The 128978-nt window shown below is 44.3% G+C and overlaps 1 protein-coding gene across 1 annotated transcript; it reads right to left on the bottom strand.

The window, feature by feature from the left end:
- Positions 1 to 8458: 8458 nt before the first annotated feature.
- On the bottom strand, positions 8459 to 82526 carry TET2 (tet methylcytosine dioxygenase 2). The gene is made up of 10 exons (XM_068136856.1): positions 82385 to 82526; positions 30470 to 33836; positions 28197 to 28287; positions 24444 to 24537; positions 23106 to 23314; positions 21638 to 21788; positions 19410 to 19499; positions 16823 to 16960; positions 15088 to 15448; positions 8459 to 13407 (listed from the first exon to the last, which is right to left on the bottom strand). Exons 1-10 carry the CDS (start codon positions 82412 to 82414, stop codon positions 12002 to 12004), a joined length of 5937 nt encoding a protein of 1978 aa, XP_067992957.1. The 5' UTR covers positions 82415 to 82526; the 3' UTR covers positions 8459 to 12001.
- Positions 82527 to 128978: the final 46452 nt, after the last annotated feature.

Raw genomic sequence — 128978 nt, 5'->3', positions numbered from 1 at the left:
AGCTTGCCTGGAATGCCCAAAGCTCTGCCTCTGACGTTGAACTTGCTGTCCCAGACAGCTAGAAGTACTGTTGTTGACTTGTGGGGTACTTCTCTAGCTGAAAGTTGACTCTGACCAGTGGGGTTGGTTTGTTTTTTTCTACCCCTTGCAGCTAGTCAGTCCTTGATGGGGTGTGATTAGAACCAGAAAGTAAGTCATTTTGTGGGGTTTTTCACTGAAGAAAAGCGGTCAGCAGACCTCCATCTCCCATGAGGGGTATTTTATTTTATTTTATTATTATTTTCTCTTTTCCAGCCATGACAGCATCTCTCCTGTCTCTTGATGATGCCAATAGGATTTCATGGGTTATAATGAAATATTTTATCGATCATTTTATGAAAAATCAATGAAAAATTTGGCCTGGCTGTCAATTCTGTGCTAGCTACTATGCATGCAGTGACAGGTTTGACTGCTCACCATTGTGGCTGGGAAGAGAATACCTTGGGGTGCCCAATTATAGCAGCAGTGAGAGGAAATTCAGAAGAGTAATTTTGGCTTCCTTCATTGCCTTTTTGTTGGCCTTTGAACGAGTGGCTGTTCCACTCCTTTCAGATTTCACAGCAGCAAGAGCACTAATGGCAACTCTGTGCAATTTTGACTTCTCATGTCCATGAGATTGAATCAATGCTGTTCCTTCTGCATTCAGTAAAACAATGTTGCACGCATGCTGAGCAGCTTTTCTTGTCTGTACCTGCTTTGAGATGGGCTAGATGAACTGGAAGATTTTATAGAAAGCTGTCTCTTTCATTCTTCCTCCTTCTGGCCTCCCACCCCCCTCTTTTCTTAATAAACTGTGGATTGACAATGGAACAGCTCTCTAAAGAAGGTATTTTTTAGGCAAAGATGAGGAAAAGCCAAGTGTTTTAACAGGGCCTGTCTTATGAGGGGTGGAGGTGTGAAGCAGGAAAGAAGTTAACATAAACAGGAAAAAAAGCAGTTGAGCTGTCCCAGTTCAAGGGTACGTAGTTCAGGTGCTGTTACCAGAGGATCTGAACACTTAAATGGTTAATGTTTTTATTGCTGTTACATTCCTGTGTGGCTTGGAGCAAAGCCTTTTGTAGGGAACTGTGATGGAGAAACACATTTAAGGGGCTTGGTTAGCTAAAGCAGGTTCTAAGCAGAGTTTAGGGGCTGAAATCTGTATCCATGTTCAGTCACTGCTTGCCACTGGAGGTGATGTGTCTCCCTGACATCTGCAGCTGGATTTTGCTTTTATACTTGCCCAGGGCTGCTCAGAATGGGACTCCCACAGCATAGCTCACGGGGAAGCGTGACCTAACTCCAAAACAAAGTGTTCCTCTGCCTAAGTTCTGATCAAAGCAAACTCATGGCCCGGGGGACCAAGCTCCTGACAAGCACCACTGCTGGTTTGGCTGCTTTTAAAGCATAGATGGGGAAGGAGAGAGTCTGCTGGGGAAGGTGCTTGCCTATGAAGGGGAAGGCAGGGGTCAAGTGCTATCTCTGAGCACTGTCTTTTAATGTGCTGTTTAATATTAACATCACATCCATAAGCGGAAATGAGAACAGGCAGCAGAGCTCTCCATTCCCATACTACAAAGTCACACTTCCCCTGGGGCACATTTCTGTGCTTCTGGCCCAGCAAATACATTATCATAATCTGGGCTGAATGGCAGGAATCTCCTTCCTTGAGGAGGGACATGTCTTGGACTAATGTCCTAATGCCCTCATGCTCTCCCCTGCTCTGGAGGCTTGACTCTCCTCTGGCAGTGGTTTAGAAATGGTGACCAATCTTCCTAACAAGAACCAAGCTGTGTTTTTGGCAAGTGCTTGTGTACACAGTAGGCAAGAGATCTCTCTCCAGCCCCTGTGGCAAGAGGTCATGTGTAATGTATAATCTCTCTTCTTAACTGTAATTGATTCATCAGAGTTAACTAAACAAGCAAAAACTTTGTTTGCTCTTTACCAGGAGCTGTTTGGGAATGCTAACTATCAGCAGGGTCCTCCATGGATCAGACAGCCTCTGCTCACTGCTTAGTCCATGATCTAAAGGCAAGCAGGTGACCTCTTCAGCTTATCCACACAAGTGTACACCCCCCAAACCTATGAAAGCCGGCTTTCCCAAAGCCATAGTCCATAAACTGTTCTGTGGAGATCTGCCTACAGAGAAATCTAACAGCCAGGTGAAACTGGTGACTATCAACTGGCTGCAGGCTGCTTTCTTAGGAAGAAAACGTTTGCTGACGTTCCCTGCTAGTCAAATGTCAGCTGAACCTGACTCTGCTTTGCTGTGTGTTTCAGTAGCTCTGTAGCACCTTGCTACAAGTGCAGGATGACAGCACAGAGCAATACTTCTGGGGTTCACAGGTACTTGTCAAGTCCTCTTCAGACTTTGTGAAGTTTTATTCTGTCTCCTGCACTTAAATTGTTTTTTTTTGGGTAGAGTCTATGTCTGTGTAAGCAAGCTGCTTGCCTACCTTTCCCAAGGAAGCAGCTAACAGTGAATGTGGTAGTGGAGGAGGAGGCAGCACTGCTTTCTTCATGTAACAGGCACAGCTGCAGGAGCTCTGAAACCTCGTGGCTACACTTGACCTGATTTCCTTGACAAAAGCACATCTGGTTTTCAATCCAACTTACCCTGGAAGCGATGCCTCTGTCTGCACTGGGCTGAGGAATCCTGAGCTGCAAATCCCCCTGTAAGATGCCAGTGTGTTGCTGCCAGCAAAATCACCAAGATAGCAAGTTTAAAACATTCTTCATGCCCTGTTGGTGTGAAGAATGTTGGTATGAGAGGGGCTCACCTCTGTCTTGTCACCTTATGTGTCTGGGATTTGCACTTGGCAATCTGAGTGCCGCAGAAACTGTCAGACTCCCCTTTCCTCCCTTGCAGTGATTCGGTGTGGCTGGCATTGCCCCGCACCGCACCCTGCACTTCCTCAGTGTCATTGTCTTGATGCAGATGAGTTTCCTCTGTGCTACCATTAGATCAGTTAGTGTTTGTTACCTGGGGTTTTGGACAGCAGGAACCCAACGTGTCCTCTGCGAGGCGCAAGTGTTGTGCCATTGCCTTGGTCCCTGTCTTGTCTTCGTTGGCTCAGCTGAGGAGTTTTGCAGTTCCCCTAAGGGTACTTCAGCAGCCTGGTTCAAGGTGAAAACAAGCCGTTCTTGTTTGTGTCCTGTGCCAGAGACATTGGAGTGCTTTGGTGCAAATGATCTGTTGTTTGCATCTTAAGAGCTCCTATAGGAGAGTAAGTGTCTGCAAGCTACAGCCCTCTGACCAAATGCATGTTTGCTTCTGGTACAGAGTGTTAACAGCAGAGGGACAACCAGAGGAGAGATTTGTCAGGGTTACTGATCATACCACTGTGTAAACTCTGGAAGGGCAGGTGAGCCTGAGCTTTGAAAAGCTGCCTTGTGCGATCCCTTCCAGTGCCCTGTCCTCCTGCCTTAGGGCTTTGTGGGTGCTGCAAAGGTTCAATTACTTCTCCACTATGCCGAGTCTGGATGCTTTAAACCAGGAGCTGAACTGAAGGGCTGCCATGCAAAACAAACGTGCTGGGGGTGGCGGTGGAGGAGGGAACAGCTAATAGATGTTTTCCCCTTGCTTGACATCTGTCACCTCCCCCACACACCAGCCCTTCCTCTGTTTATAGCAAACCATTTGCTCCCATTAATTAGAACTGGAATTCTGCCATCTGACCAGCTTTGTGCCTGTACAAATGTCAACAGAGCCAGGAGGACGCAGGTGGGGAGAAGGGCTAGTCAGAGGAGATCTGTTGCATCTGTTTGGGGAGGGATAGATGGGGGAAATACTGCCCCTCTTCCAAGCCAGGCACATTAGCTACAACAGTAATTGAAATGCAGACTGGGTGCCCCAGGATGCCACTTTCTCAAACCCTTTTCAGAGCAGTCTGCTCTTGAAGCCATCCCCTCCAGTTAAATCTCTTTACCAGAGTGGTCTGTGTGAAGGCTTACATACAAGAAGATAATGGTGCTGTCATTTTTACCAATAATCACAACAGGAGCAGAAAAATAAGAGGAAGATGATTATGCCTGAAGATCCAGTGAGGTCCCAGTTGCTAATGCAGTGGAAGCTAAAAGGAATCTGAACCACAAGCCCAAGCTGTTCCTGCCAGGCGCTGGGCCGGCCTTTCTTCTGTGGCTCAGGAGTGTACAGCTGTATTGCCAAGACATTGCAAGGAACCGTGCTTAGCCTAGGATGGCTTTCTTTGTGTCAAATGCTACCAAGACAAAGTATTTAATGTGCTAGTTGGAGCAAATCCTGCGTGGGAGAAGCAGGTTAGCTTTCATCAGCTCGGCTGCATTGTAAAAGACAGGAGCCTGCAATCCCCCTCATGGCCTCCTCCAGCAGTGGGTGCTATGTTTCTGCTGGCATTGTGAATTGGGAGAGTGGCACTGTTTTCACACTGAGGGCTAAACCCCTTCTTGAAAGGAAGTGGCACAGCAGGATCTTCCTCCTCCAACTGCTTCATGTAATGGTTTGAAGTATATTTTTATGTGATGTGGAAAGGAGAGGGTGATGTGATGTGCCTGTGTGTATTCTGCTCTCATGAGACTCCACCTGGAGTAAACCTGTCCAGTTCTGGTGCCGCCAGCATGAGAAGGACATGAAACTGCTGGAGTGGGTCCAGAGGAGGGCCACAGAGGTGACCAGAGGGCTGGAGCACCTCACCTATGGGGACAGTGTGAGAGAATTGGGTCTGTTCAGCCTGGAGAAAAGAAAGCTCTGGGGATACCTTATAGCAGCCTGCCAGTACCTGAAGAGGGCCTACAATAAAGCTGGGAAGGGACTTTTTACAAGAGCTTGTAGTGATAGGATGAGAGGGAATGGATTGAAGCTTGAGGAAGGCAGATTTATACTGGAGATTAGCAACAAATTCTTTACAGTGAGGGTGGTGAGATACTGGAACAGGTTGCCCTGGGAGGTTGTGGATGCCTGCTCCCTGGAGGTGTTCAAGGCCAGGCTGGATGAGACCTTGAGCAACCTGGTCTAGTGGAAGGGTGGTTGGAACCATATGATCTTTAAGGTCCCTTCCAACCCAAACTTTTCTATGAATCCACCCCAGGGTATTTTAAGCCTTTCACATCCTGTAACGTGGTATGCTGAATCCCTTCAGGCACAAAGGACCTGAATGTCAAGACTGTGAGTACTCAAACCTCTGAACTAATGGCAAAATGGTCTGGGGGAGAAAGAATGGTGCTTTACTCCTGCACCTGGAAGAAAGAAGTGCAAGCTCCAAACCTGGAAGAAGAGTGACTCCAAAGTCAAAAATAAGGAGATTTCTAGACTGAAAGGCCTTGACTATGTTTTTCAGTGTTGTAGGAAGTAATTCTCTTCCCCATTGCCTGGCTTCTGGAGATCCCTCCCTTGTGTACCCCTGCATAGACAGGGGCCACCAGCACCTCACTCTGCTGCAGGGTGGCTGCAGGGTGCTGGGTGTTATCAGGGGCTTGAGTGCCTCGCATTGTAATGTGCAAGTCATGTATGCAGACTCAAACTCATTTTCTCTGTTGATCAGAAAGAGCAGAAGGGAGAGAAGTAGATCTTTAACAGGCCTTTTCTTTCTCCTTTCTTTCTTACTTCCTCACTTCCTGTGCTAACTTCAAGAACATCAGTTATTCCCTTTGCTGGGTAGAGGTGAGGCAAACAAATCATGAAGCAGTAAGATCTTCAAGCATCTCTCCTGGTACAGTAGTTGCTCTAATTAACTTAAAGAATCATTTACAGGCCAGTGTAAAGGGAACCACTTAATACATAAACTTAGTCAACAACCAAAATGTCTCACACAAAGTGATGGAGGGAGAGCTGTCAGGCTCATGGGCCGGTGGGGTAAGATTGTCAGTCGTCTGAGAAAGAAATTATTAGTTGTGTCTGCATTAGGTAAATGTAGCTGAGCATAACAGAAACTTGACAGATGGCTGTTTTTCGGGGGGCGGGGGGGAAGTTACTGTGTCAGTTAAATAGCAGAGTACTGATTTGCTTACTGAGAAGTTACCTACCAATGCTAGTCTCGATGCTGCTGGACTATGAGCAAGCTTCAGTGAGTTCAGTGTGACACTCCTCTCACACAGTGTAGAAGTAAGGGAAAGCCCTGCCTTGCAGCTCTGCCAGCAGGCAGGGTGCCCTGCTCTTCTGAACAGCCCGCAGGCAGGGTCATGTGCATTTCTATAAGCTCTGCTTGTCGCTAGGCGTAAACCACAGAGTTCACGTTTAAATCCAAGGTCTTGTTCCCCTGCTTTCAGTTTTACTTGAGTGGAAAGATTTGAGGTTTTAAAAAACATTTCATATTTGAAAGGAGTGGTGAAAATATTTGTGCAGAGAAACCACCATTATCAACTACTTCTTAATCCTTGCCACCTTCTGTAAGGTGCTTTACTTCTCCAGAAGAAATCCTTTGTAAGTGTGTGTTCCTTTTCCCTTCTCCCCACTCTTCCATGCTGGACACTTCTGTATCTTCCAGCACAGTTACCTGTTGCTCTTGAATCTTGCCTGGGGTTTGTTCACCCTGGCTTGGCTTGTCATCACAGGCTTTTCAGTTGTTCCCATAGCAAGGGCGGTATTGTCCTCTCTGCTGATTGTCAGAGGGAAGAAAATGCCAGAACAGATGGGTAGAAGAAGAGGAAGGGAAAGGCAGAAGCTACCTCTGTGAACTAGGTGCTCAGTTGAGCACCACCAGTCATAACTAATTGATCAGCCTGTGGTTTGGGTAGTGATGGTAAGTGATGCTTTGGTCACAGCCACCTGAGGGACACAGGCAAGCTCTTGTCTTGAGGAGAGCCTGTGCTTGTGGGAGAAGCATGGTCGGCTGGGATGGTTTGACTTCCCAGTGGCCTTGGCTGGGAGCACATTGTGCCAGTGTTCTCAGTGCCTCCAAAGCCAGATCTGTCGCTGTGCACTGACGAGACAGCTGCTTGTGTGGAGAGGTGGCCAGTGGGAATGGTCATTAATAGCAGGAGCTTTTCTGGGCAAGGCTGAAGGGGTGACAGACTTTTGTTGGAGTGAGTGCATCTGTTGGTTCCAGCTGTCTCGTGCATTAAGTGCACCTGCGCCCAGAAAAGAGCAGCACTTGGCTGCACAGCGCCAGCCTGCCTCGAGACATTCCCATCTGGGAATATGCTGAGAGCCAGGGCTGAATGGTGCAGGGAGGTTGGAGCTGTAATTCAGTGCTTCCCCAAGACACTTGGCTATATGAATGTAGAGAGTAGGGGGCCTTTCCCAAGGTGCATGGCATTGGTGGATGGGGTAAACAGGGCTGAAAACAAACTTGGGGTCTTAAAGCTTTCAAGTACCAATTGTCACAGAAACACTTTGCAGCCGTGGAGAGAGCAATTTTGGTCTTTTCCCACAGAAGAGAATATTTCAGGATTCAGTCCTGAATCCCTTGAAGTCAAAAGGAAGTGCTATGAAAACAAGCTTTTGTCTGGTGCCTGCAAAACATATGTCCTGGTATTGATTCAAACACTTTTTATTGCTTCTGGTTTTCTCTAGGTGATGTGTGATCTACATTACACAGGGGGTTTTAGGCTGTTGTAATTTGTTTTTTGAATCATTTAGGTTGGAAAAGGTCCACCTGTTAGCCCAGCACTACCATGTCAACACTAAACCAAGCACCTCAGCACCACATCTACATGTCCAGGTGACTCCCTGGCAGCCTGTTCCAGAGCTTGACACCCCTTTTGGTGAAGAAATTTTTCCTAATTACCCATCTAAACCTTCCCTGGCACAAGAATACTATCTGTTGGAGCATTCCACCATCTGGAAAGAATTTGTAATCAACTGAAGAAATGCATGAGCAGGTAGATATAAATAAACCAATGAATCTCTCCAGTCTCCCCCTTGTCCGGCCTCTGCCAGGTGTGCATTTGTGGCTGCAACTTGAGTAGCAAGGAAATTCTGACCATGAATCTGCTATGTTCACTGGTGTTCACAAATGCCAGTAGGAAACCAGCAGTGATGCTCTACACCCTTTTCCTGCCCATAAAAATGCTTCCCTTCTTCCCTGTAAACACAGGATTTATTGAGCAGTAACCTGGGCTGGGTAGCCAGCATCCCAACCCATTAGAGCCAAGAGCCAAAGTAGAACCAGAAATAGCTCTGTTGTCCAGACCTCCTGTTTTGAAGGCCCTAGTGAGGCATTTCCTTTGAGTGCGATGTTGGAGTTGGGGGAACATTGAAATGTTTGGGTTGTCCTGGTGTGTCAGTCAATGCATTCAGTTTCTGAGCTATTGAACTATGGAACTTCCTCTGTTTTTCATAACACAGTTTTAGATTCAAGTTCCCCAGGCTTAGCAGTGTTCCCAGCCCTGGAACAGCTGTCTGAGCCCTGTAGGAGAACTTAACTCATGGCTGGTACTGGAGGCCATGTTTTGACTGTGCTGGCTTTGTTGTTAGCTAATGAAATGATAGGGAAAGACAAGCTTCTGCAAGACAGACTTAGAGTGCATTAAATAAATATAAATTTTATTAAAAACACCCACATCTCAGCATTATCAGGAATGATATAATAATAAACAGCTTTCAAATAACCTGCATTACATTACAATACTTACAGTATTTATAACCATCCTCAGATTCTTTTTATAGACATACCAAACAGTTCATGAAAATGAATGAAACTAAAGTTAATGAAAAAAAAACGGGGGAAAAAAACCCAAAAGAACATAAGCATAGAAAATGCACACAGAAGTTCATTACCTTAGTGTCAAACTGCTAAAGTTTCCTACACAAGTTAACCGCTAGCTTTAGAAGTGAACTTTATACCACTGTGCGTCAATCAAGATGAAAAAGTCATTCAAGTAAAGTTGACACCACTCAGAAGCATCTTCAAGTATGGCTATAGTCAACCTGATAATCCTATACAAGCAATTTCATGTCTGCTTTGTCATTCGTTCCAGCGGAGGCAGGGTTCTGTACACCAAAAATTACAGCTCGGGTATTTACAATACAAAACTGATTCTCCAGCTAAGCTTCTTGCTCCTGCTGCCAGCAGTTTGGCAAATGACAATGCATGGCATGGTAACCAAACATCTACTATGGATTACATGAATCATTCAGAATGTTAAAAAAGAAAAAGAATAGCCAAAAGAGGAGGATTTAGAATGATTTCATTAATCTGACATATAACCATCATTTCATTCTTTTCTTCCTCTTTTTCAAAGGCAAAACCTCTGTTTCAATGCAGTGGGTAAAGTCACAGAATGAGACTCGAAAAACCAAAATTGCCATAATAAATATTTGACCCTTACACCCAAAGGCCTCCTTTGATTTACTCAAGCTTGGTTGTGATTCTGTTTAGATCAAAATTTCTTTTGACTGAACTTAAACTTACAGTATATTGCACAAGATATCTCTGGGACATGGAGGTTTGCATGTTTAGGGAAGCCCTTGTACAGACTGTACCTTTTTATAGTCTATTTTATTCACTACAGTATCCGAGAAGCCTTGTTTAGAGAGTGACTCAAACAACTCTAGCAAAGTCACTTGCCAAACCCCTGCCTTACATAGTTCCCTTTAATCAGCTCAGTGCATTCTACTTTCTTTTTTGTCTTTTTTTTTGTCTGAAACAGGCAAAACATTCTAAATCTCTTACACACTTCCATTACAATAAAAAGAGCTAAGGAATTTACAAAATTAGTTTTAGTTACATCGATAACATGTACAGGAAAAATTAGAGAAGGGATTCAAAGGAAAAGCATTGAATCCCTCAACAACAGCAACAACAAAAATAATAAACCAAAACAAACCCAGAACAAACAAAATAAAACCCCCATAGTTAACCTACAACAGCTTTACATACACGCAGGTGACACATTGGCATAGGAGAACGTGAGCTGAAATATCCCTGAAGTTTTAGAACCAAAAAAAAAAAGAAAGGAAAACCAAAACAAAAGGTTGAAGTTCAAGTTATACTTGCTAAAATGTCAAGTATTGAGAGAGGTGGGTTTTTTTTTGTGTGTGTGTGTGTGTTGTTTTGTTTTTTGTTTTGTTTTTTTCAAAGGCTATTGGGGGAAAAAAAAGATGGTCTAACAATATATAAACTTTCACACTCAGTTCAATATCCTATTGCCAAGCTAGTGTTGAGGTATATGACAAGTAGGAACATCACTCAAACCTTTTTAATGTATTTTTAGCTCACATTATGATATATTTGTAGCAGGCTGAGTAGCACCATGATGTGAATTCAGCTCAAAACCCAAATATATATAGATTTAATATTTTTACAGTACTAAAATACTAAAGCATCGCGTTAAAAAAGGTTTGTTTACAATTTAATTTACTATACAACTCTCCTGCTTTTTTTTATTTTTATTTTTAATAGAAATTAAGGATTTAAAACCACCACAGCAAGCCAGCTGCCTTTGTTCCCCTCCCCTCCCCCCCTTCTATTATTCAACGGAATCAGACAGAACTAACCCTGTTTCGTTCATCTTGTGTAGGCATCAGTCTGCTCAATCTTCCTGGAAAAGAAGACACTTGCACCAAGAAATGACTTGCACCACGATGTGACAGAATTATCACCACGAAAGCGATCTGCCATTGGGTAATGTGAAGAGCGTAGAGACCTTGGAACACAGCAGAAGCCCAAGCTAACTAAGCTGTAGTCTTGTCGCATGCTGCTAACTGTTACCTGTGGTTAATAGAAAATTCTTTCCTTAAAACTGTACATATCTGAGCAATGAACTTGTCATAGTAATTGTAGAAAACAGTTTACAGTATAGCTGTGTGAGATGAGCACCAGGAAAAACGTGTGTTTTGTGTACTAAAGTATTCCCTTATATCCAGTAAGCCCCGTGTTTACCATAGCTGACTGTATTAAAAATGGATATGTAGCCCACTAGCAGACGCATGGCTAAAACAAAAGTATTTTATAGCTTCTTCTTCTTTTTTTTTTCTTAGTTTAAAAAAATTATCTTTGCATTTTAAAATCAAAGTAAACTTTTTTTTTTTTGTTGTGGTTTTTTTTTTAACGTTCTTTGTTTTTCCTTTAATGTCAGTACCTCAGCATTGTTCAAGTTGCCAAGCTTAGGTAGACAAAGTGCTTTCCAAACACTATTAAAAAAAAATAAAATAATCTCTCTCTCTCTCTCTGTGTTTTATTGTCCTTTTCCAGGACTTGACTGGATGAGTAAGATCCAGAGGTCTTTGTCATTCCCACACGTTAAAAAATAACAAGCTTATTTTAACACCAGGTAAATTCAATACATACACGAATGTAAAGGTCCTCCCTGTCGCAGAAGAATGCTTGACTACATTGCTGACACTGTATTATAAAGGCATAAACTGTTTGACTGTTAAATAAAGACACCATTCTCTTAGATAGCACCATGGGTTTAGAACGTCCAAACAGATTCAGTGTTTTGCTGTCTATTCGGTATGGTTTATACTTATCTACTCTGTTAAATAAAATCAAGAGACTAAGATTACAGTAAAAACTGCCATGTTAAAAAGCCATGATTCCAGTATTTCAGTACATCGTAGATTCAGCACCAGATGTTGTTTTAAGGTCCCTGCAGTTGTAACACTACAGGATTAGTTAGGGTTTTTGTTATTGTTGTGGTGGTGTTGGTTTTTTGCTCCTGTTCCATGACTATGCAAACTTGATGGTATTTAAAAGTGGCCACAGATGTGCAGAACTGTAAGGAAAATAAAAATAAACTCATTTGCAGATTATCTCCCTCAGTAATGGAGCCAGTGTTTTCAAAGGTAAAGTGTGAAACACTCTTTTGTTTTGTCTTGTTTTCTTTCTTTGTTTTGTTTTTGCATAGGATGCTTTGGTCTTGTTCCCTATGTGCCATCTGTGGCCACTTAAATGTCAGTGGAAAATAAGTGCTCTTTTTGCTGGTGTGCTGAGGCTTTTTCCACTGAGGATTCTGTACGAACACTGTTTTCTTCTCCACCCTTGCCTACCACAAACCTAAAGGAACTACTACCCTAGAGACACTGTGGTTTTTTGCAGATGAGGTAACCAACAGAGGTGTGAAGTCAGATGTATCGGTTGTAAGGCCCTGTAACCCGTGTAAAGGCATATGGAGATGTCGTTACTGTGGAGTCTGTGGTGACCGACAGTGTCCTTTGTGCAAGAGACTTGATGAAGCGCAGGTAGGTTGGCTCAGAGGGCTCGTGTGGCTCAGCAGGCTCCCGCTTGGCTTTTTTGCCGTAGGATTTCTGAGGCACGTAGTCTGGGCCGTACTTTTCACATTCCTCTTCTTTCTCTCTTGCCTTCTCAGCCATCTTTGCTTCCCACAGAGCCAGACCGTGTTTGGGCTCATTCATACTCTTGTGCTGGTAAAAGACAAGGGATATTCTGGTGGGATGGTTCCTGTTGGGGTTTTTTAAGGGAGTTGTTGCGTGGAGCTCACGTTTTGCGCACTCAATGAGAATTGACCCATGAGATGGAGCAACTGCCACTCCTCCAATTTCTGGATCCAGAAAGTTCTGCTCACTATCTGACCAGACTTCATCAGGATCCTCTGCCTTTTCTGGGTTCAGCACATCGGTTTTATCTAAACCACCCTGGGGAGTAGTCCTATCATGGTTTTGACCTGGAAGCATGTTAGACAAACCATTAACTGCATGTGAAATCATTTCACTATCCTTATTTTGGAGATGCAGTGAATTAGGAGTACCACTAAACATGCTCGGAGCAGAATGGTAGTCACGTGCTAAATGTGGCAAGGGTTGCATGTGATGATCACTGGTTTTACTCCTGGAGACATAATCCATGCTCAGGTTACTCAGATTAGATTTTAACCTTGAGGCAACCTCCATGAAATGGCTGTCAGCCTCATGGGTGGAGTAAGAGGAAAAAGACCCTACATGGTGGACATTTGATCTAATGGTGCAGTTATTGAGAGAGTCTACCTGAATATTTTGGTTTCCATAATTCAAGTACTTGGGACCAAAACTCTGGTTATTCCCAAACCTATGCTGGTATAATGTTTGAATGGGTGGTAGACTGAGTTTAGACATATGGTCTTGGCTCTGGCAACTATACAAGTCCATGTGCTGATGCTGAGAAGGGTAGGAGCCCAAGTAAGAGGGGCAGTTGTCCATAGGTATGTTTCCATTGCATTGGTAGGGTGGATATTGGTTATTTTGACTTAAGGATCCTGAATAAGGGCTCATGGGACTGGAAGAATTCAAATAAGACCCCACAGGCTGTGATGAAGTTGTGTAGAGGTTCATGTGATTGGACCCTCCATAGGGATCTGAAGTGTATGAAGAGCTTGGGTAAGCACTGGCTGGATTAGGCAACCTTCCATAGAGATTTGCAGAACCTGAACCCGGGTAAGAGTTAAGAGAATTGGACTGAGGGTTGTTGGGGAGAGCACGCTGTGGATGCTGCTGCTGCTGCTGTTGTGTGGCTGGTCCTGAAAGACGTAAGAGATCTGCAGATGTGGAAAGAAAACCAACAAAGCAAACAAGATTTGGAAAAATGAAATTAAGAAAAATGGGAACCCCCCCTCAACAAACTGCAGACATTATAGACCTTTCATCATATCTGTGACATTTCTAAGACCATCATGTGATTCGGTAACAGAGGTTCCCTTTCTCAGATCTCAAATACCATTCTTTAAGAAGCTGAATAAATACTATGACTACTCGTCTGTTCTGGCACGGATCCAGTGAGATCAGATGCTAGTGGTAATGGGGGAAGAGAACAGTGCAATCAGTCACAAGTACAAAATCCATAGAGTTGAATCATCATTTAAGTAGCCCATGAAACGGAGCATCAAAGTGCTCCCAAACAGCCGTGCACAAGGTGACCTTCTCTTCACTGAGAATAAATAATTCTTCTTATCTGAGAATAAATAATTCTTCTTATCTATATTAATAGAACTGACTCAAAAAAAAATAAATGTCCCTAGCTTTATGTGAAAAAAACAACACCCAAAAGTGATATTCCGATAGAGAGAACAGTTCAGTAATAAGAGAGATTAACTGATGATAGTAAGAGCAAACTCATCACTCATTAAAGTGAAATAGCATCATTTACTAGTTACTACCCTAGCCTGAGCCACGGGACAGCTGACTTCTACTGGCAGGTATTTCAGTGACCTTCTGGGTGGTCTTGGATGTATGGCTTTTTTCCTCTCTGAGAAAGCTACTGTAATAATAAGATAGCCATGATGAAGTCCTTTGCTCAGGAGTAAGGGACTGTAAAGTGGATTTTGAAACTCTTACTCCACAATAAAATTGTGCTCTGATTTTGGTCTTGAGGCAGAAAGTATAAATAGTGATAAGGAGGTTAGGCTTGAATCCCCTCAAATTACAAGGTTCTCTGTAACAGTGGCAGACAATGTGTAGGTCATTCTTTCTTTGGCAGCAGCCTCACATGCTTCTCTTCATGGCTTCTAGCACTACTAACCTTTCAAAGGTACTTCACAATACACAGCATGGCAGAGTTTGCAAAAGCACCAGATTTCAAGAGGCATTAACTGTCCAACAATAAAGGATTTCTCATATAACTTTTTTCTTTCTCTTTTTTCTTTTCCAGTGCTGACCACAATTTCATAGAATCTTAGAATGCTAGGGGTTGAAAGGCACCTCCACTGAGTCCAACCGCCCTGCAAAGCCTGACCATTTACAGCAGGTCACACAGGAATGCATCCAGGTGGGTTTTGAAGGTCTCTGGAGAAGGAGACTCCACAACCTCTCTGGGCAGCCTGTTCCAGTGCTCCAGCACTCTCACAGTGAGAGTTTTTTTCTCACGTCGAGATGGAATTTCCTGTCATTGATTTCACATCCATTGCCCCTTGTACTATCACTGGGTATCACTGAAAAGAGACTGGCTCCATCCTCCTGACAGTCACCCTTCAGATATTTGCAGACATTGATAAGGTCCCCTCAGCCTTCTCCAGACTAAACAGGTCTCTCAGTCTGTGGCACTCTAGTATTTATAAATATATGATATTGATATTGGCTTACTAGAATTCTCTTTCCATTTTACTTTACCATTTGTACTTGGGCTGAGAATAGTGGTTTCCTTCAGACTCGTTATAAATGGCCCTGATTTCTAGGAAGCTTACCACTGCTGATAAAGATCCCCTTCAGATTTATGTGTTTACCTGCTAGCTGTTTGGCATGACCTGCTGCCTCAGAGTTGCCTTGCTTGTTGCGTGCTGCAGCAGACTTATCTTTTTCAGCTTTGCTAGAGCCGTTCTCCAAGGAGGAAAGCTTTTCTGCAGCTGCTTTCTTAGCTTCTAGCTTCCTTTGCCGGCACGTTTTAACGGGCTCTGCTAACATCCTTACTTTCCGGCGAAAGGAGGTAAGGACCTGGATGCTGCCATTCCTCTTCTTCTCCTCCTGGCCCTCAGTGCTTCCAAACTCATCCACATCAGAGACTTTGTACAATGGGAGCACGTGGAGCTGCTCATCCTCAGGTGTTTGGCCAATTTCACGATTGTCTTCTCGAGTTAGTGTGCAAACCTGTTAGAAAGGCATGTTAGAGTAAGTCTCTCAAACCTCTCTGAGGAGATCTGAAGCAGTAGCCTGTGCACTGCACCTTGCCCTGCTGCAGTCGGCATTGGCATCTGGCAAGCTATCTGTAGACTCTAAGTTTATGTGCAGCTCATGCATATCACAATAAGCCTGCAATTCAATGCCTTCCTTTCCTCTGTTGGACAGTGTTAATAGAAACAGAAAGTTGCCGTATCATTTTCTTGTGCTGAAATAAACAGCACAGTTAGGGATTCCCCTAACACGAAATAGCCTGTGTGTTCGTTTGTACTCTGGCCAGAGAGATAAACCACTGGAACATGGGACTCTATCACCAGAAGGAGTTTTGGTTATGACACATCAGTTAGCTACCTGTTAGACACAACTGTGCCATGGGACATACTGCCATTGCAGTTCACACCCTTTGCAATGGCAGCTTCCAGCACCTTGAGAAGGAGCAAGTCACCTAAGATTTAAGGAAGTTATTGTCACGTCATGAAGTGTGCTCATTGCATTAGCTCCACTACAACAGGGATTGGGAGGAGCTCAGTGGAAAAAGATGCTGAGACAGACATTCTGCAGCAAAATCATAGCAGCAGCCAGTTTCAAGAAGAAAGCTCAGCTGGGAGCGTATAGTATGTTGTTGGTGGTTGTCAATTAAGTCAAACCCTGGAAGCAGGAAAAATTTGGTTGATCTTAAAAAAGATATTTTCTTTGATTGTAATAAGAGCTGCACTGTGAATCTAGACAGTTGCTTCATGTTACAACCAGGATGATTATTCAAAACCGAAGATTATTCTTTCTTGTGTTTACTGCAACTGCACTGTCACAGAGTAGCCAAGGAACAGAAGTCACCCAAGCATACTGAAAACCAGCTTGCTTTTCTGCTGTATCTTTGCTGTACACACCAGAGATCAGAACTGAGGGAAGTAAAAGGTGTGTGCACAATACAAAGGGTGGCAAGGCTTGCAGATTTTCTGCTCCTCACAAGCTGGAATCAAATCCACAGCTTCTGGAAAGAAGCTAATTGTTTACATTTTTTGGGGGAAAAAAAAGGTGTTTCAAGAGGCATGGTTTGTCCAGAAACACTGACACAGGCATTTCAGCCCTGCTGGGACCTTTTTCCCATTGTCTGCATGGCTTCTTTTTCACCAGTTCTACACTGAACTTTTTTTAACACACCATAAATCTCATTCACATGAATGAAAAATTGTGTAGGAGGTAATAAGTTAGCCCAATTACTGCTTAATCTTTTTATTTTTTTTAGCAGTCTGTGTTATGCAAGGGTAAATTTAAACAGACTATGATGAATTAAATGCATGAAATGAGTGCTGGAGTCAGGGGCTGCAGGCAGCAGGGCCTTACCAGCGTGCTCCCGTTCTGCATGTTGTGCAGGTCTCTGTGAGCGTGCGCGCAGAAGTCCAAGCAGGCAGTGACCCCTGAGAACGGGCGACCTTCCTTCAAGCCCAGGCGGCACTCGGGGGCTCTGTGTTCATACTCGATCTGCAAAGAGATAACAGCTGCCGCTGCAACCCAGCTGGATGCTCCAGTCTGTGGAACTGGCACTGCATGCTCTGCTGTGACAGCATGCAAGCATCCTAACATCTCGGAGGTGGCAACATCCAGGTCTTGAAAGCAAATAGATGCAAGCCACTCAATGGCAATTTTGTATCTATAGTTTGCTCCTTGCTGCTTTGTTCCTGTTACTTTCTGTCTCTGATGGGATTATTAAATTGGCCAATAATATTTTCTTTTCTTGCATATTACCTTTGATTCTCTGCCAGTGGTTGGTGTTTTTACAGAACAAATGCAGCACACCTGGCACTGTAAGAGTGATATGTTTATGTCAGGTGGAAATACACCAGCCTGTTAAGGGAAAATGGCTTTAGAAACCTGACTTCAGAATGACTTCATGAAGAACAATAATTTGCTTTTTGATTTGTAATATTTGGGTACTCTAAACTTGGACTTCATTAGCTTAAGTACAACTCAAACCCCCAACCAAAAAAGATAATTCAGCCAAGGCAGCGCTTTCTACTCCTGCACTCATTATTGAAGAGCTTAACAAAGAGTTGATAATGTAACAATAAACCTGACACAAAAGAAATTGTTTTGTAATGGAAGATCAAGCTTTAGACAAGCAGTGGTTTCATATTTTATTTATGAAATTAAAAATGAAACCATGCTTGTAAAATGCTTTGCTGAAATTCCTGAACCTTTCAAGTGAGTACAAAAAAAATCCAAGATGTCTACTTTGCTCACAGACCTTTGTTTTACTAATCTGGAGCATTTACCTCCCTGAAATCTGAAAATAAAAGCAGAACAAAACTCAAAACATGTAAACTGCCTAGGAATGAAACAAGCGTGGTCTGAAGCATTAGTCAGGCTGTGGCTGCCTGATGGAAGTGTACCAGTGCAACTGCTTTCTGAAATGTTCCATTGGGTCTGCTTGGAAAAACAGACCCTTGCTAATTCTAAATTTTAATCCTGTAGCAATCCAGGCTTGGATGAGAATAAACCTGGGAATTCAGAATTTCTATTCAGAATTCAGAGCGGGGCTGATTTTAGGGCTTCTTGGTTTAGAACTTTTTACAATACCATACAAATTAGGCCCCAGGCATCTCTTTAAAGGCACTGACAGCAACTTGGTCAGAATTTCCCCACAAACACAAGGTCTGTGTGACATTCCTGAAATAGACCAAGCCATACAGACACCTTATTACACAAGGTGAACATTGAAACTTGTAAAAGCATTTGTTTTTAACGTGTGTCAGGCAGGGCCATGCTTACATGGCTTACATGGAGAAAAGTCCTTCTGTGTGTTTTTGTGAGAAAAGAAAAGCAGCCCATGAAAAGAACCATTTTATTGTTGATCACCCCCTTGTTTTTCTCTTCTTCCTCTTCCTTTCTTCTCTTGCAGAATATCTCTCAGGTATCTGGACTGATAACCGTAGCTAGTGGGTACACAGCCACAGTTTCCTCCATAAGTGTCCAAACATTATCTGATCAGGTAAGTGAAAGGGCTGAAGTCTGTACTGAATCTGCTCACCCTGTCTAGGTGCTAACAAATGTGCAGTAGAGGAGTGAGTATTACGGCAAATAAAAATGGGCATTTTTGTGTTAGTTTAGTGTTTCTGTTACAGTTCTGCCTTGTGTTGGTTACTGCAGCATAATGCTGGCAACAAGCAAGAAAGATGATATCATAGTTTGCAGAAATGCTGGCAGTTTGGAGATTAAGTTCTGTGACTGTTTGCAGTGGCAGTGAACCCGAGCAACAATAACAAAGGCAAACGGTCCTGTGTGTGCAGGGGGTTTGTTGTCAGACTTTGATGCAAATAGCTGAAGGATATTAGTAAAAGAATGCAGATGAGAGACAGCCACACTGGGAACCTTATAAAAGCTTGGAGTGTGCTAGTGAGTTGCTTCACAGAAAACATGTGCATGGTCCTCTCATGCAAGAAGGCTAGTGCAGTCATTTCTGTGCATCTGCAGGGCTGAGTGTCTTCAAATATGAGACTTTCCTTTAAAGCATGATTGTAACAGCCACTGGAGAGAGCAGAACTGAAACTGTGGGTTCAGGACTCAAGTGCAATATGATGACACACTGCGTTCTGCCACTGCCCATCTCACACCATCTTCTTGGCTGCTTTGCTAGTTTGGCTGGTGACACGTGCTAAATCCAGAACTTTGTGCTGTAAAGATGAAGAGCTCTCCTCTTGTGAAGTAACTTTACTATTATGATGGAAGAAAAATAATTAGTTCTTAGTGGACCCAATTCTGCTATTTTCATATTTTAAGTGGAATTGTTATTTCCATTTATCTTTACCCTGGTGTCAAAGGAATGCTGGCACAAAATGTACCTAATGGCTTGCACAAGGCTGAAGTTTTGGGATGTGTGGTAAAAATTGGGTTATTTGCATGACTACTCCAGTTCATTTTTAACCCAGCATACCTGGTTGTTATATGCATCAGGTGCAAGCTTCTTGTAGGTAGGTGCCATCAGGGTTGACAGATTCTGCAAATGGGATTCTAGTTTTTCTTCCTGTTAGGAGGTGAAATAGAGTTCAATGACATTTCCATACTGTACTTACGGGATTTAAGAAGTTAGGGCCTTTACACAAGGTGACACTGATAGTTGTGTAAAGGCTTAGACTGTCATCACTCTGTTGGGAATCTCCTTTCAATTTTAATGTTTCACAGCCTTTAAAGTAATCAAGTAGTTAAGTAGCATAAGAGAACACTTGCAAGAGGACATCACATACTGTAATCTTAATTTGGATTATATCAAGAAGAATCCCATTGTCCAACAAGGATATGTTTTAGATCTAAGTGTGATAATCTTTATTATTTTCCCTCTTGGAGTTTGGGGAAAATAAGCATCTTTAGAAAGCTTGAGAGCAGTATTATCAGAATGATCCATCAAGTAAATCCGGCTAATTAGGTTTTGCACATTGCAGTGACAGCACTTTAACACACTGAGCTACCTTTTCATGCAGCAATTGGAAGTTTTTTAAATACTTCAGACTTCAAAAAGCTCACAGTTCTTAAGCAATGAAGAATTGTGAACATGCCTAGTGGCTGGTGATATGGAAGCAAGAATGAGCACAGTTCTTTTTTGCTGCAAGGACAGGTACACACTCTCAAAAAGAAGGGCTGTTTAAAAACTAAGCACTCCACTAACATACACCAAGTTGTCCCTCATCCTCTCATGATGAGAATCCCAAATTCAAAACCTCACTTATATGAGGCCCTTAGCTTTCAGTTTTTAATTTCAAGTGGCATACTAGAGTGGTTTACTTGTCTTTAGGAGCTTGTTTGCTTTGAAGACCTGAGAAACCTTATGGGTTTGAGAGAGAAGTGTTTGGTGCATTAGAAGTTTTAATCTCCTATTACTGGATGACATCCTAGTTTAGGACTCCACAATGACATTATGAAATTGCCCAAAATACCTTGCTGGGACTTTGTGGCTGCTGCCAGAATGTGGAGCTTTTATATGGCCCATAGTCTTACTTGTAGTTTTTATTGGTGAGGACCTTATTTGTGTTGTTTATAAACTGTGTCTATGCTATGGGACTCAGCCCCTGGTCTGGATGTGTGCTTTGGCTGCCCCGATTTTGTGTGGGAACAAGACTGGAGGGTGAAACTATCTTCCCTGTCCAGCTCTGGCTTCCACGGGAGGTGAATCCAAGAATGCAAGTTGGAATAGTGCCCCAGCAGGCTCTGGCCAGGTATCCAGCTTAGAAAATGTAGGGAGTTCAGGACTGCAGGCTATGATAAAGAAGGCTTTGTGCCACAGCATGATTGAAGGGGAGCTACTCCCTAACTGTTGAGGCTATACAAAAGCAGTGGGGAAGAAAAACTGTTAATTGTGATATTTTAAATATTGCAGTGCTTTCAGCACAGACCACAGGGTGCAGGAGTACCTGGCACTCAGATCAGGTAAGAGAAATGCTTGGATTTGTGTAAGATACCAGAGAGCAGTGAAAGCTGTGGAGCTATGCATCAGTACACAAGTAAGGGACTAAACTTGTATGTACTTGCCAAAACCAGACTGGGCTGCTGGAGCCTCCCAGACACATGACTAGCCTGAGCTGTCCAGGAGTTGCTACAGTCATAACATCAAAAGTTATCTTACGCCCAGGCCAAGTTCAATGTTTTATTACTCTGACTGGTTTGAAATAGTTGCCAATCTGCTGAAACACAGAGCCCAGTCTTGAAACATTCAGTGGGGCAGGACTGCATGTAGAACGAATCTTCCAACCCTCTTCTTCTACCCTTTTCTTCCTATTGAGAGTTTGTCTTTATGCAATCTGCTCTGGTTCCCAATTGCAATGTTATGTGCCTTCAGCTAGTAAACTTTCCACTCAACGACTGGGGAGTGCCCAATTGTAGGCCTAATACAGCCACAATTATTCAGGCCATGCCCTCCCCTCTAATTGTGAAAGCCTGCAAACATAGTTTCAAGTCTCAGGGCTTTTACCAGCTGTCAGAATTTGGACAGTCAATTCAGCTGGCTCAGTGACTGGAATCAATCAGTTCTGACTGGCAGTTATTTAATTACCCTGCATGTATGCCATTCTGGCAGGGCTCTGCCCCCTGCTCTCTCATACCATGTCTGTGTTTGCAGTGACAGAAAACACTTCCTCGCAAATGAAGCTCATTTCAGAAACGGACACCAACCTCTTTTGGGTCATCTCCCATCAGCTTAAACTTTCTTGGAATCTTGCTTCTGGCAAACTTACAACCATTGTAGTACATGCTCCAGGAGCACCCAAAGGAAAATGAAGCACCACAAGTTTCAGGGTCCAGCCCTTGACATGCACAGGTCCGTCTAGAACGTAAGAGGATATGGCAGTTAGCAACAGGCAGGTCACTCTCGGGTGCTCCCACAGTGGGCACTGGCACTCTGTCCATGCTCTGGGACCATCTTCCCTCAGCACATAACAACGCACGGGACCGGGGAGGCATATGTGTTATAACGGAGGAATTTATCAGTGAGAAACTTCATGGTTGTAAAGCGAGGACTGTGGGGTTTCTACACTTCTGTGAGAAGCCTGGCTTTGCCTTGAGAGAGGGCATGTTTGTGCAGTATCTTGTTAGGTGGTGACAGTCTTGGTACCAGAAAGGGGCATGGATCTGCAAGAGCATGGGAGCCCTCTCAACAGGGGCTAAGCAATAACTGCTGCCTGAGTGAGCTATCCCTGGTGTCCAGTCTCTCTCTCTCCCTCTCCTGCCTCCCAGACACTGTTCAGGGTCTGTGCCTGGATGCCACTGTGTCCAGTTCTGGGCCACTCAATTTAAGAAGGACATTGAGACACTTGAACATGTCCAGAGAAGGGCAATGAGGCTGGTGAGAGGCCTCGAGCACAAGCCCTATGAGGAGAGGCTGAAGGAGCTGGGGCTGTTTAGCCTGGAGGAGGCTCAGGGGAGACATTATTGCTCTCCACAACTACCTGAAAGGAGGTTGTAGACAGGTGGGGGTTGGTCTCTTCTCCCAGGCAACCAGCACCTGAACAAGAGGACACAGTCTCAAGCTGCACCAAGGGGATGTTTAGGCTCAAAGTGAGGAGAAAGTTCTTCACAGAAAGAGTAATTGGCCTTTGGAATTTGCTGCCCAGGGAGGTGGTTGAGTCACCATCCCTGGAAGCGCTCAAAAAAGGATTGGACATGGCACTTGGAGCCATGGTTTAGTTAGTTATGAGGTGTTAGGTAATAGGTTGGACTTGATCTCTGAGGTCTTTTCCAACCTTATTGATTCTATGATTCTATATGACTTTATCCATGAAGCCAAAGTAATATCCATATATAGCTATGTTACTTTGGGTCTATCAGAAAGACATGGAAAAACAACACAGTGCAATTTCTTTAGATTCAGGCTAGCTCCTGTAGGCTTAGAGTACCATTTAGTGCATCGAGTTAATCTACTGTCCTGGGCCCTGCTGAGATCTCATCTGTTAAATATACAGAGATGCTTCACAACTCCAGGCAGCTGTTTCTCCCTGATTTACAAGAATGTTTGCTTTGCTTTTTTGTGGGTTTTTAAGCTGCCTGAAATGGTTGGAAAGGTTCTGTGTATTTCAGGGAACAGGATGAGCAGGGCTGAGTGCAGGGTTGCAAGCTGGGTGAGCACTCCCTTAGACACACTTACTCTTCGTTGAGGGCACAGCGCCTGTTGGTGAGCGTGCCGTACTTGCGCAGGGTGTCGGTGAGCTCGGAGTACAGCCTGTCGGCCAGGCTGGTCGGGATTCCCTCCCACACCAGGATGAGGATGACGATCACGGCCGTCTCACACGTGTGGCCTGCTCTCTCACGCACCAAGCACAGCAGCTTTTCCTCCTGACTGCTTCTGCGGACTACCTGCATGCACAGCAACACATGCCCCACAGCCCCCACACAAGCGATGCAGTTCTTAGTGTGAAGAATGAGAGAACAGGAAACCTCAACACTCCTGCATGTGCTGGGAGCTTACTTCTGCTTCTGTCTTCCTCTTTGTTTCTGGTGGCTTGGTCCATTTTTTCTCATTTAGTGATAGGGGCCGTGGCTACCCTTTCTGTGGAATGAAGCTGACTCTGGCAGGCTTGATTGTTGGCATGGAAAGCCATGGTGGTGGAAAAAAACAGCTTTGTAAGGGTATTCCCCATGCTCTGATTGAGCAGGCATCTCCTCCTGAATCTGTACTACGGTACATGTGTCCCAGTTTGATAAATGAGCAAAAGGAAGCGAGCAGTAAGATGCCGCCCTTCACAGAGTTGGCCACCTGCACCTAGGGCAGGAGCCATGCAGGGAAAGGCAGGCAGCTAAGGAAAGCACTAAATAACTGGGCATGGGATCTGTTTCCCTTTCCCTCCCCAACATAAGCAGATAAACTTATGATCAACGACTCAAGTTTGTGACCTGCCCTTCCTACATACGAACATTGCAGTGATGACAGGAAAGCAAAAGACTATCCCTACTCAGTGCCTGTGCTACTGTGGGTATTGCTGGAAAAAAAAAGGTGCAGTCTGACACGCATTATAATCATCTATCCGTTTTAACGCATCCTGCCTTTCTCCAGCCTACCCAAACTGCTTGGTAATTTGTGTCAGAGCACAACAGTGTTTGCTGGGAGAGTATCCCAATGCCTCTCCTGAACCGAGTGCATTTTAGAAAGATCACAGCAGTGCACTTATTGTACTTACTGGTGAGCTAAAATTAAACAGCAATGAGGATGTCTGCTGGTGTGAATCTCAAATCTAAGTGAATGCCTTCTTTCTCGAGTTTTCATACCTTTAAGCCTGATTTTATTCTTGCTATTCTCCGTGCAACAAAAAAATGGAACACAGGAGACAGAGATGGGAGCAGGCTACAGGTGTCCTGTGGTGCTGCTGCTGCTGAGCTGTTTTAAGTTTCATAGTGTCAGCTCACAGAAGGACATGTCACTGCTATGTGCTTACATGAGCCAACACTCTCCCCTAGATTAGTATTAACATTTGTCTTCATCACTTACCCATTTAGCAATTGGACATCCTTGAGAACTTTTGCCTTCTTTCCCAGTGTAGACAACTCTCTCAATCCTTATAGCTTTACCCTTCTGACCAAATCTTAAACAAAGAAAAATATGTACAGTAAGCAGAGTCATCTGGTCCTGTGTGAACACTGAAAAGATGGGGCACATTTGCCAGTCTTATCTTAAAAAATAAACAGTGTGAGTTACAGGGAGCAGTGTGCAGTGTGGTTTATCTTGCTGATTTTATTAGAGTGGTGCACTGAAATGTTCAGAGAGGCAAATATCTCGAATACATCACAGATGAGTAAAAACTTATCCCTATGGCATAATATCCCCAAATATTTTAACTGTTTCAATAGAGAATTTTGTTACAGATGACTTTTTCAAAAGCAGACTTGAAGTCTCTCTATTCTGGGAAGAAATTCTACATTTTTCTTTATTTTCTGTGTTAAAGTTATTGCTCTGAATTGTATACAGCTAAGTTGTCATGGACCAGCTGGAACACAGTAGTCAATCCATTCATTTGCTATGCTTGTTTCTGGCTTAGCTGCAGTGTGTATCAGTTAAGTCATGATTAATTTGCACCATATCTAGTTCTTTTACTGTATCATCTGTTCATAAATCATTACTTCTTTACTTCTGCCTGACTTCTGTACTGAATGAGGATTGCAAAGTGCCCTCAAATGATGCTTTTTCTGTGTGTCTTTTTGCACCCCAGGTGGGCAAGCCTGGCTCTTGCATTTAATCAAGCTGATTATGCCATCAAGAATGTAGCCCCACACACAAGCAGTGCTGCTACCCAGACCAAATGGGATCCACTTCCAAGTCCTCTGATGGACCAGGTAGAAATATGCAGCAAATGCTAAGTGAAGCAAATTAAAAGCACCAGACTCATTAAGCCATTTCCAGGCATGTTCTCTGGCCAGGCCCCTTCCTGGGCTGCTGCAGATTGGGGGTGCCCACTTCTGAGCCCTGCAGAGCACCAGGTGGAGACCTGTCTATGCATTTAGGAACCTCAGTGTTTACAACCTTACAGATCCACCTCCCATGTTGACCTAGCTGCAATTTGGGAACTGGGCAAATTGCACTTTCATCACCATGTCTTGAGTTGTGCCACTCTCACTGGCATTACCTTTTTCTGGTGTAGTTTTGCAGGGGGTGGGAGTGGGGGGGCTGTTTGTTTTTTTAAAAAATAATCAAGTATGATGACTAAATTACAGTCTCCTTGATCTGTGCCTGTTACTACTAGAGCAGCCTTTTAATGATGCCTTGAGACCTTTTGACCTTAGTGACTTATTTAAGAGCAAATATTTGTATTTAAACTTCTGTCCTGTAAAGGAAATGAAAAATGCTTATTTTCAGTTGTCATCTCATTGTGGAATTTCAGTGCCACAGGAAATGATACAAATAAAATCAAGTTGTACTACACATGCTCTGCAGGCCACTGTTAGGTCCCTTTTTCCTTCTTGGGCTTAGACCTTAGGTGTTCAAGAGGAGATTGGATGTGGCACTTGGTGCCATGGTCTAGTCATGAGGTCTGTGGTGACAGGTTGGACTCAATGATCCTCGAGGTCTCTTCCAACCTTAGTGATACTGTGATACTGTGACATTTTTTCTTCAACCATATTAAAAAATATTTTAAAACCTTAACATTTTTCTGATCTGGATTGCAGGACAACTGTGTGGATATTGCTAGAGAAATAAGTTGTACATCACACATTAGAAATGAAATGGATATTGTCTCAAATCTTTTCAACTGTCACAAAGGAATTTATGCCCGATGTTTGTGATGCTTGCACTCAGGCCAAAGCTGACTTGCTTTAAAACTGAAGCAAAACTTCACTGAGCATGAAGTAGGGATTGGGAAAAGGAAGAGGTAAAATGTCTGTAACCACCATGTGTGGTAGTTTTCTGCAAGAAATTCGTTCTGTTATAGCTAAAATAATAATTGCAACTCTAAATCCAAATCCAGGTTGGTTTGGCAAAGCTAATACCTTAAAAGCCAATCCAGATTCATGGGAAGCCAGTTTAGGAGTGTTTCAGTTATGATTAGTGTCACCAACTGCACACATGTGGCTTGAGAGTATCTTTACAGTTAAATGTTTGGGGTTTTTTTAAACTTAGGGACACAGAATTATCTAATGAGAACAAGTTCTGGAGTTCTTCAGTCAGAGAATCACACAGTTCATACCATATGAACAGCTGAAAACTAGCCATTGTTCAAGTGGCTGCTGCTATACTCTGCTGAACCTGGCTGAGTAGATGCCTGTTATCTATAATCTCTCAGGATTTCCTTCTGCCAACATGAAATAAAATTAAATGCAGAAAAAAAAAAAGAGATAAAGATAAAAAAAAGAAAAGAAAAGAAAAAGGTGAGGTCAATATTAAGGATGAAAAATTACATTCCAAAGTAATGAAAAAAGTTTCATCTCTAATAATTGACATCATGACATGAATAACTTTCCTCTTTTGCTTATTATTTGTGACTACTGAAGAATTAACCAGTCCCAGAGCACGGGAAATAACTTTCAAGAAGCTTCTCAGGAGGGTCAGTGTTCATTCCCCCTCCACAGGAAGAAGCTGATTTTTGCAGCTTACGCTCATTCAAGCTGCTCACAAAGCTGAAAACAAGTATGGGGCAAGCACTGCACAGGAGTCACAGTGAAGAAGGTGCTAAGAAAGTGAAAGGACCTGGAGGCAATCTGAAGGATTTAATATCCCCTAAGTGGTTGTGCAGAGATGAGCACAAGCTAACAGACCTTGCCAAGAAACAGTGCTCCTTAGCTCAGGCACAGCACTGCAATAACGCCTATGTGCTTTTGGTTCTGCTAACTGGAGCTTCTTTGCAGTTCTGGAGCCCAGATTTCCCCATCTCTCTCTGACTTACTGGGGAGCGTTTTGTTTGCTTATTTGATCAGAGGGGAACTGGATTCCCAGATACCTCTCAAAATCTGACCAGTAGTGTCTGTGCAAGCAAAAAGCTACAAGTAAGGCAGAATTCACAGTGCAGAAGTCACTTTTGTGAGAGTTCTTAATTTAAAAGCCTTTGAAAGACTGGTGGCTTTTGTGCATACATGTATTTTTAAACAGCACAAATCATGTATCCATTCTGTGCTGCTCAAAATTCCTGGTTTGGTTGGCTTAGATGTAATAAATGTATCATGGGATGCTACACAATACAGGGACTGTCCACAGTTAAGATAAGGCTGGTTTTGTGCAGTGATCTGAGGAAAAGAAATGTTTTTTCCCCAAAACTACTCATCAGTTCTTGGGCTGAAATCCTATCCAACAACTCTGTAGTGCTCCTCTGGATGTGACCAAGTTAGATTTAGCTCTTTAGGGTTAGTAATTTGGCAGGGGAGAGCTAATTTTGGAGTTTGGTATTCTGCTCTTCATCTTCCTTCTACCTTGGCATTCTCCTACCCAGAGGGAACGCCAGGTCCATGCCTGCTTTTGCAGGCACTGCCAACCATCTTGCTTGGCAGGCTGGTGAATACTTGTTCCTGCTTGGGTTTGCTGGCATCTGTCTCGAAGTGCACAGTCTGTGCCAGCCAGCAGACTATTAGCCCTGTCAAATATTGTGACTCTCTGGTGAATAGCACAGTGCGTAGTGTTGGCAACCCTGGAGTACCTAAGCCTACAAGTAATTACTTGATTTGCAATTGTTTATTTCTTTATGTGCAAAAGCTGGAAAAATTCTGATATCCACAAAAGGATAAATGTTAATCTGCCCTGTGCCTTTGCACTAATTACCTTTCTTCCATGATTTCTCTAATAGCTGCCACATTAGGACCGGCTCCTAGATGGGTATAGAAAGGACCTTCATCTTTTTCAATAATTTGCTCTGTTTAAAACAAAACAAAGGTTATTACTTTGAAGCTTGATTCTGTAATGCAAAAAAGTCACATTGCAAAGCTTACATCTAGCTTGTTAGAACACTGCTGTACAGGTCTGGGGTCAGAGTTTTCAACCTCTTAAGTCTAAAGCCCATGCAATTTGTACAAAGCATGCAAAGCACATGGCTAATCCTGCAAACAGGCTGTGTGCCTCTTGCTAGCGCAGTTGTTTCACATCTTGGGCTCTACACTGAAATGCGAAAGGCATTTTCCTGTTATCATCATACAGTTGTTTCTTCTTCTCCCACTTCCTCCTCTCCCAGTGTCTAGGAAGGAGGATAAACACAATAACAGTTTAAAATACTGACGTTAGTGAGCTGTACAGTACTTGGTTTTCAGCAGATGCATTACAGGGTAGAAACCTACACCTTGAGAAAATGGCCAGTAAGGTTGCATGGAGAATTTCTGCCACCCACAGAAAGTCTCTGTGAAATGATAAAAGAGGCAACTTTGCTGAAAGAAATCCTGCACAAGGCTTAGACAAAATGCTTCTATGCTAAGAATGTGGCCTGAGTTTTCTGTGTGTAGGTAGGACCATGTCAGCATTCACAACATATGCCACATATTTGGTTTGGTGTCAGGAGGCAGGCTCCAGCAGTGAGAATGAAACGGCCAGGATCTGCTCGGGTTTAGGAACAAGTGGTGGAGCTGTACAGACTTGGTTGAGGGCTAACTTTATGCCATGCTAACTCCAAGGGCTGGACAAAGTGATGTAGAGCCTTGGGACACTCTGTAAACCTGAACATGCAAATGGGGGAATGGCTCAGTTTAATCTTCCTAAGAACAAGTATTGGCAGGAGAGAGAGCAATAAGCCCTATCAATTACGCTGCAGCAGTGGGGAATTCAAAGAGGATGGGAACTAAGTTTTGTGTAAGCTTCATTTCGTAGAGGGTCTGCTAAGACTGAAGAATTAATATGCAAGTGGAAAATAAGCCCTTTTGCTTAGTTAGTGGTTTCAGTACCGGCTGAAAAAACAGTGCGAATAATGACACGATTGCCAGAAACACTTGTGCCAACCACAGTGGAGAAACAGTCTGAAGAAAAAAACCAACTTCTGTGCTTGAAAAAAAACCCTCTAAATTGTGTAGGTTCTTTATTATAAACCAACAAGGAACAGCAAGGAACTGGCTTCCAGTTGTCTTTGCCTGAGCTTTGGAAATCCACTGCTTCCTCTCTTTGTTCCCATGCATCATCTCTGAGACATATCCCAAGTGTTTGAAAAGGCAAAAAGGTCCATTTTGCAGTTGTGGAGGAGTATTGTTCAACTTTCCTCTTTAGTAGTTGGTATGAAATCCCAGTAAGTGAAACTGTAACAAGGATATATATTTTTTCCATTTTTAGTGCTGAACCTTTTATCTCAGCCTAAGTAGTTTTTCCAGTAGAGCCCGAAAGTACCTTTTAGACCTGGCTATGTGCAGTGTCAGTGCTGTATGGAAGCTGGGGCTATGGGCCATGTGTGTCACTCTGCTGTGCTTCCCTCTGCTCTAGTCTTCTCTTTTGGAACTTGTGTATAGCATAAAGAAATAATGAGGGTTCCCCTTGTTGCTTTTTTGGTGCCGCTTCAGTAGCTTCTCTAGGAAAATGCTGATCTGTTTTATCCTTGCAGGAGACAAGTGTGTGAAAGGGAGGATAAACTCTTGCAACAAGTGAGGAATAATCTGTTGTCTCTTCTTTGCTTAGGCTTTACTTGGGGAAACTTCAGCAATTTCACTATTAAAGCAAAGAACAGAGTAAGGATCTCAGGTTTTAGACCCAGGATTGTATCTGACCTTGATGAATACATTAGATTATGAAGTTATGACCTACTTTTTATCAGTGTGTTGTCATTGCATGTCTGCTGCTCAAGGAGAATGAATGTGAGGGGATGCATTACTGGCCATAAACATTCTGACTGAAAAAGCAACTAGGTAATTGCTTTATAAAATATTGAGAAAGGGCCCCTGTGCGGGGTTGGGTAAGTGTATAAAATCACAATTTTAAGTCTTTACTAATTAATGATCCAAACAACAAAACCATCCAACCAACCAAATCCAGAAAGTCCTTCACCAAAAAGATCCAACTAATCCCTTGATCCTAACTGGAGGGCTCATTTCCTTCCTGTGAAATTTTTAGTATGTCTCAGCACTTACCAACGCAGCTGCAAGATGGGAAATCATACTGGGTTTTGGCAGGTGTGTCCAATAAATTTTTTACAGGAGTATCCAATAACTTGGAAGGTGAGTCTAAAAAATTAGTGAGAACAGTTCCAGCTGTTCTTTTGGTTGGGGTTTTCTCAGCAGATGAGTTTGCTTGTTGATCTAAGATTGGGGTCTGAGTATCAAAGTCTGCAGCACTGGTGTTTCTGGATAGGATGGTAATAGGGCCTGCTGTTTCAACCTTCACATGTTTGGGTGACTTGAGAGTAAAAGTCTTGTGATCAAACAGTGATTTGACCTGTATTTGTTTCAGCTGCTGTTCCATTGTCTCGATGATGCTCTTTTGTTGCATGTTCTCACAGCCAAAGTGCTGATTCTCTTGTTTAATTGTTTTTTTCCACATTTTGTTTTCCAGCTGTCCAGCCGAGGGACGCATGCAGACGTTAGACTTTGTGCCAGCCTCGATTTTGATAGGCTTGCGCGCTGCACCGGGACCAGTCTCGGGTTTGGGTTGCTGGTATGCTTGTTGCTCCTGTTTTTGCAGAAGATGCCACCTCAGAGCAGCATGCTTTTGAAAATCCTTAGTGGTTTGGGACTGCGAATGACAACCTCGCTGCTCTTGGGAGTGTGGGACAGTTTGCTGGCTGTGTGGTAAGTACCGCTGAGGAATCTGCGTAGCTTGTTGACTTGGGAGATCTTGGTTCAGGCTACCACCGTAGCATTGTGTTTGCTGGAGTGGTGGTAACTGCATAACTGAAGGTTGTTGTGTCTGTTGCTCTTGTTCTTGAAAACAGCGATTCACATCTTGTTTTGCAGACAAGCTATTGGGAAAATACTGCACATGCTGCAAGTCCCGCATTTTGTTGGCTCCGAAGCATTCAACACTTGTGGTGTTTTCTTTCTTCTCAGGAACCAAGTGCATGTTGTTTGGGCAGGGATTCTGCAGACTAGCATTTCCTTTCTGAGTGTAAAGGGGAGCTTTGTTGTTCATGCTCTGTACCTGCTCCAGGCTTAGCTGAGGGTTATGCAGTGGGAATGCAGCTGATTTAATGTATTTATTCCCAAGTTGAAAACATTCATCTGCTTTAAGTTGATTGAAGGATGTCCTGTCTAGCAGCTGCTCAGCATTGCTTTGGGAGTGGGAAATGGTTTGGGGCAGGTCTTTACTTTTCATTTGCAGAGCCTGTTGCTGGTTTGGGGTTAACTGAGGAGCACAAGGCAGCTGCACCTGCTGTGCTTGTTTTTGAAGCATCTGTTGCAAAATGTGTGAATGCAAGAATGGTTCTTTTTCCCTTGATTGGGGATTCAGGTGCTGCTGTTTCAGTGGGGCCCCTAAAGGCTGTTCGGCTGGTTGCTCTGGTCTTTGCTGGAAATGGAGCTGCTGGACTTGGGACTTGAGCAGAGAATCCACCTTCGTGAGCTGTGGCTGCGTTGAGTGTTTCTGGAATGGCAGCTTCTGGTCAGCTGTGGGACGCGGCTGTGGCTGTGAGTTTTCGCTTTTGTACAGGGGAGGAATTTGTTCCTGTTGCATTATCTTCTGGCTCTGGGGCTGTCCTGAAGGCCCCTTTAATGCATCAGGGCTTTCAGCATACTGCTTTGTATAGGTTGTTTCAGCTGTGTGTGCCTGGAACTGAAGAATTGATCGTAAATATGCTTCGCTGGGCTTTTGGGGAGGCTCTCCCTGGCGAAACTGGGTGGAAACCAGTTCTATCCAGGCTGGCTTTGAATAATGTTGAGCCTGTTGCACAGGCTCTTTCACTTGGTCCTTCTCTTTGTCAGGAGGAATCTCAGGTTCTCTGTGTCCTGGGAAGTGCTGATAGTGTTGCTGTAAGTCACCCTCACTTCCATGCCCTTGCAGGTTCTGGAGGGGAGGCTCTGGCACCGGTGTAATTTCTTCTGGGAGCTGCTGAATTGAGGCGGCCACAGCAGCTTGTGGGGGGCTTTCATTGACATCTTGTTGTGATGTTTGTGCCTGCTGCAGAAGTCTTTGCTGAGGGTGCAGTTGTTGGTGGCTGAGGCTGGGACTTTCTGACATTGGTCCTTGCTGTCCTTCGTTCTTTATCTCCCCAGGAAGAGTTTCATCACATCTGTTGTCATAGGAACGGTGTCCTTCTAGCACCACAACAGATGGTGCAGTATTCATGTCCGGAGCAGGAGGAGTGGAGGAATCTTTGTGAAACATTGAGTTGTGTGTAAAGTAAGCACCATTTTTTTCTGCTTGCTCAGAAAACCTTTCCAGAGTGGTGCTCTGAGCTTGCAGGTTACTGCTGGAACTTAGAGAGAGGTCATGGTTGGGAACCTGCCCTATGCTTCCACAAACAGTACTATTTCCTATGGGTAATTGGTGTGGATCATAGCTTGGAATACATTGCTGTAGCTGTAGTTCTGGTTTCTGAAGTGAACAGCTACCTAGCAATACAGGTGGTTTACTGGAGTCTTCTGTGTTGTAGACCTCAGTAACCACTACAGCTGGCACTTGAGGCAGCTCAGAGTTTGAGGTCTGTGGAGAAGTGATCTGCCCTGAGGTATGGGATGAATGTGTTGTCTTGTAAGACAACTCATTAGTAGCCTGACTGGTTATGGCATTGATATGAGATGTGTTCTTCTGCATTGCTATGGAAACATGTTCTGGATAATATTGAGACAGTGTTTTCTCCAGGAGTTCACCATGCATGCTTTCCATGGAAGAGGCAGAAACTGTAGCACCATTAGGCATTGGCACTGCCTTGTTCTTAAGTAGTAAGACAATGTCCCTGTTGTGGCAATTAATGTTTTCTTGCTCCTGTTCATCCTGAATCAGGACATCATGAGGGTTTTCTGAACCACCACTGTTGTATCTTGTAGCCTGTATCAAATCTGAAGCTTCATTTTCTTGTCCTGTCAAAATCTCAGATTTCCTTTCACTATAACAATTGGAGATGCTTGGTTTTTCTTTATTGTCTTCTGGCTCAGCTTTTTCTCCATTTACCTCTTGTTTCACTTTCTTGCTCTCATGAAGTCCATACAGAGAGGGCTCACTAAAGGTGCGTTTTATCCCACCATTTTGCAGGTATTTGGAGTACACTTTATTTTCTTGTAAAAGGTCGGGACTAACACGGTTGTTTGGGCTTCCCTTCAGGTGGGGCACTCCATAGTTGCTTTTAATGAATAGCTGCTTGTGGTCTCCATTTACTTCAACTTCAGGCCTCTCTGTGGCTGGACTTCCATTCTGTAGCTTCACTGCAGACGGCTCTGCTTGGCAAATGTGAGAAGACTGTGGTATTAGAAATGGACTCAATCTATTGCCATCAACATGGTTGGTTCTGTCCTGTTCCATCTGGCCTGCTCCGGGGCCATCCACAAGGCTACCCTCTGAACGGATCTGAAAGAGAAAAGAAATGGGAGAGGATCTAAGTCAAGTTCAGTTTCCATAAATGGACACAAATTACTGGTAATTCCTGCAGCATTCAAGCACCCATCTTCCTGACCAGCTTTCACGCACAACATGAGGGGAGCAAACACATCTGGGGGATATTTCACTGTCCTGTCACATTTTGCAGCCCTGTGTCTCCCTTTCTTTCTTTCTTTCTTCCTTTCTTCAAGAAGAAATTCTTGAAGATTTCTTCTTCCAGAGAGTGCAAATACAGAGTGACTCTTTCCCCCCATTTAAAACATAAGCAGCTATTTTACCAAAAAGCATTTCTCCTAATGGTGTAAAAAATATTCTCTGCTCTTGAGTGATTTGCACAGACTACTCTGTCATCACTTTGTCTCCTTGCTAAGGCAGAAAGTCATGCCGAAACCATGGTTCCCAGACTTGGTGCTAATCCCACTCCTTGATTAAGTGTGCCAAACCCCTTTGTGTGACTCGAAGGATTATTGCCTCCAAGCTTGCCAATTAGAAGGGAAAACCTCCATTTCTCTGTCTTCAGCTGTCTGACAAGATCTTTTAAACTGGCATTCCTAAAGACCGTGCAAGTGGCACGGTACATGTGAGACAAAGCCATGTTTGACTGCTGTTCTTAGGAACTCCTACAGTTTGTCCACATCTTGGTAATGTTAACAGAAACAAATCTAGAGATTTTGGAAAGGTTTGATGTGGTATTTTTTCAGGTATTAATATTAATATCCATTCAATTTTGCATATAGACATCAAGCATGGCTTAAGGTATGCATTTGGGGTTTGAACTGAGCCTCTCGGCTGTGGAGCTAGGTTGGTTTTTCTCCTTTCCTTCTTTGTTTGCATGTAAAATCCCATTTTCTTATGCACTCTATATTTTCCTTATAAAATGAAGTTTTTCATTGGATAAAAGTACTGACAATGTGCAGTACTGACAAATTCCATACAATGACAAGCTAATCCTGTTCACATGGATCTTCCCAGGATTTACAGTTCCAGTTCACATAGATAATGCCCTTGTTTGACTTTGCTTGTAATTTATTCTTTGTTGGCTTTACGGTTCTCAAGCAATCACAAATGACAGAGGACAGACTGACAGAGGAGAGGGTCCTACAGATGTGAGATTGCACAGGGAAAATTTGGATCATGCATATCTTTGTCCTGAAGCTTTTATTTTTGGTTTGCATGAAGGGGAGTCTGAAAGGTTCTCCTTTACCAGGTTATCCCTGGTTGAACTACAGAAGTCTTACATGCAGCTGGTATCGCCACTACTTGGGAAGGAATGCTGTAGAGAGAAATTTATCCTGTCATGGTTGTTCATCTCATGCATTTATCCTACACTATATTTTTGTCTGTTTGGTTGGGGTGACATGATTCTAAAATGCTTTTAAAAGTAGTATTATTTCCTGAGATTCATTCCATTCAGCAGAATCCTCTCTGCTTTGCAGCTCTGATTTCAGTATCAGGGCAATTCAAACATACATCTTGACTCGCAAGCATCTGTACGATGACTTGTGCCTACTTCCTCCTTATCCCAAACCCGGGCTTAGATTCACTTTTGACCTCCTGAAGTTTTTTCTTTTCTTTCTGTACTCAACTTATGTTTTGTATGACAGTAGTGGAGAAGTTTTCTCTGCAAATAACAGTACTTAAAATTTAAAGAGTTTGTGAAGGGAAAGGTAAGAACAGGGAGATGGAAAAGAGTGTTTGTCCGTCTAGCTTATTTTCTTGACAAGGTAACATAGGCTTCTTCTCTTCTAGATATATTTCAGTATATTTCCCAACCTAGCTTTGAATGAAGTACCACAAGACATGAGCCTGTGCAGCTTTCCCAGGAAGATGATACTCCCACTTAACAGAAAGCAGCATGAAAAGGATTCCTCTGATGTGTCATTCTAGGCCCGGCAGCAGAATGATGCTCCCAGAGTGTCTCAAAAAGAAAATGTCAGCCTAATTTGGAAACCATTCTTTGCCTTCACACCTTTCATACCTAGAAACTGCAGCTGAACCACAACTCAGACGTATGTAGGCTGCTGTATTTTGCCAAGTATGAGCTGAAATAAAAGGCACCATGGTAATTAACACTGTGCTGTTGAGCTGCTTCTAACATATTTACTTCTTTAAAAAAAGTTTTAGTCTGTGTGACTGAATTGTGAGAAACTTCCTCTGGTGCTCAAAATTCTGCCTTGCTGCTTGTATTCCGGTGTGCTGTGTGGGTTGCAACTAAATTCCTTCAGAGTTCTCAGACAATCTTCCTTCTCAACTCCTTACTGATAGCTGCAACACCTTTTTGTTTAGAAGTGGGGGCTGCCCAACTTCTCTAAACTTGGCTTGCAAACCCCCCAAAGGAGCACATATGTACCTCAGAAGAGCCTTCGGTTCATGCCGTCCTCAAAAACCACAAGGTCACTTCACTGTGTGACACAGGTGATAACCTGTAATAATTTGTGGTATTCTTAAAGACCTCGTAAGTCAACTGGCTGCCTCAAATTCTGATTACATCCAGTGTAAAAGACATGGGTGTTAGACACTGCAGAGGACACAGGAATCATGTGGTTCTTTCAAATATTGTTAACTCATTATCTAAAAGTGACAGATTTGCTTTTTTTGGAAATGCATCCAGGGTGGTGGTGACTTTGCTTTATACTTCTGTCTACAGTCAGTTATTCACAACCCTTGAGTCACACCTGAGTACAAATCATGCTGAAGCAGCTACAAATCATGGCAATTATTTGTAATTGAAATCTGGCAAAAGAGAAATGGCAGTGATACCTTTATTACTGGTTTTAACTGGACACTAGGAAGATACACTTGATGTTAGTACTAAGCAGACCATACCTTTCAAAGCCTCTGTGTTTTTTACAGTTGCTGTGGGGTGAACTGTCTGCCTCTTGAAGTAAATCTAATTCTCCCTAAGCATAACGCTTAGCCTTTCTTCTTGTTCCCATAACTGTATTTTATCCAGACCGTTTAGAAAGCTCTGCATATTTTTCTTCAGCTATACCTCATTAGAAATTCAAGTCACATCAGCAGCATCTGTGAAACAATTACTGCATCTAGAACTGACTCTGCAGTCTAATCCATCATAATTATGACTGGCCTCTTTGAAGATGCCATGATGCGTGACTTAAATATAGCACATTACTGTGCAAATGGATCAGCAGCTCATCCCACCAATATGCGTTCCAGTTGTAATTCTGTCCGCCGCTGCCTGGCTTTCTCAGAGCCAAGCAATGCATCTACACTTATTTCTTGCCACATGTGGGGCACAAACTGGAAACCAGGTACTGGGAGAGTGTTTGAGAATTTTTTGTTTGTTTTATGGGCAAGTTTGGCCTGTTTCTGCTGCCTCTATCAATGTGTGAATACTGACAGACTGTGGAAGGTGGTGCGGGAGCATAACAAACATTCCTGCAGTAGCAGGAGCACTCTGTTATGTCATTTTCTTTACTTTTAGCCAGATCTAAAGGTTCTTGCTTCATTTTATCTAGCACCTGTATCTGGGGAGTTTGTGCACACAAAGCTGGTCAGATCAATGAATAGACAAACACCTACTGTAGGGGAGTACAATCTTTGGCAATGCTAGGCAAGAGTCCCAACTAAAAAAATAGGTGGGAGAATGCTGTGTCAGAATACTCCTGGCCCTAAAAGGTGAGATGTCAGATGAGTTGTTTCCCCTTCTGGGGTTAGCTGGGATAGAAATACATCTCCTCAAGAGTTTTTCTCCCAAGCAGAAATATACCTCTGCAGATCATGACCTCAGCTGACTTGTGCTCGAGTCATTATCAGGATGAGATACACAGGAGCTTGTCAATGGCTTGCTAGGTTGTTCCTGGACTGCTGCCACAGCCTTCATCCTACTGGCACCCTTCTGCCACTGCCACATGATACAAAGGTCTGAACTGCTCCCAGACAAGAAACCCTCACAGCAGCTTTTAGAGAGGAGGTGAATTTACTTGTATGCCTTGCCAAGCTCCAGTTTGGTAAACTGTACTTTCTGCTCACACTCTCCTGCTCCTATCACCTGGGTGCAGTTGTTGGCTTCTGGCTTAATTTGGTGTGTATTATGATTTGTGGTCATGCAACTGCTTCTCTCCTCTGAAGCTCATGCTGCTGGCAAAGAGGTCTAAATCCTGAAAAGCCAACAAGTGAAAAAGCTCCTAATGTGAAGGCATTTTCCCCCCCTGTATTTCATGAATTAATGACAACTCAAGAAAAGGCATGAGCAGAGCTATTCCTAAGTAAGGGTTAGTCCTAAGCAGGGACACTCACACATGGCATCTTCTGATTAACTCTGTGTCAAAGTTTTCTCTTGTTAAACATTGGAACAAGTCATGTAAGCAGTTACAATGATGCTCAACACCATGATCTATAGATGTGCTTATTATGGGATGTCATTTTTCTCTGGCCCAAGTAGCAGTTGCTTCAGCTGTGCCTTGGATTAACACCTGTAAGCAAGCTGCAAATGTCACTAGAAGAGAAAAGATGTGCAGGAATTCAGATGGCTAATGGGTGGTGAAACACATCAAAGCTCCTTAGTAGTGAGCTGTTTCCGTGGCTGCTGGGATAAAATGTTGCACACATGAACATTGTAGCATAGTTTTAGGGTTTCCTATATGTTTCACACATAAGGTGCACTGTTTTCATACACTGAGAAACAAAGCACGTGGAAACTAAGAGGAGAGGCAACACCAACACTATGCCTGCCCAGACTCATCCCTGGGGGTTTTTTAAGGCCAGACTGGATGTGGCTCTGGGCAACCTGATCTAGTGTGAGGGGTCCCTGCCCATGGCAGGGGCGTTGGAACTAGATGAGCCTTGAAGTCCCTTCCAACCCTAACCGTTCTATGATTCTGGGAGGTTTGCCATTTGCAGAACAGCTTCTTCCCAAGCCTGGGCTGCTAGTTTGTAATAAATACAATACCATCAGAAACCAAACTCCGTGTGGGCTTGTTGTTTAAATATGGGTTTAATGTGCTTTTCTGAAGCCAACACACTTATGAGAGAATTATAACCCTGGTCCAAAGCAGATTCAAAAGAGAGACTGCATTCATGCCTAAGGTGAATGGAGGCTCTAAACCCCACAAGATGCCCTAAGGCATACTCTGCTCCCTAGCAGCATCTCTGCTGCCCTGCTGCAAGTGTGGTGGCTGTGGAAAACACAGTGAAACTTCAGTGCAGATGGCCCCAGAAAGACAAGGACACTTTGTTGCTAGCTAGGTTCTATCTGTGGCTTACAATGGGGTCCTTTTGCACTGCATTCAGCTGTCTCTTCATTTGGATGGTATATTTATTCAGTACACTAGCAGTGCTTTGGAAAAAAAATCACATAACAGTGCTGAGCCATCTCTGTCCCTTGGTGTTTTTAAGTTAAGGCTATATTTCTTTCTAAAATATGTGTATTGCTCTCTCATGGTAGCTTTAAATAGCAGTTAAGGGGTTAATCTAGAAAGTACTGGATGAGATTCTGTGACTGTATTCTGCAGGAGGTCATATTACGTGAACATAATTGTCTTATGGCATTTAGATGTACAAATAATCTGTGTCAAACAACAAAATGTGGGATGGCTAAAATTTGTTACCTGATTTATTGCTAATTTGTCCTTAATTTACAGGGGGAAAAAGTGACCAGTGAATATAGATATAAGCAGACATAAGGGAGTGAAGAGCATGGGATTTGTGAAATATGAGGATTAATAATTCATTAAATCTTATCTGAGCCAGAAGCCTCATAATTCATGCATTTAAAAATCAACTAGTGCTAGCCTCCCATCCATTTATTGACACCAGTCCTTGCATTTCAGTGACACAATGATGTAACTGCAAAAGCCTTTGAATCAGTTTGAATTTTGACCTTAATGCAGAGGCCAAGAGAGTAAAGCTAAGCTGGTCTGCACAGTGATTTCCCCTCACTACATTATATAACCATCAACAAGAGTGGATCCTGCATAATATCCACAGAGACATGAAAAATTGCACTATTTTAACAATTGCATAAAATCAAGGGGAAAGCAAATTAAATGCCTCTATAATAGGGGTGGAAAAAACCAATTATGTGAAGGAAATGAATTGAGGAATATAAAATGCAAGTAAATAGGAATGATAATGTCACATTGCACAGCTCTCCAGTTCCTATTTTTGTTGTGATCTGTGTCCTATACAACCTTTGCACCTGACTCTATCATGTAGCACTTCTACCAGAAGGGCACAACTCTTCAATTTGCTTGCCATCTCAACATAGTATGACAAGATTAGAAATGCTTCCCAAAAGGTCAAACTTTAGAACCAAGTTGGATTTAAGAGGCAAAAGGACCTTCCTGCTGCCATAACCAGAAGATTGAAGATGAGGCTGGCACCTATGCTTGTTCTTGCTGCTTTCTGTGATTTAAATTTAGGATATGGTGGATCCAGGTGGCTTATAGTGGGCAGGCCATCACACAGAGCTATATTACTTCCCAGGTTAGCCTGTTTGACATTATCTTGGATGTTGGTTTGTCCGTATACTTCAAGAACCAGCACTGCCCAATTTCTTGAGCACCTCCTTTACTTTTACTCATCTTTCACAAATGCAGGGAAGCTGAACTAAAACAGTCTTTCACCTTTGCTGGTTTTGGGAGTCATTACGGTCTGACAGGAAGGCTGTGGGGGATGTGAGTTCCAGTCTTAAACACTGGATATACTTAAATCAGTGTGTGCCCAGCGAGATGATTCTGTGCCCAGGTATCATGAGAAACTTTCTGTGTGCCTGTGAAGTTTGGGCCAACAAAATGGTTTTAGATTATGACCCACACAGGGCATTGTTGAGGTAATTCACCAGTGCCAGTGGATTAAACATTGAGATATATGCTGGGGTAGGAAAACAGAACCAAGTCTCTTTGTTTCATGGACTCAGACAGTTCTCATGCTAGGTTAGGTGTGTTGAACAAAGGCTGGCAAGGTAGGGTGGGAGCTGCTATCAGATGTGCAGCTGATGCTCAGGCCTGGTTTTCATTTCTGGACAAATGCTGATATCTGAGGGATAAATTTCCTCTCAGTTACATCATGTGTCAAATGGTAACAGTGATACTGGCTGCTGATTAAAATCAGCTATCCCAGAGCTCCTGCTGCTCCAACCCAGCTCTGTGGTGCAGCATGCCTTTGTGAGCATGCCAGGATAAGCAAGTGTTGGTGGCTGAACCCTTCTTCAAGACACACTTGATATTATCAACTTGCCATTTAGGGAAGGTTACCAAGAGGTCAGTGTCATCATTATCTTCCAGTTTCTGTGATCTTTGTCCATCTGGCTTCAGACCTGGATCTAGTAGGGATTTCTCGGGCTGATGACTTCCTGACATCCGTCGAAGGTCGGTTATCCATTATGATTTCATCACAGATGCTGGCAGAATTAAGTAATTCTCTATTAAGTAGTACATCCTCCTCGAGAACTAGAAGCAGTGAAAGAGATTCTCTTGGCTCTGTTCACCCTGTACTATAAGGAAGAAAGGGAGGACCCAAAGGAAAAAACACTGGCAAGCCAAAGATTTCAGAGTTTCATCATGTTGGGACAGTAACATTAGAAAATAGGAACAAAAAAAGTCTTGTTTAGCATGTGGGTGGAAGAACTGATCAAGGAGAGTAAAACACTGTGGGTTGCAGTGTCCTCAGGAAACCTATTTACTCAACTCTGTTTTTCATTATCCTTTGAACTTCAAATAGGAAATCCTGTTGGTCTCCTAGTTCTGATGAAAGCAGAATTTTGGATGAAATGCCATTTTCTTAAATTTCTTCTCCAGAAGTTGAAAGTGAAGGTCATACAAAGAGGAGAGTCGGGGCAATGCAGAGACCAAGGCTCTTGGTTCTGAGGATTACTCTGACTGTTGCTCCCACATGTTCATATGGTACAATACAGCTTTCAGCCCCTGCACTGTCCTCACTGTGGTAGCATTTACATTCCTATACACTTTTCTCCTCTGATTTTCTCCTGCTTCTGCCACACCAGGGTTGGGATGCTGTAGTGAACTCAATTTTCAATCTGCTCTTCTTGATCGCTGAGAAATGAGAGGCACCACAGAGAGACAGCTCCCACACTACACAGAGTTGTGTGATTTGATTTTAAAATGTCTTTTCCTGCCCACTTGTGGTTTTTTTTTTTTAATTTCCTTCCAATTTGTGCCTTGCACAATTTACAAAATCCAACAAATTGCTCATAAACACATGGGAAAAAATAAGTTTATCAGGGGCCTGAGAAGAGTGCCCTTGGCTCTAGGGCAGACCTGTACCGGTCCACACCAACATGTTGTCCAAGGTCTCTAATGATGAGAGTTGCATAACAACACACAGTTTCATGCAGTGGTTCATTAACCTCACTTATTAGAAAGCTTCTACTATTTAAAACATTACCCTAATCATCTCTTCCCATCTACACCAGACTCATGGAACACTTTTTTGTTGGTGTTTGTTTTTTTTTCCTTCTGTGCTATGGCTTCTTTCTCCCCATGTAACTAAAAACCACTATTACTGCTTCCCCCTAGACAGAATAAACAATCTGATTCGTGACATCTGGTCCCCTCCCTGGGTGGATCTATACCCATACCATTTGTTCCCTAACCAGATGCATGGAGGTCACAAAGCAAATGCAGCAGTCTGTTCTTGGGACACCTCATGCACATTGCCACATTCTGCTAGATTCCCCCCCAGTTCAGATCTTTGCTATCCAAACAGCTCTGATATGTGCCTGTACAACATTTAGAATACCTGTATGAAGTAACCTGGCTTTTGTCTTGGTAACTAAAATCAGTGTTATGCCCTCTGCTTGAGAGGCACTGTATAAATCACACTGAAAATCAACAGAACAGGCTTGTTACTTCTCGCAGAGCTTTATCAAGGTTATTTCCTTAAAACTTGGCTTTTAGCATGTTTTAAGACTGAGCTATTGGCACAAACATCTCTTCTGACTTCTACAGTTGCTGAGGCACCACAGAAGATAAGAATCTAATGCATTTTTAGAGTTCTATTAGAAGATGCTCTCTGGAGCTATGGTTGCTATTCAGCTTCTTTCTGTATTCATGTGTGGTCTTCAGGAGCAGTTTTCATGTGGGTTATTGAAATCTACATGCAACAATGGTATGGATTATTGTGCTGAAACCTACATCCAATTCAAGTTTCAATTGCCTTTCCAGATGTACAAGAGATGAAAGACAAGGTGTTCTGCATGACCACAGCCAGCTGATGACCTAAGAGCAGTCAAGACCTATCCTTGATGAAAGCACAGCTCTGGGAGAATAACAAAACATGGGAGCTGGTGCTGCCTTGCCACAGTTCTGAGCACACGAGAGCTTGGCATGGGTAGTGTCGCCGTCTCCTTCAGTTTTAGTTTGGAGATGATGATATGGGACTACATTTTCATTCTGAATACTCAATATACAGGCCTGGAAAAACTTGGTCATTGACTAATCTTAGATAAAATACCTCTGGCCCAAACAAATTCTAAATCAGGAGACACCCATTTCACATCATGCCAGCATTTATCAAGGACTCACAGCCTGACTTCTCAAGGCTGGCTTGAAAAGCAGATTTTCAGTAGATACTATCTTGGCTACAGTCGTTTCCCTCCCTTTCTAATTTTAGCTTTTTATTACTTGGCAAGAGAGTTTTTAGCTTTTTCTTTAGAAGGTCTCTATTAATCCTGTTCAGAGGATCAAGCAACAGGCTCCAGTTTGTGTTTCCACACAACTAAGGCCACCTCCAAGTTCTTTCTTATCTTGTTACTTACACGCTTACTTACATAGAACATGGGTTTTATCTATAGCCATTTAAAACTTCTTAACATTTAGGCATGAATAGACACTATAGGGGAAATCTTATTTATTTCCTGTCAAGAAATATTTAGTCAGAGAGCTACTACAAGAAAAATCTTATTACAGGGAAACGGAGTATTTGCCTTTCTCTGGTATCTCCCTTTGGTATTTCAGGAAAACTGGAAACCAGTAAGTCTAGGTTTTGTGAAGGAGCTGTTTGTTCAAAAACGCAGCTCTAGCATGAAGGTTTCTTCCTTTAACCAAATTGCAAGACTGGATAAAAACTTGGGATGGCTGTGCTGAGAAAGGGTTGGCATCCCAGAATGAGCTGGTGTTCCCGCTTTCCTTTCATTTCCCATAATTCAAAGCACATTCTTTCTCCTGTTTAAATTTTCTTCTTTATGGCAAGATACAACATGAAGAGACAAAAAACTTGCTGCCGCCAAGCTACAAGGGGTGGGGTGGGAAACTGGCAGATTGTGTTTTAACTCTCGCTAAGAGTTTCAGCCTCCCGCAGCTGACACTTGGAAGAGCAGTGTTTGAGCAGTGCTGAAGGGAACTGCAACACTCCTCTCTCTGTCCTTTCTTTTCAAATGTTTTCAAAGCTTTGAAAACAGTCAGTTGTTCTTCATTCTGGCAAGTCGCCATTTGCTGCCGGCTCACATCAGTTCATAGTCTTCTGAGGTATCCAGTGGCCTGCATAGATGTGAAAGTGTTTGAAGCTCTAATGAAAGACCTTTGATATTTTGGGTTATTTAAGAGACATACAGAAATGGGCAAGTTAAAAGAGCTGTTGTCAGATCTTGCAAAGCTCACTTCATATTCTCAGTCACAAGATACCATTTCACTAATTGATTATTGTCTGTCCATAGCACAGTCACGCTCTCAGTGCACAAAGCAGCAGTGGATGAAAAGCTCACCGTTGCAAAGTATGCACTCAACTGGATTTGCAAAGCTGGGAACTATAGAAAAACCTAAGCTATAGGACTACTTTGCATGAAACTCATAAATTGTAGCTGAGACTTTTTTCAGCTTAAGTAAACAACTATAGATGGTGAAAAATAATGGAAGCATTTTGTATGTCTCTTTAGCCTTCTTTGGAAAGGTGGCAGGTAAACTCTCCTCAAAAGAGTCAGGTGACTTTTTGTTATCTAAATCCATACCTCCAGCAGTGAGGACCTGATCCTGCAAGTCCTGCAGAACTGCTTCTCTTGGCAATGTTGTGTGAAGTGCTTGCCAGTCTAGTCCTTCAGCCAGAAGCCTAAGAGCTGCAGTGGTCTTGAGGCCAGGAATGCAGGTGAAGGGATGAACGCCTTGCATTGTGCTAATCAAGTTCCCATAAGCTTTCCTTCTACATGAAGTGTGATTGTGTTGCTGCTGTTCTTGCCAACATAAACCTTCACTCCCTGTTCCATCCCCCCTCACCCAAAACATGCCAGGGAAAGAACAGGGTTGGGGCAAAGTAAAGATGTTAGGCCTTAAGCTCTGACATATGCAACCAGTTTTGCTCAGGAGAAAATGCACTGCAGTCTGTGCGTGGTAGCATTATTTCCACACAGCCTTTGGGGGCAAGGAACAGCTGCTTTTCCTTTAAAATGGAAAGTAAAAAGTCGGGGCTGGGAGATGAAGGGAGACAGCTATCAGGATACTACGTGTCTGATGCAGTCATTTAGGCTAACATGCATGCCACTGCTGAATGCGTTCAAGGCAACTTTATTTTTGGTTTCTTAACAATCTGAGGGTCAGACAGGCTGAATATGAGAAATTGAGCAAATAATTTTACTATGGGAAGGGTGAGGGACAATGATGAATGGCAAAATTTAACTGCTCATTATGCCCCCCAGCAAACAACCCCTCCTAACACCCTCACCTAGCTCATAAAAGCTTACGTGTAATTGATGTGTAATAAATCAGAGGCATGCCTTAGCTCCCTAAACCAAAATGATCTTAAAAGTATATGACAAGTATTGATGATTAAGCAAATATTTTGAAAACTTAGATGCATCTGAAATAAGAACTACAAATGAGATGGGCAAAAAAAAATATTCTGAAGTACCTGCAGGTAACCTTAACAAAAATTATGGAGGACTAAAACAAATCAGGTAAGCACTAGGAACTGGGTATGTTTTCCCATACTGCTGTGCATCAGCTCTGCAGTCTGCCACATCCTCCAGACAAATTATGGCATAATGCTGTTTAGAATCTACGTTCAGGGTGCTGGTGCCTCCCAGCCCATCCTGTTCCCTACCTTCTCCCTTTGACACTATTGGTTGGTTCCAACACACCCGTGTTCCTCTCTTCACATGGAGGGGCCATACAACTGATACAGGGTATGTGCCAGCACCACCTCACAGGGCCCCAGTCTGACCTGGAAACTGATGAGGATCTCAGCAGCTCCCAACCTCCCCCTCCCTGAGCTCCTAGCCCTTTTTCCCAGAGGCATGGAGGCAAAGATGTCTTCTGAGCTGTCAGAGGCTTATGACAGGTGACTTATCTCATCAGGACACTGTCTACTCTGATGTTAAATACTTGTTTGCTCTATTTCCTTCTATCCCACTTCCTCATGCACCACAATATAACCAGGCAGCACAAAGTTTTAGTCTCTGCTTCAGTTTTTCTGGCTTCATTTGAAAAAATTCAGTGCCTTAAAAACAGCTGCTACTACTCAATAATCTGTTGGTAACTAGGGCTGATTTCTTTTGTTATGCTCTCTGAAGATTAAATTTTGCACTGGAGTCTATTGCCTGAAGGCGGCTATTGTACCACAAGATACTCAGAAATCAGCAGAAGGATGTTCAAGCTAAAACAGAAACCCAAAACATTTTAACTCTAGCAGTGCTGCTCCCAGTGAGTTTGAGGAAAAAAATCTGAGATTACGCCAAAACCAGTGTGGTATTTTGGACTGATGGCTGAGGAGCTCCTTTCTAACAATGCACACAGCCTTGCAAAAGAATGAAACCTTCCTTCATGATATGAGAGATTCTTCTTTGATGTTGCTTTTAAATCCGGATTTGATCAAACAGGCTATCACACAAATAACTAGATACTAGTAAGCACTGCTATTGCTTTAGACTGTGAGGAGGGAAACACAAAGCTCAAAGATTTGCAGTCTCTTTTACAGCAGACCCATTAGGCAGTGCCTACATCTTCTGAACACTGAAAAGCTCCATCAGGATTACAAAGGAAATGGCTATAAAAGATTAAAATATGTGGTCAGCAGTAATAAACCTCCCTCTATATTTTGTCTTAGATTGCATGTGTGTTGGAGGAAAGATTGGTGTACTTCAGATAGCAGCAAGGAAGAGAGAAAGAGAGGTTTTGAGAGAGATTTTCCATGACAAGGTTAACAAGAGGAAATGGATGGGGATAGAAGAATGTGCTCCACAGAGCTGCAGGAAGTTGAAGGAAGGCAGCATAGCAGCTGGAAACTAGAGCTGGAAACTTTAAAGTGTGCACAAACACAGTAGGTTTTGAAGATGAAACTACCAGGGATTGCCAACCGACCTAGTCTCCAAGTCTATCCTTGCTTGGATACTCCTGCAGCACCCACTGAAGACAGCCTCTCCCCCCGGGGACTGGCAGGCACTGACCTTCATTGGGTGTTTATTACAGAAGGCTTCCCTTTTCTCAGGTCAGCTAGGAACTAACTGCATAGTTTGCGCTAATTTTACAGGTCATAAAAAGTTTTTGTTTAAAAAGGGATGCATACAGAATACCTGTGGGGTGTGTGCAGAGGAGTCAGCAGAGGACTGCAATGGAATTCTGGATTAAATGATTGTAGCATTTTATCTTCTGTCTTCTCTATTACATAGAATTTTGATAGTTATTCAAAGGCCCCAAAAAAGGCATGAGAATCAAGAAAATTCCTCCAGATACGGCTGATGAGAGAGGCCTGCCTTCTTAATTGAAAGGTTAAGGTCTGCAACTGTGGCACTCATTGCCAAGTACCTGAAATCAGTTTGATTAAAATATGTCTTTATAGGAACTTGCCCACATGATCCTCTGTGTGTATGGTTCGCTGATCCTGCCCACTTGGCTCTCCAATCCTTTTCTCCGAGCTAGTCTGGTACAAGCAACCATGCTCATTTGACCTGTGGAATTTATGAAGCCACTTCTTTGAGGCTATCTGTCTCTGGAGAACCCCCCTACTCCCCAGAGCAAGCAGTGGGTTCCTGGATGATGCTAGGGCTTGTGCATGACACCACTTAATCTTCATATTACGTTCCAGCCAGAACATCAGCATCAGCATTCACCAGTTATTTTGCTCATACAGGTCAGAACCACAGATACAGGTTCACAGGCAATTACAGTAATCAATAGGTAACAATGTATAACATCTAGGAAACACACTTTGTAAGCACTTTGAGTACTGTAAGAGGCTGTTACCTCTTTCTGGTATAGTATACAGAGGCAGATTAATTAAGGCAAGTACTGCCACCATTATTTTTAAGAGAAAATTTTCATTTCACATGTGACAACACGAGGACAGTAACTCATGCACATGTCACACTGAACAGTAACTCTCCCTGAAGGACTCAGGGTACCCAGACAGCTACCACATCCCTGACTGACTCAGCTGGGAAACTCCAGCACATTTTCCATCCCAGGGGAACGCAGCCTGCAAAATGCTATTCCCACCCTTGGCTCCTCTTCGGGCACCTGGCAGGTGATGTATCTGGTTCTTCAAATACTTAGGAGATTTAGAAGCTAACATGAGAAGTGGGAGGCTGTGTATCTGCCTGTTCAAATCACAGCTGATGTGTGTGCAAAACAGGGACCACAGGCCATGCAGTGTCTACAGCTTGGCATGGCAAAGTGCAGAGAACATAGTACAGCATATAGTTTTGGGGTTTTTTTTCTGACCCAGAAGTTTAGGGATGACCTGTTCATAGGTACTGCAAATGAAACAGTTTTAAATGAACTTGGTGACTTTAGATTTAGCAGGTTTTCAATAAGCCAACTGAAAATAGGAGCAGCCACAGCATCTGTTGTTAACTTTTGTACTCACCTGTGGCCGTACCATCATTTAGATTTAGTTTTAGGTGCAACTGCTTAAGTGCAAAATGATTTGTTACTGTATGTACACTTTTGTCTACATGTACTATAGGTGGAGAAGAGGACCATAAACTTCTGCATCTGCTGCAATGGGCAGGAAAGCTGGCATTAACTAGACTAGATTTTACATAGAAACATTGGAGACTCTAGTAACTGAGAGGTGCCACTTCATTTACAACAAAAGTAGGCAGCGGTGGTATTTTTTATATTGACTGTGCCACAGGAACTCCTCCACTGCTCTCCTTCAGTAATACTGAGCTTTTCATTACTTGACAATGTTTATTTCCATTCTTTGTCATTTTGGCTTGAAGGGAAACTCTTCTGTGAGCCTTTTGTTTTAAAACAACAACAAAGACAGTCTAGTTTCTGTATTTCTTAACTTCTCAAAGGGAAAAAAATGATTTGTAATGTCTGAATGAAAAAATTAAGAGGGATGCTACTAAGTACTCGATACCTGCAAAGAGCAAAGATCATCAGCTTTCAGTGTCATAGTTAGAAATTGCATTTGAAAAAGTTATGCTGGTCATCTGCTGGGAAGATTAATACAGTTCTCTCACTTGTTATCTTTTGGTCATGACACAAAACTTAAGTCACCATAGGTGATCAACTAGAAATTGTGCTTCTTCCCTTAAAAATCTTTACTGACTTTAAAACTGCAGAATGCTTTACAGTGAGAAACTGAATGAGTAATGGACGGACATAAATCTCTTCCTTTCTTCAGTTCCACAGTCCTTACAGTTGGTTGTTTTTATTGTCTTCATTTCAACATTATTTATAGTTGAGAGCTGCTGAGGAAGGAAGAGAATTTGAGCAAACCTCATGCCTTTTTGTCCTACAGAAAAAGTTCTGGATTACTTTTCCTCTTATTCTTCTCAGTTTTAAAACAGAGCTAAGGTTTTCCTTAGCTATCTTTAGGGGCGAGGAAAAGAGATTATTTCTTAACTTTAAATGTCGTTTTAGCAGAAAAACAAACCTTGCTCATAATGAAAAGCAGGATCTTCATTTTGTAGCAGGCAATACAAGTGGTGTAGCAAGATTATTGGCTTTGCAAATGTGAACTCTAGCTGTATAGTTCAGATATAAAATAGGAATCTTTCTGGATTAGGAGAAAAAGGAGTTACAGAAATGCACACTTTGTCACAGTTGACCTTTTCTCTCCTTGAGCTCATGGGTGTTTTCTCAAGAAGTAGAAATTCTTGTTCTTGCTATGCATGGAAGAGATAAGGACAGTTTCACAGGGGGAGGCAGTTGTGTTTTCCTAAAAGGTGAGTTACTATTTATGGAGGGAGGGAAAAAACAGAAACTGCTTGGGTAGACATTTTGCCCAGGGGAAGGAGAAAATACACAGTATCATTGCTGAGATCAATTACACTGAAAAGACTGCAAGAAAAATAGTTAGGGAGAGCAGCAGGGGGGGATCCAAAGTTTGTAGAAGGAAAAAACACCTACCAAGGGTGGAATGGCAGAGATCAGCAACCAGATTTGGGGTTTTGAGAGAAAGGAAGGATGGGATGAAGTGGGGTTTTTTATCATCATCTGATGAAATGTTTATTTAAGAGAGAAGAAAAGAAAAATGCAAATACAGGAAATCTTCCTGGGCCTTGTTTAAGAAACCCTGAGAGTCAATAATGCATTGAATAAATCCTGCCTTAAGCAGGTAATGACTTGAAACTCCCTGCCGAAAACAAAGGTGGCTCACAATGAAGCTTGACAGATGCAGAAGTGATGTGACTGTGAGATGGCACAGTTATTCCAGTTTCAGGGATGATGGGAGTTTATCTAAGGATAAAGCAGGGGAGGGATTCCCTGTGCCAGGTCAGTGTGGGGGAGAGATCCAGGGGGAGACCAGCTGTCTGTACTTACTAACCTTTAATCTAGTAGGACAGCTTTGTTGTGCTGCTCCAACACAAAACAGGTTAGATTGAATGCCAGTGAGGTACTGGCCTCAGAAATAATTTTCTGTTTCACTGATTTAGGTTCTTGTTGTTTTGTCTTCCCCTCTCTTTGTATGTAAAACAAGTGCTCCAGAGGTTCCTGAACAGAGGTTACCCTACTCCTTTCTTAACAGCAGCATTGCAAGCAACACGACTGCTGCTGGCTGAGGAGCTTGCCAGCACTTCACAAAAAGTCCTGATAGTGCGTAAATTCAGATCTTCACCAGAGAGATAATTTTATGTGGTCTGCAGAAGAATAGGCCTTTGTCAGAATGAGATGATAGCTGACTTTGTTGGGGAGGGGGAGGGGAGGAGGAAGGGAGTTTTCTCAGTTTCTGTGTATTTCTATTCAGCTGCTGCAGAAACATCCCCATCTGCTTTGAATCTACATTTTAATTCCAAACCCTAGCAAGAAATGTGGCAAGCTGGCTTGCTCTGCCTGGCAAAGTACATGCACAGCAAGCTGTTCCAAAATCCAGGAATGTAATAAACTTAAAGCCACATTACCTGGCTTTGTGTTCTGTTTATCCATATGATGATAATCAGAAAATTAATTTTGTCACTCTGTCCTTTAGATGTTGTCCTTTACTCAACAGCATGCGCTGCCTTTGCTATCTGCTGTGTTAGGACAATTTAGGTTGCCCAGGGAGGTGGTAGAAGCCCCATCCCTGGAGGTTTTTAAGGCCAGGCTGGATGTTCTATGATTCTAATTTGCTTTAAGGAAGTGACACTGTAAATAAGAAAACTCAAACCTATTTCTTTTTTCTGGTGAAAGCAGGGAGTGGAACTTTGCCTGCTCTCCTGCATGATTAATAGGTAGTGAAACAGAGCAAATTAAATTGTTGATTACCCTCATTTATAATGCTTCTATCTGAATTCATGTAGTATGAAATGGTTTTTGCCACTGACATTAGAATCTTGAATTATTTTTCTTTCAATATATATACATATTTGAATGCTTAACAGCCTATTTTAGCTTTATGGCCTGCACAATTTGAGATTTTGCTTGCCTTTCCTAGTGCAGGAAATCTTATCCCTAACTGTCAACAGGTGTCAGAAACAGAAGCAGCTGGAGCCAGAGCTGAACAACATTTCTGTTCTGATCTGATAAAGTTGCAAATAAACCACATGTAACTTCTGTTATGGACGCTCAGCAAAAGCTAATCGTGGTGCAGACCCTAAGTTCATTTCTGTGCCTGTTTCACAAGCTGTAATGGGGGATAGGCAGTGATAAACAGAGTAACTTGCTAGCTGACAAGAAACAGAACTGCCTCTTAAGTGTTCCTGGCTGAAAAGAATCATAGAAATGCAAGTTATTTGCATCATGTTCTAGAGAGAGTATAATTTAAAGGGGATTTTTTTTTTTGTGATGGAAAGAAAAAGAACAAGAAAAACTGTTGAAGCAAACTTAAGCTGTTGTGAGAAAAGGTGAAAAGGGTTTACTGCGAGCTGAAAAGGAAAAGATTTGAAAGATGCCTGTTCAAACGCTTCATCTGCCTGCTAATTTTAATTAAGATTCCTCCTTTGTAACTATGCCACAGAGCCTGAGTCTTAAAAAAAAAAAAAAGTTATCACCAGGCAGATTTCTGAGTCTCCTGATTGAATCATCATTTTAATCTCTTCACTGCCACCCCCATCTCCTGAGCAGAAATCTCATCATCTTGTGAAGAAGAAATATTCCTTTCCTTCAATTCTTCTCTCTCTCTCCCAGTATTCCCTCCAAGTTTGGAGAACTGGACAAATGCAGTGGTCTTTGCAAAGAAATACCAACCAGAGACAAAAACTGGCTGGATTTGCCTGTCTTTGCTCACTGTCCTTGTACTTTCTCAGATCCTTTCTTGTCTTAGTGCTTCATGTTTCATTTCTGTTCTCTAACGACATACCAGAAACACACCATGGCTGGTGGAGTCCCAACCTGCTCTTTTGTGCTGCCCTGCTCCAATCCCACAGAGGCCCAGCCAGGTTTATTGAACTGGGTTGCTGCTCCCCATTAAACACCACCCACTGTACCAGTCTGCAACTCTCCTAGCAACACAAAAAGGAGCAGGGAGGAAAAAATAGAAGTGAAGAAATCCCTTCTGCGTCTTCTCCCTTTGCCACCTTTGTAAGCCACAGATCAGCCCAAGCAAGGTCTGCCCACAGGGACATGCTAATTGAGATGCTGTTTGGCAGCAGACTTTGTCCTTGCACAAATGTTCACAAAATGACTAATTAAAAACAAGCCTCTTGCCCTGCTTCCTTCCCTCGACAAGTTAACATAGGCATGTTTTTCCTTTCATTATTTTATGGACAACAATAACCAACACACTAAGGAAGAGCACTTCGGGAACAGCTTTTCCTGATAAAAATGACATGGGTGGTTGTCTCTTTTTTCCCCCCACACCCTGATGGATGCCTGCTTTGCAGGGAAGGTACAAACCAGAAGGAAGTCATGCAAGAGAGAGGTGAATGGGGAAAAAGGTGGGCTGTTCCAGGCAACTTTTAATTACAGTGCAAAAGCAGTAAATACACTTCCCTGTAAGAGTTCTGCTTCTGTTGTACCAAAAGCACTTGGGATATTCAGTATGAGAAAAAAGGATTTTCTGTGAAGGCAGGAATGTTAGGGTCTTAGTAAGGAAAACCTGCGGGCTCTGCTGCTCAGCTGAGTGTCTGTCCTCCCACAGCCTTGCTTGGAAACCAGAAAGCACAAGTAGAAGTGCAGAGTGCTGCATTACTCCAGAATGCACACATGATGCCAAATGGGCAGAGCTCTTAATTACATCATAGATAATCATGTTGTAATCACAGAAACATGCAAGGAATGGGAGTAGTTTAATTCAGGAAAAATAGCTAACTGGGTTGTGTAATAGGGAAAACCAGTAAATGAAGAGCTCAATGGTGAGGTGACTGCTGCAAAGCAGCCAACAGAATGATCTCCACATTGATCAGAGATAATGAAGCAATAAGCTGGACTTTTACCTAGCTGAGGTGTGTGACTAACATGAGCTCTGAGTGTACATCAAGCACTCGGGAACTGTTTTCACTGTTACTCCACTGCATATGTGTGTGTGTGCATGTTCATTATTGTCTACACTTGGGAATAACTGCAGTGAAACTTTCAAGCACACAGAAGTTTTACTGTAGGCAGAGTGGGCAAATCTTCAAGGGAGAAAGGAGTTGACTTCTTGCGAGGACCTTAATCTCTAGGCTTGGAAAGGAACACAATTGCTGTACTAGAAAAAGCTGTATGCACATCCATGTGCTTTGGAGGCAGCCTCTTTCGCTGGGTGTGAGCCAGCTGCCTGATAGGAACATGCTGAGGAAGCAGGTCTCAGCTCCACATGCAGCCAGCCTGCTGGTCCAGCACCCACAGCACACAGGGATACAGAAGGGAAGCTGTGTTTACTCCTGCTCAGACAGGGAGGGGACAACAGTGGGCCACAGGGCAGGTGGGCAGTGGGTGTTGTGCTTCCCAGCAACCCTTGGGCAAACCTTAGCAAAACTTCAATACAAGACTGAAGGAAGGCGCAAAAGATGGGCCAGAGTGTTTGTGTACAGAGACCTGCAGATGGGCACCTCACAGGGATTTACAAGATCATTTTATTAGTTAATGTAATCAGAAGCTTCATGGGAATTACAGAAGTACCTATCTGACTCTAGACATTAAAACATCTCTGGAGAGGTGGTCCTTAGGGCCTGTTTTGCCAGAAGTCAGGTACACAGGTTTGGTGACCACAGCACACACAGATGAGATGCCTGCAAACACAACTTTCCCACAAGGTACCTGAGCTCTGCTATGTACGGATGGTGCTTTGGTAGCCAGCCCACCAAAATGCCTGCTTCTGGCACTCGATTATCAGTCCTCTATGTAGTTTGTGGAACTGCAACTGACCTACATGAGATCCTGGTTGCCAGTTGCAGTTGCCAGAAATGGCCTTCTGAATCTGATGTAAAATTGTTACGCAAAGCAAGACAAGGGCAGTAGCAATTCCACCTCGAGCTGTGTTACTGGACCTCACTTCCTAAGGAGGCAAATTAACTCAGTTAGGAAGGACAAACACTGCAGGAAGCAGGACTCATGTTTCCGTATGTTAAACCACCTTCCCCTTATGTTAGCACCAAACCCTCAGCACAGAAAGACCTAAAGTCGCTTGATTTACAGGCACCAAAATCTGTCTTCCTCTGAAACAGTTAATTACATAATTGTCCTGACTGAGGCGAAGGCAAGGAGTGAAAGGAGTGATCTTTCCACGTGGGGTTTTCATTTCTATAAACTGCACAGGATACCTTGGTAATCTTTGGGACACACAGAGCTATATATAGACTTGTGAGTAACTGTATTAGAGAGCATGATGCTGTGTGCAAGCCAGAATATTCCCACGTGTTTTCAGCCACGTGCTTCCCTTCCCCCCTCTAGCCTTGCACAGGTCCTTCTAAATCACTTTAGCACTACCTACAATTTTTTTTTTCTTGCCTTGCATGGTAGTTATTTCTGTATGAATACCTCATAGTCTGAGACTTCCTCAAAATCTCCCAGTTTGTCTTGTGGTTTCTACTGAATAATTACCTTTACTGTAACGCTCTCCCTATTATTCTGCAGTGAGCAATTATACTAAAAATTGCTAGAGAAGCAGAAGTGCTATGCCATGAGAGTCAGTAGATCAATAACTCCAAGGGGCAGATGGTCCTTCTACAACTGGTACATACCTGTCATTATCCTGAATTACTTAGAGAGCTCTTATGACCTGAACCTTAACCTCAGAAATGTCTTTCCAGGCCACGCAATCACACAAGGGGTTTCGGTACTGTTACTTGCATTTTGAGGTTTAAGAACACAATACTTTAACTCCTGAGCTGAAATGCAAATGCTACATGATTCTGACCGGAGTGGGAACTATTCCTGATTTGGGACCCATGTATGCTTTCCAAGCAGGTAGTTCTGGGAGCATCAAGCCTCAGGAAACCTGAGAGTTCCATGGGTTTGCTTTTCTTGGGCACCTGTGAATTTCAGCAGAAGCTTTTCCTGTGGCTGGAACATGTGTAAGGGCTCTCTGGCATTTAATGAAGTTACACATTCCTTGTTCCCTCACTTGGGATGCGTATGGGGTTTTTCACCTCTACCAAGCTTCCAATCTTCACAGCAGTTGGAGCACTAGACCTTATTACACATGGTTGAAAGCGGCCAGTTGACTCAGACTCTTTGCAGGGGGTGGCCAGTCACATATACATGGTATCATCCCATATTATTCATTTTGCTGGGAAACTAATTTATTATCTATCTTTCTAGTCACAAAAGGGATGTATGATGGCAGTAACTTGTAGTAGTCAGCAGAACAGTCACTGGTATTAATGGGTAAGGGAAATATGTTCAAATAGAAAAGAAGTAAGCTGTCAGACATACCACCTTAGACACAGGACACCAGGGAACACTACCTGTAAAAAATGGAATTAGAGAGGAGACCACAAAGAAGGGTGATTTTTAAACATGCCTGTCTAAACTGACTCCTGGACCCTGCAAGGTCATTGGGGATTACATGAGAAGCTCCTCTGGAGGCAGCTGAAATGTTTGGGTTCACAGAGAGGTGAGAAGGTAAGGAGTAAAACCAAGCAAGCCCTTTTCAAGCAATAGACTTCCTGTAATTTGGGACTTGTTAGAGGACAGTACTTAGCTGTCTTGTCTTCTGAGGAAAAGAAACTTGGTAACTGATGTCTTGAGAAAAACAAATCATAAGTGTTTGACAGTGCACCCAGAGCAGTGCTTCAGAAAGGGGCAGGGTAGAGATGTGGTGCAGTTTAGAGAAATTCTGGATTTTTTAATGCATGTTAAGTCATGCATCTGCAGGGCAGGAATTTGGCGCCAGTCAACAAGCTTTCCCAGAGAACAATTTCACACGTTAAATTGACACATACATGAAAGTCTGAAGAGCCTCAGAATCAAAAGGGACTGGAACCTAGGAGCACGTTAGAAGTAGCCCCTTCCTATTTTAATTCAGGAAAGGAACTGCTTTGGAAACAGTTGAAGATAGTTGCAAAGATTGGTGGCAAGAACTGAAGAGAAAGGTTTGAAGGATGTGAGGGTAAGCAGAAAATGTGTAGGTGCTTGGGGAGAAAGCAGGCTCCAATGAATTAAATAAGAAGAGTGCTGTTATGTATCCAGATCCAGATACAGACCTCAGTTAGATGGGAGAAATCAGATGTCTGCCCTTTTTTGGGACAAAAAAGCAGTGAGAAAAAAGGAAAAATCTTAAAGGAGGGCAAGAAGAGGTGAGTGAAAATCTGCAATGGAGAAGGCTTGATATGAAAAAAAGGGTTCTGGACACAGTGGAAGAAAAAGCTTATGAAAGCAAGTTTTGAAAGAAGGCAGTGATGCTTTTCAGCTTGTAGAAAGTGAACAGAGCAAGCAAGAGGTGAAACAAAGTTTATATCGCCAAAAAAGGAGATGATATAGAAGTAAGACTGTCTGGTTTTTCACTTTTAAAGCCAAACCACTAATGAAATTGTGAGGTTTGGCTTTCTGTGAATGATGATTGTTGCTCTTACCTACTTCTAGAGCCAGCATGATGTGACCAAATGGTAACAGTGATGGGCATGATGACAGAAAGGTCTTGAGGGACTACACAGGCAAAAATATATGAGGATGAATTCACCCATCTAGCTAGATCATAATAGCTGCTATGAAAGTCCCCTTCAAAATGATCAGATGGCTTATGCGATATCTTTCCTGTGACCCATGGAACCGAATCTGTGTCATAGAGTAAGGTCACTACACTGTCAGCTGGGTGACAAACCTAGACTGAGCATTGACTCGGGATTGCAGGCTGTGGGCTTTGGGCCAAGGGATGTCGAGCGTGCCACAGAGGTGACGTGCGTACTCCCAGCGGAAGGCTTCCAGCCGATCGGCACGCCGCCACGCCAGCCCCGCGCCAATTCATGGAAAGGCAACCGGGCTGCCTCCAAAGGGAGTGACTCGTCTGGCTGTCCAGATGGATGTGGCGCTGTGCTGGCAGTAGTGAAAGTCTGGCAGAGAGGAGGAAAGGACTCTTGGGTAGTCATTGCCATTCGTGACCAGCTTTCTAAGGAGGCTGAACACTTGCTGAAGATGCCCTGTTTGCCTTGACCAAGAATAATCTGGTAATTTTGTAAGAAATGGAGAGACAAGGGCAGATGTCGAGCTGCTGTAGATTGGGATAGCTCCACAGATTTCAGCACAGCCCTACTGGTTGAGTTTTGGCTTAAGGTCTGAGCAATGGCACTAGCACAATTAGACTGTGCCAGCTGTGCTGCTGTAAAACGGCACAATTTCATGTATTTTTGGTACGATGTAGATGTGAGCCTGTTCCCTCATGCTTCACTGCTATGAGACATTGCTGCCTAGAGTTTGTTTGGGGTTTCTGTGTCAATCTGAACAGCAACCTCATTGCTGCAGTTTAATCCTTCAGACAATGCCATGACTGCTGTACCACACAGTGCCTGCCAGGTTCAAGCAAGGACATAGCGGAGCGCACGTCAACAGTAGAGCTGCAAATGAGGTAATGTGTTATCAGCAGGCAGGTCAGAGCTCTATGTATCAACTCCTGGAGCACAGAGTAACTAAAAATAGGTCTATTGCAAGTACCCATTTCCTGAAGAAGGAAATGCCCTTATTTAACACCTTCCATTCCAAACAAACCAGGAATTATTTATTGCAGTTACTGCACCCTTTGTATCCCAGTTGCACAAATAGCTCTGATTTCACCTCCAGAAGGTGACCAGAAGTCAAGAGTAACATAAAGACCTGAGCAATCCGAGCCACATCCCCATCACCTGATTGTCACCATGGGTAATATTACCCACATGCACCAGTCGCTCTCTCTCAGGAATGTGAGTGTCTGGAGCAAGTGTGGGACTGAACTTCTCCTCGTGCCTTTTGAGGCACACACCATCAGGTCACAATCTAAACTGCTAAACAACCTCACATGTTAACTTGTCACTTGGGTCTGGGCTGTGAAAAGAGAAGTCTTTGGCTTCTGTTACTAAGGCAGACTTTATACCAGTACACAGACATCAGGCAGATCCCAAGCAAATAATAATTCTATTCTTAAAAAAAAAGAAAGAAGAAAAAGGTTACAAATCACTATTCATTTGTAGCTGATGGTGTGTCCTAAGAGATTTATTTAATCCACCAAACTGTAGTGGATGTTTTGAGTCTCACCATGGATGAAGAGCTCTACAGCACATCAGTGTGAAGGCTGTGAGTCTATTATCCATGGCACTGTGGAGCAGCATGGGTTCAAAAAGAGGAGAAATCAGTCAGGTCAAGTTTCTCATGAACATTGGGCAAAAAGTTTCAAACTTAAGTGCTCTAGTTGCATTTATGCATCTTCACAAGCAATTTTTATCTGATTTCTGTTGGCAGTATGCTTCATCATCTTGTCCAACAGCTCTGATGCTTTTAGTAATGGCTAGGCAATTTCCATTTCCCCTGCCTGCTTAATTCTTTCTTTTCCAGATGTTTTACATGAGTAAGTCATGGAGTATGCTAATCCTGCCTACTGAAAGTGGCAGATTTACAATTGTGCCACTACAGGCCAATGCAATCTTCTCCTGGAGATATTACTGCTTTGAGAACCCACAATGGAGGGCAAAAATCCACAATAAATAAATTTTAAAAGCAAGCCTAAAATGCTACTTGCATTAATACACAGAGAAGGATCCTCTTCAACTAAACAGCAAACACATGTTGGAAAGGCACATACTAGTAGATGCTCCAGAAACAAGCTTTTTCTGAAGTAACTCATCCACAGCACATCCCCAAGTGACCAAAATCACATATTAATTAACTCACGTAAGCAACGAGCTTAAGCAGTGCTATTGGATTAGGCAGGACAAAACTCTTCTGCATTTGCATCACTTGACTCAGGACTGGGTGGGTTTTCTGCCTGACTACAGAGAGTGCAGTGAGTATAAAAAGGACAATTAAACACCACTGCTGAGCATGTCTCTTCTTCCCTTGTTGAACACCCTGGCAACAAATCAATTTTGTCTTTTGCTCTGAGACTTTTTCTCTCTACTGGCTCAAAATTACTCTCCCAGAATCCTCTATAGCATCTTTTTTCCTCCCTCTACAGTTCATCCTGCCAGTTACCACTTTAGTAAATAGCATATAGCAAGCAATACCTTTATTTTTTCCATTCTCTCTAAAGGTTAACTATAGGTGAATGTTTTATTCTTTGCAACAAGTAATTGACATGCATGAGCCAACTTTCTGTTCAGAACATAATTTGTATTCTTGAGAGATCTGTGTGTATTCTTGTTCATATTGCTTCTTCCCTGAAGGGATCTGGGAGGGGGAGAAGGAGAAGCTTTTAAAACTTGGCTCACAAAAGTTAGACAGAAAGATCTAGGCTTTCAACTCCATCAGATAAATGGTAATGTAACTGCACAATGTACAGTACAGCAGCACGTACTGATAGGAACAGAACAGAGTAAATAAGGGAGGGGGAGAAGGGAAGGCAGCAGGCAGAGGAAAAAAGAATACTCAGCATCCATGCAAGCTTGCTGCTAACGTATAAATCACTGGAAGCTTTGATCCTGAAGGTTGGTGGGCTCATTAGAAACACAAATCAAATGAGACTTTTAATGGGAGCTTTCTAATGAAAAGTCAGTGCAGTTCTTCATATCCTTACACTTGGGCAGCACTTGCTTAATCAAACTTAATGATCTTGAGATCACTGAAATCAGATTTGTTTTAGTCACTTCAGTGGGTTTAGAATTAAATTCAAAGGGCACTAATTTTATGGGGGTGCAGTGGGGCTGTTTGAGGAGTGTATTTTTTTTGTTGTTGTTGTTAACAAATTAAGACTCTTCTCATGTGGTTACATCTTCTTGTGAGAAGATCTTTTCCAACTTTAGGTATAAAAAGAATGTCAGCACATATGCCGTGCCTGCAGTTCAGAATATAGCTCGTGGGTTGTGGTCTCCTTGGTCGGGTTGGTAGGTGTAGTGGGTACAGCTGTGTAAGCCTTGCAATGCTGCAATCTGTCAGCTGCCACTTCAGGCCTTTAGTTTTACCACATAATGGTGAGTTTTTGTTTTGAAGTAAGGATCTTCAGCCTCCTTGGATATAGTTTTTTTCCAAATTCAACTGAAGAGCCCCTTCAGCAAACACAGAATGTATTGCAAAATCAGGGTGAAATGGCTTTTAAAAACTTGGTAGTGACACTTTTCTCCTGTGAGTGTAACACCCTTAGCTTGTAACATTCAAATCTGTGATTGCAGATGAGTGAAGAGTGAACAGTGATTTTTACTCCAGAAAGCACAGCTTACACACAGAACTCTGTCAGGATTATATATTAGTTGCATATTGTCATGGCATTTCATGAGACAGCTTGTAGCCCCTTAATTAAAGCTGCCTGTGCAACCACTAACAAGCATTCTCCACATACAGACTCCAGTTGTCTAGTGAAAAATTAGTCTGAACAACTAGGAAAAAACTTACCAGACCCAGCCACCTATCTTGTGCAGTGAAAGCCTGAAAGAGCACCACAAATTTATTCTTTCCACTCACACTTTCTTTCAAACAGGTGTGCAAAGGGAACATGTCAGAGAGATTTAAATAGAAGGTTAAGCAGACTGTGAATTTCCATCTATGCTTGGTCTAATTAAAGCTATGAACATACTTGAGACTGAGAATTTTGTTTAGAGTAATCCCCTTATCAAAACTGTCATATGCCAGGAAATGTTAGAAGCAGAGTTTCTTATTCCCCTTGTTCTTGAGCTACTGTGTCTGCCATTTAAATACCAACATTTCTCAACAGCTTTCAGTTTAACCCACAGAGGTTTCCCACAGTAACTAATGGCTGACTTATGAGCCCCTTACTTATAACGGTGATTAGTTAATTCCACAAATAGCTCTACTGACTGCAGTGTGATCACATTTAATTATGACTTCCTCAATGTAACAGATTTCCAGCCCTTTAGGAATAATGCAGATAGTGTTATGAGATAATCACAACAGCATTACTCCCAGAGGTTGTGATCACCAGACTTTTGCTCTTTCTGCTTGTGTGAACCTCAGACAAGTGGCAAAATGTTTCTACTGCCAGCCATGCTAAGCCTGGATTTGTTTCTTTTTCCATTGTTATCTTCCTACAAAGAGCTCTCTTACACTTCTGAGTCTTGTATCCTACCATAAAAGCAGTATTTGAAGTTCTGGGGCACAAGGACTTCACACTGTGTCACTTGGTGGCACCCAGAGTTTTGCACATCTACCAAGTATTTGCACTTAGAAATAATTAACAGATTACACAGAAAAAATATTTCTGTGCTATTGATGTACACAGCAATGTCTTCGGGCCTCAGCTAAGCTAGAGGCCTCCTTCTGTTACATACTGCAGGGATATATAGTGTTTTTGACTCCACTCATTGTTACCTGTTTCTTCCCAAAGGGCTATATTTTGAGTTTCTTCCATGGGTGCAGTTAAAACCACATGTCAATGACATTATTTGTGAGATTAGCTAATCATCACCATCAAAAAGTGCTCATGCTCAGGTCTATAGTTAATGAAGGGAAAAGGGGGGAAAAAAAGCTTTTCAGTGCAGGGACTACAATCCTGCATGGAACAGCTAGGGCTGGAAACAGGTGTTCATGCAGCAAGTAAGCCCTCCTGAGATCTCTGAGTAGGTTCAATGGTAAATCATGTAGACCACAGAGGTACTGGTTTCCTTAGGCCTCCTTTTGATGGTGTCCCAGGGACAGATTTCCCTGGTAAGCTTTCACGTGCATGCTACGAAGCTTTCTTTTTTGAGTACTGCTGTGTAATAACCTAAAATAGCCTGCCCCATCCATCCTGAGTGCAGCTGGGCAGAGTTCATTCATAATATGTCATGCCTAAAAATATTCCTGTTATGAAAATAGAGACAGAGATACTCTGTTTTTGTGTGCTGTGTCTGTGTGTTTAGTGTACATGTAAGAGCATGTGGAGTCAGTCTAAGGACGAGCTGCTTTGCCCATGGACTCTGAATGCTGTACTGAAGAATTACTGAAGGGCTTGATACTTATTTCAGAGTATTTGTCTGTAGCCCTACTTCTGTGCTATAAATACACCTAAAGCAAAACAGACAACATGTAAAGCAGGGCAGGGAATACCTCTGACTTCTAGACTTGCTAAATTTGCAAAGCTGTGGGCAGTGCTGCTCACAGTAATACTTCACAGGGGTGAGAAGGAAAAAAGGCAACCAGGAATGAGGCAGGGTGAGCCCACAAATCAGATGAGGTATAATATTTGAATATTTCCAAGGAAAGAAACTAAAGGACAATGCAAAATAGGCAAAATGTACTTTGTCTGTTGTGTAGAGGATGATAATGGTGAGGACCATAGTGACAAAGCAGAAAGGTGGGAGGCATTTTAGATCATATGTGGTTTTCCACCTCTGAAAATTTTAAATCATAGAAAAAGCCCACAGAGGAATCGGGTATGACCATACAGAAACAGGAACTAATGAAACAAGTAAGTCTCAGGGCAGAGGAAAATCCTATTAGCTGAGTGTTTCTCACAGTGTTTCCCCCCTTCTTCCTTTTTACTTAAATGAAGATATGTTCAGCTTTGTCAAAGAGGCAAACCTTGCAACCAGGCCTGCCCAGCTCAGGTGCTTTAAACTACAAAGGGAAGCAAAAACATGCAAGAACAAACACCTGCTGAGCTGAGGAGAACAGAAAGGAACAGAGAAAAGATGGAGTAAAGAAAATGCCCAGACTGTCTCCACTTCCCTCTGAACCTAGTCCAGGACATCACTGTTGCTAGCTATACCACAAGACACAAGTTCCAGCAGGATGGCCAGGTTTTATGAAAGGATGACTATTTCTCACAAGTGCTATCTTTAAATCAGGTTACTGTTGCTTTGAAAGCTTGTTTGCTTCATAGCTTCTTCAGTTCCACAACCAGTACCTCCATGTCTTTGTCCTCTGTGGCTGCTGAAAAATACTTCTCAATTCCCTGGAGGAAGAGACACAGGCAGATGAGGCAGCACTTTCCTGCCCAGCTCTGCACAAGAGAACCAGTCACCCTTCCAAAAAGACTGCCATTATCCCCCCTGAATAGCCTGATTTAGTGCAAACTCATAATCATATATATATAATTAACATTTTAAAAGGATTTCTGAGGTCTGTGTCATAGCCTGTAAAATCCTGTGGAACATGCAGAAGAATTTAGGTACTTTCAGGTTACAACACTTTTGGCAGAATAAAGAAAACTAGAAGCCGTAATAAAAAACCCAAATCCCTGAAAGTAAATTATGTGTCCTTCCCCCATGCATTAGGCTGCAGTGTTAGACATGCAAAGATGAAGGCAACAAAAAGCCTGAGGATTGCAGAGTAAATATTTGGGTGTATTAGCTAACTGTTTGTGGGTGTTTTGTGCTTTTACATTTGCTTGTATTGATGTTTGAGTCCAATTCACCTTCCAAAAAAAGATAACTGAAATGATCTGTCTCCTACCCACAGTCACCTCCTCCATCAATATTTTTGCTTATCTCTCCTCTCATGTTTCATGTTGTTTCAAGCAGCTCCTTAGCACACCACAAAAATGTTAGCTATCCAGCTAGGTTGAAGTGGACCCCAGCTGAAGTAAATACTCCACACAGACATGCTATCTTTCTGTTCCATTTCTTGGTTATCCTCTTTGAGGCTGCTACATGTAGATCAAAAGTCTTTAAAAATGTTTAGTGAGGGGACCATGCATTACAGAAACTATTCCTTTCACAGTGCTGTGTTTCTATAGTAACCATCTTATAAAAGCACTGTAGCCATCTGCTTTAAATATTAACTTCCAAGACCATCAGGACTAACATAAAACAATATCACATTTATTAAATATTAGAACTAGAAACAAAAGGAGAGAACTACAGGAGAGAGGTTTTTCCCTGTTCCTCAGTCTAATATTTAAAAAACAACAACACTGGTTTGCTCTTTTCAGATAATTTACCATTTCATGCCACTGCATTAGAAAGAACTGTGTAAGTGACCACACTAGCTGCTGGGGGCATAAATTACAATTTTCTTGATGTTGCAAAACCAAACAAATGAATACAATAGCTTCTAGGGGTAGGTGGTCACTTTGCATATGTTCCTCCTAGTAACAGATTTTCCTGACCCTGTTTTCACAGCAATACTCTCAGACATACTGTGGCAAAGTCTTGAGAGGAGAGAGCATGTGAAGAAACAGCCAGCAGCAGCTGACAAGTGCCACACTTGAGCAAATAACTGTCCAATTTTGTCACAGTCTGCTAAAGGGCAGATGCCTCAGACAAAGGTATGAACACTCAGTAATGCATTCAGCAACCTCCAGCTTACAGACAAAATCATAAGACTCAAAGCCCCCAGTAGATTGTATCCCAAGCAGCAGGAGCCTAGACATTGACCTAATTCAAAGAAATACCTGCTCCTTATCTGCATCAGCAACAGGTTAGGTCACCAAGGTCCTTAGAATAAGCACACCCTTTTAGCAATTTGAAATATGTTGGCTGGTACTTCTTCAAATACTCTCTCTCTTCAAACTGTGCTAGAGAGCCAAAGGTAAGCTCCTGAGAACCCTTCTCTGCCTTTAAGGAACTGTATCTACTTCACCACTCCAACCTTATTTTCACTGTGCTCTACTTCCTGCTCCTTCATTCTGTGCTGCCCATTCTGAGGCTACTGTATTTGGGGTCAGAATACATGGGAACATTCATAATTTGCAAATTGAATCTGAACAGTTCCCTGGAATTAGAGGAGAATTCAAGTCTTGTCGTGGCAAAACCACACACCTTTGGCACTGTAACTCAAGAAAAATCTCATATTTTGCATTTTCTAAAACATGCTTCCACCTCCACCAAATGCAGCTTAACAAAACCTTACATATTTCTAACACTAAGTACTGTATTGCATCTGGTTTTCCCACTTCTCTTTACTGCCACACTGAGCAAGTGCCTGCACTGAGCTATTAATGATATTGTCCAGATCTTCTTCTGTAGGAGAGAGCTGTGTACTATGCATGGAATAGCAGCAGTGTGCCCAGATAACACAGAGATGGTTCTTGGCCAAGAAATTCACAGTCTAGTGGATCACCAGACCCTCTCAAAAATGTGTAATTCCTTATTTTACAATTTCCCCAGTATGCATTTCCTCCTCCTTGATGACACCAACTTCTCTGTTTTGACACAGTAGCTTTTTTGTTCTGCAGTTCTCCTGAGGTTTCTCGTATTGGTAACCCAAGAGCAATGCCTCAAAAGGCAGTGACAACCATGAGCACAAAGAGCGAATGAGGAACAGCAGTTCCTGGAGTTGCAGTGAATATTGAGCTGAAGAGCTGATATCAATCTTTTTGAGGAAAAATGGCAATTTTTCACAGGCTGTAGTTCTGTTTGTGTGCCTTTGTCAAACGTTAAGTTACCTTCCTTCTCAGCCTTGGCAAGGCCTCAGCTGCAATGCTATACCTGTCCAAAAAAATTGGTCAAAACAAGAAGATTTGAAAGAATACAGAATCTCCACTAGCAGAAGTCTTCTGGAGCAGATTGTCCAAGTATTTACTAAAAGTTGCAGGCAGGATTTATCTGGTGTGGGAGAAGAAAATGTATTAAATGGTTTCTTCCATAGCTATTTAAAACTTTTAGGAACAACTTTTCAGTGCTCTGCACTGGTACAGGAAAACTCCATTCCTGGACAAGGGTGCAAGCAAATTTGTACAGGCCATAAGTGGCTCACAAAGGGAAGACCCTGACGACTCTTTGCCCCCCAAAATTAAACAGATCCCAGTTTTCCACATCAGAACTACACCAGAGGATAACATTCTTTAACGTAGAGTTTCATGATATTTGCCATGTGTGAGATGCCCTTTCTTTTCACACTCCTGAACCTACAGCAAAGTAAAATAATTAGGAAAAATAAAAAAAAAGCAGCCAGGATAGTAGAGCACAAGCAGAAGAGAAGGCCTGAGTTTGCTGTTCCTGGTGTATCTAAGGAAAGAGCAGTTTCTGGTGTTTGCCTGTTACGTAATAAAGACTGGTCATCCCCCCCCCCCCCCCCATGTATAATTTGGCTTCTAGAATTGAGGCTTTAATCATATTTTGTGGCTCTGGAGGTCAGCCACAGCCAAAGGCGGGTTGTGGGCAAAGCACGTGAGTGTTTCTTGTAGTACTGAAAGACCTGGGAAGCAGCATTATCACCTAGCTGGTTTAATACTGTGAACCTGAAGAAGAGCCATTGCTGGCAGGCTCAGCTAACTTGTTTTTTCAAACTTACTCTAGAATGCGAGATTTTCTTTGCTTTCCTAAGAACATCTGTGGCCATTTCCCCCATACATTCCCCCCTACTGTAAAAATGGAAGATACTCCTTGTTCTATTCATCGTTCTTGTTCTGGTTTGCACACATTGTAATTCTTGTGACTCTTGAATTAACAGGACTTGTTTTGAAGTGATGTGAAGCATTTTTTCCTGTGGCTTGTACTGAGCAGATATTCTGCATGCCTGTTGCATGCTCCCACCTTGCTTTTGAATGCTGTGGACAGTTGTTAACATAGCTTAATGTGTTATCCAGCAGGTGTTCTGTATATTTCCTCTGTGCTCAAAACGAATAAGCAGTTGGTCTGTTAAGGAATCATGTTCTGCTGAGAAAGCAACGAGTAAGAGAGACAGAGGAACAATGTAGTCCCTGTCTTCTACCTCATGGGTCAGGGCATCCTCCTGCTGCCTCTTTCAGTGCTGTAAATTTTGGTAGCACAATTCAGATCCTATCCAAGATTCCCAGCTCCAAGGAACAACAGTGAAAAATACCTCAAGTAAATACCACAAGCACTATTTCATCTCATCTCCATCCCCCCTGCTTTTTTTGTAGATGGGCTTCTGAAGGGGGGAGGGAGGAGAAGGGCATTGGCAGAAGGTTACAAATTGGTGAATAATCTTTTACTCTCTCTCTCTCACACACACAAGGCAGACAAAGTTATGGCTGGGAACAGCTGTTTGTTATGCCAAGGAATTGTTTTCCCCAGGTTATGCATTGACATGACTATTGATCAGCATATGTTCTAAGTGTAAGAAAAATCCTATCTCCCAACCCCCTTCTCTGGTAGTTAGGTAAAACTCATCAGTAAGGATTGCATCCATGCATCTGAAAACATAATTAAACTTTAGGTGTGCCTTTTGCTGAACTTGCTTAACAAGATTTCCATTACTTCTTTACCTAGAGGACAAGCCCATGACAGAGTCTGTATTTATTCTGAGATACTCATCTAAACTGACACAATGGTGGTATTCACCCTGTAGCATACAATGGTAATCTTACACTATTTACTTCCATTCTGCCCCCCAACTAAAACCACTGAATAAAATACTCTTCATCATACACAGCATTTCTTTCCTAGCATTTCATTGGGTGACTAAAATAAACTCTTCATATAAAAGAAGAAAATATCATAAATGGTAATAATTAGAAGGTTGTCTTAGGCAAAGATGCACCAGACAGAATTGTGTGTCCACATAGATCTTAGATGGTTAAGTTACTGGGAAAAGCTCACAGACATCGTAAGTAGAGAAGAACTAAGTCCTTGTAAACTTCAGTACCTTCTAATTCAGAATATTTTAAAAAACACTTCAGGGCTTCTGAAGGAAGATTCCAGTACCCAGGAAAAAAAAGCTATATACATTTAGAGAAGATGTTACAGTATGGCTCTTGTCCTTTCTCTGGATCTGCCCATACTGGTACATTTTCACAGGAAGGTGGATTTGCTTTCCTCAGGCAGGAAATGGGAACACAGCAGTGACCTATTTTCAGTACCTCCATTCTTATTTCTAGATCTATTATGTACAGTGTAATGAACACTGTGATGAACATTCAGCAATGAAAAAACATCAATAACTGACACGAGCACATTTGCTCACATTCTGAATGCAACATTAAAAATCATCTAGAAGACTGGACAAAAACAGTGATTGGTCAGGGGCTGACCTGCAGAACACTTAACCTGCTCAAATTAGAGCTATCTGGCCACATGAAGTGAGTTGGCAACTAAGCCAGAGTGGACATGTCAGCCTTTGTTTGTTTTATTTTGTTTACAAAATTAACAAGACTCTGTGGAAGCTTTGACAACTCTACCACAGAGCTGCCATGGGTATGAATGGAAAAGGTGAACACTATGGACTAGCTTCATACTTACAAAAGTTTCATTCAGTAATGTGATTGAATGTCATTGTAGAAGAGGCACAGAGAAGCTCCTAGTGCATTCCTCCTAAGGGCTTTGCAATTCCATTATTTACAAACACTGAGATGTATCATAGTAACTAATAAAAAATAGATCTACCATCTTTCTACCATCTCACCTCCTTCTGAAAGGTCAATCTTTCTACTCAGGAGTGGACAAAAGAAAAATCCTTCACCTGTTAGTAGGGTTTTGCAAAGCTAGGATTAAATTATTTAATTCTAAAAGTAAAAAACTAGAAGTGATTTATTACCAAGCATAGGTTATGCTTGCTAGTTTAGCAGCTTTTTCAAGAAAGCTTGTCTTTCCTTTATGTACATGTATTTCTGAGAAAACTTAGCATTAGAATCTGTCAAAAAATATGACCACATACTTCCATTTTACAATAAACTACTAACTTCTACGTGGGGAAACTGCTTTAGAATAATTTGGAGGAAAATGCAAACTTCTTCGAAGAACTTCAAAGCTAACAAAGCTACTGTGTCCAAAAGTGGTTTGTGAAAACCATATATGAAGATAGAATGTGGACACTCGACACTTGAGCATACAGTGTCTAATTTGCTAAAGGGATGTTCCAGCTATGCTTTTTTTTCTTAGGGCCCGTGTCAAAATGCCAAGTCAGCTGTGCAGTGGTATTTGTATTTTGGAGATGAAGGTGTGTCCTTTGAAACTACTCAGGCATCTTTTTCCTAAATGGATAGTCACAACCTGACTACAAAGCGTTCACTAGGGCCTGAGTGCAAGTGTTAATAAAGGAATGAAAAAGGAACTGTCGGTCAGGAACCGCACGATCATGGTGTTGTTTTCTTTCGACAAAGTAAGCCAGCTCTGCAGTTCCTTCCCCCTTTGCACTTTCTGAGTCAGTTAACACAGAAACAGACTTATGGTGCAGAAGTCACTCCTATCCTCGTGTCGCTGAATCACTCACCCGCCGCTCCTGCTAGTTAATAGTAGCTATTTTTAGTTTACAGTGGAAAACTCTCTCATGGTGGCAATGATATTACAGAACACTTTGGGAGCAAAATCGAATAGCTCAAACATCCGATGTGCTTCAGAGCCTGTGTTTGGTACGAGCGCCTCACTGTTCGCTTCCAGTACTGGCGATCTAGGTCACCCTGGCGCATGGGATGTGGCATTTGTTGGCTCTTTCATAACTGCCTGTAAGAGTTCTGGGGTCATGTTTGTAAACACTGCTGCCATGTGCGCGTAAGCACGTGGCGAGACACCAGCATGACCTGGAGCGCCAAGCAGAGAGGTAAACCTTGGTGCCAGCATCGATGTTGCTAAGCCAGCCAGCGCCAAGTCTCTTGCTGGCGCACACCCCTCAATCCCGTGAAATGCCGTGGCGGGTTGTTTGAAGGGCAAACGGGAACCTTTTTCCTGTACATGGCACATGTGGATCTGTGCTAATATTGATGGCATCCAGAGAGCAAAGGGCAGCGCTAAATTGTTCTGAAGAAAAACAAAACAAATTTCTGCCCGAAGTCACTGAAATTGGAGCCAGCATGGTCCCACAACACAATGCAAAACTATGGCTATTAGGAAAAAGAATTGTATGAGGGCACATTGCCAGAGTTTCCAAAACGACTTCAAAGACAGATAACCAAGACTTTGTGTCTGTAATAGCTTCTTGCTGGCTTTGCATGGATGAAATTAAGACCATGTTTCAAGCATTTGAGGAAGTAACTCCTAAATTATTTCTGTTTTTTATCGGTAGAGGTTGCATGAAGCTAGATACAGTCAGTACAAACAAAAGTCACAAGTCTTTCATTTCCTCTTAATGAGAAATTAGCAGACACAGCCGCCCAAAGCCCATGGAGAGTTTCACCTCACCCTTGCCATGCACTTTGTAGCCTTCAAGAAAAAAACAACAATGCAGGAATGGGGGGGAACAGTCTGTGGTCTCTGTCGGTGCCGGCTCTGCCAGCTCTATTTCAAGTGCAGCTGTAAGTCCCATTTGCTTTGACCTTTGCTGGAAGAGCTGAGAATAGGACAAAGAGTTAAACTGTTACCAGCCCCTGCTGAGTCTGCACTTCTGGGCCAGGCAAGCAGCAAGGCGGCTGAAAGAGGGTGTGCACGCAGCAGAGGGTAAGCGAGAGAGGGCACCGGGAGGGAGCGTAAAACAAAAGGAGAAGAATAAACAGTGCACACCCCGAAACAAAACAGGGCAACACGTACAGAAAAATGCTTGTCTTTCAAGAATATGGACTTTTCTGTTTGTTTCCCCTCTGTGTAGTTATATCTTGTTATCTGAACTCAAGGTACAGTAGATACATGAATCCTTGAACTCTGAACTCATGAGGAGGGCAGCAAAAAGTAAGTCAATACCATTTTAGCTGAGTGGCTGGAAAGAAGCATGCTTTGTCTTTTTGTGTCTCAGCTATGGGAGGCTGCTTAATGCAACAACACACAGCTGTTCAAACCTCTCTCTTGCTGTGTGCCAATGGCCTACTAAAACAAAGCAAAACCAAGGCAGTCCTCTCAGAGAGATAATGCAACTGTGGTTCCAAAAATCAGCTGCTACACGCTACTTGTGTCTCCTTGAGACCCATCTCTTAAACCTGGGCAAAAAGCGGTCCCCAGTTTTTAGTGGGAAATAATAAAAAGGTGTCCATTCCCTTCCACAGGCTTTCTGAAATCCTACCCAGTTCCCTAGCAGTGTATCTGGAAAGACAGAGAAGTACCCTTCCAACTGTTGTGTGGGTCTAGCTACTGCTCTCCTGCACGACTACGCTATCAAGCAATGAAGTGTCTATTTTCAACTCACCATGAGCCACCTTGTTCTGAACCCCTAGCATGAATATTGCTTAAATGTAAACCAAGCAAACCCAGATGAACTAGCAGCCTGTGCCAGCCCATCACAGCACTGCCTTCAGTCATGACTGCAGGTGACAACCCAGGGCGCTCTCAAGCCATGTGAAGAGAGCTGAACCCTGCAGCATGGCACCCTCTTGCCTCTTAATGCAGTGCCTCGGGGATGCCTGGGAGGGTGTTTGTAAACAGAACAGCCATGTGCACATGAGCCATGTGGGGCTGGGCTGCCCAAACCTTCAGACTGCTGGGCAAGAGGAGCAACTGGGGAAGAGTCTCCCACTTGGTCTTGTTCCAAAGTAGTTTGCAGCACAATCAGCTTTCTAATCATGGCAGGGGAAAATCCATCTGTCCTTTATGGCCAACTGCTTTTGTCAGCATCTGGAGATGCTGCATGAGCTATATTGCCCATTGGATTTTATGTCCAAATGCATTTTGTCATGGATTGTATCACAAGTCTCTGAATGTGCTGAAGTTACCCTCAGTTAAATGCACTACATACTAAACCAGGCAGGCTGAGCTATTGAGTACCCACTGCAAAGGAACTCCCAAATAGCAGAGTCTTGGCTGTCTCCAATTCAAGTCTAAGAGATAATAAGTGACTGTTGAAGAGAAAGCTATGAATGCTGCTTGTGTTGTGTCACTTCCACAGGTCTGTGCATCCCATCTCCTGCAGAGAGATTTCTGACAACAAATTAAAATTGGGTTGGTTTGTTTGTTTTTTCTTTCCTTTGAGCTCTGCTACCAAGTATGATGTCAGTATGGGGGTTCGTGAGCCCCCAAACCCTCTAGTTGATAAAACAGATCAAAACAGGAGTGGTAGTTGGGAGCTGATGTACAGGAACAGTCTGCAGACTGTGGGAAATCTTGCCTGAATGAATAGAAGGATCAAGGGTATTAATGGTTAATGGGAGTTATTGGAGTACCCACTTATTGAAATGATATTACACAACTCCGTTTCACACACTGCAATTAACTGACACAACAAACCATTTTTAATTATAATTAGCTTATTGTGAGATTTTGCTTATTTGTTTGAAGACATCTGCAGTGCCAGTAAAACTGAGATAACATCCTTTCCTGCACCCTTTCTCACTTGGAGCAGAGGGTTTCAACAATGGTCCAGCCATAGCAATGTGCAGAAAGGCATCCTCTTCCCTGAGAGACAAAAAGCAGTATTTAATTTGCTGGGTAGTTTTGGGTGAGCACTACAGGTTTAAAGGTCCCAAGGCTTGTGCAGCAAAAGAAGAACATGTAGTTGGTCAACAGAAAATGCTACTGGGGGGAAAAAAAAAGTGAAAAACTACTTGTTTCTGAGTCTAGTTTCTGTTTCTTAAAATTGATACTTCTGTTATCTTAGTAAGCAGAGAAAATTATCTGTAAACCTCTGAATGAGCAGGAAGGAGTGTATCATGGGTAAAACACTGGGGCTTAGGAGATATGGGTTCAGTTCCCAGCTATACCACAGCTTTCCTGTATGTCTTTTAGGATTAAAAAGAAAGAAAAAAAAAAAAAAAAAGGCAGTGAAATGAATGGCTTCAGCAGGGTTTGTACCACACTGCATGATCTGTGTGTGCTTTAGCTCTTGGTTGTTGCTTATTAATTTTGTACTCTTCCTCTTACTCTTTGCACATTTTGCCCACTCATTATTAGCACCCTAGGGAAAAAAAACCTGCAGCAATGCTGTTTAGGAACTCCTCTCAACACACACACACAGAATAGGTAGCAATAGCAGCTTTGCTTTGTTTGCTGCAAATATTTAGAGTTTTGGAAGGGAGTTGCCTGCCTCTGCTTTGCATTAGAAACACATTACTAATGCTCTGGCCCCTTGTGCACTGCCAGACCCCTTTTCACTGTTTCATTTACTAAATTAAATAGCAAAACAAAACAAAAATGGCATATGTTTGTACAGCCCCAAGCACAATGGGATTCTGTTTCATGGCTGGGAGATGAGGTGCCTCCTCATGTGCATTAATTAATTTCACTCCATCCACTCCCCTTATATTTAGAAGCACTGGAGTTGCCATCTTGAATTAGACTCATGGTCCAGCTTGTCCAGCAAAATATCTCCAACCAGCTACCAGCAGTTGCTTCAAGAAAAAGTAGTTATTCAGATAAAGACTCACTCTTTCCAATCCATCAGCTAGAGTTTATATTTTAGAGAAAAAAAAAAGTTAGATTGAAACTGCTTTGAAAAGTTTTTAGTTTGCTGCTTCTATAGTTGCCTCTAAATCTGTCCCTCCATTTCCTCTCCCTCCTCCCTCAAACAAAAAAAACACACCCCCAAAATGACTTTTTTTTCTTTTAGTTGCTGCAAGTATGTGACTGATGAGGTGCCTCACTCCTGCAAGTATCTTTGCATAGGCAGACCCTTACAGATCTGTGAGCCCAAGGAAAATGAATAGGGCTTTGTGCAAATGGCAAAGGCTGCCATCAGTTTGCAGGATCACAAGTCAGCTGACAGTGCTGGGGAAAAAGAAAGCCTCCTACACCTAACTTTGTCTCAATTGCACAACACAGGCACGGTGGAAAAATATACAGAAATCTTTTTTCCTGTCTGGTCTCTCCCTTCCCAGGCACTACAAGTAGCAATAGAGAGAAAGAAAATAAATCAGCTCAATTCTTAGTTTTCCTGCTACGTTTTTCACACCCACAAAAGCTACTGCTTCTCTGCTTTAAGGATTACAAAGAAGCACAAAAGTACAGGTCCAAACTCATTTGGACATTACAGGGAGAACCATAGAAACCACAGAGAACTGAAAGACTGTATTTTTCTGGTTTTTGAATGTTTATGTTTGTAAATATCAAGAATACTTTTCCCTATTTGGTCAATATTTTCACTTGCTTCAGGGTATGCAGTGTGTACACTCATAAACTGACTGCATAGAATGGGGACTCACTAGCATAGGTTTTCTTTCCCCCAGATGTCTACTGGTTATAGAAGTGTTAATTCTGACCCTTTTCACTTGCTCAACTTTCTTGGCTTTTACTGTTGCAGTTTCAGTAATAATTCAGAACATTTTGGGTAGACAAACTTGAAATCAGATAAGCAAGCAAAGGAGTGCAGTGGGAACAAAAAGTTGGATATTTGGAAAGAAAATACATTAAGGTCTGTAATACATACAGACACACAGCCACTCCTCCAAATCCCAGAGAGTGGTGAGTCCAATGTGTTTTCCAGCCTTCATATGTTCTCTTTCAGGAAAAAAATTGCATTTCCTTTATGAAGCTGTACAGGCACTTTGAGCTTCAAGGAAATATCTCACTTCTGTGAACTTTAGTAACTTTGGAGGAAGGGAAGCAGCTCCTGCACTACTGTAACAATTAATTTTCCTCATTTTACCATGAGCAGGACAGTAATGCTACTTGCACACAAGAGGAAATGTGCAATCATTCTTTTGTCCTTTTTTGCTTACATAAGACCTGAAAGTGTTGTGTCCTTTGGCAAGTATAAAAATTGTTTAACTTCAAAGTATATGACTTCAAACACAAGTGAAGTAGCACTGGAAGAACAAACAGATTAGACAAAGATGAAAAATGTATCAGACGCATGAAATGGGGGTGAGTGCTGCATGAACAGTTGTCTCGTGCTAAGGGACAAATATGGAGAGTTGTTAAAGGACACTGAAGTTGGGGGCAAAAGTGTCAGCATCAGGCACAGGGTTAATGTCTACCCTTTGATCACTCTAACAGCACTAAAAGTGGCAAGAGAAGGAAGAAATACTCGGCACAGATTTGGAAATATCTTTGTCATATTCTCTCATACATGCTTTATTCTTGCTTGCTACCAGCTGCTGCAAGAGAATTGGGAGCTGGGGGTCAAAAAGAAGTCAGAAAAGAAAACAAAAGGAAGTGAAAAGCCTAGTGAAACACAAGCAGGTTCTGCATGTGACCCAGATAATTGTGTCTTGCAAATAAGAAGACAGGTGAGAAAGAGACCAACAAAAATACAGTAATGGTAACCAACATTAACATAATATGGAAACAACCAGTGTGAACATACCACTCATAGCAGAATTCATGTGTATAACAAGATCTGTGGACTGGCCTTGTATGATGGTGAATACCACAACACATCTAGACAAATTCAGCATACGCAAGAGATATTTGTGCCAACTGCTTTCTCCCTATGAGGAAAATCAGTTCTTAGGGTTCGTTTTGTAAAGCAAGTGATGTGCTTTGCACACCATCACAAACGTTTGCTGCAAAACTACAGCACATTCTGAAAAATATCTGTGTGTCTGGGAAAGAAAGTCTCTGGATGAGGAGCAGAACCTCTTTTAGTAAGGTCTCAGAGTGCATGCACAGCGTAGGTTTCAAGTGTCTCCAGAGACCAGAACTTTTCAGACAGCTTTGGTTTAGGTCCACAGGGGAGGGCATGAAACACAGTGTTAGATAGGTGCTTCTGACCAGCTACAATATATTGTCATCAGTGCTTCCTGAAATCATCTTGGCAAGACAACCCTAATAATTACCAGCACTTTTCCCCCTTCTTTTTTTTTTTTTTTTTTTCCCCACCTCACCCCTCCCCCCCCACACTGGGGGTATTATTCATTTGGTTGAGCAAATACAGAAACCTCCACCAACCTTCTCATCTCTAATGGAGATCCAAACCTTGCCTTGCAGTGGTATTAGCTTTCGTAATAGCAACACCTCATTGTGTCAACATGTCTCATTAACTAATAAAGACTTGCAGCTATTTGATTTTACTTATAAAGTTAGTAGGACTCATGATTTCTTTTCTGTTCTTTAAAAAGGGAATTGTTCTAGTATTCTAAGAGGCAGTGACTCATGCCTAATTAAGGAAAAAAGTATATAACCATTTACAGTGGGATTCTTGTATTGCAAAGAGCTGCTTTGTCATGAAAGCTTTTGGGGATTGAATTCCTTTTCTATTTTTTTAAGGGGAGGGCGGCAAAGAAATAATTTGAAACCATTGCAACAATTCCCTTAACTCCTATCTCATACTTGGGGCCGGTCCGTTCCAGGCAAACGCATTGACACAGCGCATATTGCGTTCAAGTGGGGGTAAAAAACGGCAGCATCTGACAAAGGAATGCAGCACAGACACAGAAAGCTCAGCCAAACCCCGAACTACAATATGTTTTCTTAAAACTCTATGGTTTTTATGCCTTTTCCCCTCCGCCACCCGTTAGGACCGGGGACATTCCTAGAACTCTGTCCTAGCTGTCTGCGTCAAGGCAGCTGCTGAGGATGCTGGGACAATGTTTGTAAACACTCTAACCACGTGCGTGCAACCACATGGAGAGTCATCCTCCTGACCTAAAGATCTAAACACTTGGTAAGCAGGGTATTACTGCAGCGCAGCCAAAGCCTTTTCCAGTGTGATGTGACATAAAGCAGCTCATGCCAGGACACTGGAAGACAAAGCTTGGACTGTTTATGCGTTATTGGAAAGGCAATTAAGCAGGGAAGCTGTTTAAATTTTAGTCATTGAAATGCAAGTTTCAGGATAGGTCAGCTCATGTGGGGTGAAAAATGCAGAAGCCGTTATCTTCATTATACATCTGGAAAAAAAATCAGCTTAAACCTGGAAACTTCTCCTCCCCCATGCATATACCTGCTGAAACCAATATTCCTATGCCGGGAACCCACGCAGGATGTATTTGAGGTTAGAGGTAACACGGTAGAGCACATGAAGATATTTCACGTTGTATGAATTGGATATAGTAATGATTCAGAAAGTTCTGAGGCTACTGCCTTGTCCCCTTGGAAGACACTCCCAAGGGGTATTTGGTTCTTTAGCTGTTCCTGGTTATCTTAGCCACTCACCTTCTCACTTCTTCAAAATGGTCTTAAAAGATATACTGTACTTGATTAGGATCACAATGCTGAATTTTCCTTTCCTGCCTAATGTGGGCATAGAACAAACTTACTCCTTTTCACACTGCAATAGAAACACTGCCGTTGTTGGGTTTTCCCCCTCTTTTCCCATAGGGAAAAAAACCAACCCACACACCAAGAATTAGGTCAATGTGAAGCCTCAATACTGCAAGCCTTTATTTATTTGTAAGAATAATCCTACTGGGGCTTCTTGCCATATGTACGCTACAAAGTAACACCACTCCAACTTGGAGCCCACAGCTCCACAGAAAATTCTGGTTTTGAAGGACAGCCTAAGTTTTGTTCAGGTTGCTAAAATGATTCAGCTTTCTGGGAAGTGTCTGACAAAGCTGACCAAGCCTCCTTGAAAAGATAGACAGGAATTTAAATCTTTATGGCTTTTAAGTGTTACAGTGTTTTTCAAAGTACAGCAGTTTTCTTTACATTGTCCCCAGATTTAAAATCCTGTCCTATGAACAGCTAGTAGAACACTCTTTCTTATCCTCTTACTAAGGCAGGGCAGATTTTTTTGGTTTTCTCAATTTTAAGATCAATGTGAGATACACAGGATGAACAGCTAACTGTTCTTTCCATTTCTCAAACCTTGTTTTTCTCTACCTTCCTTCTATTACTCCCTGCTGCTTAATGCAAGGCACATTCCCAGTATTTTAATCCAAACAACTTTTTGCAGTCAGTCGTCAGATGTCCTTGGGATTAGTCCATCTGATGGTAAGCTTCAGAATTTTATTCCTTAATCCCACCGCTTCTGTCTTCACCCACTGAGCAATTCCTTGGAGAAATGGGTGAACAGAAAAATTTGAGAGAGTCTTGGCTACCCTAAGGGAAGGCAGAAGTGAGTACTTCTCAATGGGTGACTGAGGCAGTGATTACTCATGGTACTTTCCATTGGTAATATTTTATTATCCAGGATACAAGGATGAGCTATGCAAATTGAACATGCAGGCAGTGAGGATCTGAAGTGTAACAACCAGAATCATAGCAACTTGTTACTAGTTACTTGTTCAGTGTTCAAAAGGCTTTTTTTCTTTTTTTTTTCCCCCTGCAGAAGATCCTTGAATGAGTAAGAAGGTACTCACTGCCTTATGGGGTATGGGATTGGAATAATGCTACAAGTGTGATTGATTCATATAATTCCCTTTCTGGCTTGCAGCCATGATGCAGTCATATGCTTTATCTCTGCTCAGACTACAGCTTTTTTTTCTTTTTTTTTTATTTTTTTTAAATAATGAATCATAGTACATCAAACTCCATTTCAGAACCAGCACATTGCCTTTCAAAATGATGTCACAACACTTACTGCTGCTGGCTGACTGCCTTAACAGCAATCAGAGAGCTGGACTAAATAAATACGGTATGTATTATTTATAATATATTATTATTAAATCTTTCGTGGTTGTGTTCTTCAGCACAGTTTCCAAGATAACCACCAACTCTACTTGAAACTTGGCAACTTTGTTCTACCACTCTTGGGGTCCAGTTGTGAAGCTGGCTTACAGATGCTGCTACCATGCTTAGAGCTACTGTATGGCAGTCAAGTGAGAGAAGCAGAAGGGTCACTTGCTCTGACAAGCCAAATTTAACAGCTCATCTGAAATTCCACCTTGAAAAATGGACAACTTTTTAAAAGTGACCTTATTTGGCTTCTGTAGAAACATGAGATGCATTTTCTACCCATAATGAAACAGAGCAAGGGATTTAAAGTCACTGCTTAGGCATACTCTGAGAATAGCACTGCCCATGCAATGAATTTGGAAGTGAAGTACTCCCTGTAATCCCAAACAGGGATTTTCGTTTTCGTGGTTTTCAACACTTGAGCAGCAGGTTTGTTCCAGAACGGTGAGGGGGTTGTGCTTGGGTTTTGTTTGTTTCTTTAGGGCTGTCTGGCTGTTGCTAGTATTTAAAGGAACCGTATGGGAGATGTAGTCCCAGCAGCATCTAAAGTGCTCGGGGCAAAAGGGAACAGTCCCTTCCAACTCTGGCAGATTAAGTTGCTGCTCCAGCAAAAACTACAGGGTCTCCTGATTCTGTATGTAGAAACCAAAACATTTACAACCTCCTATTTCTGTTACCCAATGCAGCACTGGTGCCAACAAGAGACCTTGGAAATCAGTTCGTCATAATAACGCCTCAGTGGGCACGTTTCGTGTTCTTTAAGCAATGCTGACATGCCAAAGTCTAGGACCATGCGCACTGTATCAAAACAATACTAGTTTCCCTGGCTAAAAGCCAGGAATCAGCACAATGCCAAAGTCCTCGTTAAAAGCCTTACTACAAACAGTGATAGTTTGGCAAATTCGGGAGCCTGTGTCTCCCATTCCACTTTACTTCTTTTGAAGATTTGTTAATAATTAGTCCTGAAATGGGCAGTATGAAAAACCCCACTTTCTGAGGTTCCCTGGATGCATTAACGAAGTTTTGATGTAGCTTCCCAAAATGAAACAACTGTTTCCACTGCGAGATGACTTTTGAGTCACTTCATGTAAGCAGCAGTTTAGTCCCACCATCTAAGCTCTGTTATTTTTCAAGCTTTTGCCCTCACTTTTTGCCCCTCCTCCCTACATCCTGGTTGCTAGATTTAAATGTTTTCTAACTTCACTGGCAAGGCTCTCACTATGGTTTCCATGACACAGAGGAAGAGAGACAAAATATTGCCCGACAGTGATTTATTTACATTAGTTCCAAATTGCTGGCTTTCTGCAGGATAAAATCCAATATGTGTACATTCTTCGAAAGAGTTAACAGCAACAGATAGGGTAGACCTAAAGTTCTTGACTCAGGAGATTCACCAATGTTTTTCAAGACACAACAGACTTAAATACAATGGCAAGAATATAATTTGAGAACAAGAAAGCAAATATGCAAACTGCCTTAATACAGATGCAGTAAAATAGTATCAGTGTTTATATCCAGTTTTATTTGAGGCAACTGAAAACTACAGTGTCAAAGAACAGCAACAACTAAAGTGCCACATGTTTGAAAAAAAGAGCTGAAAGAGGCAGTGTTTCTGTATGGTAGTATTAAAAACTTACCTGACCATTGTTAATCACAGACCTTTGTTGCTAATCACAGACCTACTGTTGCTAAAGCAACAATATACACATTATAATCTATATGGAAACTACATAGGCTTACCTGTACTTGGAGGAATGCAAGAAATTAATTGTGAGGTGACCAGAAAACGAAATAGACCCCCACTTCAACAATGAAAGTTTTGGGAAATGTAACGGCAGTTGAGAGGCAAGCAGCCCTAAAGGCTCAAAGAAACGTGCTACTGGTAAAAGGAACCGATATGTTCATCACACACTACTTAAGGAAATCTGCCTAACTCCCAAAAGGTAAGAGAAGAAATGATTTACAGCTTACCATGCCGAGCGCATTTCTTAAACGGACACCGCATGTATCACGGTGTTGGTTTTGCCACCTCCTATTCAGTCAGTTTCCCCTCTAACACAAGTTTATACTTGACTCTTAACCACCAACATCTCCCCGGTGAATATCTTCAGCAACCGTGTCCTATTTTGCACTTTACAACCTCCCGAGAAAGCGCCGTAGTGAAATACACATGCAGATACACAAGTGAATATACGTGTTACTACGCTCACCCCCTGCTGTACTAAGTCAACCTGCCATTAACACGCAAATAGAATGGCCTCATTAGCCGGCAAACAACACCCACTGACCTGCTTTCACTAGCGAAAGTATCTCCTCATCTCAGAAACTCTTAAACTTCACATTCAAAAAAGAATCAAAAATGAAAAACAAATAAAGGCTGAACTGATACTGGGAGCTGCCGATCCCTGCTCAGAGCCTGCCGCTCGTCACAGAAAACAAGTCTTGTGATGAGATCTCTGGTTGCAACATTTCAATGAAAGCACGCTAGACCGCATCACTTCTCCCTTCACCTCCCTCTCTGAAAAGGAAAATCACTTAGTGGAAAAGGCTCTGCTAAATTTCCAAGACTCTAACCGCGAGCCGGAAAGCCTCCTTTCAGCAGCAGGGCAAGGAAAAAGACTGCTCGTGTCCGAGGGGCCGATTGAACACCCATCAGTGCCACGATGCAGGCACACGGTGCCGCGTCCGGCTTACAAACGTGGTACGGTTGTTGCTCTTGTCTGTCATCTGGTGGGGAACAAGTCTGACCTCGCCGAAAGCGGCATTTTAGGGAAACGTGCGCGAGAAACTAATTTCTTTTTTCTTGCCGTGGCTACATTGTGCAAGTGGCCCCGACGGCAGCATTCAGCAAGGCGGACAAAACGTGCGTGTAGATTGCACAGAAAAAGAAAGGCCTCGCAATGAGCCCCCCTTCTCAACCCGCACACACTTCTCCATCGCCCCCAGGACCGGGTTTCATTTCCCTCCCACACTGTCCTCTCCAAACTCCGCAAGCCGCCCTCCTCTCTCCTCCTTTCCCCAGGGCTGCGCCTGCCTTTGTGTCCGCCCGGGGCCGGGGAGCGGCACAAAGCCGGGGTCCGCCGCCGCCCCGGCCCCCGCGGCCGCGCTCCGCGGGGCTCTGCGCGGGGACAGCCCGGCAATGCGGAGTCGGGGGGCTGGGAGGCCGGTCCCCGCGGGGCGCAGAGGAAGGGGCAGCGGGGTAGTCCCTCGGCGGGGAGTCGCCGGCCGGCGGGGCTCAAACTCAGCGGGATGCCTCCCGCTGCCGTCCCCGTTCTCCCCGCGGCCAACGCGCAGACAAAGGCGCGAGGACGGGCGTCGAGGCAAAGTTGGTAGCCGTCCCCATGCGGAGGGGACTCCGCGGCGACCCCCCTGCCGCCTCTGTCAGTCAGCCATGTTGGGGGTTCCGCGGCGGCGCCCACCCCCCAGCGACACCCGTCAGCGCGGCGCGGCCCCGCGACACCCCCGGGGGAAGTCGAGGGGAAAGCGGTCGTTGCGGGGAGCCCGTTCTGACCTCTGCCGCGTCCCTCAGCCTTGCCGACATCCAGCACGCACAGCCGGGCGCCGCGCTCCCCTCTCCTACAGGGCCGCCATCTTGCTTCCTTCTGCTCCTTGACGAAAGCGGCCGGGCCCCCGCATCAATATGCACGCGGCGCCCTGACGTCGGCGCCCGCCCCGCGAGCCGCACCGCCCCGCGCGCGCAGCCCCCACCCCGCGCGCCGAGCCCACCCCCGCGGGGCGCCGGGCGCCCCCGTGCAGCACCAGCGGCGTGTGCGGGGGCGCCCCCGTCACCGGCCCCGTCACTGGTCCCGTCACTAGATCCGCGGCCGCCGCCCCGCATGGTTTGTTTTTTTCCCACTACTGCTGCCGCTTTTGACGTTTATGGGGGCTCCCTCTCCCCTTTTCCCCACTTACCCCCCTCCGTTTCGTACTCCGCACTGCGCGGAGCTGGTGAGTCTGCGGGGCACCGCCCGCCAGCGACAGCCCCCACCGGCCGGCCGGCGACTCCCCCGTGCTCCTGCATCCCCCTCACTCCCCGTCCCCGGCGGCTGGTGTCTCTTTCCCACGGCCGCGGGAGCCCATCTGCCGTCCCTGCGGGGCGGGAGCTGCGACTGTTCCCTCGGGCTTTTTTTCCTCTGGCTGCGGCTGGGGGTACGGTGACGCCGCTCGGTAGCTGGCTGGCAACGTAAAACAAAAGCCAAAAGATTAAAATACAAGTCAAGGCAAAAATTTCCCCAGGTTTCCCCGACAGTGAGTGCTCGCCCGCGGGTGAGCGGGGATTGCTCAGAGCGGTCTAACTTATCACAGGGCCCGGGAGCGCCCGCTCCCACCAGTCTGCAAAGCTCTAGCCCCGCAGCTGCTCTGGTCCGTAAGGGACCCCTCGGGCGCGTGAGTACGTCCTCGGGTGGGTAAGACACTCTTCGAGTAGGTGAGAGACACCTCGCGGGGCTGAAAGTCCCTTCGGGTGGGTGAGAGAATCCTCATTCATCCCTATCGAGCGGGACCGTCTATACCACTCTCAAACTCGGCTTTTATTGCTCTTCGCAGAAGCTGCTCCGTATCCGCAACAGCTGGAGCTGCAGCAAGAGCTCTGGCTGCCGGCCTCGGCCCCGGGAGCGGGGTCCGGTGCCTTCCCGGCCCGCCAGCCCCCGCCAACGGGTGACAGGTTGCCGCTGTCCCCTCCGAACGCTGCCGCGCTGCTGGCCGCCAGGAAAGCCGGAGCCCTGCCAGCCGACAGACTGGAGGGAGCAGAAGTCAGAATACGCAAACCAGACCTCAGCAGGAGCCGGCGCTGGGCTTTCATTCCGCCGAAACCCTGTCCCCGAGTCCTGAGGGCCAGTCTAACCCGGTGGCCTCCCCTGGTCCCCGCAGCCAAAACTACTCCAGCCTGACCGGGAGGTATTGCGGGGCTAGGACAGCAGGGTTTTAGGCGAGCATTAGCTTCCCGGACAGATCTTCTCCCGTGAGCAGATGTGTACAGAAGGGGTCTTGTAGGCGCTGTGCATCCCCGGCTGTCCCATGCCCAGGGCAGGCAGGCTGCTGAGAAAGGGCTTCAGTAAGATGCCAAATCTGGTGCACTCAGTGTAGATTAGAGTCATTTCTAGGAAGTTCAGGTCATCACTGAGTAATTAGTTTTTCACATCACAGGTTATTCTCTGGGTTCTGTGTTTGCTTTAATTTCTGCCAAACATTTCAGCAGCAGCCTGGAGATAAAAGCTTGCTAGAAGAGTTCTGCACTGACAGCAGTGTCACTCCTGTACCCATGCCAATGCCAGTGCCAGGCAACTTACTCCCCTCAGCTGTTGGAAGGGTGCTGGCCTGGCTGGCCCTCTCCTGTAGGGTAATACAGGGGTTTTCTAGACGAAGGTCTTTGCATTTACTTCCCCAAAACTGGCTTCAGCAATGTCTCATGCAGCCTAAACCTGTGTAAATGGACTCACCCTCTTCTTGGAAGAGTAAATGGCACAAAGAATAACCAAGGTCTGTCTCCATTTTAACCATTTTTTTTGTGCTTTCACAGCAAGTGCTTGATTTCCATCAGGCTTTAATTAGTATCTCAAATTCTTCTAAGTGTGTGTATTCATTAAAGCCTTTGGTTGCTTCTTCCCCTGGTGTGGCACATCTGTCCGACATTACCTGCAACCAGTGTGCTCAACCCCTTAGCAGGTGCAAAGTGGTGTCTCCACCCTGAGCTGCTCTCACAGCACTTGCAGAGACACCTCAATCCCCTGCACTGTCTTCTTCTGCCTAAACAGGGCAGAATATTCACAGGCTTCAGCCAGGCCTCTCCCTGGCTGCACTGGATGTGCTGGACCCTCCTTTGCATGGCTCAGATCCCTCCCATACCAGTGTGCCCTACAAACCTGGAAAAAAAATGTGGCCAGCTTTAGCGGGATCATGCCACATGGGCTCCTGGTTTCAGCAGCACCACAGCCCTCTTTTTTTTTTTTTCATTGCACAAGCAAGCAGCAGCAAACCTGGCTGGCTGGGTAAAATTTAAAAAGAAAGGAGTTAAAAAAACCCAACATCAACCTCAAAGCCACAAGCAGGAGTTTTTACACTGAGCTGGGATTATATTCTTCTTATCTTCAGAAGAAGATAAGAAAGAGACAAGGCATGCATATCTGACCTGCACATATGAATGTGAGAGGTGTGCATTTTTGAAATGCTTCCTGTCATAGGTGTGGTTCACTGCTCTATTCTTTTCTTTCTCTCTCTCTCTTTTTTTTTTTTTTTTTTTAACTTTACTGCCCTAATGACAGTCTGTTGTAATCATCAGCCGCAATAAACCCAGGAGCAGTCCTGCTGAGCCAGCAGTACTGTCCTCCCTCCAGAGCAGAAGGCACATTACAGGAGCCTCCCCTGCTTGGCTAAGCTGTGCTCAGCTATCTTGACCTACAAGCCTCCCAATTGACCCTGTGCCCTCCTGTAGTTCTGCCACGTTTTGACAGACCACAAGATCTTTTGGCTTCCAAACCAAGGGCTTTCTGTTATGCATGCCTCTGTCAAATTCAGCTCAATGAGAGTTTCTTGGTATCTGTCAGCAGCCTAATGAGCAGGACATAGATCTAATTTCTCTCTTGACATAGTTCTTTCAGCTTCCAGGTATTTAATGAATGAGAAAATATGTCACATTTTACTTTGCCGTATCTCTACCTATTGAGTGGGGAGAAAAAATGCCTGAGCTTGACCATAGCCATGAGAGACTTAACCCATGCCCTCTCACCCTTAAAGACTTGTGGAAAAACACAACCTTTTACTTCTCTGTCATGCTGTTCCCAGCCTGAAGCTGCATGCAATTTTCAAGAAGTATCTGCTGTGAGGAAGAGATATGCAGATTCATTGGGAATGCACTAAAACGCACTTATCTCAAGAGGTATTTTGAAGCTGTTTCTGGGGCTATCCCAGCCCCACCATTTTTCTTCTCAGGTGGTTTTTGTATCTATAAGCAAAGAAAATAAAAACAAAACAGAGGGACATTGCAAGTGATTAAATGCATCGAGAATCCTACCTCTCTTAGACCAGCAGTGTGTATCCTTGTCAATAGCAGCTTTTGCTTCTTTCAAGATCTGATGGGAACAGAATCATCTGCTTCAGTCTCACTTTCTGAGCTGAGGGTTAATAGCAGTAGAGCCCAGAGGCTTCATTGTCACACGGTGCCCCTGCAGGACAGGAACCTGGGGTGTGGGGTCACTCTGGGTCACGGCCGGAGCGGCATTTGTTTCCCCAACAGGCACTGCAGTGAGGCTAATGTTCCATTGGCAAAACGTCAGGTGAAAAGCATCCCTTCAGCTGGTAATGAGAGCGTTTGTGTGTACAATGTGTAATTGCACACAATTAGATCAACGGTTTGAAAGAGCGTGGGCCTTACCCCTCTGCTAGAGGGCCTGACGGATGGCCAGGGCACAAGCCACGGTCAGAATTTCTTCCTAACTCTAAAGCTGCAACGAGCAAACCTGACTCTGACTATCCAAAGGAGTATAATGTACTTGGCCCCCTCAAACCCTTGCATGAAGCATTCAGAAAGATGTACAGTGAAGAGAATTTTTCATCCTTTACTTGGCATTGAAGAATAAGGTGGCTTATATTAACTACCCCCTACATGTAGATTTGCTGGCCCAAATTCAACTCTGACTTGAAATTTCTGTGCAAGAAGGAGTTCAGAGCTGTTTCTACCAAGCTTCCTTTTTTTTTTTTTTTTTTTTGTTTGTTTGTTTAATTTAATTCCTGTTTTCTCCACCCTGTGATAGAGTGTGAACAGCCACATGAGGTCAGGGGAAACAGCTTCACCAGGTAGCCTATTTCACCTCCTCAATAAACCCCAGGAGTCTAGAGGATTGTCAGCTGTGGCATGATAGGCCTACAGAAAATGTCCAGTGTAATTTCTCTGTGTAGGTGTTTATCTCTGTCTTCCACCAAAAGACACAGATTTCTTAATGGGGCCACATCTGTGTTAGAGCAGCATCCACCAGAAGCCCTACAGCGACAAGGTGTTCCACTGCTGGGCAAGGCAACAGCAACAGTTCAGTGAGCCATCGTTTTGCTTTGGTTTACATATTCAGCAGGGCTTTTTCAGGTCCCAAGACACCCGTTTATCCCTGTGGTCAGGGTTTGAACTGAGGCTGGGGCTGCAGCTGTGCTAGTGAGCAGTGGGGGGTTGGAGGTGGCCCAGGACTTCAACACAACAGGACACTGCTTTCTTTTTCCCCTGAATGCAGCAAAGGTCACTGTTTGTTATTTCTTGGCATTCCTTCCCTGAACAGGATGGGGCTTTTTCAGGACCAGGCAGATGAGATGGTGCAAAGGAAATGTTGTAGCTCAATGGAGTTCAGAGAGCAAGATGCCCAATGACTGGGATGCCTACTGGGACATCAAAGCTGAAGTGTGTTATCTGCCCAGCACCATTGTTCTGGTGGTGGGAGGTGTGTGTCTATCAGTGATGCAGAAAAGTTGCAGGTGGTTCAACTTTTCAGCCCTTGGCTTTTTGCCAACAGTTGTAGAGGTCTTTATGCTGCTCTGTGGTGTTTGTAGCTCTGGAGGTGACTGTAGACTTGGATTTATTGGATATTTGTGGCTGAAAAGCCTGGATCTGGGCATCTGTTGCCAGTGCCTCCCCTCAGGACCCTGACTGGGATGCAAGTCCTAGGGCAGGGAAGCCCCTGTCTGGGGAAGAGGGTAGAGGTGGCTTAAGGAGAGGTGAAGACCCTCGGCAAGTCTGAAGGCATAACTTGTCCTATTAGTGCCCCAGGCTTGCTTTTCATGACTGTGGGAATAAAATCACAAATCCTTCATGCAAGGGAAGTGGAGACTCTTCTTAAGGGACTGTAGCAGAAGGCGTGCGCTGAGGGATGGAGATCTGGTCTCTGTTTTCTCCTGAAGAGTGGCACTTCACTGTGTCAACTTCCAGGAACAATCTTCCATAAAAAGACCTGCAAAGAAAGGGCTCTCAGCAGTGTGTATAGATCCTGGACACAGATGAGTTGGTGACGTTCAAGACCAATGTCAGCTCTCCCTGCTTTGCTCATCCAACTGCTACCCAGCCCACTGGCATCCCTCAGTCATCTCCAGTTCCAGATTTCCTCCCTTTGAGAGGGCAGCAAAGTGGAAAAAGCAAATGAATCAACCCAGTAACACAGACCAACATATGCAGGGTGACAAGGGCAGAGTGTGTGGGAGCCCTTCCCCAGAATATCTTCCTCCAGGAGCAGAGAAGTTGACTAGCTTTGCTCAATCAGCCTTGTTGCCATAGCTGAGTGCCCTCCCACAGGTGAATGCCTGCCATAGCAAAGCACGGTGAGCTGTGATGCCAAGTATGTTAGGAAGCCACCAGGAGTCTCAAAACCCTACCACAACTCTCAGTCCAGTTCTGGGGAGGAAAGCCATGGCCAGCACAGAGCTGTGCTGTTAGCCCTCCACAGTGTTGTCAAAACAATGGTGTGAGACCAGGAGTGCTCCTGCCTGGTGCCATCAACCACAAGTATTGGGCTCCATACATGACAGCGTGCATCTCTCACTGCCTTTCCAGGCTGGAGCAACACTGCATGGCAGCAGCCATTGACTCTCTGATTGTTGGAGGAATTAATATTCTGTGATAACCCTTGAGCTGTGAGCACTTTGCTGTTGTGAATAGCAAAGAGCTCGAGTGGACTGAGCAGAACAGAGAAAAAGAGAACTCCCCTTACCAATTTTTTTCTACTGACATTTGATTTTCTTCTCATTTTCAAAGTCCTCCACACCTTGTGGCTGGCATCCTGGCCTGCATTCTCATGTACTGCCCACAGGGTCTGCTGTATCACTTGGCATCACTGGTCTGCCCGAAGCTCTCACTCCTCAGCTCCACAGCAGTGCTAAGGAAGCAGGCAGATGGACAATGGCATGCAGTCTTCTACATGCTCTCTCTTTGTCTCTGCCAGTAGGAATGATGGAGGAGGATTCCTTGCATATGATCCATTGGTAGCTGTGTGAGCTGTGCCTGTGCAAAGTGGGGATGGGTACAGAAGGTTTCCAATGGGGATCTCAGCAGCATTTGGCTCCAGCAAAACCAGCAGGGGATGATGAAATAGCTAAAATGGGTGACATACCAGTAAGGTGTTCAAGCCCAGGTTGGATGAGGCCTTGAGCAACCTGGTCTAGTGGGAGGTGTCCCTGACCATAACAGGGTGGTTGGAACTAGATGATCTTTAAGGTCCCTTCCATACAGAACCATTCTATGATTCTATGACCCAGACTGCAATACAGCAAATGCTGGAATTTGGAAGGAGCCTTAGCTGTGTGCCCAGCTTGTTGGTGTGGCATGTTGATTTCCCTTGTCACAGCCCCCATGATTTGGAAACTCTCAGTCCCTGAGCAGAAGTATCTGTGTCACTTTTGTTCATACTCTTAGTACAAGCAAAACTAAATTGAGTTAAATTCTGCTTAAATCAATTTTACCCTATGAATAAAAGCTACTTGCACAGCTAACTGCTTTGCAGTGTGCATTTAAGCAGCTAAATGGTGTTCAAAAGCAATGTAAATGCTTGTGTACTCATGATCTCATTAGTGCAGGTTTTCTAATCTAGCAGCAGTGTATAAAGGAGATGTTATAGCTGCCCTTGTCTGTTTTGATTTCTTTCTCTGGCAGAGCAGTTCGCCTGTGGTCCTAATTGAGTTGTCAGCTTGTTGTGATTTTTTTTTTCTTGCATGCCTGCTACTCTTTTAAGCAGGAAGTCAAAATCATAGCTCTTCATGGGCAAAAGGTCTGGGTTTGGGCACTACCTGGCAGTAGCCTGGAGTTTTGCAGTGTGGGGAAGGAGCTATGTGTTCTGTCTTCTTTTATTTTTTATGCGGCTGTGGGGATGTGATACACTCTCTTCCTTCCTCCCTTCTTCAAAAAGCTGCAGAGAAAATCCACTCAAAGATACAGACATACATCAGACATGCAGTCACCACAATATATGTGTTAAAAGGTACCTTTTTGTCTGAGACTTTGAAGAACAAGAATAGCCTGGTAGGGCTCTGTAGCTACAATGCATTAGCAGAAGTTCTTGCTACCTTAAGTAACTTTAAAAAAAACACCTCCAAATTCTGTCTTCTTCTGGGGGCCTTGGACAGTGGTGAAAAGCTGGCTGCCTTTCACAGCTCATTGGTGCAGCTCTCAAGTTTGCCAGCCATTCTCTTTAGCCATAATATGCCCTCCTGAGACCCCTTTTTGGCAGAGAGTGGAGCAATGTGGCAGCAAGTGGGACTCACTTGTGGTCACTGGTACTGGCAGGTGCCTTGGGGCAGGGCTGGCAGCCAAAGCATGGCACATGGTCAGCCCTAAACCCGTGTCATGCACCTTTCCAGGCAGCTGGTGCCTCCAGTGTAGTATGTCACTGGCTGTCCAAATGAAAAATAGATGCAGTGACTCTTGGTGATGACAACTTGCCCTGTCTTCTTCCCTTAATGGGGTGTTGAGAGACCAGGAAAAAATTATTTTATGAAGCTGTTAAAAAGTGGAAAACAATCATTTGTAGCTGCTGGGAAAAATCTCTGTCTTGCTAATTCCATCTCTGAAAAATTAGAAGATGTATTAAAAAGTGATTGTTGTAAGAGAAGGAGATTGCTGTGGACTCTGATTGCCACACAGCCTGCTGTGTATTAATTTTATTTCCATCCAGGAAAAATCTGTGGATCAGCTCCCTGCCTGTGTGACAGCACCCTCAGTTTGCTGCAGTGCCAAGGTTGTGGGAGTGCAAATGATCAGAGGTCTCTAAACTGAAGCCTCTTAAGGGGTATAATTTTAGTTTTGGTTTTTTTTACTATATATAATTTTCAGAAAATGTGGGTGCTGGATGCTTTAAGGGCATCTCACATTAGAGATCTGCTTCTGAGGCTTTTACTTCCCGTCCCATTTTGCCTTGTTTTTCTGTTTTGGAAAAGATCCCTAATACCCTTATCAGCAGAGGGATTTAGCAAAGATAAACAGATTTGGTTTTAATTCCTTCAGAAATCATGCCAGAAGTACAGAAAGTAAACAGGAAATATTTGGGCTCTCAGCACAGATGCAAACCAGGATTTAATAGGCACCATGCAGACTCTAGGGGACAAATCACAGCTTGGAAATATGAGTAGAGAAGGGCATGTCTGATTTAGCAAAACTATGCAGAGAAAACAGGGGTTAAATTCTGCAGCTAATACCAAGAAAGGGTGTTCTTCATCTGACATTCAGGAGGAAGCAAGAGAAAGATTTATTGAATGAGTTTGGAGATAAAGAAGGAAAAGCAGAGGGTGTCAAGAGGTGGGTTGTTATAGCCCAGTTGGTTGGAAGGGAGATACGTTGGAAGCTATCATGTAAGCAGCTGTTAAACAGTCACCCACTGGCGATGAAGGACTTCACCAACTCCCTGCCCACAGGGGGACAGTGCCTGAGGGGGGCACAGGCTCAGTGTGCGTGGGGACATCAGGGATGTACAGCAAAAAAGGCTCCAAAGGCATCAGTGGGTGCTGCTCTGGAACCAGCAGCTCTACAGGGCTGTCCAAGGGCAAACTGGCTCCTGTGGTGTGTTTGCCATGGGGAAGTATCCTCTGCTGTTCACAGCTTGGTGACGCTTCAGATGGAGAAAAGCAGCCAGCTGGAGAGCTGCACTTTCAGTAATACATTAGACAAGGGAGTTTAGAGATGGTCTGCAGGAGTGACAGCTTATACAGCAAGGCTGTCCTCTGAGCAGAAGGGTTTGGGACTGCTGAATCTGGATTTTGGCAGCTGTGAGCACGTGGCAAGTTGTCTGCTCTGTGTTAAACCCTGCTAAAACACCGAGCATTGATTGCCCTTCACATCCTCTGGAAACAAAGCAGAAAACCTGGAATAACTGGCAGCATGACACATTCACAGCTACTGTGCCGAGACTAATTTCTGACTGTAAAGACAGTTCTGTGCTGAACCAAGTTGCCTAGAGAAGATGTTGCACCAGTGGCTCAGCTTGGCAGAACCTGTCAGGATACGTCCACACATGTGGGCACAGGGTGGACCTGGGAAATACCTGCAAGACTTCTTAGACCAATGTTGCCATCATGCTGTGAAGATTATGGATATTTCTAGGGGTCTCAAGAAGAACTGTCCATCTCACAACAGCATCCCAGCTGGAGAACATACAGAAAATAAAATATAAATAGTGGAGATGTGCCATTTGCTGGGCTACCAATGCTCATAGAGTTACACATGTGAAGAAGGAGGCACAATTTATGTTACTTTTTTTCTGGGGTGCTAGGGAGTGGGCTGGATCTGTAGTATTAAAATATGCATTGAAAGAGAACCATGACTAGTTGTAAACTGAGGAGTGACTTGGATGGAAACCAGTGTTTGATTTGCAGGGATGGCAATCCAATAAAGCCCAGCTTCAGAGGTATTTTAAGTAATTTAAAGCATGTAAATACGCTAAGAATATGTAAATGTGAAGTCAAGTTAAGAAAATAAAATCTCTGATGGGAAATATGAAGAAGGGACATTCAAAATAATTACTGGAAGGCTCTACCTGTTTGAGGGGAGGGAGGAACACACCCAGATGATGTTGACAGGAGTCAGAGAAAACCTGCCAGCTTGCTGTCAGTTCCTGACCTTTTTTCTGAGGTCAGAGTACCTTGTGTTCTCTGAGACATGTAAAGAAATTCAACCTATTTAATTTTAACAAAAGCAAGGTTGAGATCATAGCCTTCAAAGATCTACAAAGGGAAACAATCTTGGCAGTTTCTCAACTGGGCAGAAGAAAGAAAAGAAAACACCTTGGACAGGGGGTAGAGCCAGGCCAATTCACTCTGGAAGGTTCTTGTTTTTAAGTGTAATTTTTTCCTCAACTATGGAGCAATTTAGCAGGACAGGTGGCAGTGCCTTTCCATCAAGGATTTGTCTAAAAGATATGCTGCAATGCTTTAGATGGTTACCTAAAGGCAGTGCTGTATCAGATGTCAGGTGAGATGATTGTGTGGTCCATGGATCATGATTTTTAAGTCGTTTGTGCTGTTACTGTGATTAGAGTTTGATGGGAGCAGTTGACCTGAAGATATCTGCCCTGTCACTGGAAGTCTACCCAGTGAGCATGTCTGTTGTTCGAGGGTGAAGAGGTGAAGTGCAAGATATCCCACACAAAGGAATTGTAATGGCATTAATTGAACACTCCTTTCAAGGCTTGTGAAGTCAGGGACTGATGAAGGAGTCAAGAGAGTTGGCTATCAGCTCACCACTGAGCCTGTGAGGCTCCCATGGCTGTAGCCACGAGGCTTCTGTGACTTCGACTATTTCAGATGGCTGTCCCTCCCTACTAGACCTCTTCTTAATCCTCAAGCAACAAGACAAAGGGTGTTCCATCTGAGGGAGGTCAAGAGAGCAACAAGTTTATGAAACAGGCAGGACTCAAATTAATAGAGGCGGGTGGGACAGAGGTGGTGAGGTGCATTTCTCTTTCACATCTAGTCACCCATGTTAATATGTTCTAATTGCATTAGAGGAAATGAATGGGCAACAGTGCTGATGTTTGCTGAGGCTGGTGCTTCTAGCAGCTGTGGGCATCTGCTAAGAGATTAATCCATGTCAGGCGCACTGAAGGCAAAGGTAGAGAGCACATAGGTAGATTGTGTCTGTATTAGATGAGTGGCAGGGTATGTACATATCTATGCATAAATGCTCTCAGCAAAGACATCTTAGCCTAAAAGTTTGCAGCTGATGAACATAATGCCCCTTCACTCCAAACTTGGGTGAGACTCACATGTTCTGCATTGCTCATCCTTTCCCTTTTGCTCCTCTTACACTTTGCAATATTTTCCCAGCAGGTAACATTAGTCAGCTGCTGGCTCCTTGCTGATCTTCCTTGGCAAAGGTCTTCACCAACAAATTGTGTCTTGTCAGTGGGGGCTTCAGCACAGGTTGGAATTTGTGAGTCTCACTGAGGATCTCACTATGTTTTGATCCATTTAAACTCATTGGTATTTTTCTCCCAAATCCATGGGTTTGCTACATGAAGTTGAGCTTTCTGAAGCTTTCTCATGCCATGCTGTACCTGATGTGTATTGCCTGGTGTCTAGAGAGGACAGCCTGCTTTTATGATGTCTCCAACCCCTTTTAACTTGTGCTTGTCTACAGTCATATCTTTGGGAGGGAAGAGAAACAAAGGAGTACAGAGACCTCGTGCGTGTGTGTGTGTGTGTGCGTGTGCATGGGTGAGCATGTGTGTGTCCTCTTGATCCAACAGCTGCAAGGTGTTTGCATTATTTAAATGATTCCCTCATGACATCCCTTCTTGCTTCCCTGACTTGTTTTCAACTCCTTTGCATGGTGGTGCAAGGCAGTGAGCTGCTGGTTAGTGGGCAAGAGGTAATGTAATCCCAGCTCCTGGCTGTTCCCCTTCAAGTCACAGCACTGGCTTGGGGTACAAGATGGTGCTTAAATAAAGCCAAAGGGCAAACAGTTGCCTGCTGGAGCAAGGGGTAGGCCATCATGGGAAACCACAGACACAGCTTGCTTCTGGTTAGCACTTGCAACAACTGGTAGTCTTCACATCTCTGTGGACCTGGCTGAAGTGTTTTCCTGCTTCAGGAGGTTTCCCCATCTTCCCCGTGGATGATCTGGTGCCCCACAGTTTGGTCTTGTGTGCTTCTAGTGGGACTGCTCAGGGAGAAAGCTTGCTGGCTGCCTGGGACATACTGTATCTGCTCTGGGAATGTTTAGGGTAGGTAATATAAAATGGAGTGTTGTTTCCTCCTGGCTGTTATGAATTACTTGAATACTGTGTCCAGTTTTTGGCTCCTCAATTTAAGAAGGACATTGAGATACTTGAACGTGTCCAGAGAAGGGCATTGAGGCTGGGGAGAGGCCTCGAGCACAGCCCTATGAGGAGAGGCTGAGGGAGCTGAGGCTGTTTAGCCTGGAGAAGAGGAGGCTCAGGGGAGACCTTATTGCTGTCTACAACTACCTGAAGGGAGGTTGTAGCCAGGTGGGGGTTGGTCTCTTCTCCCAGGCAACCAGTGATAGAACAAGGGGACACAGTCTCAAGCTGCACCAGGGAAAGTTTAGGCTCACAGTGAGGAGAAAGTTCTTCACAGAAAGAGTGATTTGCTATTGGAATGTGCTGCCCAGGGAGGTGGTAGAGTCACCATCACTGGTGGTGTTCAAAAAAGGATTGGATGTGGCACTGGGAGACATGATTTAGTTGTCATGAGGTGTTAGGTATTAGGTAATAGGTATTGATGACCTCTGAGGTCTTTTCTAACCTGGTTGATTCTGCGATTACAGCAGGGGAGTGTGCAAGTGAGCTGTCAGGTATTTAAAAAACCCGTAAGATACCAAAGCCCTACAATCTGGTCAGCAATAGCCTGCAGGGTTGTTTAAAAAACCTGTTTTTCTTTTTGTGGTAACTTTTGTATTCTTTGCTTGAACCATCTGGGGTTTGAGTGGGTGGTGACTGCTTGAAGTCTCTCCAAAACCAGAACCTTGAGCTGCAGCTTTCTGGGTTCTCCTTCAAATGGAAAGATTCTGGGAAACCAATTGACTTGCAAAGCCTTGGCTATTGGCTGAGTGTGGGTCACAGAAGGGTCAGGTTTAGTCCCAGGGTGGTCTAGGCACTTTGACCAATGTATGAAAGGTGAAGTTTAATGAAACCTGATGGATGAAGGGCTTGTCCTAGCTTCATCTTCCCCCAGACCTCCCTCTCTTTCTTCTTCCTTCCCATCCCCTGCTCCCTTTCTCAGTCATTTTCCCAGTCCACCCTCTGGACCCACAGAAAAGCAACAGTCTTTTCTTTCTGGGGGGAGCTGGTTAGCAGCTCCATCACTGCAGCTGTAGCAGCATCCATGAGTTGCAGCTGTGCAAAGCTTCTTTTTAAGATGTTTCCACCCCAGGGAAGTTGGAGAGGTGGAAGGTCTGCATCTATTTCCTTTTTCCCATGCTATAAACCCAGCTCTGTTTCAAGGGCTTCCAAATTTTGACTGGCCTGAGCATGGGGCAAGCAGGATGGCATCAGTGCTGCAGCCCAGTGAGGTGAAGAGAAGCAAACCAGGTGTCCTGATTGGGATGCCACAGGCTCCTGAGGGACTGGGTCTGTTGCTCCTAGTCAATCCATTGCTTGCCATGTAATTTCCAGGCTGTTGGAGATTTTTGGTTCCCCCCCCAACTTTTCCCTACTTAACTTTTGGGCTTTCCCTCTGTCACTAGATTTTGAAAATATACTTGCAACTTGGCAGGCTTCATCCCAAAGGAAGTGCTAGGTGGGAATTAACAACTAAGACTGATTTCCAAGCTGCCAAGACAAAAGTGTTGACACTCTTCCTGCTGTTAGGCACTGAACAATAGGCACTGAGCTGTCACCACTTACCTCACACGCACTCCTGAGTCTTGTATATGTGACTGGGTGTGTGCACACACTGCGTGCCTATCCCCATGTGCCTGCTCGGTTTGATGCTGCTTCTCCTGAGGGGAGGGTTTAGCCTGAAGAAAAGGAGACTGAGGGGGAGACCCTATTGTTCTCTACAACTACCTGAAAGGAGTTTGGAGTGAGGTAGGAGTTGGTCTCTGCCCCCTGGTATCAAGTGATAGAATGAGAGGAAATGGCCTCAAGTTGTGCCAGGGGAGGTTTTGGTTGGGTATTAGGAAAACATTCTTTCCTGCAAGAGTGGTCAGGCATTGGAACAGGCTGCCCAGAGAGGTGGTGGAGTCACTGCCCCTGGAGGGGTTCAAAAAAACATGCAGACATGCCACTTCAGGACATGCTTTAATGGCCATGGTGGTGTTAGGTCAAGAGTTGGACTTGATGTTCTTAGAGGTCTTTTCCAACCAAAATAATTCTATGATTCTCTGGCTTCCCAAAGTGTCTCTGTGCTGGTCAAGGATGACCATAAGGACAGAGAATCCTTCCGGATGGATGTCATGAGGAAAGCACTGACTGGCATAGTTGAGTGAGCAGCAAAACTCACATCCCCAAGCATAGAGAAATGTTTTACATTTAAATATACAGGCTCTTTAAAGTCAGAAGAGAAATCTTGGAGAGTGCCAGCATGGTCCAGCCTGTGTGGGCTTTAACCCACCTCATTTAAGAGGGCAGCAGAGCTCGTTGTCACAAGAGGGGAGAATTTCTCTGGGGGATTTCCCCACAGAGAGACATGGCCTTGCACAGCAGAAACCTCTTTTCTCCTTTTGGAGCTTTTTCAATGGCACCAAACCCTACTGAGTCCTGCAGGTGTGTTTGTCTCCCAGGGTCATGCTGTTGGAAGTTGCCTATTAAAATGCCCATAGTTTGAGCACACAGTCTGGAGGCTTGACTTTTTTTTGTGTGTGTGGGAGAGTTTTGTTCATTTCATGAAGCTATTTATTTAATGTGAAAGAGAAAGCAGTCATCAGGTAGTCAGTGAAACCCCGATGGTCTCTTAACAGTTGTAAGCAGGAAGTGTGGCTCTCTGGACATCAAAGCCAAAACAAACCAGTGCAAACCATTGTTCAGCCCTTAGCAAAGGCTGCAAATGGCAATGGTTCTAATACTCAACCTTCTGCTGCTCTCCCTCGTCTCTCATCTGACTCGGCTGCATCCTGCTACACTTGCAGTCTGCTTTCTACTCTCAGCAGATAGGCTAGCATCCCCTTACATTCTCATTCAGAAAAATTCAACAGTGCTTGGGTTGGGCGTTTTTTCCTGCTCCAGTGAGAAGATCACAATTCCCAGAGGACAGCCTGGGGACTGCCTTTATCTCCTGCAGGGTCTGCTGTAGCCCACAGCAAGAGCAGCAACAAGAGAGGATGAACCTTGCTACATGTGTGGGACATCAGCCTGCTGCTCCCACCTGCCTCCTTATTCTCTGCCCTCATTCCTTACTGATTTTTTTTTTCTTCTTACTCCCCAGAAGATGTTGGAGAAGGTCATGCCAGCATTCCCACAGCCAGGGGAGGGACAGGCATTTTCCAGGGGGGTTCCTAGCCCAAGAGAGCAGTGCAAAGGGCTTGGGGAGAACTTGCTGGGATTTGGATCAGGCACAAGCATAAACAATTTTTATGGGGAAAGAGAAGTGAAGAGAAAGTGATGTTCTAACACAGATGGGGAGGTTGTTCTTCTCAAACACTTTTGCTCCTTCTCTTGACATGAAACAAGGTGTGTCTGTGTGGGGGAGTGTCAGGAAGAACTCCCTCTTCCTGACAGCCCCTCCTGAAGTCTTTCTTGCAACTCTGAACCTCCGTGGCACAGCCCAGCACTGCTGTGAGCTGCTAGCAGAGAGGATGGGACTTCTCCTGAGCCTCTTGTCTTCTTCTCTGGCTCCTGCAGCTTACAAGGACAGGCCAGATGAAAGGCAGCAGTTCATGAGGCCTTGTCCAGTGGGAATGTTTTTGATTGTTGATCATGGTTCCATGATGTGGTGAACTGCAACCACCTTCTCTGGAAATACTTTGTCAGCGTGGGAACCCTGGCATAGCTATCTGTATATAAACCATTAACCTAGAGTGAGGAAAATAATTTGCCCAGCAAAGTTTAGCTCCTTGGTGTTGCTTCACACAACAAAATCTATATAAGCAAATAAAACCTGACAGCTTCACTTCTGTCTGTAATGAACCACAGTAATCCTATTGACTACCTCCTGAGAGAGGCTGCACACATCCCTAGTCAAGGAGAGCTATTGCATGTTTCTACCACATTTTCCAGGGCTTGGGGGATGCTTTGGGGTGCACATTTCCTCCATGCAAGGATTTTTTTTTTTTTTGAGCCATCTGAGAAGCAGAGACACCCCTGGGTGCATTGCTTGGCCAGTGTCCCACTGAAATGAGAAAACCGTCCTTCAAACCCAAGTGCATGGTCTGACAGAGAATGGCTGAGCAGTTTGCTTTAATCTCATCTGCCCAAAATGGTCTCAATGGAGGCTGAGGTGGTAAATGAATGCTGGGCTTGCCTAAAGGCCCTTCTTCCAGGGAGACACCCACTAAAAGTCCTCAGACAGAAGTAGGAAGCCTAGGAGAACAAAAAGGTATTATGGTGGATGCTCTGAGAGGTTCCAGGATCAAGGTCAGAACCATCAGTTGAACACCAGGATAATGACTTCAAAATACAGCCATACAGCCTCAACATGCTGCGGCAGGGTAAACTTTTCCTGTTACATGGAAACATGAGAAGTAGGTTTGATCTTTCAGCTTGTGAAAACTCAGTGGACAGGGAGGTCAGTCCCTGCTGTGAGCTTCAGAGACCCCCAGTCTTACCGGGTTGGACTACCTTGCTTTTGCCCAAAGCAGAAGCTGGCACGAGATGCAGGCATTCCCTACCCCATGTGCTGTCATACCAACAAGCCCAGCCGTCAGCAATATTAAGGAAGAAGGGCTGCTATTTTTAGGAGGGCTGTTGTTTGCATAGGGAGGGGAAACTGGAAAGGCAAAGGAAAAGCTGCAAAAGTTGGATGAATTCCCTCCAGGAAAGAAGCAAAGAAAAACACCACATGGAAAAGAGCCAGCAACCCCCGCTTTGATGTCAGGACCACAGTGTCCCAGTGCTAACAGGGAAGGTTAGGATGTGCTCCAGGGAGGGGATCTCCCTGCTCCTCCCTCTCAGTTTTGCACCCTCTTGCTTGAGGACACAAGCAGTGTCATCAGTGCCTGCTTCTCCTGCCTGCAGCAGCTCTTCTGGGAAGAGAAGGTGACAGCTATCAGGTTTGTGCCTGGGGCCTTGGCAATGGGGAACCTGAAGGTAGCTCAAGCAAGAATGGTGTGTATATACATACATATATATATATATATATATAAAAAATCATAGAGTCACAGAATGGTTTGGGGTGGAAAGGACATTTAAAATCAAGTCCAACCTCCTTGCATTAAGCAGGGACACCTTCAAGTAGATCAGGCCCTGTCCAACCTGACCTTGAATGTTTCCAAGGATAGGGCATATATCACCTCTCTGGGCAACCTGTTCTAGTGTCTTGCTACCCTCATTGTAAGAAATTTCTTCCTTATATCTAGTCTAAACCTCCCTTCCTTTGGTTTAAAACCATCACCCCTTGTCCTGTTGCAACATTCCCCACTAAAAAGCCTGACGCCATCTTTCAGGCTCCCTCTAAGTGCTGAAAGTCTGCAATAAGATCTCCTTGGAACCTTTTCTTCTCCAAGCAGAACAGCCCCAGCTTTCTAAGCCTGTCTTCATAGGAGAGATCCTCCAGCCTTCTGATCATTTTTGTGGCCTTCTCTGGACTAGTTCAAACAGATCCATGTCCTTCTTGTCCTGAGGACTCCAAAGCTGGACACTACTCTAGGTGAGGTCCCACCAAAGCAGAGTAGAGCAGCAGAATATCCTCCCTTGACCTGCTGACTACCATAGACATATATAAATACCCGTATATAGATGTATAATACAGATGTATATAAAAGCATGTATGTATGTAGGTGTGTGATTTCAGATGGAACAATGAAATCTGAAGGTTTGCCACAGGGAGCATATCTTTCCCTGCACACTGGGCTTCCTCCCTCTGCCCTGTGAGAGACTGTATCAAAATGACAGCTCTTGCACCTCTCTCTCCCCCCTTTTCCATGACCTTGCACTTTTGCTGAGGGCAGAAGGGTGCTGGTTGTGCCTTTCCCACCATGGCTGAGCCTCCAGCTGTGGGGACAGGTGTGGAGGCTTCACACCTGCAGCTGTTCCCAGAGACCAGGTTTATTTCTCACAACATCTGCCTGGGAAGAAATGTCTGCTGGCACAGAGAGGGGCTTTCCCTCCAGAGGGAAGGGGCTTTGCCTCGTTGCTGGCTCCCCTCTGAGGAAGTGACACCTACACAACACTATGAAATGCTGCCAAGATGATGAACCCCCTGTGTGCAGACAGGGCAGGGGAGGGATACTGGGCCAAGCCCTCTCAGGAAGACATGAGATGGATAGGAGGTAGCATGGGCATGGAGTGCAGGAAGCCCTTTATTCAGGCCCCACTGATGGTGACACATGGGTTTGGCTTATTTTGTGGCACCATTTTTAGTAAAGATGTTCATTTTACTGGAGAAAAATTATTTCCTGTAGAAAAATTATTGGCAGGTTGAGTATTCTGCTGCCACCACAGACAGTTAAGGTCTAGTCCTGTACTAATGCTGACAGCCACCAGATCTTCATCCTAGCTTGGAGAGCAGAGTAGAGTTTCTTACCTACCCCGAGGGAAACCCCCTCTCCCTCCCCTGGGTGACAGGCTTGTGACATATGCCTTAAGGACCTTCAGTCTCTCAGAAGCCACAAATAGCATTCAGTGCCAAGAGCTGCCAAATCATGCATGGTTTCTGTGGCTATATGTAGGATGAGAAGAAATGGCTCCAAGTTGCACCAGGGGAGGTTTAGGTTGGATATTAGGAACGATTTCTTTACTGACAGAGTGGTCAGGCATTGGAACAGGCTGCCCAGGGAGGTAGGGGAGTCACCATCCCTGGAGGTGTTCAGAAAACATGTAAACATGACACTTCAGGATGTGGTTTAGTGGTCATGGTGGTGTTGGCTTGATGGCTGGACTTGATGATCTCGGAGGCTTTTTCCAGCCTAAATGATTCTATGACTCTACAGGCAGTCACAAAAACATGTGCAGCATGTGCACCCACAGCATTGCTCAGAGAAAATGGTCAGACTCAGTGACACAGAGATGAAGCAGGGCACATCTTCTGCCATCTCTGGCTCCCTCCATCCTCCCCAGGGGATTTATGGTGGTCTCCTCCAGAGTGTGGGTGCAGAGGCCAGGCAGCACTGCCTGCTTCCCGTGGAGAGAGGCTGAGTCAGTGCAGGTGGCAGATGATTCATCTCCAATATTGCTACCATTCTCATCTGCACAGTTGCAGGTTAGATGTTTCTTTTCTTTCTTTCCTTTCTTTCTGTCTGTTTTTAGTGCCCAGATGATTCATCTCCTCATGCTGGTGCTTCAAAAGGTTCAGTCCCAAGGGCACAGTCTTCTGTGGTCTGTCTTCTAGGAAAATCATGCTGCCACTTCCTCCCTGCTGAGTAGCACCATCTGGGCTTTCTGCACTTTTTGCTTTCTTATTGACTTATGGTTGGGTTTATGTGGCATCTGGATAGCATAAGCTATAATTCTGTGATCAGATAACCCACCTGGTGGATGTAGGGAGGCCTGTGGATGTGGTCTACCTGGACTTCAGCAAGGCTTTTGACACTGTCCCCCACAGCAAACTCCCGGCCAAGCTGTCAGCCCGTGGCTTGGACGGGAGCACACTGCGATGGGTTAGGAACTGGCTGGAGGGCTGAGCCCAGAGAGTGGTGGTGAATGGTGCCACATCCAGCTGGCAGCCAGTCACTAGTGGTGTGCCCCAAGGATCAGTGCTGGGCCCTGTGCTCTTTAACATCTTTATTGATGATCTGGATGAGGGCATTGAGTCCATCATCAGTAAATTTGCTGATGACACCAAGCTGGGGGCAGGAGTTGATCTGCTGGAGGGTAGAGAGGCTCTGCAGAGAGACCTCGACAGGCTGGACAGATGGGCAGAGTCCAACGGCATGAGATTGAACACATCCAAGTGCCGGGTTCTGCACATTGGCCACAACAACCCCATGCAGTGCTACAGGCTGGGGTCAGAGTGCCTGGAAAAGGGCCAGGTAGAGAGGGACCTGGGGGTACTGGTTAATGGTAGGCTGAACATGAGCCTGCAGTGTGCCCAGGCAGCCAAGAGGGCCAATGGCATCCTGGCCTGCATCAAGAACAGTGTGGCCAGCAGGAGCAGGGAGGTCATTCTGCCCCTGTACACTGCACTGGTTAGGCCACACCTTGATTCCTGTGTCCAGTTCTGGGCCCCTCAGTTTAGGAAGGATGTTGACTTACTGGAGCATGTCCAGAGAAGGGCAACAAAGTTGGTGAGGGGTTTGGAACACAAGCCCTATGAGGAGAGGCTGAGGGAGTTGGGGTTGCTTAGCCTGGAGAAGAGGAGACTCAGGGGTGACCTTATTACTCTCTACAACTACCTGAAGGGAGGTTGTAGACAGGCGGAGGTTGGTCTCTTCTCCCAGGCAACCAGCACCAGAACAAGAGGACACAGTCTCAGGATGTGCCAGGGGAGGTTTATGCTGGATGTTAGGAAGAAGTTCTTCATATAGAGAGTGATTGCCCATTGGAATGGGCTGCCCGGGGAGGTGGTGGAGTTGCTGTCATTGCAGGTGTTCAGGAAGAGACTTGATGGGGTGCTTGGTGACATGGTTTAGTTGATTAGGTGGGTTGGATTGGTTGATAGGTTGGACACGATGATCTTGAAGGTCTCTTCCAACCTGGTCTATGCTATGCTATGCTATGCTATGCTATGCTATGCTATGCTATGCTATTCTTGGAGTGACAATTTCCCTTCCCATCCAATCCCTAATTATCACATCATATTCCAGTCCTACTCCTGCAGGACCTGACTGAAGGTGGTGAGATGATCTGGCTGAGTATATCTCACACTTCCAGGAGAGTCTGCCCAGACACCTTTCCATGCAGTGAATGGGCACATAACCCATGAAGGAAACCAAAGCATTTGCTCAAAGTGACAAAGCACATACTCAGCTTTTAGAAGTACCAATGTGAAATCATTTCAGCTGCTAGCAATAAAGCTAGTTAGATATTAGCCCTCTGCTGTACTTGTTAGCCCATGAGAGGATGAGAAAGAGCTGCTGGAGACGAGGAGAGGGACATGAGGGGTTTAAAATGAGTGTTTGCAAGCTCCAGCTGGTGATGAGAGGTAGGCAGGTGGATGGAAAAGAGCCCTGAAGTTGATCCAGAGAGCAGGAGAGCTTTGAAGGAACAGATATATCCAGAGGAAGGAAATATCCAAGAAATATCCTTGCTTCCAGGAAGAAAATAGCCCTGCAGATGCAGGGAATGGGGATAGCAAGGGAGAGGGGGAAAAGACCAGCCCCTAGAATGGATTGTCAGACATCATGTGGATTTGTGGCTTAGATTTTGACTTCAGTGTTCCTTGAAAAAGAGGCGGAGTTTCTCAGACTACTCTAGCAGGTGCAAAACATGTCCTCACCACAAGTACATTTTCACTGCTTGTGGATGCTCCCCCTGAAAAGAGGAGGGTGGTAAAGAGCCTGCCTTTCTAATTGAATGTATGTGTAGACTGAGAAGGTGCAATCTAAGATAATTAATGTTAATTAATTATTACATGGTCAAAAGAGCAGGAAATGCACATGGAAACTTGAAAAAAAATTAATTATATGAAAATAGGATAATTGCTTGTGTGTTCAGATGCACATTTATCTGAGCAAGTGCATACTCAGAATTTTGAAAGGGGTTACTGTAGAAAAGAAAAGGGGGGAAAAAAAGCTGTGAAGAGAAAACATTTCCTAAAATACTCCCTACTGCAGATTTCAAAAGGCAAAGGCAGCAAAAAAATAGATGAAGCTAAGAAAAGGAAGCAAGTTTCAGCATCACTCGCCTTCAGAGGGGAAAATATTGACACAACACAACCTGCTGCACTCTTGCCACACAAACACAAGTGGCCTGGGTATTTGTTAAATCATTGTTAAAAAAAATTAAAATCAACAAAACAACATTAAAAAAAACCCCAAACCCAACAACAGAACCCACAAACAGAGCAGGAAGGGCTAATTTGGCTAATTATCCTCATGGAGTGCGGTGCTTTGTTTTGCAAGCCGTTGCACTGAGGCTGGAGAAAGAGAGGTGGGAAGGCTGCTCGGTGAGTGACTGAAACCCGTGAGACAGAAGAGTGCAGGGGCAAACTGATGGGTTTTACATCTGCCACGACTTGGGCAGAATAACCTTTACAGCTGCAGGCAGGCAGAAGCTGGTTTCCTTACAAATATAAAAATGCTTGCTTAGAAAGTCTCCAGAGATGTCAGGATCCAGATTTTCCTTCCACACCGCCTTTTCCCTGTTAGCTCCCCAGCTGCAGTGGATGATGAAATGCTCCTCCTCAGCAACTGGTGAGGGGTTTGGAGCACAAGCCTTATGAGGAGCAGCCGACGGAGCTGGGGTTGCTTAGCCTGGAGAAGAGGAGGCTCAGGGGAGACCTTCTTGCTCTCTACAACTACCTGAAGGGAGGTTGTAGCCAGGTGGGGGTTGGTCTCTTCTCCCAGGCAACATGTAACAGAACAAGAGGACACAGTCTCAAGCTGTGCCAGGGGAGGTTTAGGCTGGATGTTAGGAAGAAATTCTTCACAGAAAGAGTGAGTGGCCATTGGAATGGGCTGCCCAGGGAGGTTGTGGAGTTACCATCACTGGAAGTGTTTAGAAAGAGACAGGATGAGGCACTTTAGTTGATTAGATGGTGTTGGGTGATAGGTTGGACTTGATGATCTCCAAGTCTTTTCCAGCCTAGTTCTGTATTCTGTATTCAGCTGAGGCAGGGGTTCGTGTTGGTGGAGACAGGAGGAGGTGGCTGCAACCTGGGAAACTGGAGTTCTTCAAACTGACCTGTGGGATTCACTCCTTGGTCTTCAAGTGCTGTCATGCATCAGGCATATGGTGTTGCACTGCTCAGCAGGTGCATCACCTCCTTCAAGCACCACCCCCAGGGTTGCTGGTGGGATGTGTGGGACTGTCTAGGATGGCAAATGTAGAAATATGTCTGTCCAGGGAGCCTGAGATGGGGGAGGCAGTGGTACTGGAGAAACAGTTCTCAGCCCCTTTGAGAGACACTTAAAATAGAGAACTTTACAGCCAACATTTCTCACTTACTGCCTCCTCCTCATCCAAGGATTCTGATTTTAGATGTTTTAATGAAAAAGCAAGCTTGCCAAATGTTTGCAAAAATAGTGCTTAGTGGAAAATCCTTTTTTTTTTTCCCCCTAAAACTGATTAAAAAACTTATTCTAACCTTTGCCTGAAGACTTGCAGTGCCAAGACATGTGTGTTACACATGCTTACAACTTTCCTTTGCTTACACCTTTCCTCTGAGGAGAAGGTGGGAGGAAGATGAACAGAGCTTGAGCCTTACTGCAAAAAAGAGGTGTTGATGCATCTCAATACAGACTTTTCATCACCTTTGGGGAAAAAGGAAGAAAGACAGAAGAGCTATCCTTGGACATGGATAATGATCTGAGCATTTCCTGGGACCTGCTCTTGCGTAGAGAGCTGGAGGATAAGCTCAGCACTGAACTTAAAGGCATGATCAAGTCCTCAGAAATGTGTGACAGCTAAATTCCCATCTCTGAAAGGCAGCAGCAACACTGATTTTGGATTTTATCCGGGCAGAGGCATCAGGTCGACCTCCAGGAGGAAGGTAGATGAAAGTGTGGGGGAGAGTGTGAGAGTTGTGTTAAATTAGAAATAATCAGTTAAGCCAACAGTGGTTCCAGGGAGCCGCAGCAGAACATTTCCAGTAATTGATTTTTTGGAAGCCCTGCAGACAGAGCTTTTCTTTTTATTATATAATGGATATGTCCCCTGATGATTAACTAAGTAATTCCTCTCTGAAATGACAGTTTCATGGCTTAGGAGTTACCAGGATCAACTCTGATCTCTATTCGTGCAGTTTACCCCCCTGGGCCAATCCCACTCTGTCTCTTCAACATTACTATCCTTTGCAGGCCCAGCTGTTCTCCATGCCCCATCCTCCAAGCTGCCTACTTGCATATGTGAACCTCATTGCAACATCTGTAAATGTGATATGAAGACAGGGCACATGGCTCATGCCCTGGCACAAGGGCCATTCCTGATCTCTCACCACCTCCTAAGCCTGTGGGACAGGAATGGAGATGCCAGCAGATGCAGGGGTGACCACTGTGTGCAGGAATTGGAGTGCAGGCATCTTATTTCTGACCTGCAATATTGTGCCATAGCTGACAGGAGCAACTTGTCTCCTCTCTGCTGCTGTAGGGTCACGCATGCCTGCAGCTGGAGGTGCAACAGTCCACAGAGGAAGGACCTCCAACTGCTTATGGGGCAGGTGTGACACAAACAGGTTGTCTGGATGTCAGTGTTGTGTGCTGTCCTTCCTGCTCTGTTTCAAGGTGCATTCTTCTATTCACTTTAAAATTGCCTCCTTAACTCACATGGAGTTGGCACTTCCATCCTCGAGTAGGAGCTGCACAGGCGCAGCTTTTCCCGGAAGAAAGCTGTAATCTTGAGAGTGTGTGATGGAGGCAAGTCCTGATGGCTACTGGCCAAGGGCAACTGATTACAAACTAGCAGGAGCACCCACTTCCTTCAGCTTCATGTAAACAGGATAATTATCCTCTGCCTTTGATGCTGGGATCATCAGTGCAGCATTGGCTTGATAAGCTGGCAGGAGCCCACACAGCCTTAGCTGCAGGAAGTTTCTTCTCTGAATGCTTAAAACTTTAATAATGTTTTATTGAATAGGTAGGATGAGAGCCGGGACACAGCAGAAACACAAGGACTTTCCCAGGAGACCTTCCAAAGTTTTCAAGTGTAGGACTAGTAGGTCCAGCTGTAAAGTTATTAAAAGGAAATAAAATCTTCTCTGAAGCACTTTTGGCTATTTTTCCTCGCTCTCTTTCCCTCCCTCATTTACCTGGCCAAAAATCTTCAGCCTGCCTTTATTTAGTATCATAGTATCAGTCATGGTTGGAAGGGACCACAAGGATCATCTAGTTCCAATCCCCTGCTATGGGCAGGGACACCTCACACTAGATCAAGCTGGCCAGAGCCTCATCCAGCCTCGTTTTAAACACCTTCAGGGATGGGGCTTCAACCACCTCCCTGGACAACTCATTCCAGGGCTTCACCACTCTCACGGTGAAGAACTTCTTCCTCACGTCCAGCCTGAAGTTAAGTCCAGTATGGAGGTTAAGAAAACTGTTTTCTGTTATAAATGGAATCCTTCTTGAGTGATCTTGGTGGAAGAGACAGAAGAAGAGAATACAAATCACAGCACCAAATTTATTCCTGACAACAGGAGCTGTTGCTGCTGGTCCTGAGACAAACAGATAAGTCCAGTAATTATAGATAAGTGCTTTTGTTTGATCTGTATAACCATTTCTGCATTTTCAGATAATTTCCCTTAGGCGTTCACAAGCAGGTGGGAAGCTGTTCCTATACAGGCTGTATTTTAATCTATTTTCAATTGACTTCTTGATGAGCAAACAAAGAATTTTCTTCCATTTTTAGGACTAAACCTTTTCTTGAGACTTTGTATAAGCTGAAGTTATGATTGGTTTTTAATATTACACTTTCTGTCTTCTACCCTTTCCCTCAAGTAAGTCAGCAAATAAAATAAAATACCCTGTTGCTTCATTCTTGGTTTTCTGCAGCTCAAAAGACTTCAGAACGCCCTGATATCTTGCAAGGCCTTGTTACAGCCTAAGGGCCAAAAGCCCTGGCCAAGATTTGTCCTAACCCTGCTAGATGTTATACAAACTCCTCCAGAGAAGTGGTAATAGTGTGTGAATACATCATATCCTTCTTTTTCCTCAGCCTTCAGAGTCCAATAAAGCACATTTGGATGTTTTCCAGATGTATAAACAAAGATACCAGTGCCCCATGCACCCCATGTGCTTAGCAAGCTAACATGCAGCCAGGACTTTGAGGCTGCTCACAGGCACGTTCTCCTGGCCACGATGTTTGAAAATGGGCATGAGCTGAAGGCAGCTCCATAACTAAGTGATGAAATCAAGTATTTCATATCCCAGCTTCAGTGCCTGAAATAAAGTCAAAATCATGGGACAGGCTGGTAAGCTAGCAGTATGGCTCAGGCAGTTGGTCAGAAAATGCTCCTCTGTCCTAAACCTCCCCCCCGTAATGCTGTGTCTGGGTGATAATGAGAAATTCCAGAGGTGAGCGCAATAGTAGGCTGCTTGTCGACTTGACTGGAAGTCGTGCTTTTAGTGGTGGGAGAACAGCTACTTGAGAAAGCCTAAAGCAAACCAGATATGTTGAACTTTGCATCTTGCTCTTCCTCTTCTTATCCACTCTTTCTGCCTCTAAGAGCAGTAGCTTTGCTCCAGAACCATAGCACTTACCATTCCCACCTCCAGGCTCAGTTTGGCCCTGACAGGACAGCCCCAAAAGGGGTGGCCAGTTGGTGTGGCTGAAGAGGAGGGTAAATGGATGGTTTACCTTTTATGGTTTTGGGTGCTGATGCTGGGGAACTGAATGGTGGCACAGAGAGGCAATGAGAGCATGGCCCCAAAAATATGCTTGCTCTGAACATTCTTTGGTGACCTTGTGGTAACAAGGGGCAGTTACCATTTCACAATGCAAAACCTCCTGTGGTTGAAGGAAACCTTAATCTTGACAACGTTGTGACCAAAAGTAACATTTGAATTTGTTTAAGCTCCACTTAGAATCATAGAATTGTTAGGGTTGGAAGGGACCTCACAGATCACCTAGTTCCAACCCCCCTGCCATGGGCAGGGACACCTCACACTAGATCAGATTGCTCAGAGCAACATCCAGCCTGGCCTTAAAAACCTCCAGGGATGAGGCTTCTACCACCTCCCTGGGCAACCTGTTCCAGTGTCTCACCACCCTCATGGTGAAGAATTTCTTGCTCTTCTTGTAATGAAGCTTCAAGAATGTTTCAAGGATGTTTCTAGGGTCTGAACAGCCCTAGAGTTTCTTAAATATCTGGTCTGTGTTTGGATTTCTGCTACCATCTTAATGAAAAAGCTGATATTGAACCAGGTGAAGGAAGGTTGATGTAAGACAAAATTACTGCATTTATTGCCGTTCTTCTTGACAGGTAGTGAAGGACTAGCCATGAGGATGTTTCTAAGCTGCTGGGAGGTAGGGCAGGAGCAGAGGAAGTTGTTTCTGGGTCGACCCCATGCTTCTTGAGAGCAGCGGGTCTGTGAAGGATAGTCACTGCAGTGTGACAAGGGCACACACACCACATAGCCAAGCAGCACTTCTGCCAGTCAGTGCTGAACTACAATGAGTTTCCCAGGTGCAATCCTGGTCTGTGCCCACCTGTGCTCCATGAGATGGTGCCCAGAGAGGAGGTAGCTGTGCTTTTTGGTGGGAGGGAGAGCTTAGCTCATGTGCCCATGAGCCTGTGCCCTTTGCCATGACCCCTTCCTTTTAGTAACCTGGACATGACCACATCTTGAGAACAAGGTGTAGCACAAACCTCCAACCCAATGATTGGTGATTTCACTCTTTGTCCCTTTTGATGATGACCTTTCACTGATGGTTTTGGCTACCTCTGGGTGTACCTAAGCCAGTTAGACAACTTCTCATCAGATTTTCTGTGACTTTCTTATTCTTGGACAGTTTCTGGGACTAGACAAATGGAAGATGACGTGTCTCCCACTTAGGAGCAAGCAATCACTAGTGGGATCATGTCTGACAGTGTGATTGCGCCTGGCAGTGAGGGAGCACCGGTGCTTAATTGTGGGCCATGATAATGTCAGCTAGGTGTACAGGGAATGAGCGTCTAATAAGTATTCGACACAGTTCATTATCAGTCATGGTAGATTAAATAACAAGACATACATTAATTCATTTAATAATTAGCTACCATCGTATCAACTTGATAAAAGAGTGCTGTTAAGTAAGTCTGACATTGTATTAATACAGTCTTTAATTTTTAACAGGGAAGATTAAGATAAAGCAACTGCCAAGCATCACGTTGCAACACCTTCTCCAGCTATGTTGGGGTAAACACCTCTTAGTGTCAAAACTTCCCGGGAGCAGTTATGTCAACTCCTGCATCTGGCATTGTTCTGAAACTTTTGAGCATTTGTATTCATTGCTCACTTGCCTCCCATTCCTTCAGGGAAGGAGCAAACTGGGAACAGACACTAGCCACAGCAGAGCTGATTTTGGGGAGGGAAGGCAAGGATGTGGTGAAACCATACGGAGATGGGACCATCCCATGCAAGGGAGCCTCCTGAGGAGGAAAGATGGCTGGAGGAGCTGGCTCAGGTTTGTTGTGGGCTTCATCCATGGTGCTTGAGTTCTTCCTTCCCTTCCCTTTGCATCACTTTCTTTTCTGTGTAAAAACACGAACATTGATCTTTTCCCCATGTCATTTTCTCTGCTCTATCACTGCTTGTGTTGCTGTACCATGTGCAGGGTTAAGCACACTTCCTGAGCTGGGTCAGGGAGTACTGAGAGTGTAACAGCTCCTGTGTATGCTGCCCTATATATACCTGTGGGCACTGTGGAACATCCAGGCTCACGCTACCAGAGCAACAAAAGTGATGTGTGGTTTGCAAGTGGCTTAAGCTGATTGCATCTAGCAGATACCATAGTGAAATAGGACTAGGAAGTGGGGTGAGAAACAGTTGCTTTGGTTACAATCATGTTGTATAGATTTGCTGTATGTATATTTTGTCTTTTGTTTTGCTTCTGTTGTCAGCAGAGACCTTTTTGATCCACTCAGGCAGAAGAATCTCTGATCCCTTTCCTTCACTTCTGGGTTTAGATAACACACAGGAGATGACCTGCTGGTGGGAATCACACCCTGCAGTGCATGGAGATGTAATAGTGGCTGTACTCTGGCCAAGGCAATAGTGACTCCCAAGGGAAAGCAGAGCTGCAGTGGGAGTTCCCAGCAAGAGCTTCCCTAGCTAAAGTTGCTGTGCAATGGTGCTGAAGAGATTTCTCTTGTAGGTGTTTGTCCAGTCTTTATTTCAAACCTCTGCAAGCTTTTGCCACCCATGAGATGTGCTGCCAGGTTTGGCCAACCCCTGGGCCAACATTTTTCAACACACTGTCTGCTAGTTCCTTTCCATTCCCTCAGCTCCTGTGTTAAAAGGACTGTGACCAATGCCCCCCATAAGATGTGTGCCAACTCACTGCCTCTCTTAAGTCCTCAGCAAGTTGATGCATTAAGGGGGGGATTGGGGGTGGGGGGGGCTGGGGAGGTTAATTTCAATTCACCTTCAAAAGCTAGATTTAAGTTATTTCTGGAAAAAATAACCTTCTGGAAGATGAGACCTCATCACTCTCTACAAATACCTCAAAGGAGGTGGGAGCGAGGTGAGAGTTGGTTTCTTCTCACCTGCAACAAATGATGGGACAAGAGGAAATGGCCTCAAGTTGTGCTAAGGAGGTTCAGGCTAGGTATTAAGAAAACTTTCTTCACAGAAAGGGTTATCAATCTCTGGAAGAGAGTGACCAGGGAGGTGGTAGAGTCACCATCCCTGGAGGTATTTAAAAGATGTGAGTGTGGTGCTTAGAGGCATGGTGTGGCGGTAGTGTCTTAGCAGTAGCGGCAGGATTGTGAGCTTTAGGCATGCAGTTGGACTTGATGATCTCAAAACTCTCTTCCAACCTCAGCAGTTCTATCATTCTAGAAGTATTTGGTTTGCAAATATACAGGTAGTGATAGGACTAGGGGGAATGGAATGAAGCTGGAGGTGGGGAGATTCAGGCTAGATGTGAGGAGGAGGTTCTTCACCATGAGAGTGGTGAAACCCTGGAATGGGTTGTCCAGGGAGGTGGTTGAGGCCCCGTCCCTGGAGGTGTTTAAGAGCAGGCTGGATGAGGCTCTGGCCAGCCTGATCTAGTATGGGGTGTCCCTGCCCATGGCAGGGGGGTTGGAACTAGATGATCCTTGTGGTCCCTTGCAACCCTGAATGATACTATGATACTATTAACTAACTTGAATATTAATGTCTTATTTATTGCTGCGCTGATGTGAAAGACTTAAGTGGCTTCCAGAGGCTAAAGGGTTGCAGAGGTCCTTATGAAAGGGTCTTCAGTGTATGACTGGTGTATTTCTTGTTAAACACTGCAGCACCACCAATGGCCCATATTAAAAAATAATGGTAGGCTCAGAAAAAAAACCCAACCAAACACAAAAAACCCAAAAACCAGAAGTCAGCTTAAAATCATAAGAATGAAAGGAATATGTATGTATCTTTTTAGTTCTTATTTACCTTCTGGCTTTTTAGGCTACTGTTTACACTTGCAAGGGCTTTTCCTACACTCTGGTGTTTTATCAACACTTTTGTATTAAATTGAAAACCAGGCTCCCATGATATCACTCAGCTGAAGGGCCAAGGCCTTAACAAAAGCAAATATGGCAAGATGCTTGATAAAATCATAGAGGATGGCAAGCTGCTGTGACTCTTGAAAGAAGCTGACAGTTGTGGGAGGGAACAGGTCAGTTTATTCTGAAAAATCACATTAATAGTGTTCATGCAGGAAAATGAGTTCCTGATGGGAGGTGCTAATTGTTATTAATTAAACAACTTACAGATTGTATGATTAGTATCGACCCACGATATTAAACCAGTAAATTACTTATGGAGTGGGCAAGACTACAGTATGGGAAATTGAATAAGTTAATAAATCAAAATTAATGGGTGTCTGGAACAATTATAGTCATTAGTGGAACTGCAGTCACTTAAAATATGTAAAGGGAAGTCCATAAAAGCTAATAATGTTGCCATGGAACAGGATTTCTTGGAGCAGCACAGAGGTACAGGCTACCGCTGAACCCATGTTAGGTATTGAATGGGGGCACCAAACGAGGGTGTCCCTGCAGTCAGGAGAGATGTTTTTTTGCTGTGGCTTTTTTAGGGTGGCTCAGAGAAACTGCTTCCAAGCTTGCTACGTACAGTATGCACCTCTCCTGCACTGAAGCCAGTGGAAATTAATGAATGTAAATACCTCTCAAGATCAGGCTTTGATGTAATGTCCTCCCAGAGCTTAATGAGAAATAAATGGCACTTAATTTAATAAGCCCAAATCCTGCTCCATGCTCATAAGGGCCTTTCAAAATGCCTTGAAACTTGGGAAATCACTAATGGTTTCAAAGAAACAACACTGCTCAGGGACTGCTGCTGAGGCCCTGGACTGCTAGTTGGTCACTTGCTCGCTCTTTCTTATCAGACTGTGTTGGTAAGGCCACTTTGCTTCAGCTCACAGCCATGGCCTCAGTCCATAAGCCTTCCCTCTCCCTCCCTCCCAGCACAGTAACTGTCCACCTGGAGAACTGGTCATTTTATGAACTCTGGGTATGTTTCACCACCCGTCATGAGAGGAGCCTCTCCTAGCAGGCATGATCTGGGAGAGGGCTGCAATGGGTGTGAAGCCCTTGCGTACAGCTGGAAGACAAGCCCTACCTGTGAGCTGAAGTACCTGCCCACAGCTGGCATCTAGGGATGACTATGCAAGTTGTGTAATCTCCCACACAAAATGAGTGGCAAGATGGGTCCTGCAAACCTCTCTGTTGTACAGTCACAGTCACTTGGGGCATCAAACATCATGCACAGCAGTGCATGTTCCCCAGTCCTTCTCTCCACAGCCTAAAACAAGAAGGAAAGGACCCCTGCTAAGTTCAACAGCAAAGCCTTCAGTGTCAGTGTCTTTGGCTCAAACAATGAAATCTCATGTATGCCTATGAAATTTCCATCTGTGGAAGGGGAAAGGGCTTGCACTTGTGGGATGAACTGTTGCTACTCTTAAGAACACAGGTCCTTGTGCTGAAGAATAATGATCTTCTCACTCTTCAGTGTAAAGCTGCAGGTCCTGGTCACTTCTGGGGTCCTGGTCACTTCTGGAGACCATGGCCACCAGCTTTTGCTATGTGGGGACAAGCAGACACCTGCTTTGAAGAAGTGAGAGAGACAGGAATGCACTCTGAACCCACAACAGAGCATGCTGTGGATCTGATCTCCCTTATTTGTGTCAGCTTATATGAAAACCCTTAAGACCCAGCCATGAGGAAACTAAAGCTCTCCAGCCATTTTATATCCAGAAGCAAAGCAGTACTCAGTGAGGCAGATTTAATCAACAGGAACCAGTGCTGGAAGGCAGTAACAGATAAGCAGGGAAATTAGTCCCAGGGTCATTGTAATTAAAACCATCTGGGTGATGTCAGCCTGCCTAAAAGGCCATTTCCAAGATGAGTTTGTGAGCACTCCTAAAATCCTTGTGCTAATTGGCAAGAGCAAGCCTTTGCATTACATGCCACACTTATTTGCCTGTGTGTGCATGTCTGTGCAATATCTGGTTTGGGTTGGATATTCCCACAAATACAATTTGCCTTTTTGAATGTTGGAAAACCATTGAATTTACAAGGGCCATACTCAAGGGCCAAACTCCTCAGCAGATGGAAATGTTTATCAAATTTCTATGTCCACTGGAGGGGCTTACTGAAGATGTATCTCACCTGGAGACTTCAGCCAAGGCTTTATTTGTATGTGGGGAAACATTCTTACTTTACAAAAGAATTTTCTCTTCACTGACACAAAGCAGAAGCAAAGAAGTTGCCCCTCTCATCCTCACCTCCAGCACAGCAGGTGGCTCTGATGGACACAGTTCAGATGGAAAATGGGCAGAGTTCAGCTTTTCTTCTGGGATGTATGACAATATCAGTACCCTTTAGCTGGAGAACATGCCCAAAGACAAAAAGGTCACCTTAGGGCCAATGCTGGAGTAGAAGTGAGTGTTCCACCAGTATACTGGGAGGGTGGAGCTGGACTCTGGGCACAGGAAGGGACATCAAACTGGTGCACATGGGAACTGGGCACTGCTTCTCTTTGAGATAGGAAAGAAAAGGGTGGCCACATTCTGCATCCTCTTTGCCTCTCTTCTGGGTCTGAACCCACCTGACATCCTGAGGGCACAAATATAACCTGGTCTACGTTTCTTGCTTTGTGGCTTTATTCTTTATCTCTGCTCACATCTTCAGGTGGCACCACAAATCCTTTCTGTGTGTCCTTGGGTTGGAGGTGCTGACAGGTTTGGGATGCTCCTGTCAAGCCACCACAGATTACAGGGAGTGTGGCTTGCCACAGGCAGGTACCTTGTGCTGCCTTTGTGACTTCCCACCAGAGAAATCAGTCAGAGCAGATGCAACCACAAGATGTTTTAATTTTCTGAAGGTCAGTAAGACTTCACAATGAGAGAGGAATAATGTCCTTGATGGTCAAAATGGCTTTTTTAGTATTTTTTTGTTATTTATTGAGTTTAATTGACAGCTGACCGTGATTTTTATTGTTTGTAGGACTCGTGTCACCCCTGCCAGCAGCTAAACTTCACAGTTTTTTGGTTTATTTTACAGTCTGAGTGACAGTCATCCTCATTAATGTTAATGTGAGGCTGTCAAATGAAAAAGCACTCAGGTCTTTTTGAGATGCTCTCCTTGTGGCTTTTTTTATGGGATTTGGTGCAGGGGAATGGATACTTCAACAGACTTGCTGCTGCTGTGAGGGCTGGTGTGAGATGGGGCAGCAAGGGTCACTGGGAGTTATTGCAAGACAGCACAGTGTCACCAACATCTCTGTTAATGGACTGCTGCAGGAAATTTTAACTGCTAAAAGTAAACTGGGGTATTGCTTAAGCCTGTTATCAGCCTAATCTAAGCTGCTCTTCCAGGTGTTTATAACATAACTGCAGGTGCAGTATTTATGCATAGTATGAAACTGTCTGAGACTCTGCAGCTCTGTTGTGCTAGAGGTTGTAAACATCTCCCTGTAAACATCTCCTGTGTAGACATCTCCCTGGCAGAGAGGGCTTGTCTTGTCCTTGCTGCACAAAGGAGCATGAAGGGGCTTTTAGGGTGAGGCCCACTATAATACATCCCAAGCTCCTTGCAATTGGCTTCATGGTTCTCTGCAATGGAGAGCTTCATCCCTTTCACACCATGCTTTCAGGAGTAGCGTCTAACACATGATACCATATCCACTGGGGAGAACAGAACCAAGAGGTGAAGAACCCAGCAGGCTCTTTGTAGGTGTTTTAAACAAAAGGGAAGAGCTGTGTTCTCTGACCTCTTTGCTGCAATGTGCTCACCATATTGTTTCCCCTGGCCCAAGGAAGGTTGTGTTTTACGAAGTGCACAAATAGCTCTCCCATTAGCTGGGACAATTTTGAAGACACTCTTTGTTGTTTTTTTCTGGCATGCACTGTCTTGAAAATATTTAAGCTTTTTTGCCAAACAGGAAATAGATTTTCCTGAAGAGATCTATGTTGTAGGAATATGCACAGGGATTAAAAATACCCAACTGAACCACTTTTTGTATCCATTTACTAACACAAAAACATCAGACTGCATTTGGGCAAGGTCAGACATGCTGCCTTTTAAATGAGCTTCAAGACAAGCCATGTGGTGGCCAAGTCCACCTACACAAACCATTAAAAGCAAAGAAATGGGCAGTTGGAGGGAGGCTCGTTGTCAACCCTACTGCCTGGTCCTGCTCTTCCTTCCCTTGCAGCACCTGAAAGCCTCCTCTACAGTGGAGGTGAGGGTGTCCTGCCAGCAATGTTGCATGGCCAGGAGGGAGCAGGGCTGTCCTCCACCCTGCCCTCCCAGAGCTCATTTCCACTGAAGCTCCCTGGTCTGACCACAATGCACCCCAAAAAATGGAGGAGGCCAAAATGCTCTTAGGACAAAGTGTTTGGTCCAGCTGTGTTTGCTGTTTCACTCCCTCCCAAAGCAGCAGTGGATGAGAGGCACAGACTCACCTCACTTTTGTCCATCTCCAAAAGCTTGTAACATGTAATAGACCAGATCAAAGGCCTCAGCAGTTTAATAGCTACTTCCCTCCTTCCCTCCTAGGCTTTTTTATAAGGCAATACTGGGAGCACCAACCTGAACCAACAGGTTGAGTGCAGAGTCACATGTTTCACAGGGAATTGCATTTGCACTTCACCAACCAGCAGAAAAAAAAAGCCTGAAATGAACACTTCACTGAGCACAGCAGCTTACTAGTTATTAGGCATGTACAAACCTGAGGAAATGCTGCTCCCACAGCTTTGTGCTTGGCTGGAAACAGGTTGGGGAGGTGGCGAAGCTTCTGCTGCCCATTGCATTGCTCTTTGGCCTCAACCCTCCTTGCTTTGGTGAGGCAAACTGGTGGTGCCTGCCCTGGTAAGATCTGGAATCCAACAGCCCTGCCATGGGCAGGGACACCTTCCACTAGAACAAATTGCTCAAAGGTTTATCCACCCTAATCTTAAACACTATCAAGGATATAAGGCATCCACAGCTTCTCTGGGCAACCACTTCCAGTGTCTCACACCCTCGTAGTAAAGAACTTCTTCATAATGTCTGATCTAAACCCACCAGTTAAATCCCACTGATGGATGCTGAGAGGATGCTGCTCTGGGTCCAGTCCCCATGATGGGTCTGCTGCTCCTGCTCCCTCCTGGGGCTCTGCAGGGAGAAAGGTGGCTGGAGAGAGGGGAGGCTAAACTTTTGGGACTTCAGTTGTGCATTTGGGGAGGGAGACACATTGCTTAGGTGGACACACAGTTATTAACCAACTTGTTCCATTTTTTTCTGCTTGGGCTTGTTTCTATAGAACATGGGTACATGCAGCCCAGTCAGCTAGAAGGAAATATAGCACAGGTTCCCAGCAATAGCCACCTGCCTCTGGAAATGACACCCTGTTACCTTCCTCATGAGGGCAGGGGCTGGCCACAGCTCCACACACCCATGGACCATGGGTGACTAAAAGCAGCTCCTTCTTGGGTGTCTGGGAGATGAAGGGTCTGTGGGAGCTGCCAGCCCTGAAAGCATCTCCTTGGGCTGGCCATGCAGCAAGCAGGAGTGTGAGACCCAGGGAAAAGGATGTGTGAAGAGGCACCTCCTGACCATCCCCTCCAATATGTTTCTCTTGGGGTATCACTGTAGGTTGGTTATTTGGATTCCAATTTCTTTTTTTCCATTACATTTACAGCATTAGTAAATAACACTTTGTGGGCCTCAGCTTTTAAAAGAAAACCAAAGCAGCTTTGCAGGGAGTTGCCAGCCCTATACACTCAACTATTTTTACCTTTAGAAGACCCTATCAAATTGAACACAAGTGACAGGTTGGATTTCGAGGAAGTGAGCCAAAAATGTTTTCACTATTTAGCTGGGTGAATTTGAGCACTGAGCAGTTTAACCCTGAAAGCACCCTCCTTGCCTGCTCCCTGCACGCCTTTTCAAAGCAGTTTTGTGGAGGACAAAGCATGGCTTGGCTATCTGTGCACTGAGACGTGAGTGAAACACCATGGTTTTCCACACTGTCACAAACAGACTGAAGAGCATTTGGTAAAAACTAACTTGGAAGGGGGATGGGGTGGGGGGAGGGCAGAGGAAAAGAAAAACCCTAAAGGTGTTTTCAGGCTCCACTTCAACTGTTGTGCAATTAAGTCCAATTCAGTTGATACATTGGCTATCCAAAATGGAAAGACAGAAGGTTTATATTGCTTTCCATTATGATGGGTATGAGGAGGGTACCCCAGGACCCCATCCCTGACAGAGACCTCTGTTGTCCAAGACACAAAGCTGAACAATAAACACAGTCCCCAGGGGAGATTCTCAGCTGGTGTAAATTATCACAACAATTAATGTGCTATTTTGAAGTATGACAATTTACAACAGATGATAATCTTCCTCCTGGCCTCAGAGAATTACTGATGTTAGTACATGATTCCATAAAGCTAGCTGCAACTTCAAACCGCCCTGATTTACATCCTCTGCTGAAAACCTTCTTCTCTACCACCTTCCTCTGAGTTAAGAAGATTAAGTGCAACATTTAGGTTCTCCCTCCTCCTTACAACAGACACCTGTTCGGCACCCATCTCCCAGGTGCAACCAGCAGTATTTAGGCATTCCTGCTCTTCCAGAGAACCCTCTCAGCCCTTTAAGAGCAGTCTGGCTCTGCCCTGCAGATCTCACCCTCCTTACTACTCTAGAGGTGTGGGGCTTTCCAGCTGCAGCTGTAGAGGAGCCTCTGAAATGATCCTTGGAAATGGGATGAAAATGCAGGCTTTGTAAAGGAGCAGGCAATGGTGGAATGTTGCTGCATATGTGTTGTGGCCTGAAGAATGAAGGTTAGTAGGAAACTCTTCCTGAGCCCCCTTCTTTGCACTGTACCTGCCACCACAGGCTTGTCCTTGCCTCACAGGGTATCCTCATCCAACACTTTAGAGCATGTGAGCATTTATTTCCTCTTACCTTTGTTACCCTGTTTGGGTTTTCATGCATGTAGGACACCAACGTGATTGCTGCCACGATACTCCTACCTCTCCAGAGGAAAGATGAAGGCTTCTGAGAAGCCATTTTCCAGAGAGTGATGTATAGAGCTTCCATAATGTCTAAAGGAGGAATTTCAGGATCTGGCTGTGGATTTAGGCACCTGAATTATCTTACTCTCTCTAGCAAAGTAATTTATGTTTTTCCTTTGGGGAGCAGGGTGGGCCACTAATGTTTCTTCTGTATGCGTATGTCTTTACTCCTATGAATTACACTGTGAACGCTCAAAAGAATGTGGATCTCTTCCGTGTACTTTACATCCAGAACAAACACACACTAGGCTGAATGTTGGCTTGATTTTTCTTTATGTTTTTAAATGATTTTTTAACTTAACCTGGAGATGTTTCAGACAACACTGCTGTTACACACGTGAAATGGAAACAGGATTTCTTTCTCTAGTGAAGCACTCTTGCATTCTGCAGGACGCAGATATTACTCTAGTGATAATGGCTATGGTAATTTCCAAGGTAGGAGATAAATCTATCGCTTAATCCATCTCTTCCTTAATTAGACAGCAAGTGTAACACCACTATCTGGAATAGAAGGAGACTTAAGTGATATCAGTCTTAAAAAAATCTAAAGTTCAAATTATCCTTTCCTTTGTGAAGGTGGGAGGGTGCTGTTAAAAATAACAAACTCCAGTGATTTATGTGGTATTCTCTTGCCTTATCCAAACCCAAGAAAACCCCCATGGATTCAAACAGCAGAAGCTTTACTGAACCCAATGGAGAAAACTTTTAAATTTAATCCTAGCAGGCATTTTAAAGCCATGAGATGATACAGAGCTTAGATTTTTAAAAAGCAGAATGAAATTCTTAATCTTCATCAGTTAAAAGAAAAAAAGGCCCCTCCAATAACAGAGAAGATTATGTAACTTTGAGGAGAGGTTTTTAAGTAGTTACTGCAAACTAACTAAACTGAGATGTTGAGTGCTGCAGACAGGAGATGTGGGTAGGGGTGTAGGGTGCAGACTCAATACTGAGTGAGGGGCAATGCACAAAGAATATGGACCCAAACATGTAAATTAGATCCTGGCTCACTTGAAGCTCTCTTAGCTGGGAACAGCACAAAGTGCTTCAGTAACTGGAAAGGAGCAGGACAAGTGGGCCCCTCAGTTTAGGAAAGATGTTGACTTGCTGGAATGTGTCCAGAGAAGGGCAACAAAGTTGGTGAGGGGCTTGGAACACAAGCCCTATGAGGAGAGGCTGAGGGAGCTGGGGTTGCTTAGCCTGGAGAAGAGGATGCTTAGAGGAGACCTTATTGCTGTCTACAACTACCTGAAGGGAGGTTGTAGCCAGGTGAGGGCTGGTCTCTTTTCCCAGACAAACAGCACCAGAACAAGAGGACACAGTCTCAGGCTGCACCAGGGGAGGTTTAAACTGGATGTTAGGAAGAAATTCTTCATAATTACAGTGATTGCCCATTGGAATGGGCTGCCCAGTGAGGTGGTGGAGTCACCATCACTGGAGGTATCATAGTATCAGTCAGGGTTGGAAGGGACCACAAGGATCATCTAGTTCCAACCGACACACACCCAACACCCCACACTAGATCAGGCTGGCCAGAGCCTCATCCAGCCTGGGCTTAAACACCCCCAGGGATGGGGCCTCAACCACCTCCCCGGACAACCCATTCCAGGGCTTCACCACTCTCATGGGGAAGAACTTCCTCCTCACATCCAGCCTGAATCTCCCCACCTCCAGCTTCATTCCATTCCCCCTAGTCCTATCACTACCTGAGATCCTGAGAAGTCCCTCCCCAGCCTTCTTGTAGGTGTTTAGGAGGAGATTTGATAGGGTGCTTGGTTGCATGGTGTTAGATGATGGGTTGGGCATAATGATCTTGAAGGTCTCTTCCAACTTGGCTTATTCTATTCTAAGTCATGTGTATCCCTGTGGTGCTGAAGCAGGGGCCAAAGTGTTGTGGGGAGGTGGCTTGGCTGGTACAGCTTCTACAGTGATCATTGCTGGTCATGCCGTCTATTGCTGTTGTATTGCTTTAATTGGAATTTACTGCAAATTATTCTCTTGTAGAGGTTTTGCAGCTCATTTCCCAGGTTCAAGAAGCCTTTCAGGTGCTGTCTTAGAGGTCTTATGCACAAAGCTGAGGTCCTTGCAAAGAGCTCTGCAGTCTTGCCTATGGTTTCTGGATTAGTAGTAGTATTATAACTGGGCATTTGGCATCAAACCCATATGAGCTGCTTTCTCAGAAGGGCTTAGAATAGAGAATAAATCAGTTTTTGCAGGAAAGGGGAAAAGCTAGTCAATGAGTTTAAGATTTCACCTAGATCAACCTGAAGGTGCTCTACTAGTCCTGTGCAAGTGTTTATTCCATGAACTTTTAACAGGGGGTGTTTGAAGCTGGGCTGTGGTTGCAGTTCATCTTTTCCTCTCTTGCTTTTTCATTGCTGTAAAACTTCAATTTAAAAAAAAAAAAAAGGAAGTTTTTTTGCACCCAAATCAGAGTGTCAGACTCTGAGCACCTCTGCTCTTCTGGTTTTAAGAAGAAAGAGGCTTGCATTTAGGGTATTTTTAGCTGATTTGCAGCGTAACAAGTGGCTTATGTCTGTGGCCTCAAATGTCAGTGACAGGGGCTTGTCACTCACAAAGCCTTATCTGATGCAGAAGACTTCCTCCATCTGGAGCTTCTTTCTTCTGACAACTTTTATCCTACTCCGGAGCAACTCTAAGGGTTGGATTGTTAATTAATAATATCCTAAGGATATTTTCTTAAACCAATGTGGTAAAACAAAGCATTGATTTATTGAGTTGGTTGGTGGTTGGTTGGTTGTTTTCCTGCCTTAAAAAGAGTTTTAAAACCTCACACACAAAACCCTCAAACTCCAGAAGGTTTGTTTGTAGTAGCAGAATCTTGACATAGTGAAACTGCTGCATGTGCTGGAAGGTGGGTGAAGAATGGGGATAAACCCCATTTTATTTGCCTTTCTGCCAGGAAACAGCTAAGCTAGTTTAGAAAGGGGGGAAAAAAAACCCTAAAGCCCTGTAAACAAGGCTGAAAGCAGCAGCATGAAGCATTGGCCCACCTGTATCCCTAGTGGGCCTGACTGGGATGGACAAGTCCAGTCAGGGTCAGTCTTTGCAAACAAACTGCTTTTGGAGGAGATGTGCAGATTAATATCAACCTTTGACCTATGACCTCTGCCACCAATTATTCTTTTTAAGGGAGCTGCATTTAATTTATATCAGCTGCACTCAGAACAAAAGTGGGGCTGGTATGTCAAACCCATAGACCGCTGTCTTGATGGGGTAAGAATTCGTGCCCTTTTATTTAGACCTGCTTGCATTCGTTTAGTATACCAATATAAGCATCTGGCATTAGCATCCAGATGAGGGTATTAAAAGAGGAAAATTAACACAACATATCAGGGGTGACATTCAAATACAAAGTCTCCATAATTTTCTTGACTCAAATTCTGCAATTAGAAGGAAATGAGCCCATTACGTGCTGGGAGTCCTTTCAAAATGCAGGGCAGCCTTGCAGGCAGGGAGTGTGGCAATAATGCAAGCTGCACTTTGTGTTCAAACAGTGTTTGACAGCATTAAATATAACCTAGGCTCATCTGTCCTTCATGGCTCCATCCAGGTGCCTGACAGTGGCAGCAGCATTGTTTCATTATAGACTGAAGTGCATTTGCCTTTGACTGGCTTTTCTTTCCCTTTCAGAGCATGCTGGAGAAACCTAGACATGCTTTCTTTTGGCGTATCGAGACAGCTGGGGGTATTTTCTTATCTCTCTTGTCTTTCCCACGGCATGGGTTGTCTCCTGCCACTGGCCTTCGAGGCTCAGCATTGCTGTGGCCCTGTCAGGGGTCGAGCCCCCTGCTCCTGTTTCAAGGGCAGCACCAAGCATTTGGTGAGTGGCAAGAGGGGATGAGAAATGGAGGTGCAGCAGACCTGCTGCAGTGCTGCTATTTGACTTCTCATGCACCCAGCAGCAGAGGGGAGGCAGGGAGAGGATCCAGGGGCCGTTCTGGCTGTGGGTTAATCTGTTCTGACAGCAGAGCTGTCGAAATATCTTTGCTTTAATGGGACCCAGAGATAATTGGATTTAGCAGTCAGGGCCAGGCTGTGAACCCTGGGGCGAAGGGGCTGCTAATTGGGATTTCCCCCCATGGGAGGGTCAGGGTGTCTGCTCCTTGGGAGGTGGCTGGGGAGAAGTCCTTGCTACAGCCTCTGCTTTCTGCAGAGCTTGGGGTAATGAGCCAGAACCCATAGCTCCCTCCTCAGGGTGAAATTTTTGGCATCACCTCCTTTTACTCTCTCTCTCATTTCAGATGCCTTTTTTTTTTTTTTTTAACTGGTTAATCTCAAAGGAATAATTTAAGGAAAAATAATACAGAATAAAAATTGTTCTTATTTTTAATATTTATTTTAAAAACCCACCCCATTTTGTTCTTGTACAGCATTTCAACCCACCCTTAGGTAATAATAAAAGTTAGAGGAGTCAGAGCGACAAGAAAGATGAAACACGATTATACCAAAAAGTAATTTAAAATGCAAATTTGCCAGAGAAACTGCAACCCCCTAATTGCAGCGTTCTCTCTTATCACGGCTTCAAAAGCTCTGCGTGCTACCTTCCTCCCTCTGGGAAGGGCCTCAGCCGCGGCTGTGCTGCCACACTCTGACCTCTCCGGTGAAATACGGGCGACCAGAAATAAAACCGAGAGGAGAGAAGGGCAAGGAGGGGGGCTGGGGCACCTTCACTCTCTGAAACTCTGCAGTCCGTGGCTGGTGCCCAGGGAAGGGGTTCTTGCTCTGGGGACAAGGGTGGCAGCAGTGCTTTGGAGGGCAAAGACTCTGACAGTGGGGGTCTGGAGACCACTTACCTGCTGAGAGTGCTTTTGGGTCAATCTTCAATGGGAAAAAAAAAACCCCACCACCCAAAACAAACAAAACCATAACTGCAGTTTTCTAAGGTTTATCTGTGACGTTTGGACATGCTCCAGCTATTGAGATGCCTTTGCACAGAGCCTGGTTAGCCAAGAACTAACAGGAGTATATTTCCTGTTATATAATGATCAATTACTACAAAACATTATACATCTTAACCAAAGCATCCATAGCTGTGGGAAGCTGTCTTTGGGGGGTGAAATGCCCAGATGGGATGTGTAGCAGCTAGCACTGATGCCTGGCATGCACCACCGTGCCCTCTCTGACTGAAGTAGCCTTGGGTGGAGGGGTATCTCTTGTGTCTTTGTCCCCAGCTTGATGTGTGACCTGTGTCAAGCCTTATGGTAGAGGTGCTAGTCTTTGCCAGCACAGTGCATAGGCAAGTGGCTGCAGTCTGCCATCAAAGGTGTCCTCAAGGACATCACAGAGGCAATTACACCTCAGGGGTTCAGGCTGGCCTTTGGCAAATATACCAAAGAGCTTTCTGAAGCTGTTTGTACGTTAACCTTTGCAATAACCCTGTGTGGTCAGGCCTCATCATTTTACTCTGATTTCTTGCGTGGTCTTGGAGGGTCCTGAGCTGTGCTTCAGCCTCAGCATCTCACAGTGAATGCAGAGGAATGTGGTATTTCTAACCTGTCCAGCCATACTGTGGCCTCCTCTGCTTGCAGTCTGGGTCACTTATGATTATTTTATGCTTTATATATGAGCTTCAGGTGCCCTGAGGCTTTTTGATCACCAAAAGGCAGTGGAATAATCTTGAAGCACAAGTGGCACAAGTTAGCTGGCATGCCCCTGCCTGCCACAGGGCAGCAAGGTTTGCTCCAGCACAAGGTGAAGCAGCAATTACAGATCTTTGCTCAAAGGTGCCAAGCAGTTGGGGACTGCAGGTCAAAAATCACAGAGGCACAGATGGGATCTGTTGGCCCTGTGCTCACAGCAGTTGCAGGACACAGATGTTTCCCTTTTCAGCCCCCACTGTGCTGTACCAATTTTGGTAACATGATGAATCAAAGCACTGATTCTGTCTTTTCCTGGCAAGGTTTCACAGAGGCTGAGGCACATCAGGGGTAATGGGTAGGATGTCTTCCTAGTGCATGCCAGCCCCCCGAGCTTCAGTGGGTCTGAAGGTACTGGGGTGGGAAGGTTTTTTTCTTTTGCCTCTAACCCAGCTGTGTGCTAATGTGAGCAGTGAGAAAATCCATGCCAAGGCCTTTTTACCATGCCATCATCATTTTAATGGTCCTAGCTGGGATTCAGAAAGGAGTAGATGGAAAAAGAGGATAAAAGTAGGCATATGACACCATTTCCACTCATACAAGGAGCTCAGGAAATAGTAAAAGGGGTTGCACTGGTTCAAACAGTGAGAGTCCTGCTCTCTGTTTTGCTCTTTCCCATTGCAGTAGAAGTGGTAGATTCACATCAGCCCATCTGGTGACTCACTGCTTGCTTTAAATTCACCCTCATCAGAATGTGGGCTCAGATACTTGCACTGAAGTGTCTGAGCTGCATCCTGCTGTGCCAGCATCCAGGGCGGGAGCTGCAGGACAGTGAAGGGTTGTGGGACTCTTCTGGGCACCTGTGTGTCAGACTTGCTGCTGCAGGGGCTGCTGATCACTGCTTAATTTTGTTTGTCATTGCTCTGCCTTTTTTCAGGCTCTGATCTGCCTTTTAGGGTTCTATCCAGCATGGCTGCTCTTCAGCCACATAGGGCTGAGTTGCTTCCATGATTCCCCACCAAAGGCATGCCAGAACATGAGGAAGACATCACGATCTCTGTGATGGCTTTTATGGAATAGATTTGTCATTGGAAGGCACCAGGATGCTCTAAAACAGTGAGGAAAGGGTTTCCTCAAGGTGGCTGCTGGCATCTCCTCCAAGCTTGCGTGTGCTGGAGGACACTTGTGGCACAGCTAGTCCCATGCTACTGTGGGACTGCACCAGTCTGTGGTGGAGAGGGGACAGGGCTTTGTTGGCAGGCCAGCATGTGTGTTCCTTTCCAGGCTGCTTTGGGCAAAATGACTATTGCTTGGCACATCCAACTTCATTTAACTGCATGAACAGCTTGCTCGGCAGGTATGGTGCCAGCTGGACACACGGCTCACAAGTGTAAGCACAAGGAAGAGGAGTTCACATAGTCCAGGAATCAAAACCTGCCTCCTAAAGGCCAGAACACATCATTTTTCTTGAGCTGAGATGCACGTTGGCATCTGGAATTATTAACACAGCTTTATGCTGGAGATATGTGGAAATTTTTGATATTACCACCTGTTAGTAAGGGTTTGTTTTTTTTCAGTTGGATTCTGCCAATCTCATTGACTTGATCAATACCTTATTGAGTGAAGACTTGCATTTTCTCTTACTTACTTACATAGCACTACTTTCCTGTTTAATTTGGCATGTCATTATTAGTGCTGCTCTTACTGTGCACCTAAATCACTGCGGCATTGCCTGGAGTCCTCACCGTTCAAGGGCTGCCCAGGAGGGTGACAGCAGCAGCAGCAGCTGGCTTAAGAAGTTAAAGTAGCAAATTGAAAATTTCAGTGTGAGCTTCCAAAAGTTATTTCCACTCTGATCCTGGGTTGGATGTTGTACCCAAGCACACACAGGCATCGCCCCAGTCATGAAAGTTTCCAATAGCTGTCCGACAGAATGGTAGGGACTGGAAGAGACTTCTGGAGATCATTTAGTCCTGCCCCCTGCAAAAAGCTAACCACAAAGTGTGAATGCCCATTAGAAGTCTGTTAAGGCCAAACTGTGGGACGTCCTTAGTCCGTATAGATGGGTGAAGGCAGCAGGGTCTTGCTCTTGTGCTAACTGCCATATGACTCCCAAAGTTTGGGGAGGAAGGTTGGTTGCTTACACACAGTCGGGGAGCTGCAGCCATCGGTTGTGGCTTGACAGCAGCAGAGCCAAGGGAAGATTATTTATTTCCATGTAGCAGAGCCATAATGAAAAACTTCTTACCTCAGACAGGCATGGTGCTCACCTGGCTCCTTCTGTGCTGATGGATGGGAAAGCAAATGAGGTTTTACTTGCCTGAGGAAAAAGAAATCCACAAAGCAAGCCAGCCTGGGCTCACCTCATTGGAAAGGCTGCTGGGGACTTTTAAAGCTATTTTGGGGGGTAGGGCAGTAGTGAAGTAATTATTATCTGAACACATGCATACAGTAAAATGGGTATGCTTTCTAAATGGTCTCTTTTAAAGCAAAACTGAGTAGTAAGTAGGAATGCTTCCCTGCAGGCTGGCAGAAGGACACAGTTGGTATCACACGTTTTAGCAGCTGGCATGTTAATGAGGCCATTTTTATTGAAATGAGCTAAATACTATTAACATTTGTGGACTCCCAACTGATTTCTGAAGCATTTATTGAACTTCAAAAAGCACTTCAAGAATCAATTAAAAATATTTTTTCTTTTTTAGATTTGATAGAAAGAAGACCAAAGAAAATTGTGCTGTCACATTTATGTTTATCTGAACAGATCTTACCTTTGTGTTGCTGACTTTAAACAGTTTCCTCCCTTTTTTTTTTTCCCCCCCCTTCTTTCTGTGCTCTAAATAATGCTGAAAAAACTCCCTCTTTTTAAAGACACTGATAAAGTAGCTTGTAACCAAGATGATTGTGTTGATGGGAGTTCTCTCCTGGAGGACAAAAAAGGGTCAGTGTCTGGTTGAAAGTGAATATATGGCTCGGTGATTGCTTTTGGCCCCTTTTACCAGTGAGCTTAGTGTATTTAAATTAGTAGTTAATAAATTTAGTTTAATATTTAATTTAATAAATCAAATGTGATTTGAATAAATTGCATTAACTGCATGACTAATTAAATCATTAATTAAAATATTAAATAAAATATTAAACAATTTTAGAAGGGAAGAAAGTGATGAAGAGCTGCTGTGGGGGTGGAGGGCAAACAGCGCTTCCCATTTCTTCTCTTCCCGGGTAGATCTAGGGGAAACTCTTGAGCTTTGCTGTGTTATGGGTTTAAGAACTATAGAGATTCTTAAGGCCCTCCAGAAGGACTAGATAGTCCAGGAGGTGGACTGGAAAGTGTCATCTTTATTTCATTCCCATAACCCTGCAGCTCCTTTATAAATGGACATTTCTGTCTGTGCTCCCCTTTTTCTCTCTCCCTCTCTGCTCCCAGCATACAGACCCCTATCTCTTGCAGGGGAGGTTTGTGACCTGGTTCAGCCTTGGCAGAGCTGCCAACTCTGACCTAGGCATGCAGGGTCAGGGAGGCAGGAGGATGAGAGGGGTCACTGAGGTTTGGGCCTGGTTGGGGGGGAAGGTTTTGGAAGATATTAGCCTTGTGAGGTTTTGGTAAAGCCCAGGCTGGAGAGACCTGGGCTGAGGCTGGATATGAATTTGTGTA

The sequence above is a fragment of the Melanerpes formicivorus genome, unplaced genomic scaffold (assembly GCF_026170545.1).
Source record: "Melanerpes formicivorus ecotype bairdi unplaced genomic scaffold, bMelFor1.0.p_v2 SCAF_4, whole genome shotgun sequence".
NCBI lineage: Eukaryota > Metazoa > Chordata > Aves > Piciformes > Picidae > Melanerpes > Melanerpes formicivorus.
Note: the sequence above shows the minus strand (reverse complement) of the source record. Positions and strands in the feature narration are given on the sequence as shown.

Coding starts and splice junctions, on each gene's coding strand:
- TET2 (XM_068136856.1), bottom strand. CDS start 82,414: ATGTCGGCAAGGCTGAGGGACGCGGCAGAG. Junction 21,789..23,105: donor CGCTGTGCCCTCAACGAAGA/GTAAGTGTGTCT, acceptor CTTACGTTCTAG/ACGGACCTGTGCATGTCAAG. Junction 15,449..16,822: donor TGCAGAACGGGAGCACGCTG/GTAAGGCCCTGC, acceptor CCTTTCTAACAG/GTTTGCACACTAACTCGAGA.